Source organism: Benincasa hispida, chromosome 8 (genome assembly GCF_009727055.1).
Source record: "Benincasa hispida cultivar B227 chromosome 8, ASM972705v1, whole genome shotgun sequence".
In the NCBI taxonomy this organism is placed as follows: domain Eukaryota; kingdom Viridiplantae; phylum Streptophyta; class Magnoliopsida; order Cucurbitales; family Cucurbitaceae; genus Benincasa; species Benincasa hispida.
The window spans coordinates 57,133,373-57,277,551 of record NC_052356.1 but is presented as its reverse complement, the minus strand read 5'-3'; the positions used below and the strand labels follow the sequence as shown (position 1 = coordinate 57,277,551).

Below are 144,179 nucleotides of genomic sequence, written 5' to 3'. Positions count from 1 at the left end.
TCTAACCCAGGCCAGAGTCACTGGACCGCAGTGAAGAACATCCTCAAGTATCTTTGGAGAACGAGGGACTACATGCTCGTGTATGGTTCGAGGGATTTCATCCTTTCAGGATACACAGATTCTGACTTTCAGACTGATAACGACTCTCGCAAGTCCACATCAGGGTCAGTCTTTACTCTTAACGAGGAGCTGTAGTGTGGCGAAACACTAAACAGAGGTGCATTGCCGACTCCATTATGAAGGCGGAGTACGTAGCGGCTTGTGAAGTTTCTAAGGAGGCCATTTGGCTCAGGAAGTTCTTGACAGACCTGGAAGTTGTTTCAGATATGTCTAGGCCCATTACCCTCTATTGTGATAATAGTGGGGCAATGGCGAACTCCAATGAGCTAAGAAGTCACCGACGCAGTAAACACATAGAGCGGAAGTATCATCTGATCCGCAAGATAGTGCAACGAGGGGACGTGATCGTCATGCAATCGCTTCGGAGCACAATGTTGCTAACCCATTTACGAAGGCTCTCACGGCTATAGTATTTGAGGGTCACCTACGAAGCATGGGTCTACAGGATCGCCCGTGGCTGTACTAGGGCAAGTGGGAGATTTTCTTGTACTGGGCTTTTATGCCCTAGTTTATTGTTTTGTACTAAGTTTTTTGTACACTTCACTTCGCTTTAGGACAAGTGGGAGATTGTTAGGGTTGATTCCCTAAAGTCTCGTCTCCTGTAGTTTGTAAACAGTATGTACAAACACTTGTGTTGTTAATATATGATATTTACTACACATTTTTTTATTTTGCTCGGTTATTTGTTTTATTTGCTTTATCACAAACCAATAAACATAAAATCCTTGGTTATTTGTATGTGACTCAAGCATGTATGTGGTGACATACAAGTGGATCATGTCTTGAGTGATAACCACAATGGTCTATAGTAAATGGATAAAGGAGGGAAACTTATCCTGGTAATGCTACGGACGTAGCCCGCTTTGTGGAATAGTCACAAGTGTTGTGACTTGTCACAGATGATCTGATCCTGATCATTCGTGTTGGGGACATACGAGCGGGGGCGTCCTATACAAAGAGTTTGTATAAGACCTGACCACGAAGTGTTAATGTATCGTTATATAACACCATTCATGACAAAGATTTTACTTCACTATGATCACTATAGGTAACATGACCTCAATCTTGAGTGAGTTGGGAACTCTTGCCATTGAGGGCAATCCTTTGATTTGTATGGGTGCGAGTGGCCAGGTCACCGATTCAAACCTACCATTGATTTGCCAAGCACGGAAATACTTAACACCCCTACCTGGGAACCTATCTGGAAAGGTGAATTAGATAGATTTTCAACAAGCATGCAACATTTTGGTCAAAGACTCCATTAAAGAGTTTAATGGATGATGATCAAAAGTTGTTTAACTATCCAAGGTAAATGTTACTCTTGGAAAAACCTAAAAGTCACTTAGTTTAAATCCTTAGTCGTGTTTTTTCTAAGTAAGCTAAACCCTGGTTATAAAATACTCAGTGGGAGGAAGAGGTGTATTAGATATGTCTATGATTCCATTCACGTTTCTCCCTATATGTTCACACCGTGAGTTTCATGCTTGGCCTCGAGATGCCCAGGATGTATCTCCCGTCGGATGGTGTTTCCATGAGTCTATATCAAGGTGGACGGAGAGAGTATTTATAGTAAGTGGGTGAAGGGTGTGTGTCAACACGTCCTATGGTCTCCGTCATTGGTTTACACCGTGAGATCATTTTGTAAACCCTCGTGTCGCCTTCGGAGCGTCCCCCTTCGGATGGGTTTTGTGTAGTTGGTCAATATCAAGGGAACTCCAGAAATGGATAGTGTCGCTTTAGGTTTTTCCCCAATCGGATTTTTTCCCCTTCGGATTGGCCTTTTGGGACGGACCTCCAGGGCTTAAAATGGTGGGTCACACTTACAGGAGATTGTTAAGTAAGTTAATGATCTCTTAGCCAAATCAATGATGGCTTGTCGTTATAGGAACAAGAGTTGTTTTGGTATTAATGACTGATTGAGAACTTCTCAATTCAGAGGAGGGATAATTGACCTCCATTCGACGACTTTTTTCCTAAACCTTTGAAGTGTCATTGCGAAACTAGATGTCACACGAGGTTCATGTTAGTTTTGCTAAAATCTTATTGGATGTTGTTTTGCTTTACAATGGGTATTTGCTTAAAACCTAACGTAGGTCAATGTGTTTTTATGTTCAGCAACTCATTAGTATTTCCATTTAAAGCTTGTAAAAATGATCGATTACTTACAACAGAAAGCATCGTGTGAAACGAATTTCGTGGCAAACGACCTCCATCCCACTGCTCTCCAAAAGAGGAGACAATACAGTAAATATGATTTATTGGTCTTGGAGACATGTCTGGTAGAGAATGATGATTCTACCTAGATCCTTGATTCAGGTGCTACCAATCATGTCAATTACTCTTACCAAGGATTTAGTTCCTTGTAAACGTTGCCACAAGGAGAGATGACTCTTCGAGTCGGTACTGGTGAGGTTGTTTCAGCTGTTGCTGTAGGCAGGCTGAAGTTATTTGTTGACAGGAAACATTATCTGTTACTGGATAATATTTTTGTAGTTTCTCATATTAAGAGGAACTCAATCTCGGTTTCTTGTCTCATTGAACAAGGCTATTCCGTCTCCTTTTCTAAGAATAAAGTGTTTGTTTTCAAGAATGGAATGGAGATTGGTTATGGTTCAATGGACAATAACTTATATGTACTAAGGTCGTTAGTCATAAAAGCCTTGTTTAACACTGAAATGTTCAGTATAGCAACAACAGCTAAAAGACCAAAGGTTTCTCCAAAGGAAAACGCCCATCTTTGGCATCTTAGGTTAGGTCACATCAACCTCAATAGGATTGAGAAGTTGGTGATAAGTGGACTTCTAAAGAGTTTAGAAGAAAATCCTTGCCAGTAATGTGAATCAATGCCTCGAAGGCAAGATGACCAAACAACCTTTTACTGGAAAAGGTTACAAGCCAAGGAATCCTTGAGTTTGTACATTCAGACCTTTGTGGTCTGATGAATGTTAGCGCTCGAGGTGGGTAATGATATTTCATCTCTTTTATAAATGATTATTCAAGGTTTGGGTATCTCTTCCTAATGCAACGTAAGTCTGAAGCCCTTGACAAGTTCAAAGAGTATAAGGCTGAAGTTGAAAACTTGTTAGGTAAGAAGATAAAAACACTACGATCTGATCGTGGTGGATAGTATATGGACCTCAAATTCCTAGAACTATATGATAGAACATGGGATTGCATCCCAACTCTCAAGCCCCCTGGTAACCTCAGTGTAGAATGGTTATCAGAAAGGAGAAACTAGAAACTTTGTTGGACTGGTCCGGTCTATGATGGATTAATGCTCATCTTTCCAGACTCGTTTTGGGTGTTATGCAATGCAGACTGCAATTTATATCCTGAACAACGTTCCTTTCGAAACATGTTTTACTGAAACACCTTTTGAGTTATGAGAGGCCGTAAAGGTTAGTTTTACAGCCACTTCAAAATTTTGGGGCTATCCAACCCAAGAAGTTTGGAATTACGTTCGAAGGTTTGGCCTCTTTGGTAGGTACCCCAAGGAAACGAAGAAGGATTACTTCTATGATCCAAGTGGAATAAAGTGTTTGTTCCACTAATGCTATTCTCTTGGAAGAAAATCACATTTGAAGGATCATAAGGCACGAAGTAAGCTCTTTTTATGTGAAATCATCTAAGTGAGAACTAAGACTGCTGAAAAGTTCATCAAAGAGTTGCTTGAAGCAAGCCGAACAGATCAAGCAAGAGTTCGTTGAGGTCGAAGTCTAGTTAACGCAGCTCAAGAGTTTGAGACTATCTCGACGTAGTGGGAGGGTTTTGAACCCACCGAATCCTATAATGGGTTTAATTGAAGCCATAAACTCCATTATGAATGATGGGGTCGAGGATCCGTTGTTTTTTAAGAAAGCAATGAAGGATGTTGACAAAGATGAATAGGTTAAGGCCATGAACCAGGAAATAGAGTCTATGGACTTCAATTACGTCTGGGAGCTTGTTGATCCACCTGATAGGATAAAACCTATTCGATGTAAGTGGATCTTTAAGCGAAAGAGAGGTGTAGATGGAAAGATGCAAACCTTTAAGGCTAGACTCGTGGCAAAGGGTTATACCCAGGTTGAAGGAGTTGATTATGAAGAAACTTTCTCACCTGTGGTCATGCTGAAGGCTATCAGGATTCTTCTGTCCATAGCCATATTTTATGATTATGAAATATGGTAAATGGACGTCAAGAATGCGTTTCTTAATGATAATCTTGAGGAGACCATGTATATGACTCAACCAGAGGGGTTTGTAGTTCCAGATCAAGAGCAAAGAGTTTGGCAGCTTAATAGGTCCATTCATGGGCTGAAACAAACATCTAGATCTTAGACCTTCAGATTTGACACTGATGTCAAGTCGTTTGGATTTGACCAAAATGTTGATGAGCCTTGTGTTTAGAAGAAGATCATCAACAATTCAGTAGCTTTCCTAGTATTGTAGGTCCATTTATGCTTGTATATGGAGATAAAGATCTGATCCTTATAGGATACAACGTTGTTGATCCCTTTATAAAGGCCCTCACAGCTAAAGTGTTTGAGGCTCATCTTGAAAGTATGGGTCTGCGGGACATGCAGTATCTTGTCTAGGGCAAGTGGAAAATGATACTGGGATATGCCCTAGTTTATTGTATATTGTACATTAGTCTCCCGAGTCATTAGGACAAGTGGGAGATTGTTGGGATTGGTGTCCTAATTCTCCTGGAGTCTCGTTGTTTTGTAAAAATACACATTGTTTAATGAATAAAATAAGTGTTATTTAATTCTGACATTTACTCATATCCAATAAACAAAGCTCCTTAGTTATCTTATGTGAACTTAAGCATGTATATGTGATATACAAGTGGATCATGCCTTAAGTGATAACTTAAATAGGTCTGTAGTATAAGGATTAAGGTGAAATATCTGATCCTGGTGACACTATGGATACGGCCTGCTTTGTAAAGATTTGCAAGTGTTGTAAACTACTATAGATGGTAGATCCTGACCATTCATGTGGAGACGTGGAATGGGGTGCCCTATACAAAGAGTTTGTATAAGACCTGGACCACGAGATGACTAGACTCTGTATATAACGCCGTTGATACTAGAGAATTACATCTTATCTAAACGACCATAGGTGACACGACCTCAATCCTGAGTGTTTTGGGAACTCCTACCTTTGAGGGCGGTTCTTTGATTAGTATGGATGAGAGTGACCAAATTGCCCACTCAACAAGCCTATCTTTTTGGGGACTTCTGGAAGCTGAGAACTCAATCCACAATATTGAATTCACTTCTTTCCCAAAGCAGGGATAAGTAGAGAGATTACTCCCTTAAGGGCTGATTCCGGGGCTTGAACATAATGGCCACAACTTCTCTTTGGAAGAGAAGACTCAGTCATAGTAGGACTATGACTTATATTCATTAGAGGGATCAGTGGTACTTAAGGAGATAAATGTAATTACAAGGGCATAACGATTATTGGCCCAACTGTACTTAGGAGTAATCTGTGAAGGGTTGTCGCACTGCTGATTGGTTAAAATAGACACATAATATATCTGTAATGGGTAGTTATTGGATTATGGTAATCGTGAGTTTTAAAGAAAAGTGGTTTTCTTATTTTCAAAAGAGGTTTTTTAAAACGATTGAAAATTTTTTTGAGTTTTCTCTCGCGAAAAAAAAAACTTACGTAGTCGTCAAGTAAATTTGGATTTACTAAACGATGGCTGAGCGAGCTAAACGATCGTCCAGGTGCGAGTTACACGATCGTGCAGTATTTACTAAACGATTGCATAGCTTTGCTAGATGATCGCTAGCCCAAGGTAAACGATCATGTAGAGTCTGTAGGCTACAGACGAAGCTAAACGATAGAGCTATGCTAGACGATCGCATAGCTTTATCTAAATGATTGGGCATCGACCTATATGATAGGTCTCAGCCATCTCCCACTTGCCCAGTCGTGTACGCGATCGTTGTTTCCTCCGTTTGTCTGCCTCATACCAAGTTCGAACAGAGCCCACCCTCTGGATTCTCACACTGAGAATACCAAGGTCGCCTTGTTGGTGGTGTCAGACTCAACTCGACACCGTCGAGGTTTTTTGAGGCCGTTCGTGGTGCTGTGGAGGCTGTTCATGTTGTTAAAGAGTTCGTGGTCGAGGTAATCGTTGAGGACGAGTGCGAAGAGTTGTTGGCGAGGAGATCGTTGAGGACGAGCGCGAAGTGTTCGTGCAGTGTTGTGATTGTGTAGATCGAACGCTCATGGTTGCCGTTGTTCGATCAAAGTCGCGCAACAGAGCGTGGAGACGCATCCTCATATGTACGTAGAGTTTGATCTTTGTTCATTTGAGTTTATTCATGCTGTAATTTCTCTGTATTAATTGTATAACCGTTTATATTGAATTCGACTGTAAATATATGTTCATTCATGATTGTAATTTGGGATAGTCTTGTTCTGCTGCTCATGGAAATCCCATTTCCAATTTCCTTCAGTAGCATTCTTAAAAACTGAGGTTATACTCTCTCCAACATTCGATGTCATCATTCCATACCTTCTTCTTCGTGAATATGCCTGAGACCACTTTTCAAACCCAACACTACTAAGATAACTTCTAATATTCGGGCAGATTGACTCCATGCATCTCATGTGGTAACCAAAGTCGTCAATAGTATAGGCATTAACACAACTAAAGAAATAATTATCAAGCAATGGATCCTTAAAATGAAGTTCCAAGTTTTTTAAGAGCTGTTGTACGCACACACACTATTCAACATTAGCAAACACTCTTAAAACTCCTTTAGGAATGTTAAGACGCCTATCAGAAACAATGACTAAAATCTCTCGTTCCACAAAACTACTTCGTATGTTTTCAAAAAACCATGTCCATCATACATCATTTTCATAATCTACCATACCAAATGCAAGGGGAATGATTTGATTGTTACCATCTAGTGATGAGACTGTTAATAACATGCCACCAAACTTACACTTCAAAAATGCACCATTAACAGATATGATAGGTCTACAATACTTCCACCCCTCAATTGATGCACTAAAAGCCATGAAGCAAAACTTGAAATGACCATTATCATCCATTTCTAAAGCAGTATAAGTACCTAAAAAAATACATAAAAACATTTCTATTAGCTTAAATAGTAACAAAACTATATAGATAGACAATGATAGATGTATATCGCTGTCTATCTAAGATAGATAGTGGTAGATAACTATCCTTGTCTATCTAAGATAAACTATGATAGATAACTATCACTTATAGATAATGATAGTTGTTCACTTTCTATCTACAATAGAAAAAGATAGAAATTTGCTAAGGAAAATGGATCATACCTAAATTCATTTTATTCAACTTTTCAAAAATCTTGAAATCAAGATGTATGAATCAACTGCATCTCCTTTTAATATCTTTATTATGTATTCTTTTGCTCTCCAAGCTTTTTAATAACTTATATTAACTCCAAGTTTTGTATGAGACTTATGGATAATGTATCTAGGAATGGATTGATCAGTAGACATGAACCTAAAAGTATCTATCAAGCAATTGCCAATTACTGATGAAGAAGCTTGTCTATGACAATTTTGAGTTGTGTTCAATGGATTGTTATGCTAAAAAAACCATCCACAACTCACTGTTCTTATACCAAGATGCCCTAACATACCATTTTCATCCTTCTTGCAAACATATGAACTCAACAGACTTTGAATTTGATCTTATAGGCTTAAATTGAAAATTATTCTTCACTGCATTTATGTAAAAAAAAACACTTTGAAAGTACTTCTTTACTTTCAAATACATTTTTTCCCTTCAAATCATCATAAAAAATATCTCTTATAACTTCATCATTTGAAGAAGAACAAGAACCTAAATATAACATTCTATCATCATCGTCACTTACACTACTAATAGCAGTAGAAGACCCTTCCAAAGAATAAATACTTACATGAGCAACTAATGGATGTCTACTGATTGCATCTTTAGCCAAAGTTAGATACCAAAAAACATTTTTCCCCTTTTGATTTGAACCACACTTTGAATACTATTTTTACCAAAATCTAATAAAATTGACAAATCTACCAACTCATTCAATTGAATCTCTTCATATATTAAACCAACTAAACCATTAAAGTCTATCTGGTCATCTACAAAAATTTCACCAACCTCATAATTCTCATAAGAGTGATAATCATCCCACTGTCTTCCACAAAAAAACAACTATAGAAGTAGTCATGGTATTCTGTAAAAATGAAAAAAAAAAATAATATAAGAAACTCATAATGAAAATATCACCAAGATTTTGTAAGGAACTCATAATGAAAATATCCAATAGTGATAGATAAAAATTGAGTTCTATTTTTGTCTATCAGTGATAAACAGAGATAGAACTCTATCATTGTCTATCTGATAGACAAAAATAGAGTTCTTTCTCTGTCTATCACCCGATACATCAAATCAAAATGATGAGGGATAGACAGAGATAGTGATATAGTGTTGTCTATCAATAAATAGTTCTATCTCACTAATACAATACACTACAAAGTAATGAATTCAATTCAAAATAAAACAAGGACAAAATAAAGAGATGGACAAAGATAGGCATCTATCTCTGTTTATTAGTGATAGTCAGAGATAGGCGATGTCTATCAGTGATAGTCAAAGATAGACTTCTATCTTTGCCTATCAGTGATAGACACATATAGACTTATACTTGTGTCTATCATTGATACATCCAATCACAATGATGAGTGATACATAGAGATAGTGATATGTTGTCTATCAATGAGTAGTTCTATCTCGCTGATACAATACAATACAAAATAGTTAATTCAATTCAAAATAAAATAGGGACAAAACAAAGAGATAGACAAAGATAGAGTTCTATCTCTATTTATCAGTGATGAACAAAGATGAAGTTCTATCTATGTCTATCAATGATAGAAAAATAATAATACAATATATAATCATTTACTGCCAATATTTATATCCAATATTTTGTGAAGGAAAAAAGAAGAAGAAAAAAAAATAAAAAATAAAAATAAAAAAAAGAAGAAGAAGAAAAAAACAGTCACAAAATCCAAAAAAAAAAAAAGAATAAAAAAACTAAGCAATTGATATGAAACCAAATCTTCTCTTCCTGTTTTCTGGAGAGGTGAATTTTATTTTTTGGATCGAATAAGAAGAAAAAGAAGAAGAAGAAGTGTACCTATGATCGATGGAAACCACGAAGAAGCATGAAAACCTGGTGATGATTGATGAAAAGAAGAAAATGAATTGAAATGGACTATAAGATGAATTGAATCGGGAATACTAAATTGAAATCGAAGTTGAAGGTGTGATTGCAATTGTAGTTGAAGTTGTCGAAATTAAAAGCAAGCAAAATTGTAAGGCTGAGAAGTACATTCAGAAGGTGTCAAAATTGAAATCAAGCGAAGAAGAAGAAAAAGAAGAAGAAGAATGAATAAGGGACGGAAAAAGTCGACGATATACGCATAAATTTTTTTAGATATGTAGAAGGTTTGGAATTTTTAAAAAAGTGAAGTTGTTTCGATTGTTTTTTTTTTTTTTTTTTTTTTTTTGGTTATAGTATGTAATCCGTTTCCCTATTTTTCCATTTTTAACAATTTCTCTATAATATGTCAAACAAATAATATTGCAAGTAATGCATAAATATGACAATTTCCTTTTATATATATTTATCAATCATGTTTATGTAGTCTATTAATGATATACTTCTATCATGGATAGACCTTCTTTAATAAATAAATTATCTTTTTATCTACCGTAGATATGTTATTTTTTATGTTTGTCGTCAATAGATACCTATCGCTAATTAATCATTTTTATGTCCATTGTTAATGAACAATAATTATTACATATATTATCATATATCATTAATATGTCCATCAGATACATTAATTTATTATTTTGTCATTGATATTAAATTATCACTTAATTTATTGTTTTCAATCTTATAATATAATATATTGATGTAGATGAAATGATCGTGTAGAACAATCAGTAATATCATCAACAAACATAACAATAATCCTCCAAGTTAGTGAGAATTTTCTCTCCAAGATCATGAGAGCCTTACCCTTTTCACATTCATCCTCTGTTCATCAAAGTTTTCATCCTCAACCTCCTTCCCCTGTTTCATAAGATCCTTTCATCTGCACCAACCTCTGATCTTCAGAGTTATTATCCATCTCTTTTTTCCTCCATGGAAGAAGAAGATCTAATCAAAGAATGGCAAAATCTTAACCTCTCTGCTGATGAAGACCATCTCATCTTCAAAATTCAAAATTATTCCATCCAAGACTCATCAGAAGAACTATCCCATTGCCTGATCATTAAACTGCTCTGCAATCGTGCAGTCTCCGGCGAAATAATACAACTATCCTTTCGAAAGATCTGGAACCTTGAACAAAAACTTCAAGTCTGCAATATGGGGAAATTTTTTTTATCTTTTTAAATTTTTGAAAATTATTGATAAAAAACATGTTTATAAATCAGGACCATGGTCTTTTAATAAATCTTTACTTATCCTGGAAAATCATTCTCCATCTTTAAAACTTACAATCTTGAATTTAAATATGTTAAATTCTGGATTCATTTTGAAGGTTTACCTTTGGTTTGTTATAATAAAGATATGGCTTTTTCAATTAGGTAACTCTGTTGTTCTTTCATAGCTATTGACTGTATCGAAAAAAGACTCGACAGGTTTTTAGGTAATACTAGGTTTAAGCTCTTATTTCCTTATAGTACTAATATTCATTTGGACTGATGTAGGTCAGATCATCGAGCCATTGAACTTAATCTCTCCCTTGCCTCCAAAAAAATTCATAATTTTCCTTTACGTAAGTCATTCAAATTTGAGAAACATTGGTCTCTTCATGAAAATTGCCATGACATTATCCAAAATACTGGATCTTGGAGCTCTCTCCTCTGATCCTTAAGACCTCTAAGGCAATCTTACCAATGCTTCCTCTGTTCTCAAATCATGGGGAAACAAAATCACAAACAACTTCAAATCTAAAATTGAAACTAACAAATCCCTCATAAAAAATGTCTACCCTCCCTCTTTTGATATAATCCATTCTCTAGAGCTTAACCTAGACAAACTTCTTCTGAGGAAGAAATGTTTTGGAAATAACATTCCAAAGAATCATGGCTCAAATGGGGTGATTCCAATACTAAATGGTTTCACCAAAAAGATTCCAAAAGGAAGAAAAAGAATGAAATCAAAGGCATCCTTGATGAATCAAACATTTGGCAAGAAGATCTTCAAACTGTTGAAGGTATTTTCATGTCTCATTTTTCCAAGTTGTTTCAAACTAACAATCCTTCTCTGATAGATATTCAGAAATGAGATGAATCAATCCATTTAGAATAGAAGAAGTTGAAATGGCACTAAAGGATATGTTATGAAGGCCTCTCTTACATTCGTAATCATGCTGCAATTTCTAAAAAAATTACTGGCATTTCTATTGCAAAATCAGTCCAGTAGGGATCGAACCCGAGCAGAAGCATTAGGATCGTCTTGCATTCGATTTTTTTTCATTTTAAATGAAATAAAACAACAAGCTAAAACATATAATAAAAGGATAAACAACATATATTAAATCTTACAACATGCTTTATGAAGGGAAAAATAAAGGGATGAACGCTTCTTACTTTTGGAAGCTCCTCGAAATTCCTCTTGTTCTTCGAACAAACATCTCCTCAACGATCACCGATACTATCACGAGAATAACCTTGTTATTCTCTAGGATTCCAAGAGTTGGATGAGTGGTCTCCAACTTCTGGAAGAGGAAGAGGTAGAGAGGGTGACGAGAGGAAAATAATTTTTGGAGGCTAGAGTATGTTTTTCACCAAAAACAATTCTTACCCTATATGGGCTAATAAGATAAATTTATATCAATTCCCTTTTTACCCTATTAAATCTAATTTAATATATAGGTTAATTAATTAATATAAACTGAAGGGATTAAATCCCAAGCAGAAGCGTTTGATCTCCTTGCAATTTTTTTTTTTTTTATTTTACATAAACAAAATACGGTATAAAAATAATAACATAATGGATAAACAATCAAGATTAACATGCATTTAAGAGAAGAAAAGAGGGAAGAGCTAAAACTTACATTTATACATTTCCAAATTCTTTACGATTCCTTCTGTATCTTCTCCGGATCGTCTCTTCAATGATCAAGGGACACAACCGTAGGTGAAACCTCGTTATTCTCTAGGATTCCAAGAATTGGATGTGTGGTCTTCGAGACTTGGAAGAGGAAGAAAAAGTAGTAGAGAAAAGAAAAGAGATATTGATAGAAGTAGTAGGAGACTAGGATTCATAATAGGAGACTAGGATTCATAATTCCCAATTGAACTGTGTCACGAACATGGGCCATGAAGACCTATTTATAGAGAGGAGGAGTGACCCCTTCTCCTAGTCTTTCCTATTCCTACTCTAGTTCTAATTTAATTAAATAACTTTTATTTAATTATTTAGTCATAAGGTCCCCTTATTAGCTCACTAAAAGATATATAAGAGGAAATAGTTTGAATTGTTCAAATCAGTTGCATAATATGAGATTAATATAATATGGTTAATTATAGATGTGATCATTAATTAAAGGAGATAAATATTTGAATAAGTTTCAAATATCAAATAGATGTATTACATATAAATATGTGATAATTATATGTTGATTAATTCTATATTAAATATGATTTAACATAGTCATGTAATTGATTAATTAATGGTTAGTTAATTCTCTTTAATTAAATTAATCAATTTTTATTAACTACTGGTCACTCCACTAAAGACCGATAGTTGCACTCTTCGCACTGTAGATTTATTTCTGTGTCCATGGATATAACTAATCAACAGTGAGTCGACCCTTTACAAATTTCTCATAACTATAGTTGGGTTAAAATATCGTTTTACTTCTGTAGTTACATCTAATTCCTTAAATACCACTAATCTCTCTAATGAACAAACAGTTTATAGTCCAATTATAAACTAACACCTCTTGGGTCAATGAGAGGTTGAGGACTCAATGTTCAAGACCCGGAATCAGCTATTAAGGAAGCAATTTATCTACTTTCCCCAAGGTCGGAAAATGAATGAATTCCATCTTGTGTAGTTGTGTTCCCAGCTCCCTCCTCGAACAAGTCCCCAAAATGGTAGGCTTGTTGAGTCGGCTAACAAGGTCACTCTCACCCATACAAATCAAAGGATTGCTCTTATAGACAGGAGTTCACAACTCACTAAGATTAAGGTCAAGTCACCTATGGTCATTCTAGTAAAATATAAGTCTCTTTTAGCAACGGTGTTATATAGAAAGACTATTCATTTTGTGGTTTGGTCTTATACAAACTATTTGTATAGAATACCCCTACTCACATGTCTCCACATGAACGATTAGGGTCAAATTATTTGTAGCACTTTACAACAATTATAACATCTACAAAGTAGGTCGTATTCGTAGTGTCACTAGGATAAGGTACCCAATCTTATCCATCTACTATAGACCGTTTAGGTTATCGCTTAAACATGATCACCTGTATGTCTCCACATAAATGTTTAAGTTGTTGAGATTGATGTCCTAAATCTCGTAGGGTTCTGTAGTTTGTAATTGTATTGTATAAACATTTTATTTATTTAATAAAATATGAGATGTTTTATTTCACATTTAAGTATTAAACCTACAAACCAATAAACTAACACCCAAGGTTATCATTTGTAGCTTAAACATGTATGTCGAGACATTCAGGTGGATCATGTTTAAGTGATAACCTAAATGGTCTATAGTAGATGGATAAGGCTGGATACCTTATCCTGGTGACACTACGAGTACAACCCGCTTTGTAGATGTTACAATTGTTGTAAAGTGCTATAAATAATCTGATCCTGATCATTCATGTAGAGACAAATGAGTGGAGATATTCTATACAAAGGAGTTTGTATAAGACCGGACCATGAAATGACTAGTCTCATTATATAACGTCGTTCATAATTGAGATTTACATTTCACTAGGATGACCGTAGGTGACATGATCTAAATCCTTAGTGAATTGTGAACTCTTGCCTATGAGGGCAGTCATTTGATTTGTATGGGTGAGAGTGGTCAGATCGCCGACTCAACAAGCCTACCAGTTTGAAGATTCGTCTAATTAAGGAGCTGGGAACATAGCTACACAAAACGAAATTCACTCCTTCCCCGACATCGGAGTAACTAGATAAATTGNAGATTCGTCTAATTAAGGAGCTGGGAACATAGCTACACAAAACGAAATTCACTCCTTCCCCGACATCGGAGTAACTAGATAAATTGCTCCTTTAAAGACCGATTCCGAGACTTGAACAATGTGGCGCCACACCCTCTCCTGACCCGAGAGGGGTTTGGTCATAGTTAGACTATGACTTATTGTTCATTAAAGGGATTAGTGGTACTTAAGGAAGTAGATGTAACTATAGGGCAAAACGATAATTTTGGCCCAACCGTACTTACGAGCAATTTGTGAAGGATCATTGCACTGTTGACTGGTTATATCTAATGGACACAGAAATATATCTGTAGTGCGAAGAGTGCAGCTATCGGTCTTTAGTGAAATGTTCGACAATTAATGGATATTGAATAATATAATTAAACTATATAATTAAAGGAGTATAATTAATTATTCAAGTACCATTAGAGCTTCAAGCTACAAGTCCATGAGATCCCCTCTGTAGCTCAACAGGGATTAAATGAGAATCAATTTTGAATTAATTTTAAATTATTCAAATTAGTTATATGTGATATAATTAATTTGATTTAATTATATATGATATTATTATTATAATGTATTTGATACATTATAATATAAAGTTTATTTGAAAGGAAATAAATATTTAAATATGATTCGAATATTAATTATGTCAATTGGATTCATATAATTAAATTTAGTATAAATGAGATTTATATTAAATACCGTGCATTAATGAGAGAATGAAAACTATAGGTTATATTGTATTTGATACAATATTAAACTATAGGTTATATGTTATATTTGATATAACATATAGTTTAATATATATTATATGATAAAATGGTTATCATATAAATATATATTAGTGTTTTATTAAAATAATTTTTGTTTTATTTAATTTAATTTTTGAAATATAATTTTGGGAGGGAGTTGTAACTCTCTCCCCCTTTTACTCTCTACTACGTGAAAGTGGGGTGTGTGCAGATGGTTGTGGATATCTTCTTACTCCTCTAGAGTTTTACAGAGAACTCTGTGAAAACTAATCTACACATAAAATCTCTTTGAGAATAGTTCTCAGGATCCCATAACCCTTCCTCTCAATTTCCCTCTCTTCCAAAATACCAAGAGTCCCACAACTTCTTGGATTCTCATCCTAGAGAATATAGGGGAAGCTTTCGTGGTGGTGACTAAATTAGGGTTTCGAGTTCATGATTTTTTGGAGAAGGGATTACGAGAAGAAGATTAGATCTTCAAGGGTAAATCTCTTTATCTTTCTTCTTAATTTCCACTAGAATGTTGTAATTTTCATTTAAAATTCATAATCTTCTCTATATTATTTTGTAAAATTTATGGTTCTATAAAAGTTGGGATTTGGGTCTGATTCCCGCTTCCGTTCAAGGACCTTCACCGGTTCCCTCATAAATTTCATAAAATGACCTTGGATTTTAGTTTATTGGATTTATTTAATGCAATCCAAACATTAATAAAATACCTCTTATTTTATTAGATATATAATTTGTCTTTACAAACTACAAGATACACTCGATTTAGGACATTAACTCCAACATAAACATCACATGTTTATATTCTTCTACCTCTTTATCATTTCTTAATCAATTAATTAACCATTAATTAATCAATTAAGTAACTATATTAAATCATATTGAATATAGAGTTACTTAATGCATAAATAACATATATTTATATGTATACATCTCTTTAGGAATCCAATTCAAATATATTTCTCTTACATAATTTTGAATTATAGATCACATCTATAATTAATTATATATCAATCACATAAATATACAATTTCCTCAATTTATTTGAACAATTCAAATCACTACTCATTAATATCATTTAGTGAGCTAACCAAGAGACCTGGTGGACCTACAAATCAGAAGCTCTAACGATATGAGATTAATTGGTGAAACTCTACAAATCAGAAGCTCTAACGATATGAGATTAATTGGTGAAACTCATTAACCAAATTAATTAATATCAGTTAACTGTGAGTACACTCTACTAAAGATCCATAGTTGCACTCTTCTCACTGTAGATATATTTATGTATCTACAGATATAGACCAATAACAGCAAGTTAGTCCTTCATGAGTATTCGTAATACTAGCTCAGTCAAATTACCGTTTTACCCCTAAGTTACCTCTGTATCTTTAAATACTAGTGTTCCTCTAATGAACAACCTGTTTATGGTCCAACCATTAAACAGAAACCCCTCTTGGGATAATGAGAAGGTAGGGTTCTTTGTTCAAGTCCCGGAGACACCACTTAAGGGAACACTCATCTACTTACCCTAAAGTCGGGAATGAGGGAATTTCACCTTGTATTATTATGTTCCCAGCTCTCGCGTGGCGTTGTCTCTAAAATGGTAGGCTTATTAAGTCAACGAACTGGCAACTCTTACCCATACAAATTAAAAGATAATCTCTCGTGAAGGAGTTCTAATACACTCAGGATTAAGACTAAGTTGCCTAGGTCATCCTATTGAAATAGAAACTTAACTAGTCAACGGTATTACATCTAGCGATTACTATTTTGCAGTCCAGTCTTATGCAAACTCATTACATAGGAAACTCCTACTCATATGTCACCTACACGAACATGTTGGATCATTGTGTTTGTATCAAATACAAAGTGGGTCATATCCATAGTATCACCAGGATAAGGCACCCAACTTTATCTATATACTATAGACCATTTAGGCTGTATCTTGAACATTGATCCCTGTATGTTTCCACATACTATTCAAGACTTATAAGACACCCTTAAATGTTAGTTTATTGGATTTAGGATTATTAAACAAAATAGAATATAACACAATCAATAAAATTTACTGAAATAATATCGATAACTCTTTATTGATGACAATCAATTAATTACATTTACTATCTATGAGTTTCAGGGTATAAAACCCAACAAGTGCCCCCCTCCCCCTAATTTCTCATCTTCCTTTTGCTAACAATAGTCGTCTTTTTTTTTTAAAGCTTCTAATATAGAATGCAATAATATTTACTCTCTTCTTAAAATATATGAACTGAGTTCAGGCCAACACATTAACTATAATAAGTCTACTCTTACTATTTCTCTTAATATCTCACATTTTTTTCAACTTTCTTAGCATAGTATTATTGGTATTTCCCTTATGAAAAAATAGGTTCCTATCTTGGCCTCTTTTCCAGTTTTACAAAAAGAAAAAAAAAAAAAAAGAAAAAAAAAANCTATCTTGGCCTCTTTTCCAGTTTTACAAAAAGAAAAAAAAAAAAAAAAGAAAAAAAAAAGAAAGAAGAGAGAACTCCAATTTCATCCTTGAAAGAATAAGGAAATCACTCCAAAACTAGAAGGCTCCTAATGAAGTAATCAAATCTTGGAGTAAATCTTGAAGAGAATTTTATGGGTTGTAAAAACAAAAGATGAAAACAAGTTATCCCTTAAATAGACCTAAGGGATTAAGGTTTATTCATAACTAACTACCTTAATTAATTAAACCTACGCCGCCTTAAATAGACCCAAAGGGGAATAGTTGGATCACACCTAAAATAAAATTAAAATAATACATAGTATTTAAAGACAATTTAACAAATGAGTTTTTTTCCCGAGGTAGAGGGAAATATAGAAGGATGGTTTATAGGAGGAGAAGGACTTTCTTTCCCATCCAATCAAATTCGTAAGTATTATCAACCTCTTTTTGAATAGTTTGATTGTCATACTGTCATGGTCTTCCCAAAAGCACATGGCAAGCGTCCATGTCTCAGATGTCACAAATTATTTTATCTTTGTAATGGTTCCCTATTGATAAAGAAATTGTACAAATTTGGTTAACCATTACTTCCCCATTCCAACACCCCCCACGATCTAGCTTACTTTATAAGGGCTGGGATGGTTGTCAACCTCGAGTCTAAGAGCCTAAACTAGCTTCTTAGACACTAAGTTTTCACTGGTGCCACTATCTATTATGATCGTACAAACTTTACCGTTTATAGTGCACTTAATACGAATTAGAGCATGTCAATGTGGGTGAGATTCTGATGTTGGGGTAAGTAAAGTGTGTTGAACCACACAAGATAGTTCATCTCTCATGTCCGGTTGTATAATCTTAAGGTCTTCTTCATGTTCTTCATCTTCCTCTTCTATATCTTGGGTTTCTTGAATGACCAAGTTCCTTCTTTGAGGGCAGTCATTTGAAAAATGACCTTCCTAGCCACACCTAAAACATTTTTTAAGATTAGGTTTGTTATATGGATTGAAATTTTTAAAAGGTGTTGAAGTTATACTCCCTTTTGTCTCTCGTTCGGGCTTTAGAGGACCAAGATCCATTGTCTTTAAGATCTTCGTGGGTTGTCTTTTCTCTTGAGTGGCTGATCTATCCCAATTGGTCCTTCTTGTTGACCAACGTTTCTGCTTTTGATTTTCTTCTTCTTCAATAGTTGAAGTAATAGAAACAACCTTTGATAAATAAGAAATTGGATGTAGGTCAAGCTTTTCTTTTATGTAATTCTGAAGCCCTTCAATGTAACGAGCAATTTGCTGATTTTCATTTTCTGCCAAGATATTTTGTGCACTCAGACTCTGAAACTCTTCAGCGTAATCTTCTACATTTCGAGTCCCTTGCTTGCAATGTTAAAACTGATTGTATAGCAATCTTTCATGATTGGTGGGAAGAAACCTTTTCTTCATAAGTCGAAGCATCTTAGTCCAACTTCGTATAGGTGGTTTTCCATAAAGCCTTTGGTTAGATTGGTGGTCCCACCAAGAGAATGCTCCATTTTTTAGTTTAAGGCTTATCAATTTGACTTTCTTTTCTTTCGGAGTACCCATGTAATCAAAACAATTTCAACACTTTTAATCCAATCAATAAATAACTCAGTATTCATCCTATCGTTGTACGTGGGAAGATCAATCTTCATTTTATAATCGGGTTCTTGTTTCCCAAAGTGTTGTCCATGAATTTTGGGATGATGTGGATGTTCTTGATAACGTTCTTGATAGAGATTTCTGTTGTGAAGACCTTCTTGCCTTGGTTCTTGGAAATCTTGATGAAAATTTTTATAAGAAAATGGGGGAAGTGGCTGTCAAAATTGATAATCTGCAAATGGTTGTGCAGTTTCCTCATCTTCAGAAAAGTCGATCTCAATCCCAATGACAGGATGCACAGGTCCTTGATGTATTGGTCGGTGGTTATGAAAAAACTAATTGGAATCTGGAAATTGGGCATAATTACCTTGATATGTTCCAAATGCTTCCCTTCTTGGATGAAATCTTGTTGAATCTTGATCTTTACAAACTCCAATTTGTAGTCTTTATTGTTTTCATGGTGGCTGGTTTTGAATTCCCCTGTTTTTTTTAAGTTCTTGACTGCTGTAATCTACTTCTTTACCCTTGCCCTTGTTTTTGTTAACCAAAACTTTATCAATTTCAGCCGTGAGGAGTTCAATAACCTACTGCATACTGGTGATTGTGTTGTTGAAGTTGCCGATGGAGCCTTCAAGAGCCGAGAGTCAATGATTGATTGCTTGAGGAGAAGAAGATGCTTCCGCATCACTGGGGTTTTGATCGTTGTTCTTGGGATTTTTCCACCCATCAGATCCCTTTCACGAAGTGTTCTCATACCACTTGATGAAGAACTCAAACCCTGGAGTAAATTTTGAAGAGAATTTTATTGGTTGTAAAAATGAGAGATGGAAACAAGTTATCCCTTACATAGACTCAAGGGGTTTGTACCTAACTACCTAATTAACTAACTAAACCTAGGCTCCCTTAAATAGACCCAAGGGAAGGTTGGATCACACATAAACTAAAATTAAAATAATACGTAGTATATAAAGATAATTTAACAAATGAATGTTTTTTCCGAAATGCCCCTCTACCAAGTCCTCTTTTCCCCATTGTTGACAAGGAAATCCTCCTCAAGTCAGTCATTCAAGCCATCCCAATTTATGCCATGAGTTGTTACAAACTCCCTAAATCCACAGTAGAGAATATCTCAAAAGCTATAGTTTGATTTTGGTGGGGTTCATCACGATCAAAAAAGAAAACTCATTGGCTTAAATGGTCAAACCTCAACTACCTTAAAGATCTTGGTGGTCTCAATTTTAAAGACATGGAGCTTTTCAACCAGACTCTTCTCGGGAAAAAAAAAAAGCTTGGAATCTTCTGACCAATCCTCATTCTTTAATATCTAAAATTCTAAAAGCCAAATATTTCCCAAGCTATAATTTTCTACAAGCAAAATCTAATATTGACTCATCACTCTTTTGAAAGAGTGTAATCTAGGGAAGAGATCTTTTAAGTCAAGGTATAAGGCTTCAGGTTGGAAATGGTACTAGAATTAATGTCTTTAAAGATCCATGGATTCCAAGAAAAGCATCTTTCAAAACCATTTCAACCAATCCTTCTACCTTTTCTTGGGCAATTGACAATTTGATTGATGAAAATGGTTCTTGGAATACATACAAGTTTAATATTTTTCTCAGAGAATATGATGTTAATATTATTCAAACCATCCTTTTTCAGATCCTCTCCTAAAGAAGATAAACTACTCAAATGATGGATTTTATAATGTTAAAAGTGGCTACCGTATAGCCTAGAACAATAAATTTCTTGCTTCATCATCCAACCATCTGAAAATACAACTTGGAAGCATTTATGGAAAATCAAAATCCACTGTAAAATAAAATTGTTCATATGGAAAGCTTTAAAAAAATGCTTACCTACAAGATGTAAACTCATTGAACAAGGTGTTGATTGCTCTGCTATTTGCCTTTGTTGCAATCAAAATCCTGCCTCAATTTTGCATGCTCTTATCCTTTGTCCTAGAGCTAAAGACCTTTGGTCTCTTCTTCCACCTAAAGCCCTCCCTCTTCAAATACTTCACTTATTGACCTATGGGATCTCTAGTGTTCCACACTCAACCCATCTAAACTTATTTTGACATGTGTGTTATGTTAGGCCATCTAGAATGACAGAAACTCATTATATAAATCCCGTACTCCATTTTTCCCTACATAAGTGAGTAATAGACATGCTAAGAAAATACTAAGGATATGTTAAATTAAAGTTGTGAAAGGAAGTAAAGGAAGTAGGAAGATGGAGGAAGAAAATTCTAAATGTTGAAAAAAAACTTAGTATCGGGCGAGTTTTAGATAGGATAACAAGTGCAAAATTTGGCTAAGTATAGAAGCCAAGAGTAGGCATGCATTGTTGTTGGGAAGTATTGACGCATGAGGCATTGTGTGTGGTAACCAAGGCTTGTAGAGGTTGTGTGAGACTAAGTGTTGAAGCCAAGGACAAACTATGCATTGGAGCTAAGCATGAGTTGATGGATTTTTCATGAATGCGTTGATAAAGTGTGTGGCAGCCAAGGAGCTTGCGAGGTTAGAGGATATGCGGCAACCAAGTCCTTTTGAGGTTATTGGACGCATGGTGTAGGTTGGTCGAGCAATGACATGAAAGGGTTGTCCAAGCGTGGGCGAGGAACATGTCAAACGGCCACAAAAGGCTTGCGTGATCGTGCAGTAAGGAAGGGTCATCGTGCAACGAGTAAGGAAGTGCTCAATTGCGTGTGAGCGTGAGTGTTGGGCTTTGGGGCGTTGCACGAGGGTGATCGCATAGTGGCATGCGGGGCTGCACAATAAACGCTAGGATTGCACGATGAACGCAAGGCTGAGCGTTGAGGCTGGGCATGCGTGGTGACAAGTGTGCAGCAATGAGCACAAGGCGCTGGGTACTCGATCACGCTAGAACTATGTGATGAAGTGGGGAAGTATGCGATGAGGTATGCGATTGTGCTGGAAGACTATGCGACTTTTTGGAAAGCATTGGCAATCTTGGCACAAGGTACATGAGGCATGCGATGCTTGGTGGTTGTGCATTGAGGAACACTTAACGTGTGGTTGGTGATATATTAAGATTAAGCTATGCGTGGGCTAGGACATGTATTGGTCTAAGGTATGTGACCATAGGAGGAACGCGATAGCCTCAAGGTGAGCTATGCGTTGACAAAGGTTGGGCGATGCATTGTTGAAGGAGGCATGTGGCCAAGTAATTGCAAGCATTGGCTTAAGAGTTGAGCTTTGCGTTGATGACAAAGAGGAAAGGATCAGCTTAGTCTAGCTAGCTAGCTATCATGCTTAGGTTTGTTGTTATCTCTTTAAGGATAAGGTGGCAGTTTGACAATGAAGGGTTAGCATGTAGCTGCTAGTATAAAAGGGAAGCTAGACATCAAAAAAAGGGTTTGAGCAATTCATTCTTGCAAATTGAGTGATTCTAAAGCCATTCAAACCTTGAGTGTGTCTAATTGCTGAGGTTGGATCGTTGGAAGGAAATTCCAGAGGAATTGGGTTGAAGATTGAGGAATCCGACTGAAGGTCGAGCTCTCAAGTAAGCTTGAGTCAGTTTTGATGATTTAAGGATTCCGCCCAAACCACGAGGAGTTATGAGTGAGATTTTAAGGTAAGCTTGCTAAGACATTTTAAAGCAAGTTTGTAGAAGAAAATTTTTTGAAAAAAATTCCTGGAAAATTAGTTACGCAAATTATAAGTTGAATCTGGAATCTTGATTAAGCAGACAACTACTTGGGTTGAACAAACAAGTAGCTTAAAGGGCCAGACAATGATGTTGAACGTACGCGTTGAGGGCTGAGTTGTGCAAGGGATGAGTTGGCACAAGGTTGCATTGGATCATGTGGTGCGCGACTAGACGAGCGCATGATGCATGCGTTGATGTGCCACAAGTTGGGCACACAAGCTGAACGATTGGCACAAATACTAGCTATGCGTTGGGCCATGCGACGGGCTGTATGAGCGTGAGCTGAAAGATTGGATGCTCCTGGATGCATAAGGCATGTGATGGATGCATGGTGATAGGCGATGGTGAAATTGTTACTGCCTAGTCAAGTTAAAGCTTAAGAATTTGGCTAGGTACTCAACGCCTATTGGTGTTGGGCGATGGAGGGTTGACATCAAAGACAATGAGTGATTTCAAATGCTTTAAATGATTTGCAAATTCTTATAAATTATTTAGCAATTTATGTTTACTGAAAGCTATTTATGATAATTATTTTCAAATGGTTTCCAAAGTAACACATCTCTCTTTAATTTTATGTTATTTATTTTAATGATCATGAGTATGCGTTAGTACTGAATGCCTTAGGGCAGCTAAGTCTTATTAAAGATGATAATGTGCCTCAGAAAATATGAATAGTTCAGTACTGAAGGACTAAGTGTGAAGGTACTGGAGTTAAGTCCTCGATAGGAGTTCTAATGATGTCTACGTGCATGTAGGACAAGTAAGACTAGGTAAGGTGATGGACAAAGATGACACATCTTAACCTAGGTTAATACGAGGTAAGGTGATGGACAAAGGTGACATACCTTAACCTGTGTAAGTTATGAGGAAAGCTAGGTGGATGGTAGCGGACAGAGGCGACACACCTCAACCTATAGTAGCATGGAGAGTTGGACAAAAGGGTTCCTTCTCCCAACTAAGTAAATGCAGTTAAGTAAGGAAGAGAGTTGGACAAGAGGATTCACTCTCAGGAAAGAGGCCAAGTGTTAGGAGTTGAGCAAGAGGGCCACTCTAAACTGAGAAATAATTCAGTTATGTACAGATATGATCTGTTATGTTATAATTTTTAATGTGAATGTTGTTTACCTAAGTTTATGTTTCCAGTTAAAGCTTTCAGTTTTACTATCATTTTTATGTATGATACTTATGTTTTAAATGTTAGCCACTCACTAGGCTTCTAGCTTATGTTTTCAAAAATGTCCACCCCCCCAAGGTAGCGATCACTCCCCAGAAGACATCTCTGCTGCTTCTCTGCCACTCAAAGACACAGGTTGAAGGATTTGACGATTGTGTAATTGTTGGTATACATGTGTCTGTCATATAAGGACTAGTGTTGTATGTCATATGTGTATGTATGAACAATGTTATGAAACTTTGTAGTGTAAATGTGTTAAGTTTCGAGTAATTTGTTCAATATGTTGATGAAATGTTTGTTTTCAGACTTTGAATCAGGATAAACATGTTAGTTAAGCAGTAAATGCCAGCAAAAGGGTTGGTAACTACTGCCGTCACATCTCCTTTTAGGTTAAGAGGGTAATCTGGTGCGGGGTGTGACACATTACTTCATGGAAATGTCATTTCCCCATTAGCTTCCAAAGCAAGTTAGATCATTTCATATATTGGAGAATTTCAAAAGATCTGATCTTCTCACAAACATACCAAGAACACTCAGCAAGACATTATATCTTCGTGGACTCCGCCTTCACATGGTTTTTTTCAAATTAAACACAAATGGTGCTTGGTGTCTTTCAACCTCTCCATCTAACTGTGGAGCTATTATTCATAACTCTGAAGGAGCCATTATTGTAACTTTTGGTTGTAAATTGAATCTTCTTCAAAGCCCATTGCAAGCAGAACTTGTAGCTCTCTCATTTAGTCTCTTAAATGTAAATTCCATTGGCTACCAAAACATAATCATTGGAGAAGATTCATTATTAACACTCAAACCCATTAAATAAAATTCCACATTCAGAAATGAGATCGGAGTTTTGTCGGAAGAAATTCGAGCTTCAGTTGACAAATTTTTCTCTTATGGTTTAACCCATATCCCTCGTTCTTGTAATACAGCAACACACTCTCTAGCTAAATTTGCTACTCATTCTTCTTTTTCTTTTGTATGGTTCTTATTAGCCAAAGAGGATCTTTGTAATTCTACTTCTTTGACCTCTCATTAATAATATCTCTTTCACTTAAAAAAAATATATCCATCAACAAACATTATATGATAAAAAAGAGAAATAGTAGAGAAGTCTATTAGTGATATCTATCTAAGTTATATCACTACTATCATCAATTTTAAATGCTAGAATTACCAAGTTTGTTTCTCAGTTCATTTTTGAAAAAACATGTCTAATTTGACAATCAATGAAATTGACATAATGGGACACTCCACTATGGTCCAGTCTATATGCAAACTCATTGCATAGGATGTCTCCACTCTCATGTCTCAACATGAATGATTTTTAGATCACATCGTTTGTAGTACCTTACAACTTCTTGTAACAACTATAGAGTGGGCCACATTCAATAGTGTTACCAGGATGAGATACCCAATTTCATCCATATACTTATTAGACCATTTAGTCTATATACTGTCAACTTAATCCTATTTATGTCATTAGATAAAGTTACAATATTCAGACTATAGCCAAGGATACATTTATCGGATTTCCATAATAAGATGCAAAATCAACAAGTCATTATTATTGATAAATAGAATGTTTATCACGAACTGCGAATTCTAGGACATTCCCAACAATCTCCCACTTGGACTAAAACTCCAGTGAGAAAAAATATATATAATATAATGTTGAGATACATAATGGGAAAAATACAATAAACTAGAGCATCTATAATATCATAGACATTCTTACACTTGCCCTAGATTACACTACTAGGAGTCCTAGTCTAACTAGGTGGCCCTCGAAAACTTTAGCTGAGAGGGCCTTGGTGAATGGATCAGCAAGGTTGTCTTTAGAGGCTATCTTTGTGATGAGTACATCTCCTCTGTGTACAATCTCTTGGATGAGATGGTACTTTCTTTCAATTGTTTTCCACGCTTTTGACTCTTGGGTTTCTTTGAGTTAGCAACTGCACCACTGTTGTCATAATACAATGTGATAGGTAGGTGCATATTTGGAACGACTTCCAAATCAGCTAAGAATTTCCATAGCCATGCTTCTTCCTTAGCAGTTTCGCATGCAGCCATTCCATAGTGGAGTTAGTGATACAACTTTGCTTGATGATTCTCCAAACTATAGCTCCTCCGTTAAGAGTGAAGACTGATCCTGAGGTAGATTTCCTGGAATCTACGTCAGTCTGAAAATCAGAATCAGTGTATCCTGTAATGATCAAATCCTTAGGTCCATACACATGCATATAGTCCCTCGTTCTCCTTAGATACTTGAGGATATTTTTGAAAGCGGTTCAATGATCGCGCCCAGGATTTGATTAGAACTTGCTGATGATTCCAACTGCAAAACATATGTCGGGGCGTGTACACAACATAGCATACATCAAACTCCCAACTGCAAAAGCATATGGAATTCTATTCATCTCCTCAACCTCTTGAGGTGTCTTAGGACATTGTTCCTTCGACAAATGAATTCCATACCTAAAAGGTAATAAATCTTTCTTGGAATTTTGCATTATACCTTAACAATATCTTGTTAATATAAGATGCCTGAGTCAGTGCCAATGTTCTATTCTTTCGGTCTCGAAAGATCTGTATTCCTAGAACATATTGAGCATCACCCAAATCTTTCATTTGGAACTGTGTTGCTAACCATCTCTTTATGTCAACAAGAAAACTTGTCTCATTCCCAATGAGCAAGATATCATCAACGTATAGAACTAAGAATACTACAGTTTTGTTGACTATTTTCTTGTATACACAAGGTTTGTCAATGTTCTGTTCAAAGCCATAAGATTTGATCGCAGTGTTAAATCTTATATTCCAGGATCTTGACACTTGTTTCAATCCATAAATGGATCAATTGAGCTTACAGACTTTTTGTTCCTGTCCTTTTTCGACGAACCCCTCTAGTTGAGACATAAAAATACATTCATCAAGATAGCCATTCAGAAAAGCTATCTTGACATCCATTTGCCATATTTCATAGTCATAATATGTGGCAATGGCAAGAAGTATTCTTATTGATTTAATCATGGCAACAGGAGAAAAGGTTTCTTCATAATCAACTCCTTCTCTTTGGGTAAAACCCTTTGCCACGAGTCTAGCTTTATAGGTTTGTACTTTGCCAGTTTGGTCTCATTTTCTCTTATAGATCCACTTACAATCTATAGATGTAACACCTTATGGTTGATCTACAAGTTCCTAGACTGTGTTAAAGTACATAGACTCCATTTCATCGCCATGGCTTTTATCTATTGTTCCCTATCGACATCTTCCATTCCCTTCTTAAAGGTTAATGGATCCTCTAAACCATCATCTTGTATGATGTTTTGAGTTTCTGTTAAACCCATATAGCATTCAGGTTGTTGAATAATTCTCCCACTATGATGAGGCATTCCCAACTCTTGAGATAGGCATGACGGGACAACAACCATTGTTGATGGACCAACTTGATCAACAACTCTTGTTGATCTTTCTGTAATATCTTTAGACAGTTCTTGCAATATTAGTTTACTACGAGGTAGATGATTTTTACTATGATTCTCTTCCAAGAATGTTGCATTTGTCAATACAAACACTATCTTCTTGGGGATTATAAAAGTATCCACCTTTTGTTTCCATGGGACATCCTACAAATAGGCATAATTTTGAACGTGTTTCCAATTTCTTAGAATTCTGTACCAACACGTGTGCTAGACAACCTCAGATACGGATATGACGTAAACTTTCTTTGCGTCCTTTCCACAATTCATTTGGTGTTTCTGAAACACTTTTGGATGACACAACGTTCAGAATATAAACTGCAGTTTGTACTGCATATCCCCAAAAGGATTGAGGTAATTGAGCATAACTCATCATATATCGAACCATGTCTAACAAGGTTCGATTTCTTCTTTCTGCAACACCTTTTGTTATGGTGTTCCAGGTGCTGTGAGTTGGGATTGAATTCCATGATCTACTAGATAGTTCTGGAATTGCAAATCCATCTACTCACCACCTCGATCAGATCGAAGTGTTTTAATTTTTTTACTTAACTGATTTTCAGTCTCAGCCTTAAATTCTTTGAACTTTTCAAGAGTTTCAGACTTATGACTGATTAAGTAAATATAGCCAGTAACCGTCAATAAAACTGACGAAGTATTGATATCCTCTTCGAGCTTTAACATTCATCGAACCACAAAGGTCTGAACGTATAAGTTCAAGAGGTACTTCGGCACGAAGACCTTTGTGAGAAAAAGAACTTTTCGTCATTTTTCCCTCAAGACATGATTCACATGGAGGTAGGGAATTGTCTTCTAACTGATTTAGATGACCGTTTTTTACCAATTTCTCAATCCTGCTAAGATTAATGTGATCAAGTCAGAGGTGCCAAAGATAAGCGTTAGGAGAAATTTTCTGCTTTTTATTATTATAAGTTTCAGCCGTTTTAAACGTCTCTATATTTAAAATGGTTTTTGCTTCAATTAGTTGTAATATAAATAAGTTATTTTCAAGTCTAGAGAAAAAATATGAACACCTCTTGAATAAACAAACATTTCATTACATTCAAAAGATACACTGTACATATTTTCTAAAAGACAGGAAATGGAGATCAGATTTCTTTTTATCTTAGGTATAAAGAACACATTCTTTAGCAAGATAAAAGAATCTCCAAAAAACAACTTCACGTCTCCCACTACTTCAGCTGAAATGACTTCACCTGTGCCCACCTTGAAAGTCATCTCATATTCAGTTAGCGGCGCTTGAATCTAATATCCCTGAACTAGTTTCCTGTAGAAAAGTACAAACATGATTAGTGGCGCCTGAATTTAATATCCAGATAAGGTGAGAATTTTTCACTATACATATTTCAACAATAGTAAATCATATTTACTTTGTTTAGTCTTTTCTGCTTTCTTTTCAGCCATAGATTTTGGGCAATTACGCTTCCAATGCCCAGCCTCTCCACAATGGAAAAATTTTCCCTTAGGAGTTTTGTTTTTGTTTTTCTTTGTAGCAGTTTATTTTTTCCCTTTTCCTTTCTTCTTCATTTGTACGGTTTTATCCTTAGAAGAAGAAGGACCAGCTTTCTTATCATCAACGGGTTTCGTACCAGACTTGAACCCTTTGTAAAACTTTTTTGGTTTCGAAATAACATTTATTTCTTTTTCCTTGAGTTTCATCATAGATTGATAAGTTTGCAATTCACTCAACAACGTTGTTAAGTTATAAGTGATTTTGTTCATGACAGCATTTGTCCTGAACGACAGATAGCTCTCAAAAAGAGATTCCAGTATCATGCTCACTTGACTTGTCTCGTCTATCATAGCCCCGTGAGCCTCTGTGATATTAAAATGGACCATCATATCGAGAACGTGATCTCTTAAATTGGTCTCATCTTTCATACGTGTCACATACACATATTTGATGGCTTCATGTCTAACAGACGATGACAGTTGCCCGAACATCTCCTGTAATGATGCCATGATCTCACGAGCTATGGGGATGACCTCATGTTTCTTGTTGAGTACATAAGATATACTCGCTAACATATAGGCCCGGGCTTTTTCGTTCACCCTCACCCACCTATCATAGACATCCCGAACATTTCAGGTAGCCATTGAACTGGGAANCACCTATCATAGACATCCCGAACATTTCAGGTAGCCATTGAACTGGGAACTAAAGGACGCTCCTCTGTCAACACAAATCTCAAATTGTCTACTACTAATATTGTATTGATATTTGACTTCCAATTCGAGTAACCCTCTCCATTAAATTTGTCAGAAGCAAGCAATTGTATGATTGAGTTCGACATTGCTGAAACATTTTAAACAAACTCTATAAATATGCATCTAAATCCATTTTTAGCAAAACTAATAAAGTACCCAATAAATCTTTATTTATTTGCAATAATACTTAAGTGATTTAGAACAAGTGCTACCGTGAGGCAGTCAAAAATTCCTTCACAGAAGTAAGACAATTCTTGACCAAATACTATTATCTAGAATAACTCATATTCCAATAGTTCTTTTGGTTATCGTTTTCGGTCATATTCTTTACTAACACTTAGTAATTCTTGTAAGTGTGACCCGTCATTTTTAGATATTATAGGACGGTATGAATATGCCTTCGAGATAGAAGACAATATCCAAGACGGAACTATAAGACCCTATTCATTTTACTAAAGCCTGGATTGTTTCGAATCCTATGTTACAACCCTCTATAGGGATCTCCGCGGTTAACAACTAGCTAGTGCCGCATAAAAGCGACAGCAGGCGCAATATAGGAATCTTACGGTTCAAACTAATGGAGGAGACCAGAGGACAATGTTGACACATTTCCTTCACCCACTTACTTTGAATTACTTCCTTCATTCACTTTGTTATTGACCCATGCAAACACTTTTTGTATGGAGTAGTTGAGGTAAAATCCACAAGAAGCCGAACATGGATCTCACGGTATGAACTCTTGAGGACGTGAGAGTTAATAACTATATATCAAATATATTGTTAATCTCCCACTGAAGTGTTCTAAATGTTTGGGTAATTTACTTAGGCATGATGGCTAATTTCATACAACCTAAGTCTAAGTAGTTTATCCAAATATAACTCTTATAATTGGATTTAACCTACAATGTCTAGGTGATAAACCATTTTATTACCTCACATCGCTCACATAAGCTCATAAAATCAGTTAACAACTATCAATAGTTTGGTCATAACCCTCAGGTAGGAGGTGTTCCGTAAACCATCAACTTAAATACCCCCAGCCTTAGACAGGTTTATGAACTGATATGAGTTTGTAACCGTATTTTATTAGGTAACAATCTATTTTAACATTTTAAAATTAATTGTTAACCTAAGTGAGGATGCAGTTATTCTTTGTTATGGATTTTAAACGTCTAACCAATTTTATAACAATTTACAAAATTTAGACATGCTTAACATCCCCAACATTCAACAAAGGTATCTAATATAACTATTATATTCATATTATATATTATAGTAATTATAACATACTTTCAATGCATGTAACATGCTCCCTACAGTAAGGTTTTAAATCTACATGGCATACTGTATGCATATACATGAATTATTTAACTATTACATACATCTCATGCACAAACAATTAAATACTAACTGTTATGGTTTTCGTTTTGGCATAAACAAGCAAACAGATGCCTAACTATTACAAACAGCTTCAAAACCATCTTTGAACCGCTCGAACTGCTCCAAACCGAAACCAAACATCTTAAACTGGGCTGGATGAATCTGAACCAGACCAACAAAGTCTAAACCGAACCAACCAAAACCATTTGAGGCTTAATCGGATTGGACCTTGAGAAAACCGATCGAACCGGCTGCTCTCGGTTCAACCTCAAAGTGCTGCTAAGGCCGATCGTATAGCGCTGAATATAATCGTCTAGTGTCATCGCCTTAGGTTGAGAGGAAGTACACGATCACTTAGTGTTTGTTTAAAGCTAAACAATCGTTTAGTTCTATCATATAGGACTACACGATTGCTTAGTTCCATCGCCGTGCTATTGCTTAACACCATCGCCCAGCACTTTCATGTCATCATTTAGTATCCATCATAGCAAAACAATCGCTTAGCTCCATCATATAGAACATTATCGTGTCGCTTAGTATTTATCTACACAATCGTTTAGCTCCGCGTCTAAACGATCTCTCAATGCTATCGTGTAGCACTTCATCGCATCGCTTAGTGCGCATCGTAGCTAATCGATCGTATAGTGTCAACGTTTAGTAAATTCAATGTATCGTTTAGTTCCCACGACAAAGCTAAACGATCGTGTAACGCTATCGTATAGAAATTTCACGCATCGCTTAGCTCCCGCAGGTACACGATCGCTTAGCATTCAACATCATAACGACAACGCCCATTGCTAAACGATCGTCTAGCTTTTCTTCACATCGTGTAACATCTGGAGCTGAACGATCAGTTAGCAACTGGACCTCAGCAATAAATTTGAGCAGAAGCTGAAAAAACTATAACAGTAGCTTGGTCTCCTTCGCTTGTTTCTTCAATTACAACTTAATTTCAACTCTAATAACTCCAAATAAATTATAGACTCTTGCTAACACACAAAAGCTCATCAAACAAGAGCCAATTACAAATTTAATTGAGAAATTAAAGATAATTAAGATGCCAAAACTCAGAAAACTATAGCAGTGGATCAGTTTCATATATCTCATGAAAAACACCCACCTTGCCAAAATTAAACTGAATTGAATGCTTAAAAGATGCTCTGATACCAATTGAAAGAGTTAAATAGCATACAGCGGAAGTATCAAGGATCCATATGTTAGAGTTGATGCCCTAAAGTCTCGTGTCCTATAGTTTGTAAACAGTTTGTACGAACGCTTGTGTTGTATAATATATGATATTTACTTCACATCTAGTATTTTGCTCGGTTACTTGTTTTATTTGCTTTACCACAAACCAATAAACATAAAATCCCTTGTTATCTGTATGTGACTCAAGCATGTATGTGGTGACATACAAGTAGATCATGTCTTGAGTGATAACCAAAATAGTCTATAGTATATGGACATAGGAGGGAAACCTTATCCTAGTAACGCTATGAATACTGCCCGTTTTGTGGAATGGTCACAAGTGTTGTGACTTGTCACAGATGATTTGATTCTGACCATTCGTGTTAGGGACATGTGAGCGGGGGCATCCTATACAAAGAGTTTGTATAAGACCTGACCACAAAGTGTTATAACACCGTTCATGATAGAGACTTCACTTCACTAGGGTGACCATAGGTAACATGACCTCAATCCTGAGTGAATTGGGAACTTCTGCCATTGAGGGCGGTCTTTTGATTTGTATGGGTGCGAGTGGCCAGTTCGCCGATTCAAACTTACCATTTTGGGGATTCGTCTGATTTGGGAGCTGGGAACTCAACTACACAAGATGGAATTCACTCCTTCCCTGAGGTAGAGGTAAGTAGATAGATAGCTCCCTTGAGAGCTGATTCCCAGGCTTGAATGATGTGGCGCCACACACCTTATCTTGTATTGTTCATTAGAGAAAGCAGTGGTACTTAAAGAGTGAGATGTAACTACAGGAGCAAAACGGTAATTTGGCCCAGTTGTACTTACGAGCATCTTTGAAGGGTCATCGTACTCATGATTGGTTATATCCGATGGACACGGAAATATATCTGTGGTAAGAAGAGTTCAATTGTTGGTCTTTAGTGGAATGCCAGACAGTTAACGGATAGTGCATCTCGTGGCTAAAAAGTTTAACCAGCTATTCACAGACCGTTGGAGCTTCGAGCTATAGGTCCATTTGGTCCTCTGGGTAGCTTGGATAAAGTCGAGAACCAGTGTTTTGGTTAATTTGAAATGTTCAAATTGACAAGAGGAAGTTCGATTTTATATGATATAATTGGACTAGTTAATTATATATGATATAATTAGCTAAATGTATAAGATACATTATTTTGGAGGAAATAAGATATAAATATGATTTATATCAAGTAAAGGAGAAAATACTATAGCAAATATGTAATATCAAACTATAAGATAAAAATATAATATGATTATATTTATTAATTAATTAATTGGTTAATTATATGATAATTAATCTAAAAAATTTACGTTCGGACGTGAGTTAATGGGGCAGCGTCGATCATTGTAACCGATGAATTAAAATGAAAAATGTTTTCATTTTTTGAATCGTTCAATCAAACACCCAAGAGAATTCGCAAGTGCGCGTTGGAGAATTGTAAACGATCGCTTACATAAAATGAGAGCCTATACGATAGTCCGCTTCGCCTAAATGATCATCTACCTTATGCCTAAACGATCGCACGCTATTTCTTACATGATCGTATAGCTTCTCTAAACGATCATATAGCGTGCCAATTTTACTAAACGATCATATACCTTTTCCTAAATGATCGTTCAGTAAATCCTACACGTTCGTGTAGTTTCTCCTAAACGATAAGCATTTTGCTATGCAATAGCATCTTTTTCCCTCCCACTTGCTTATCACCTACACGATTCGTGTTTCCTCCTTCCTTTACCAAATTCACCAAATACCACCTTTTGGGTTTTCACTCCAAGAATACCTGGGGCCTTTTAGTGGTGGTGTCATCCCTATTGCGATCATGAGTTTGCAGTTGTTCGTGCTACTGCAACCGATGCTTCCGCTGGGTGTTGGTAGATCGTGTGGAGGTTTTCCACTACTTGGATTGCCAAAGTTTGAAGAATGTCTTCTGGCACTCTTTCCCTTGTGATTTATTCGTTCATAGCATGCTGATAATTAGAGTTTGTTTGCATAACTATTTGTATGAATGTATATTATATGTATTTCGATCACGTGAGATCAGAGCAATCTAAACACGCTCATCGAACTCTTAGATATGAGATCCTTCAATTGGTATCAGAGCTAGGTTACTAACTTTTAGCAGAAACTAAAGCATGCTTTTCACCAGATATGCTTTTCTAAAAGAGGGTTTTAAGATCACACCTTTGAAGAACTCTCCAAGAATCTAAATGTACAGCAGCAGTCTTCACCAGAGATCACAGTCAACCACCTCAAAGTCTTCCCTACTATCCTCTTGGAGCTTTAGATAGAGTTGTGGGACTCAAGAATAGCTTGAATAGGTGAAGAACAATGAAGAACACACAGCAGCCAGATAGAAAGAACATTTTCTTCTCACAGAGATTTTTCTCTCAAAATTTCTGCATTAGTTCTTCTCAAATGACTCCAAACTTCTTTATATATTGCAGATGAACATGCAGAGAAGTGAAATACATGGCTTGTAGCTCATGCTTGGAGAATTAATGAAGAGAAGTTAATGGCTTTTGTGTGAGCATGAAGATGAAGATAATGGGGAAAAAAAACATTCTCATTTTGTGCAACATGCAAAATCCGATTTTCATTTTTCTTTTAAAACACAAAATGATTTCAAAACCATTTTGATTAATAAAATTGAAAAATGGTTTTTTAAAATTAATTTCATAAATTAATTTAAAATTAATAATTAATTTAATATTTATTTAATATCAAATATTAAATTAATTTTTGTACAATAATCATTTTCATATATTTAAATCATATTTAAATGTATATTCTGTTGTTCAGTTTAATTTGAACGTATCAAATCAATTTCTCACGCTATTCTAAAGCTTAACCATTTACGAGCTAGTAGGGGGATCTCGTAGACCTACAGATCATGAGCTCCAACAATTCGAGATTAATCGGTTAAACTCATTAGTCCGATCTAACCCCCATTCGTTAACTAATGGGACACTCCACTATAGCCCATAGTTGAACTCCCCTCACTGTAGATATATTATGTCCACTTAATAACCATAATCAATAAGTCGATCCTTCACAGGTTGTTCGTAATCATAGCCAGGTCAAAAATATCGTTTTACCCCTGTGATTACATCTTATTCCTTAAGTTTCTACTGATCTCCTAATGAACAATTCTGATTCATAATCTCTATGAATCAAATCCTTTCTCTATCATGAAAAGGCGGGACCCCGATTGTTCAAGACCTAGAATTAGTACTTAAGAGAACAACCGATCTGCTAACCCTAAGTAGGGTAGGAGTGAATTCTATCTTGCAAGGCTATGTCCCCAGCTATTCATCTTATCTTATCCCCGAAATGGTAAGCTTATTGAGCAGTGCTGTTGGACTACTCTCACCGTTTGCAGATCAAAGGATAATCCCGAACAAACAAGAGTTCATAGTTAGCTCAGGATTAAGATCAAGTTAACCTAGGTTACATATTAAATGAAATAGTCAATTTTAACAGTAAACGGTGGTTATAAAGAAAAGTGACTATTATCGTGGTCTTGTCTATATGCAAACTCATTGCATAGGACGCCCCCACTCTCATGTCTCAACATGAACGATTTGTGGATCACATCGTTTGTTGCATCTTACAACTTCTTGTAACAACTACAGAGTGGGTCGCATCCAATAGTGTTACCGAGATGAGATACCCAATTTCATCCATATACTTATTAGACCATTTAGGCTATATACTGTCAACTTGATCCTATTTATGTCATTAGATAAAGTTACAATATTCAGACTATAGCCAATGATACATTTATCGGATTTCCATAATAAGATGCAAAATCAACAAGTCATTATTATTAATAAATAGAATGTTTAACACGAACTGCGAGTTCTAGGACATTCCCAACACGTTTAGATATCTATTATGTGATCGTTTAGATATCTATTATGCAATCGTTTAGTTTTTTTTATACGATTGTTTAGGTTTTGTTATACAATCGTTTGGCTAACTGTTACGCGATCGTTTAGATATATATTTATGCGATCCTTTAGTTTTTGTTACGTGGTCGTTTACATATCTGTTATGCGATCGTTTAGATTTTGTTATGCGATCATTTAGTTTTTGTTATAAGACCGTTTAGATAAGTTTGTGCTAAATTTGTAGAATACAATTGGTGTTGTACATTTAACTAAGCAATCGTTTAGATAAATTTGTGCTAAAATTACATATTGTACAGTATAATTGGTGTTGTACAAAAAAAAGAAGCGAAAATTACATATTGTTTAGTCTAGATGGGCTAGTGCTAGGTGCTATCAATGTTTTTCTGCACGTTTTCTTGTTATGTCCTCTCTGACCACATCGTGTACACCTGTGTATTTGCCATGGCTCCTCTCCAATTGAAGGTATCCTGACGGTTTGGCGTCGACCTACACTTGATACCTTTTGCGGTGGTAGAATTGGTTCAAAATCTCTAACATATGATCTTCAAACCCATTATTGACTGTGTTCGACTGGGAAGATTGGTTCGGCGTAAGCAATGAGAACACACTCAACTGTAAACCATTTTTCACATAATGTTTGAGCATTAATGTTTCTCAGGGTCGCTGCAGATATTGCATGGGAGCAAGGAATCTTGAGGCAATTAAACTCCATACACGTACATGTCCGTGAACGAAGATCAACCAACCCCCCCAAATATCCATCGTCCACATTAATTATATGCATATCTACCGGAGAAACACGATACGTTCTAGACATCAATTCTGATTCCTTAAGAATACCCATTGCGTAATCAGTTACAATGTTTGTGCATGCCATTGCATGTGTATGTCGGATATAAAACCAACCTTGTAGCCACTCGCAGATATGCTCTAATAGCTTTGGGATTGGTAGTTTAGGCATCTTTCAACACTCCATTGAGACATTCTACTATACTTGTCGTCATCTTGTCATACCTACAATGGACTTGATAAACCATTGCCCACCATTATAATTCAACCACCTCAAGATAGGCCGTCACACTAGGATATTGATGGACCTTAGCCTAATACATCTAAAAGTCAAAAATTTTATAAGCTTTCTTCGCTAGGTAGAACTGTGGGATTATGTCCTTATTCTTGAATTTTTCAACCAAAATTTTCCGAATATGGTATATACACAGGGCATAAAATGCATCAGGGAATATACTTGTAACAGTCTTTGTAATTAAGATGTGACGATATGATATAATCACTAAATTGGGAACGCCTCCTATCGAAGCCTTCAAATAAGTCATGAACCAAGTCCATGATGCATCGTTCTCACCATCTATAATACTGAAGGCGATAAGATATATATTGTTATTTCCATCGATACATGTTGCTATTAACAACGTACCTTTACATTTCTTATGCAAATGGGTCCCATCAACAACGATTACTGGGCGATGCAATTTAAAAAACCCCTGATACACGAACCAAGTGCCATGAAGACGTACTTAAAGTATTGTCCGTCCTCTACTTCAACGTCAAATATCGTACCTGGATTTGCAAGCTTAAGTGCCTCGCCATATGCCCTAACAATAGCATATAATCCTTCTAGTGACCCTCGTGCATACATCAATACATACTCTCCAGCGCGATAAGCTCGTCCGTAACTTATGTGTTAGAGTGCAATAACATGCAACAGAAGTATCAAGGATCCATAAGCATTCAAATTCACTAATTTTGGCGGAAACTAAAGCATGCTCATCTAAATAAGAGGGTTTTATATCATACCTTTGTAGAATTCTTCAAGATCTTGATCAAACAATAGCAGTCTTCATCAAAGATCACCGTGAACCACCTCAAAATCTTTTCCACTATCCTCTTGGAGCTTTAGATCGAGTTGTGGGACTCAAGAATAGCTTGAAGCAACGGAATTACAGAGAAAAGCTCACAGCAACGCACTACCGAAGAACTCTTTCTTCCAGCCGAAATTTTCTCTAAAATTTCTATATAATGCATCCTTCTAAATCACTCCATTCTTCTTTATTTATTGCAAATGAACATGCAAAGAAGAAATGTGCATGGCTTGCAGCTCATGCTTGGAGTTTAATGAAGAAGAGAAAGTGGGCTTTGTGTGAGTATGAAGAAGTTGATAATGGACAATCTCATATTTCCATTTGTGCATGTAATCCAATTTTTCAATTTTATCTGAAAACCAAAATTTGATTTCAAAATCCATTTTGATTTTAAAACTAAAAAATAATTTTCTAAAATTAATTTTAAAATATTAATTAATTTAATATCAAATATTAAATTAATTTTTGCACAAAACCATCTTCATATATTTAAATCATATTTAAATATATATTATCCTATTTTGTTTAATTTTAATTTGAACATTTCAAATTAATTTCTCAAGCTACTCTAAAGCTTAACCATTTACGAGCTACTAGGGGGACCTCACGGACCTACAGATCATGGGCTCCAACGATTCGAGATTAATCGGCTAAACTCATTAGTCCGATCTAATCCCCATTCATTAACTAATGGGACACTCCACTATAGCCCATAGTTGAACTCCCCTCACTTTAGATATATTATGTCCTCTTAATAACCATAATCAATAAGTCGATCCTTCACAGGTTGTTCGCAATCACAGCTAGGTCAAAACAACCATTTTACCCCTGTGAATACATCTTGTTCCTTAAGTTCCTACTGACCCTCTAATGAACAATTCTGATTCATAATGAATCAAATCCATTCTCTATCATGAGAAGGTAGGGCCCCGATTGTTCAAGACCTGGAATCAGTACTTAAGAGAACAACTTATCTGCTAACCCTAAATCGGGTAGGAGTGAATTCCATCTTGCAAGGCTATGTCCCCAGCTATTCATCCGATCTTATCCCTGAAATGGTAAGCTTATTGAGCAGTATTGTTGGACTATTATCACCGTTTGCAGATTAAAGGATAATCCCGAATAAAGAAGAGTTCATAGCTAGCTCAGGATTAAGATCGAGTTAACCTAGGTAAGTTGATAAATGAAATAGTCAGTTTTAACATTAAACGGTCATTATAAAGAAAAATGTCTATTTTCAATGGTCCAGTCTACATGAAAACTCATTGCATAGGATGCCCTCACTCACATGTCTCAACATGAAAGATTTGTGGATCATATCGTGTTTAGCACTTTACAACTTCTTGTAACAACTATAGAGTGGGTCGCATCCAATAGTACTACCAGGATGAGATACCCAATTTCATCCATATACTTATCTATATATTGTTAACTTGATCCTATTTATGGCACTACATAAAGTTACAATATTCAGACTATAGCCAAGGATATGTTTATTGGATTTTTATAATAAGATGCAAAATCAATAAGTCGTTATTATTGATAAATAGAATGTTTAACATGAGCTGCAAGTTCTAGGACATTCCCAACATTATGTTCACTCGATAATCTCATCGGGCATCCTCAATTATATCCCTTGGGTGGTAGGTTCAACCAAGTTGTTTGTATTTGGACTTGATTAAGTGTCCAATAACCCAACTTTTTTCTTGTCGAGTATTACCAATTCTCATTTCAAGAGAACATGTATGTTTACTGGAATATTTCGACACTTTGAAGGAATCACTTTCTTTCATTTTTTTTTTTTGCACGAACCCTCCACTTGCATTCCTCCACCAAACACCGGATAGTTAGCAAGCTCTTTGTTGACTTTTTTACACGGTACTCAAAGTTCTTTCTTACTGCAAGCATCAATAATTTAACTGACAAGCCATATTTCGAAAAGAAATTTTGACCGGCCTTTATATCCTCGTCATTCAGATAGTCATGAGATATTATGATGAGGTCGTCATACAATGGCCCTCTGATGGTCTAGGTATATCAATAAATAGTTCGGTTGGAACAGTGGAATGCATTAGCACCGAAGGCATCACAACTGGTGGAACGAGAGCAGGTGAGGTTGGAACATGGATGTTAGGTGTTGGAGAAGTTTGTAGTCTTGAAGATTGTCCATATCCATCTTCAGTATCGAATTGTGAAGTACATCTGGGTTCACTGTTCCGACCAAACCAAGCTTCACTTCGGTCATCCCCCAAGTTACATGGCTATATATGATCATCAAGTGAAGACATTGTATGAATTGGATTGGGTTGATCGGTTGGATTACAATGTCGGTACATATTGTCCGTGCGTACTCCATGACTTTCACAAGGTGTAACTGATACAAATAACGGCATCCGGAATGCATCACTGCCTTCTAAAAAAAAGCTAAGATCTTCATCGTCGATTATGTTAATTGGGGGAGCCGGGACCAATAGATTATAGCAATATTTAATGTGTATATCAAACATATCCGGATCGATATTCAGTTGTTGGTGCATCATACTCACTAATTCACTGGCTGTTATATCATTTTTGACTTTCAAACCTTTCATATGACCACCAACATAATTTCTTCCGGACTCATCCCAATCCCCATCAAATCGTACACAGATGCGAAATAGCGCCCTTGATCTACAATGGGATAAAAAAATCACTGATAAGTGAACGATCGTTTATACATTACTATGCGATTGTGTATAAATTACTATGCGATCGTTTATACATTACCATGTGATCATGTATAAATTATTATGCGATAGTTTATACATCACTATGCGATCGTGTATAAATTACTACGTTTATACATAACTATACGATCGTGTATAAATTACTACACAATCGTTTATACATTACTATTTGATCGTGTATAAATTATTACACGATCGTTTATAATTTACTATATGATCGTGTAGTAAACGATTGCATAATAATGTATAAACGATCACATAGTAATGTATAAACGATCATATTGTAATTTAATGTTAAACTACACTTATATTGTAATGAACGATTGTGTATATATTACTACATGATCGTTTATAGTTTACTAAACGATCATGTATAAATTACTACACGATCATTTATAATTTACTATACAATCATATTGTAATTTATGAACGATCGTGTAGTAATTTATACACAATCATATAGTAAACGGTTGCATAGTAATGTATAATCGATCACACAGTAATGTATAAATGATCGTATTGTAATTTAATGCAAAACGACACTTATTATGAAAGCAATCTGGGAGAAGAAATCATACATTGAATGAAAGGCTGAAGAAACCGTTGAAGGAAGAAGAAATGTGGACTGAATCTGACGATGAAAGCGATCAACGAAGATATTCGAATGAAACTCTGAGAGAAAATTACGAGAGAACAATGAGAGAATTTCGTGGGGAGTTCGATGACAGAAAGTGAATAATGAGAATGACGTTCCATTCTCTCCAATGCTATTGAAAGAATATTAGTTGGGAATAAATATTTTGGTGGAACATTGGTGGTGTATTGAATGCACATTAAATGAACGGCTAAAGAAATCTTTGAAGGAAAAAGAAATGTGGTGCGGTCTGAAGGCTTTTTAAAAACTGGGGGTAATTTTGAGATTTTGCATTGGCAAAAAGTCAATGGTAGAAAACTTTTTAGGAAGAGATCATTGGTAGAAAAGTTTTTGGGTTTTGGGTCATTGTGTGAAATTTTCCTCTTCGTCCTCCCCTTTCACGATTTTCTTAGCCAAAACAATCTCTCTCTCTCTGTGTGTTCAACATACCCACGCCGAGAGCCCACCACCGTTCAACACCTTCGACTGTCATGCCTCCAGTCGTCGTCCACTGCCACGTCGCAGTCTCTGGTAGGTTCCGTCGTCCATCCTTCTCTCTCTTTAAATCTCTTTCTTTCTCACAATTTCTCTCTTTAGGTTTTTCTATTGTGCTATCACACGTCGCTGGTTGTCACTCACCTTCATCAAACCAACAAATCAGTAGTCATTCGCCAATAGATGACCCTATCATCGGAGGTCACTGTGTCTCGCAAGATTCTTGTGGTTTTGGAAAGATTGTGATTTTTGGGAAGGAATTTTGAAGCATCTTAGATACCCAACTAATAATAGGCCTAATTATTGCTTTAATCATAATTTTGGAATATTTTTGGAATCGAGAGAAAACTGTGCAGCATCATTGGGGTGTTCTCGTAAAGATTTTGGTAAGCTGAAGTTGAGTTTTATGAGTTTATTGTAGAATTTTGGTTGGGGGTTGGTTACCCATAAAGTTCGTGGGCTGAATTTGCTTTACCCTTGTTAGGATTGAATTTAGATTGGAGTTTTGAGGGAAATTAACGTGATGTTCAGAAGAGTTAAGATCGATTTTTTTTTTTTTTTTTTTTGTGGTTGGTTTGTTGGGGCGGAATTCTAGAATCTAAAATGAGGGGTTAACACTACAAGAAAAATATTAAGCTAATTAACAATTTTTTTTTTTTTTTTTTTTGTGGTTGGTTTGGAAGATTGGAAGTGCGTGGTTCGGATTAAGCAACACTTTGGGTAAAATTGTTTAGATGTATTTTGGTTAGTTCTATGATTGGATTTAGGCCCTAGAGATTTAATCTAAGTTTGGTTTTTTGTTCTAGGTTTTATTCAAGAATTTTTGTAGAGATTGTTCCCGTGTTAATGTTGTGGGCTTAATTTTAGGGTACAATCTACTACTAGAATCGCTTTTGTGCTAAGCGATACAGTTAGGACATTAATATTATCTCTAAGACTGTATATATGTTTTGCTTAACTAGAGAGGACTCGTGAGCATGATGTTAATTTTATAAAGTATGTTATGAGGATATATGAGTATGATGTTAACTTTATAAGATATGTTATGAGGATGCACGAGCATGATGTTAACTTTATAAGATATGTAATGAGGATGTATGAGCATGATAATATGTTACCATATTGTGGGACTCTGAGTTGTGTGGCATGATAAATATGATGTTGATAATTGCCTCCTACTTGTAACCGTGTACTCACTAGAGGTTTGTGTTTCCTTCGGGACTCATCAAAAGTTAGTAATTCCTTTGGGATTCACTGTAGGTTTGTGTTGCAAGATTCACCAGAGGTTAGTGATTCCTTCGAGATTCACCAGAGATTTGTGGGTACATCTCACCTATGGTAGGGCAGGTTTAATTGATCACTAGATGGCTATCCATGAATAACTTGAGGTTTTGCAGGTTCCACTACAATGTTACATTTATTGGACAAAAATACATAGTCTAACTCTGGTAGTGGGGTTACTTACTGAGTATTTCATACTCATCCTTTCTAAAGTTATGTTTTTCAGGTAAGGGTAAAGACAAATCAACGAATGACAAGAAGAATCTGTAATCGTGCTATTGGGACCAGACAGATGCTTTTGCGCATGTTTTCATCTTTGAAATGAGTCTTATTTTTTGAAATTTCTTAATGTATTTTATGTTAAACCTTTAAATTCTTATGTGTTTTCTAGTTTTATCTTATGTTTTTAGGGAACCCTGAACAAATATTTTAAGTTTTTTTAATGAAATTTTATTAAACTTTTTTTGACATATGAAATCATTTATTTTTAATTGAGCGAAGAGTTAAAATTTTTATTTGAGGTCTATGCATGCATGTAATAATGCCCTGTTAGTAAATGTTAGAAAAGTCAGATCGTTACAACATCCTTCTACATTGATGGCCATAAAGGATATCATTGATAGCATGTTATTAGTGATAACATGTTATCATTGGTATAACTGATAATATCACTGATATAACACTATCAACAGTAACTTTTAGCGCAAATAGTGACTATTAGTGGCCCCAGCCCCATTTGCACAATCTATCCCCCATAATGTAACCCCTAACTCTCGGCATCACATTGATCAAAGCTTTGGATGCCGACAAGGGCTTGAATTTCTCTAACAAGTCACGAAGAAGAGAGTCAAGAACGTGGCCTTAAAAAATGACAATCGTTTGGGCAACATGGTCGAGAATGATGATCTAGTTGAGGTTGGATTCGGTGGTGGTTCGGGCAAGGCCAAGAAGAAAAGGGAGAAGCATAGGTAGAGTACGAGCTGGCGACAGTGGTGGCGATAGTGGAGGAGAGGGTGAAGAGTCAAAATCAGACATGATTTGTTTAGAGGGAAACTAGAGAAAGGGGAAGAAATAAAGGAAAGGAAGAGAATAAGGGTATTATATGAATGAAGAAAGGAAGAAGAAGGCGACCATGGCAAAGAAGTGAGAAGAAGAACAAGTAGAGGCCCAAAGTGAGAAGAAGAACCAATAGAGGCCTGCAGTGAGAAGATCTTCACAGACAAGGGAAAACTTGGAATTTTAAAACAATTCAAGAAATGACCGATTAAAATTTGCTACGTTTGCAAATATATTTAAAGAGGTGCTATATTTTTAGATATTTTCCCTAATTTTTCTATTTATTACAATTATTTACTTATGAATGTACGTAAAATATTGTCCTCAATTCTATCCATATAGTATTTCGATTGTTCATTTTTTTCTTCCCACACGCACTCACGCACACTCCCACATAATATATACACACACACGCATAAACACACACATGCATACGCACATGCGGGCGTGCGCACACACATATATGTTGGATTTAGTATCCTAAATCTCATGGATCCAGTAGTTTGTTATTTGTTAATAAAAATTATTTATTTAATAAAATAAGAAATATTTTATTCGACATTTAGATTGCATTATCTCAATCCAATAAATTAAGATCCAAGGTTATTTGATGTGGCTTGAACAGTATGTGGTAGACGGACAAGTAGATCATGTTTAAGTAATAACCTAAAAGGTATGTAGTATATGAATAAGGTTGGGTGCCTTATCTTAGCGACACTGTGGATATGACCCACTTTATAAGTGTTACAAGAGTTATAAGAGTTACAAACGATATGATCCATATCGTTCATATGGAGACATGTGAGTGGGTGTATCATGTATAAAGAGTTTATATAAAGAGACTAACATTTCACTAGGATGACCATAGGTAATTTGACCTTAATCCTTAGTGAATTGTGAATTTCTACCTATAAGGACAATCCTTTGATCTATATAGGTGAAAGCGACCAATTTTGCCGATTTAATAAGCCTACTATTTTGGGAATTTGTCCGAGAGGGGAGCTAAGAACACAACTACACAAAATGAAATTCACTCTTTCCCGTCTTTAGGGAAAGTAGATGAATTGCTCCCTTAATAGCTAATTTCGAGTCTTCAACAATGAGACCTCACCCTCTCATTAGCCTGAGAGGGATTAGTTTATAATTGGGTTATAAACTATTTATTCATTAGAGGGATTAGTTTATAATTGGGTTATAAACTATTTATTCATAAGAAGTTAAATGTAACTACAGGGGTAAAACGATAATTTAACCCAACTGTAGTTATGAGCAATTCGCGAAGGGTCGACTTATTGTTGATTGGTTATATCCATGGACACAGAAATATATCTAAGTGCGAATAGTGCAGCTGTCAGTCTTTAATTGAGTGATCAATAGTTAAAGAACTTTGATTAATTTAATTGAAGAGTTTAACTAATTAATCTCTATCATTGGAGTTTCTAATATGTAGGTCCATAAGGTCCCCTTGCTAGCACATTGATGATAAAATAAGTAATAATTGTTTTTGGAATAATTTGAATTATTCAAATGATTTAAGAGAATTAAATGTATTAATTATACTAATATGATTAATATAAAGTATGATACATTATGATCTATAGTTAATTATAAATATGATTTGTAAATAAAACTATATAATATGTGAGAGATAAATATTTGATTCAAATATTATGCTAGAATTACTATATTTGTATATGAATATTTATTGTTTTTATTCTTTCCATATTTGTGAAAAGTCTTTCTCCAATATAAGAATAATTAATTTGCACACATTCAATAAGAAAGAATATTAATATTTTTATTCCTCTAATTTCTAGATGGTATCAGAGCGGCTAAATCATAGTTATGTCTAAAATCCTAAAAACCTAGCCGCCATAACCAGAATCCTAGCCTATTATTGTCGAAACCCTAGCTGTTGTCTTAAATAGCACACCTTACTTCTGATTGTAGGTCGTATCTCAAGTTAGGGATTTTGATCTAGCGTGAACAAGTAGAAACCGACGAGGCAAGCCATAGTTGCACGACGCCATCACATTGTCGCAGTCTTATTTTGTTTTTAAGTGTTGTAGGTTCAACCCCACCTTAGGAAGAGCTTGTGTACCTCAGAAGAGTTCGCGCACCTTTTTTGCTCCGGTGAACGGTGATTGTTTCAATGGAACCATCGGTGGAATCCATTGAATCTCACCGGAATCGACTAACCCCATCTTCTTTGCTCAACGTTCCTCTTCATGAGTTTTCGTCGTGGAGTTCTGTTGTTTCGTGTTCGTAGAAGCCATATAAAATTGGTGTAAACTGGTTCGATTTTGTTTCAATCAGTCTGGTCTAATTTTTTTTCATCTTGGTCAACTCAGCTGGTTTGGCTCATTACTTGGTTTGGTTCACTATTTGGTGTTGTTCACTAGTTCAGTTCACTACTCATCGTTGGTTCAACAATTCTGGTTTGGTTCGGTTTACTTGGTTTGGTAAATTTACTATTTCCCATTATTAATTACTACCATGTTGCAAGAGCAAATTCATCAAACTCTAAAATTTCTACCTACCAATTTTTCATCTAATAATTCATGTGTTTCCTTTACTCACATAGGTAATTATCCTAAGACATTCTCATGCAGTAATTCATCTCAACAGATTATTGATTCCGAAGATTCAGATCACATGACTAGTTCTTCTTCTTTCTTTAATTCGTACTCTCCATCATATTGTAATGAGAAAACTAGAATTGTCGATAGTAGTTTTCCTTATATTATAAGAAAATGAATTATTAAGTTGACTAAAAAAATTTCTCTTCAGTCTATCTTACATGTTCCAAAATTAGCTTGTTTGAAACTTTTTGAAGATTCCAATTTTTGTATTACATTCTTGGAATCACACTATATCTTTTAGGATCAAGATTCGGGAAGGATGATTGGGAGTGTTAGGATGCTTGATGGTTTCTACTACTTTGATGAAGGTTCTTTTAGCCTTAAAATAACTCAGGATCTCAGTAGTATTGGTTCTATTTCTGCCAAAGAACAAATTATACTTTGGCATTTTAGATTAAGACATCCCAGTTTTTCTTACCTCAAATCTTTAGTTCCAAATTTATTTAAGGGAATTGATTGTTCCTCTGTTGATTGTGAGATTTTCATTTTAGCAAAAAAAAAAAAAAAAAAAATCATCGATCCATATATTTTCCAAAACCTAACGAAGCTTCAAAACCTTTTATTTAATCAATAGCAATGTTTAGGGTCTTTTAAAAATTACAACTCATAGTAGAAAAATATGTTTTTTTTTTTTTTTTTACTTTTATTAATGATCATACTCGTTTATCTTGGGTTTATTTAATACAAAAAAAAAAAAAAAACTTAGGTAAAAGACATTTTTAAACATTTGTACTATATGATTGAAACTCAATATCAAACCAAAATTTGCATTTTACACTCTGATAATGGAAACGACTACTTTAATGAGTTTTTTGGTGAATTTTTTAAAGATAAATGAATTGTTCATCAGTTTACGTGTCGGGATATTCCCCAACAAAATGGGATTGCCGAAAGAAAAAATAGGTGTTTACTTGAAGTGGCACATGCTATAATGTTTTCTATGCATATTTCAAAATATCTATGGGGGGAATCAATTCTCACAATACCTATCTAATAAATAGAATACCTAGTAAGATCTTGAATTTTAAGACTCCCATCGGCTGCCTTAAAAAAAAATTCCAACAGCCTGCAAATATTTTGAATTACCCCTCTAAGTTTTTGGGTGTACTACTTATGTTCACATACCAAGTAACTTTCGTTCCAAACTTGATCATATGGTTGTTAAATTTATTTTCATGGGCTAATCTTCAAATAAAAAGGTTATCATATTTATTAATTATTTATATGATGCAATACTAAAACTATGAGTTATAAATATAATATGATAAGTTAGTTATCATATTTATTAATTATTTGATAATTAAATTCTTTTTCTCAATAACCACTCTTAGTTGGTAGTTATACGGTTTTATGGAAAAGTGGGATAAAAATGAAAATTATTCCACGAGAGCTAACAGACGAAATAAGCAATCGAGTAAGAAAGTCTTACTATACGATCACTTGAGAGACTGCACGATCGAGTAGCTAGTCTATGCGATAGACTTTTTAATCTACACGATACAGTTGTTCGTTTACTCGATCGTCTTCCTCCTCAAACTCTAAACCTTCCCTCAAACAAAAATAAGCCAGAACCCACGATTCCTGGATTCTCACACCGAGAATACCAAGTAATCTAGTGGTAGTGTCCGGTTAGTTCGAGGATCGAGTTGTTACTTGTTCGAGGGAGATCAAGTTGTTCGCTGTATTCGTGAGCGAGTTTGATCGAGGAATATACTTGAAGAAGAGTTCTTCAAAGGTATAATCTCTTATCCTTTGCTTTCATTTCAGAAGCATGTTGTAATTTAAGTTTTGTGCATAATCTGTTCTATATGACTGTAAATGTATGGGTTCAAACACAATGGGATTTAGACGATCCGCTTCCGTTAAAAGATCCTCTGTAATTAGAGTTCATTTAAGTATGTCCTTGACTTACTTAAAGAAACAGGCTTACTTGGTTGCAATCTTGCAGAAACTCCTACTGAACCTAATCTAAAGCTACTACTAGCAAAAGCAGAAGAAATAAAGAACAAGGAATGATATCAGAGACTTGTTGGTAGATTAATTCATTTGTCTCATACACGTCTTGATTTGTGTATGTTGTGAGTATGATTAGTCAGTTTATGCATGCTTCTAGATCGACTCATTTTGAAGCTGCTACATAATTTTGAGATATTTGGAAGGATCTTCTAGAAAAGGTATTCTATTCAAAAGGGATAATCATTTCCAAATAAAAGTCTACATTGATGCAGATTGGGCAAAAAGTACTATAGATAGAAGATTTACCTCTGTTATTGTTCCTTCATTTTAGGAAATTTAGTTACTTGGAGAAGTAAGAAACAAAATGTGGTGGCCAAAAGTAGTGCTGAAGCAAAGTTTAGAACCTTAGCTCATGGAATTTGTAAGGGAATATGGATAAAAAAGATACTTGAAGAGTTAAAGATTTTTTCCGCCTATACGGGTTTATTGTAACAATAAAATCGTAATTTTTATTTCCCATAATCTAGTTCTACATGATAAAACAAAATATATCGAGGTTAATAAACAATTTATTAAAGAGAAAATTGAAGCAAGAACAATATGTATTCCTTATCTTCCTACATCAAAGCAAATTGTTGATGTGCTAACTAAAGGCCTTTCAAAGAAACAATTTGATAGATTAATTGATAAACTGGTTGTGGAAGACACATCTATAAACCAACTTAAGAGGAACCGTTGGAATTACTATATTTCTGTATGAATATTTATTGTCTTTATTCTTTCCATATTTATAAAAGGCCTTTCTTCTGTATAAGAAGACTTAATTTGCACATATTCAATAAGAAAATGAGATTAATATTTTTATTCCTCCAATTTCTAGATATTATTTATATGAGCGAGTTTCATATAAATACTATAGGTTAAAATTTATATGAAGGATATTGCATTTTAATATGATTACGATGTATAATATATAGTTAATTAATTAATTTATTATTATTATTATTCTATTCTATATATAATATATTCAACTTCTCATCACAGAGGAGTTAATTTTTGAAGGTGGGAAGGAGTTAATGTAACTCCCATCCCTAATCCCTATTATTTTTGTTTTGTGAAAACACAGAAAAGAAGATCATGAAATTTTTACAAAAAAATCTCAAGGTATCTCTCTGTGACTTTACAATTTCCCTTTCCCAAAAACTAAGAAGGAGCCAAAACATCCCTTATTATTAGTTCTTGAGAATATCAAGGTGGTTGAATGGTAGTGTTCAAAGTTTATCACTTCATGTTGTTCTGTCTAAGGAAGAAGTTCCTGTGTTCGTGACTTTTGGAGAGGAGATTTGTGAAGAAAGTTTTTTACAAGGGTAAGTAATTTTTCCTTTTTCTCTTACTCTTTGTAGAAGCATGCTTAGAAATTTGATGTTTATCTTGTAAGTTAGCATGTTTACTTCTCTATATTTTAGAGTGTTTTCAAATTGAATTTCAATTATACGGCGTTCACGTGCATGTGCGAGGAATTCGATTCCTTCAATATATATATTCAAACTCCTAGCTAACCCTTTTCTAGTAACCAAAAAAGAAGGAAAAATCCTCTATTATCACATTCTCTTCTAGATTACCTTCTTAACCTAGAAGGAGATGTGAAGATGATAAACATCACCTCCCTTCATGACATTTAACATCCAACCTTCCAACCTTCCAACTTAACATGTATCTGAACCTGAACAATGATCATTCAATACATTTAATTTTCGTTTGCCATGTTGATTTTATGCTATTAATAAACACATTTCATAACTTTCTCCATCTCCAATTTTACTAAAACTCGATTCAATCACATTACTCAATGGCAAATACATATGCATACAGACCATCAACAGAGTGTATGTACATCAAACACTTTTATGACTACACAACTAAACCACTACTTTATATCTGAAGTTCCCAAGACTCTTATACATTTATTTTATGGTATGCAATCTATGTACAACAAGACTCCAACTTATATAAATCTACAATGCAGCAGCAGACTATTGTCGTGCGCCAGTGGATAACTCAGCTTGATGCTAGAACTTGATCGCTACCTAAAGGGAGGGGGAACATAAAATATTGAAAGCATGAGCTAAAGCCCAATGAGTAGTAATTTAATATGAACATAAGTTTTCTCTTTTTAAAACATCAATGAAGTTTGTTAAATCATTCAGTAAATCATTAGAAAAGTATAAAAGATTTAGTAACATTTTCAAACACGTGCTAGTAAAATATTGGCATGATCATATCTCATATAAAGCACATTGTAAAACATTCATGAGTTATCACAAAAACCACACCAACTCTGTACCCAAATATTCGTTTACAATGCGGGTTACTTTGGACAATGATATATGGTTGTTTTAGACATACCACACATTGAATAACCCTACGGTGGTAAACCAAATAACAAGGTCATACTTGCACACAAAGCTGCCTCAAGGTTGAATATGGACCACAAGCCCAGGCTCCTCTAAACTTCCCGGTATACTCTGGTCTCGCTTGACCCCAATAGCCCCCTGATTGCCTGGATGACACTATAGGCTCAGGTTTCTCTAGACTTCCCGGTATACTCTGGCCACATTCGACCCTGGTAGTGATGGGATTGAATCCTGCAGCGGAAGCATTTTATTATAATGTCTTGCATCCCACAATTCAATTTTGCAATAAACATAATCATTATAATAAACAAAATGTATAAACATGCAAATTAGCATGCATCAGGGAAAAGATTAGAACGAATCTTACCTTTGTAGATTTCCTAATGTCACGAATAAGCTTCTCTAAGGTTCCAATGAACGGATTTCCAAACGATCTTGATCACGAACAACTCCTTGAGCGTTCTCGAATAATACCACAAGAGTAACCTCGTTATTCTCTTAGAATTCCAATAGAGGATAGGTGGTATCCAACTATTAGAAGAGGAAGAGGAGAATAGGGTTTTGGAGAGTAGAGAGGCTAAGAGAAAATTCTGCACAATAACACTTAAGTGTTGTGTATTGTTAGAGTTTCTCTGCAATGAGACTGTATGAGAATGTGTATTACCAAAGGGCCAAACGGGCGTCTTTATATAGACAAGGGCCAAGCCCATTTCCTAATATATTTTTCTTTTCTATAATTAATTAAATAATAACATTTATTTAATTAATTAGCCCATTTAATTAAATAACGTTTATTTAATCAATTATCCCAATTAAATAACACTTATTTAATTTGCAAAATTAAATAACGCTTATTTAATTTTAATTTTTACAATAATTAATTAACCATTTATACATTAAAACCAAATTAATGTATATATTTAATTATCATAAAATCGCATGTATATGTGCAAATATTACTTTCTAATATAATTATAGATCATATCTATAATAATTATATAATAATCACATTAATATATAGTTTTCTCAAATTAATCTGAACAATAATAATTATCCATCTTAAGTATCCTCTAGTGAGCTAACATGGGGACTTGGTAGACCTGTAGATCAGAAGGTCTGATGATATAAGATTAATTGGCTAAGCTCATTAACCAAATTAATCAATATTCATTAACTGTGGGTACACTCCACTAAAGACCCACAACTGTACTCTTCTCACTACAGATATATTTCTTTGTCCATGGATATAGATATATTCTAGCAAGTTAGTTCTTCACGAGTGTTCGTAACTCCAATTGGGTCAAATTACCATTTTACCCTTGGGCTACCTCTGACTTCTTAAGTACCAGTGCTCCTCTAATGAACAACTTGTTTATGATCTAACCAATAAACAGAAACCTCTCTCAGGCTAATGAGAGGGTAGGGTTCTTTATTCAAGTCCCGAATACACCACTTAAGGAAACACTCATCTACTTACCCTTAAAACGGGAATGAGTGAATTCCATCGTGTATTATTATGTTCCCAGCTCCCCACTCGGTCTTGTCCCTAAAATGGTAGGCATATTGGGTCAGCGAACTGGCCACCCTCACCTATACAAATCAAAGCACAATCCCTCGTGAACAGGAGTTCATAATATACTCAAGACTAAGACTAAGTCTCCTAGGTCATTCTATTGAAATAGAAACTGACTAATCAATGGTGTTATATATAGTAGTTACTATTTCAAGGTTCAGTCTTATGCAAATGCATTGCATAGGATACTCTCACTTGCATGTCACCTACATGAACGCGTTGGATCATTTGTATCAAATACAAAGTGGGTCATATCCACGGTGTTACCAGGATAAATACCCAGCTTTATCCCTTTATTATCGACCCTTTAGGTTGTATCTTGAACATTGGTCCCTGTATATCTCTACATAAAATTCAAGACTCATAAGACAACCTTAGATGTTAATTTATTGGATTTAGGGTTATTAAAACAAAATAAACAATAATACAAACAATAACATTTATTGATTTAACATCCATAACTCTTTATTGATGATGGTCAATTAATAACATTTACTATCCACGAGTTTTAGGGCATAAAACCTAAAAACTCTCACTTGAACTAAAACTCTAGTCAGTGGGTTGTACACAATCCAAAAGGTGGGATAATGTTAAATACAATAAACTAGGGCATCCATATACCCATTACACATGTCCCATTTACCCTAGATTATACAATGTACATGTCTTGTAGACCTAGATTCTCTAAATGACCATTGAACACTTTAGTTTGAGAGAGCCTCCGTAAATGGATCAACAATGTTGTGCTCTACAACAACCTTTGTGACAATCACATCTCCCCTTTGCAAATCTCCTGTATTAGGTGATACATTCTCTCAAAATGCTTTCATCGTTTGTCACTGCAAGGTTTTCTAGAGTTGGCTACTACCCCACTGTTGTCACACTATAAGGTGATAGGAAAGTCCATATTTGGAACCACTTCCAAATCACTTAGGAACTTCCTTAGCTAAACTACTTCCTTTGCTGCTTCACAAGCAGCTACATACTCAGCTTCCATAGTGGAATTTGCAATGCATTCTTGCTTATACTGTGTCATACTACAGCTCCCCATTCAGGGTAAACACTGACCTTACGTGGATTTCCTAGAATCCTTGTCAGTTTGGAAACCAGAGTTTGTGTATCCTGTAAGGACCAAATCCTTAGCTTCATACATTAGCTTGCAGTCCCTCGTTCTCCTAAGATATTTGAGGATGTTCTTAACCATTGTCCAGTGGTTTAACCCTAGATTGGATTGGTACCTACTGATAATTCCCACTGCATAACAAATGTCTGACATAATGCAGAGCACAACATACATTAAGCTACCCACAACTGAGACATATGGAATATGTCTCATATCTTCAACTTCTTGAGGTATCTTAAGACATTATTCCCTAAACAAGTGAACCCCATGCTTGAAATGTAACAAACCCTTCTTAGAGTTCTGCATCGAACATCGAGTCAACATTTTGTCGATATAAGTTGCTTGAGACAAAGCTAGCATCATGTTCATGCATCCTTGATGATTTGAATCCCAAGTACATACTGCGTCTCTCCTAAATCTTTTGTTCGGAATTGGGCTGTCAACCATTCCTTAATGTCAGTAATCATTCCCAATGAGTAGGATATCACCCACATAAAGTATTAAAAAAGTTACTTTATCGTTGATGACTTTCTTGTACATACAAGGTTCATCAATGTTTTAATCAAAACTAAAAGATTTGATCATTGTATCAAATCTAATGTTCCAAGATCTGGATGCCTGTTTCAACCCATAAATGGATCAATTCAACTTGCAAACTTTTGCTCCTGACCATGGGCTATTCTCCTCAAGATTTCCATTCAGAAAAATAATTTTGACATCCATTTTCCATATCTCATAGCCATAATATGTGGCTATGGACAAGAGAATTCTTATAGACTTAAGTATAGTAACAGGGGAAAAAATTTCCTCATAGTCAACCCCTTCCCTTTGAGTATAACCCTTTGCTACAAGTCTACATCTCTCTTTCTTTTGTAGATCCATGATGGCGGGAAATTAGATGTCAATTACTTGACAACTAAAATTTCTTAGACGCAATATGCGATGCATGTTCTTAAAGTATGCATTGATTATCATGCGTCGGTGGCCATGCATTAGAATGACTATGCGTTAACAAATGTATACGATGACCATGCATCCTATCACAAGTTTTCTTGCGCTCACGCCAAGTATAACACGAAAGCAAGTTTCTTGGGTGATCCGAGGTCGAACTCAGGAACTTGTAGCTAGGTGTATGCGGTAATGTGCATGCGGCGGTTGAATGAAAGAATGATGGAGGGGTTGCTAAGCTAACACTACTTCTACTCCTAACTAACAGACAACACAATGAGAATATGAATGAGAGGTAGAGACATGACAACTATTGACAGGAAGTAAATGGATGGAAAAATAGATAAAATGTGGATATGTCTTCACTGCAACACTGAGCTTGAACGCAAGAGCAACCTCAGCCAAGCAAGCTATGCGATCATGATATACACACTTGAGCCTAATTCTAGGGCGTATGCGATGTATATGTGATAGTGCCGGGAAGCCTATGCATGCCTAAACCTCCATAACCCGCTCACATGCTCTCGCCGCATGAACGTGATGGCCGCATACCACCGTATCCTACTTCCTGGATGCATGCAATATCCTCTTCGTAGGGTGCATACGCTGTGTGATAGCAAACGAAGCTTATCTCTAAGTTCTCCATTCTTGCTTATGAATTCCAATCCACTCTCTCGAGTCTTAGATTTGGATTTTAGACTACTCTCTCAAGTATGCCTGAATGATGAATGATGCGCTCATAAGACAAGGTAACCGCATGAACTTTGCTGATATAAGATTATTCCTATCTCTAGTGAATACCTGCTTACATTGCTTAATGCGACCAACCACTTACCCTCCCGGGCAGTTAGTTGTTGCTGACTCTACTCATAGACAAGCGTTGCACCGCCTATAGACAAGCGTTGCTACAGCTTCACACTAAGCAAATAATGTTTATTCACACTCACACAACGCATACCTCTCGGTGGTTTGCTACATGTTTCATATCCCTAATCCACATGACTAAGTATGCGATACTCTAGCAATCTCACTAAGTGATGCAATGAAAGTTAAAGATGCTAAGTAAAGAAGATGGAGATGGAGTCGAAGAAAACATAGAAATGCATTGAACACATAATGTATTAATTCCTTAATCACAAAATGTAATACAATACAATATAAGAAACATGTCTTGCTTCCAGCGGATGTGCGTCAAGGCTGCCAATGGTGCCATGGAAGGACGGTGGAGCTGACTCTCTCGAAATCTAACTCCAGTCGTCACTCGGAATGGAAGAAGGAAATGAAGAACTCTAAAGATTTTTTCTCATGCATTAGTCTGGATCGCAGGGAAAACCCTGGATGAGTTGAAATTCTGCTCATCGGCTTCTTTATATAGAGCTTGGATCACCGACAACATTAATGCACTGCTCTGATTCTGACATTCGCGGCGCATTAGTCCTTTCTGAATCTCTGCGGCTAACGTTGTGGTAGGTGAAATGTCAACATCAGCTTTTGATTTTCCCGAGATGTACGTTGATGCGTTCATTCCACCAACCTTACGTTGATCCCTCTATTATGCGTTATTGTGTAGCTACAATCGTTTAGTGACCGTATTCACTTAATACCGCAACTTCGACACGATGACCGTAACACTTGATGAGCACAACTCCCATGCGATGGATGTATGCGGCTGATTACTGCAACACCCATGTGTTAATCGAACGCCTTTGCGATGGAGAGTTTCTCCGCATGCGGTCGTTTATGCAGTAGTCCGGCTTCCGCGTTTGCATCCACTTCCTGCGTTAGCTACAAAAATAGACAATTGAACGCATAATAATGGGTTAGCCGAGATTCTCAATGTTGAATACCGCAAGCTCCTTTTTTCATGAATTCCTAACATAATTGCCGCATAATCTACTTAACGCCATCATAATTCTAAATAAAAGGCCTAAGATGACATGCATTTCTGCATGTCATTAATCCATTTACACCCTATGGGTTTCACCCCCTTAGGCAAATTTACAAGCTCCCATACTGAAATGGAGTACATGGATTCCATTTCAAGGTTTATGGCTTTGACCCATTGGTCCTTTTCCACGTCATTCATCGCTTGTTTATAGGACAATTGATCCTCAACACCATCATCTGGTATGACAACTTAAGTTTTAGTTAAACCCAAGTAACAGTCAAGTAATATCACATCCCTTCCACTACGTCAGGCACTCTCAACAATTGAGAAGGACGAGACTGACCTGAAGTGTTGGCTTATCCATGAAGTCTTGATGAAGGATCAACTTCATCAACAACCCTTGTCGATTCTTCAATATCTTCACTTAATACTACTATGCTACAAGATTTACGATCTCTTATGTGGTCTTCCTCTAAAAATGTAGTGTTTGTCGATACAAACACTTTATTTTCTTGAGGATCATAGAACAGATTACATCTCGTCTCCTTAGGGTAACTAAAAAATTGGCATAATCTTGAACGAGGTTCCAACTTCTTAGGATTTGTCACTAACACATGTGCAGGAAAATTCAAGATTCTGAAGTAACGTAAACTTGATTTACGCCCCCTTCATAACTCGAAAGGTGTTTCAAAAATACTACTCGAGAGAACATTGTTCAAGATGTGAACCGTAGTCTCTACTACATACCCTCAAAACGAGTTAGGTAATTGAGCATAGCTCATCATAGAACGAACCATATCTAATAAATTTCTATTTCTCCTTTCTGATACACCATTCTGCTAAGGTGTACCAAGTGCTGAGAGTTGGGACTGTATTCCATGTTCTATCAAATATTCCTGGAATTCTAAATCCATGTACTTCACCCCCCCCCCCCCCGATCAGATCAAAGTGTTTTAATTGCTTTACCTAATAGGTTTTCAAATTCAGCCTTATACTCATTGAACTTTTCAAAAGCTTTAGACTTATGTTCCACTAGGTATAAGTAACCATATCTTGAATAATCATCTATAAAGGAGATGAAGTATCTGTACCCTTCTCTAGCCTTTACATTCATTGGACCACAAAGATCTGAATGTATGCTCCTAAGAGCTCTTTGGCTCTATAACCTTTTCCACTAAAAGGTCTTTTAGTCATTTTTCCTTCGAGACAAGATTCACATGGAGGTAATGAATCATCTTCCAACTTGCTTAGAAGTTTATTCTTTACCAATCTTCCAATCCTATCGAGATTTATGTGACCTAATCTCAAATGCCAAAGATATGTATCATTGTTACTTGAGAAATTCTTCGCCTTTTAGTTTGAGTATTAACAATTTTAAACATCTCATGATTTAAAAGTGCTTTTGATTCAATTAGTCTTCACACATATAAGTTGTCTTCTAGTGTAGCTGAACAAATAATCACACCATTTTTTTCAAAATGAACACTTCATTTGAATTAAAAGAAACTGAGTACGTTTGTTCAATTAAACAGGAAAAAGAAACAAGGTTCCTCTTCATCTAGGTCATTTACCACTAAACAAGTTTTCAGGACTAGTAAATTATATTTACCTTCCTTCTCTTTCTTCTTCTTAGCAAGGTACTTGGGGTTGCGTTTCCAGTGACCATCCACATTATAGTGGAAGCATTTGCTCTTGTCAGCCTTAGCTTTGCCATTGCTTTTTCCAACAACGGGAGCTTTCCCCTTCCTTCCTTTATTTTTCTAGATTCTTTTAGTGCAGAAGTTGAAGCAACAAACTTAGCTCCAGAGAATGAACCCTTATGGAACTTTTTGGAATGAGCAACATTTGTCACTCCTTCTTTTGGTCCTTTACCTTTCACGAGGGACTGAAAAGTCTGTAACTCATTCAGAAGAATAGTCAGATTGTACTATATTTTGTTCATTATCGTATTGCTATGAAATTGAATAAAACTCTTCGGAAGAGATTCTAAAATAAAGAACACCTGACTTTGCTCGTCTATGACTGCACTGTTCATTTTGGCGACATTTAAATGAACCATCAGGTCGATAACATGTTCTCTCATTGATTGGCTCTCTTTCATGAGTACATTATAAATGTACTTGAAGGCCTCATGTCGGATCTGAGTAGATGATTGTCCAAATATCTCTTGGAGAGACTCCTTGATCTGGCGTGCAGTCATCATGACCTCATGCTTCTTGGTAAGAATGACAGATAGACTTTCCACAATGTAGACTCGGCCCTTGTCATTGGCCTTTATCCAATGGTCATAAGCATTCTTCAATACTTGAGATGCATTTCGAGCAGGGATTAGAGGACATTCCTCCGTCAAGACAAACCGCAAATCATCACAACCAGAATCGTATTCAGGTTAGATTTCCACATTACATAGTTTTCACCGGTTCATTTTTAAGCAAAGATATGATTGTGGAAGACATGTTGAAACATATACCAATCAATTGACCTTATTAGTTATCTTTGTCATAACCCATTACTTAATTATTCAATCAATTTAGCAAAAACACATGTAATCATAAAATCCTAATTGAACTATTGATTTTAGTTTTTGCAATGATACTTCAGAGGTTTTAAGCAACATCAACCGAAGGGTGATCAGCTGTTCCTCCCCTGAATTCAGACAATCTCAGCCAATCACTAATACCAGAATAACTCTTATTCCTATAGTTTTTAGCTATTGTTGTTTCAGTCAAGGATTCATTAACTTGATTCATCCTAAGTATGACCCTCTCATTTTTTGATCCCAGAGGTACGATTCAACAAGCTACTGAAAGGAAAGATAACTGTTGAAGATTAACCTAAGAAACCCTATCCATTACTGGAGTTTGTGTTGTTCCGACCCCTAGATCAGGTCCTCCGAAGGGATGGTAGCTCTAAGACGACACGCAAGTGGACCATAGGAATCTCATGATGCAACTTAATGGAGGAGACCGTGGGATACGTTGACATGTGTCCCTCTCCCACTAACTTTATTATTGACTCATGCAAACACTTTCCGAAGGGAAGCTGTGCCCAAGGCAACATGAAACCAAGCATGAATCTCACGTTGTGAAATCTTGGGGTCGTGAAAGCTAAAATTTGATATTGTTGGGGTTGATGCTCTAAATTTCGTAAGGTTCTATAGTTTGTAAACATTATATGAACAAACTCTTATGTGATTAATAATATATGATATTTTATTCATTTTGTCTATAAAATATGTGACATTTTAGTTGCATTAACCACACACCAATAAACTAACATCCAAGGTTATCGTTGTAACTTAAACATGTATGTGGAGCCATACAGGTGGATCATGTTTAAATGATAACCTAAATGGTCTGTAGTATATGGATAAGGCCGAGTACCTTATCCTAGTGATACTACGAGTATGGCTCACTTTATAGATGTTACAATTGTTGTAAAGTACTACAAATGATTTAATCTTGATCATTGATATATTAGACATACGAGTGGGGATATTCTATACAAAGAAGTTTGTATAAGACTAGACCACGAAATGTTTAGTCTCATTATATAACATTGTTCATAATAGAGACTTTCATTTCACCAGGATGACCATAGGTAACCTGACCTGAATCCTGAGTGAGTTATGAACTCCTGCTTATGAGGGCAGTCCTTTAATTTGTAAGGGTGAGGTAGCTAGATCATCGACTCAACAAGCTTACCATTTTGGGGATTCGTCTGATTAGGGAGCCGAGAACATACCTGCACAAGATGGAATTCATTCCTTCCCTAAAGCAAGGATAAGTAGATAAATTGCTCCCTTAAGTAAGCAATCTCCCTTAAGGGCTGATTTTGGATCTTGAACAATGCGTTGCCACACCTCTCTTGGCCGGAGAGGGGTTTAGTCATAGTGGTACTATGATCTATTGTTCATTAGAGGGATCAATGGTACATAAAGAGTTAGATGTAACTACAGGGGTAAAATGGTAATCTGACCCAACTGTACTTACGAGCAATTTGTGAATGGTCATCGTACTGTTGATTGGTTACATCCAATGGACACAAAAATATATTTATAGTGTGAAGAGTGCAGTTGTCGATCTTTAGTGGAGTGCTCGATAGTTAACGGATGGTGGATAATGTAATTAAAGATTTTAATTGATTATTCATGTACCGTTGGAGCTTCAAGCTACAGGTCCATAAGATCCACTTGGTAGCTCAAAAGGATTTAGTTGAAAATCAATTTTTGGGTTAATTTGAATTGTTCAAATTAATAAGAGGGATTTAATTATATATGATATAATTAAATCATATATGATATAATTAAATTGATTCAATTATATATGATATAATTGTTATAATGTATTTGATACATTATAGTTTAATTGGAGGAAATAAATATTTGAATGAGATTCAAATGTATTTTCTATGAATGTGATTCATAGTTGTTAAATTTAATATAAATATGATTTATATTAAATACCATAAAATAGAAAAAAGAAACTATGGTTTATATTGTATATAATACAATATTAAAACTATAGGTTATATGTTATATTTGATATAACATATAGTTTAATACAAAGATAATATGATAAGTTAGTTATCATATTTATTTATATTATTCTATTATTATTTTGAATAATAACTTCTCTCTTTTCTCTCCAACCACCTTAGTGGGCGGTTATTGTTTTTGTGGCAAAAAGAAATAAAAGAAAATTGTATTCTCTTCTTCCTCTACACAATTGTACGTTGCATTACTAAATGATTGAATTTACAAAATCGTTCTATGTGCTTCAATCTTCTTCTTCCTCCAAACTCAAACAATCCCTCCTAACCAAAATAATCAGAGCCCACCACTCCTGAGTTCTCACCCTGAGAATACCAAAGGCTCACAGTGGTAGTGTCCGATCTATTTCATTTGAAAAGTTCTTGAAGACGGTCTCCAAGAGTTGCTGAGTTCGTGATTGTTTGAGGGAATTACACAAAGAAAGGTTCTTCAAAGGTGATATCTCTTGAACCATTTTTTATTCTATCAAGCATATTGTAATTTACTTTGATGCATATCTTGTATGTTTACTGTAAATTTAGTTTTCAATCAAAATGGAATTTGGACGATCCGCTTCCGGTCAAGGATCTCCTTCAAAAACGAGTTCCTTCAGATATATCATATATACCAACTTCCTCCCACTAAAATATTCTAATATTTTACTAGGATTTTATTATGCTTAGTTAAAGCCCGGGTAATAAATTTATCTAAGTCATTTATATTTGATCAATATAACATTTATATTGAATAATTTTACAATACTTGATTTTATTTATTAAAATCTTTTAATAAAATCAATCATTTATTGTATGTTTATAAAATATTTACCTAATTCACCTTCCGGGTCGGTTCCCAAGTTGAGGTGTTCCGCTTCCTTCAGCTTAAACACCCCCTGACAGAATCTACCTTAAACAAAAGTCCCTTATGGACAATTATTTTATAAATTTAATCTTTTGTTGAAATTCATTTTAATCCTATCAAAATAAATTAAAAGGATTAATCTATTCCTAATCCCATTAAAAATAACATAAGTCAATTTTAAACAACTTAAAAGAATTTGGACGTATGTTTGCATGCAATCTAGATTATAGATTTTTAATCTATTTCACTAATACTAGAACTCTTTATAAATTAATGAATTATTAAATCTATAAACACTTCAAGCATTCACATACATCATTGCACTATTTATTAGAACAATTTTAATATATAGTATGATGCATGGACATGCTTAGGTCAATCATACATCACTAACATAACACTTATATTATGATGCATGAGCATGCTAATTCAATCATGTATCTATCAAATATAACCCTTTATATTTAATTATGATGCATGTATATGTTTATCCTAAGGTGGGTATTTTTTAATCTATATGACATACAATATGTAATATGAATTTAAAAAATAATTTAAAACATACATCCAATACATAATTAAATTAAACAACAAAAATTAGACTAAATTTTGGCAACCTAATGCAAAATTAATTGATTAAATTAATATAATATTATATTAATTTAGTTACTTAATTAAATTACAATAGGAAAATTAGGTTAAAGCTGTTGTTGAAGACATCCTGCGTATGCCCCCAGCGTTTCGTCCAAACTTGGAGCATTGCAACGCTGCGACTGCTGCGCTTTACCACTGCCTTTCAGTGTTGTAACGCTGCGATAGGCAACGTCGCGATATTGATCAGTAGATCACTCCCGTTCTACACGTTTTCTACTCCAAACTCACCCCAAACACTTTCATTTCTTCCCAATCTCTTCAGCAATTGTTGCTCTATCGATCGACACAGACTTACACACTAGAAGCAACAATTAAATTGTCCAAAAAAAATACAACAAACCCTTACAATTTAATCAAATTAAAAAGCAATCTAGTGCAAAAATAAAAAACATCCAATTTGCAAACTAATATTCAAATATTCCATAATACAGAATATAAAACCCACCTCGAAACGATTTTATTTAAAAAAAATACGAAGAATGCAAGGAATTGGTTCTAATACCAATTGAAAAGAGGGATCAAATTCCATAGCGGAAGCGTATTGTTAAAATGCCTTGCATCCCATAATTCGATTTTTACAATAAACAAAATCATTATACTAAAAAGAATGTATAAACATGTAAATTAGCATGCATTAGGGAAAAGATTAAAATGATTCTTACCTTTGTAGATTCCCTAATATAACGAACAAGCCTCTCCAAGGTTCTAACGAACGGATCTCTAAACGGTCTTGATCATGAACAACTCTTTGAGAGATCTCAAACACTACCACGAGAGTAACCTCGTTATTCTCTTAGGATTCCATAGAGAATAGGTGGCATCTAACTATTAGGAGAGGGAGAGAAGAATAGGGTTTTAGAGAGTAGAGAGACTTAGAGAAAATTCTGCACAACAACACTAGGGTGTTGTGTATTGTTAGAGTTTCTCTGTAATGAGACTGTATGAGAAGGTGAATTTGCAAAGGGCCAAAGGGAGGTCTTTATATTGACAAGGGTCAAACCCCTTTCCTAATATATTTTCCTTTTCAATAATTAATTAAATAGCATTTATTTAATTAATTAGCCCATTTAATTAAATAACACTTATTTAATCAACTAGTCTAATTAAATAACACTTATTTAATTTTCATAATTAAATAACACTTATTTAATTTTAATTTTCACAATAATTAATTAACCATTTGTACATTAAACTCAAATTAATGTATATATTTAATTATCATAAACATCGCATGTATATGTGCAAATATTACTTTCCAATTTAATTATAGATCATATCCATAATTAATTATATATTAATCACATTAATATATAGTTTTCTCAAATTAATTTGAACAATTCAAATTATCCCTTTTAAGTATCCTCTAGTGAGCTAATGAGGGGACTTGATAGACCTGTAGATCAAAAGCTCCAATTATATGAAATTAATTGGCTAAACTCATTAACCAAATTAATCAATATTCATTAACTGTGGGTACACTCCACTAAAGACCCATAGCTACACTCTTCTGACTATAGATATATTTCTTTGTCCATGGATATAGATCAATTCCAGCAAGTTAGTCCTTCACGAGTGTTCGTAACTCTAACTGGGTCAAATTACCGTTTTACTCTTGGGTTACTTCTGACTCCTTAAGTATCAGTGTTCTTCTAATGAACAACTTATTTATAATCCAACCAATAAACAGAACCCCTCTCAGCCCAACAAGAGGGTAGGACCCTTTGTTCAAGTCCCAAAGACACCACTTAAGGGAACACTCATTTATTTACCCTTAAGACGGAAAATAGTGAATTTCATCTTATATTATTATGTTCTCAACTCCCCGCTCGGTCTTGTCCCCAAAATGGTGGCATATTGGGTCGACGAACTGGCCACCCTTACCCATACAAATCAAACGAAAATCCCTCGTGAACAGGAGTTTATAATATACTCGGGATTAAGACTAAGTCGCCTAGGTCATCCTATTGAAACAAAAACCTAATTACACCACTTAAGGGAACACTCATTTATTTACCCTTAAGACGGGAAGGAGTGAATTTCATCTTATATTATTATGTTCTCAGCTCTCCGCTCGGTCTTGTCCCCAAAATGGTAGGCATATTGGGTCGACGAACTGGCCACCCTCACCCATACAAATCAAATGAAAATCCTTCGTGAACAGGAGCTCATAATATACTCAAGATTAAGACTAAGTCACCTAGGTCATTCTATTAAAACAAAAACATAACTGGTCAATGGTGTTACTGTTGGAGTTGATGCCCTAAAGTCTCGTGTCCTGTAGTTTGTAAACAGTTTGTACGAACGCTTGTGTTGTATAATATATGATATTTTCTTCACATCTTGTTTTTTTTGCTCAATTGCATGTCTTATTTGCTTTACCATAAACCAATAAACTTAAAATCACTGATTATCTGTATGTAACTTAAGCATGTATGTGGTGACATATAAATGGATCATGTCTTGAGTGATAACTAAAATGGTCTGTAGTATATGGATATAAGAGGGAAATCTTATCCTGGTAAGCTACGGATGCGACCCGCTTTGTGGAATGGTCATAAGGTTTTGTGACTTATCACAAAGGTCCTGATCCTGATCATTCGTTTTGGGGACATGTGAGCGGGGGGTCCTATACAAAGAGTTTGTATAAGACCTGACCATGAAGTGTTAACGTCTCGTTATATAACATCGTTCATGCAAAGACTTCACTTCACTAGGATGACCATAGGTAACATGACTCAATCTTAAGTGAGTTGGGAACTCCTGCCATTGAGGGTGGTCCTTTGATTTATATGAGTGCGAGTGGTCAAGTCGTCGATTCAAACCTACCATTTTAGGGATTCGTCTGATTTAGGAGCTGGGAACTCAGCTACACAAGATGGAATTCACTCCTTCCCCGAGACAGGGGTAAGTAATAGATAGCTCCCTTAAGGTTGATTCCAAGGCTTGAACGATGTAGCACCACACACCTTCTCTTGCCCATCTTGACCTTTAACTATCAAAGCGTTGTAAATATTAGCCATTTTGTCCGGGGAAAAGAAGGTGTTCACACATAGTTGTCTATGTTATATTTTTCATTAGAAGAATCAATGGTACTTAAGGAGTGAGATGTAACTACAAGGGGAAAATGATAATTTGGCCCAGTTGTACTTACGAGCATCTGTGAAGGGTCATCATACTCACGATTGGTTATATCTGATGGACACAGAAATATATCTATGGTAAGAAGAGTTCAAACTATTGGTCTTTAGTGGAATGCCTGATAGTTTGATGGTGGGGATCTCGTGCCTAAAGAGTTTAGTCAGCTATTCACGGACCGTTAGAGCTTTGACCATAGGTCATTAGGTCCCTGGTAGCTTGAATAAAGTCAAGAATCAGTGTTTGGGTTAATTTGAAATGTTCAAAATTACAAGAGGAGGTTCGATTAATATATGATATAATTGGACTGGTTAATTATATATGAATAATTGGCTAAATGTATGAGAATACATTATTTTGAAGGAAATTAGATATAAAATATGATTTATTATCAAGTAGAGGAGAAATTACTATAGTAGATATGTGATATCAAACTATAGGATAAAAATATAATATGATTATATTTATTAATAATTTAATTGGTTAATTATATGATAATTCACCTAAAAACTCTCTCAGACGTGCGTTAGTGGGAAAACCGCGTCAGTTATTGTAATCAAAGAATAAAAATGAAATTTTGTTACATTTTGAAAAATTCAGAAAAAGATTGAAAGGTTTTGCATTGGTGTGGAAACATAGACAATTGCATTAGTCAAGAGCCTATACGATAGTCGCTCAACGCCTAAACAATCGCACGCTAATTCCTAAACGATCAGATAGCTTTCCTAAATGATCGTATAGTGTGTCGTTTTTCCTAAACGATCGTATACCTTTTCCTAAATGATCGTTCAGTAAAACCTACACGATCGTGTAGTTTCTTCTAAACGATAAGCATCTAGCTATGCAATAGCTTCCTATTCTCTCCCACTTGCTTATCGTCTACACGATCAGTTCTTCCTCCTACCTCTACCAAACTCATCATAGACCACTCTTTGGATTCTCACTCCGAGAATACCAAGGGCTCTATTTTGGTGGTGTCATCCCCGCTGTGTTCACTCGTTCGTGATAGTTCATGGTGCTGTCATTTGTGTAGACGATCGTGCTGCTGTAGACGACTCATTTGCTGGGCGATAGTAGATCGGGTAGAGGTCTTCCGTTGCGTTGAGTTCCAAAGCTTGAAGAGCGTCTTCAACTGATATGAGAACTCTTTCACTTACATTTTAGTGTTCAAAGCATGCCGTTAATTACTGTATATTTGCATAACTATATGTTCAAATGTATATGGTGTATTTCGGTCACGGTAAAATTGGAGAGATCCAACGCCGCTCATGGAACTCTTCGTTAAGAGATCCTTCAGTTACATCTAGTGGTTACTATTTCGCGGTCCAGTCTTATGAAAACTCATTGCATAGGATACCTCCACTCGCATGTCACCTACATGAACGTGTTGGATCATTATGTTTGTATCAAATACAAAGTGGGTCATATCCATAATGTTACCAGGATAAGGTACCCAATCTTATCTCTATACTATAGACCTTTACACTGTATCTTGAATATTTATCCTTGTATGTCTCCACATACAGTTCAAGACTCATAAGACAGCCTTATATATTAATTTATTGGATTTAGTGTTATTAAGACAAAATAGACAACAATTCAAACAATGACATTTATTCAATTAACATCCATAACTTTTTATTGATGACGGTCAATTAATAACATTTACTATCTATGAGTTTTAGGGCATAAAACCCAACAGGTAGCACCCTGATCACCTGAATGGTGCTATTGAAACACATTCAAGTAGCATGTGAAAAACCATCTCTCGGGTACAAGAATTAATAGTTTGAAACCATGTTCACAAACCATTCAAATCAATGTAGAATAAAATCAGGTTCCAAACCAAAATTTCATAAATCCAGTTCTTATAAAACAATGAGAATTCAGAAATCATGATTCAATGCATTTCTGAAATAATAATCAGGTAAAACAGATCATGCTAATGTTGGGGTTGATGCTCTAAATCTCGTAGGGTCCCATAGTTTGTAATTGTATTGTACAAACATTTTATTTATGTAATAAGATATGTGATGTTTTATTTCCAAAATAGTCGCATTAACCACAAACCAATGAACTAACATCCAAGGTTATCTTGTAGTTTAAACATGTATGTAGAGACATACAGGTGGATCATGTTTAAGTGATAACCTAAATGGTCTATAGTAGATGGATAAGGCTTGATACCTTATCCCGGCTAGGAGTATGGCCCGTTTTGTATATGTTACAATTGTTATAAAGTGCTACAAATGATATGATCCTGATCACTCATGTGGAGACATGTAAGTGAGGATATTCTATACAAAGGAGTTTGTATAAGACTAGACCACGAAATGTCTGTCTCATTATATAACGTCGTTCATAATAGAGACTTTCATTCCACCAGGATGGCCATAGGTAACATGACCTGAATCCTAAGTGAGTTGTGAACTTCTGTCTATGAAGGTAGTCCTTTGATTTGTATGGGTGAAAGTGGTCAGATCGCCGACTTAATAAGCCTACCATTTTGGGGATTCGTTTTATTCGGGAGCTGGGAACACAGCTACACAAGAAGGAATTCACTCCTTCCCCAACGTTAGGGTAAATAGATAAATTGCTCCCGCCTGATTCAGGGGCTTAAACAATGTGGCACCACACACCCTCTTTTGGCTCGAGAGGGGTTTGGTCATAGTTGAACTATGATTTATTGTTCATTAGAAGGATTAGTGGTACTTAAGAAGTTAGATGTAACTACAGGGGCAAAACAGTAAATTTGGCCCAGTTGTACTTATGAGCAATTTGTGAAATGATCATTGTACTGTTGATTGGTTATATCCAGTGGACACATAAATATATCTGTAGTGTGAAGAATGTAGTTGTCAGTCTTTAATGGAGTGCCTGACAGTTAACAGATGGTGAATAATTTAATTAAACTCCTTTAATTAATTATTCACGTACTGTTGGAGCTTCAATCCACAGATATATGAGGTCCCCTCTGTAGCTAAATGGGAATAAATGAGAATCAATTTTTAGATTAATTTCAATTGTTCAAATTAATTTAAGGAATTAGTTATATGTGATATAATTACTTTATTCTAATTATATATGATATAATTACAATAACGTATTTTGATACATTATAATATAAAATTTATTTGAAAGGAAGTAAATATTTGAATATGATTTAAATATTAACTATATGATTTTGATTCATATAATTAAATTTAATACAAATGAAATTTATATTAAATGTCATTGGTGATAGAATAGAAAATATAGACTATATGTTATATTTGATATAACATATAGTTTAATATATACATTGTATGATAAGGTAGTTATCATATAAATATATATTAAATTGATTTATAAAAATAAATTATTTTATTTTAAAAATCATTTTAGGAGGGAGTTACAACTCCCTCCCACTATTTTCTTTCTATAACGTGTTAGTGGGCAAAAGAGAATAGCTTCTTCTTCCTAGCGTGGTTTCACAAAAAGAGACTAGATCTATAGAAACGTTTTGGGTATCTCAAAATCTCATTACTTTCTTTCATCTCTCTAAAAAATCCCTCTCTTCCAAAATAGTCAGATCCCACAAAACTCTTGGTTCTCACCTAGAGAAAGGTAACATTTGTGGTGGTGTCCTCATTGACAGTTAGAGGGCTTGAGATTATTTGTGACAAGATTTAGAGAAGGAATCTCGTGAAGAAGGGTTCTTCAAGGGTAAGGTTTCTTAAACCCTTTTTCTATTATGTAATCTTTGTTTTAAAGCATGCTACAATTATCTTTTAAATGCACAATCTGTACGTATTTGCTGTAAAATTTATGTTCTGTAAACTTTGGGTGTGGGTCCAATCCTATGCTTCCACTCAAGGACCTTTAATGGTTCCTTCGGCCAACACCTTTCACAAATCATAACATAATATCATATGTATATATTTTTCATATCAAAACACTTAAAATAAAGTCACGGACATGAATTCACTTATAGACCTTCCTGATCTCAATCTAACCTAAAACAAGATCCCATGGTTACTAGACACTCACAAGAGGTTGAAATAACCTTAAACAATCATAAATGATTCCATACGACTAATTGAACTCAATTTGATCCCCGAACCTTGACATTTTACACCTTAAGCACATTTTCCTTAAAATATCCAAAATAGTCCAAAAATCACTTTAAAATATAAATTTATTCATTTTAGGGTCAAAATATCAAGAAAGTCCTAATTGGGCTTTAAAAATGCTCACCAACACCTAAAATGGTCATGGCAAGGCCAATGAGCAGCAAAAATGGGTATGGGCGTGCTGCAGAGGGTGTGGGCGAGTTTGGCTGGGCTGGGGCATGCGACTGTGGGCATGAGACGAGCGTTAGGGGGCGTTAGACACGGCAGGTGGCGTGTGGGGTTGACAGATGTGGGGGGCGCGGGCGTGGGGTAGTGGCCATGCGTGAGGGTGTCGGCCTGCTATCTTCGACCAGTGCCCTACTTCAACCCAATTTTCCAAAGCTTCAAAACATCATTTCCAATTAATTAAACTTCAAATAACTTTTATTGAGTTATGTACTCTAGGAGTTGGGAGTTGTTAATATAAGTTGTATAAACTTTGAGTTGTTATTAATAAAATAACTGTTGATTTTGAAATAATCTGTGAAGGCTTTGAGCAGAAACGTGGATCAGTCCCAATTTCAATTTTACACATAATGAAAATTACAGATCATGAATTATGCAATAACACAAAATTTACAGCATGCTATCAAAATTAAACAGAAAGAAAATTATAGTTTCAAGTAAACTTACACTTGAATAATCGTTCTTCTTCACAAATTGTTTTCTTCGGTCACGATCTACCACAAACCAAAAGGCCTCGAACAATGAGAACACCACCACAATAGAACCTTCTGTATTCTCTATGGGATGAGAATCGAGTTTTGTGGGCTCTTAAATTTTTGGAGAATGAAAGATTGAGAGGAGAGAAGAGTTTTCATGGGAGGTTTTCTAGAGTCTCACACACTGAGATTAAAATCTCCTGTATTCTCTTATGTGAAAAAGAAGAAACTAGCCAATCACACACCACTCACCCTCGTAGAAGGTTGAGATATTAGGGATCCATTTTAACTTCAAAATTTAAAATAAACTAAAATAAAATAAAATTTAATTTATTTAATATATATAATTATACATTAACTAACTTAATATACAATATATACTTACTATATGTTATATCCAATATAACATATAACCTATAGTTTATATTATATCAAGTACAATATAACCTATACTATTTATTTCTCTCATTAATATAAATTTCATTTATATTAAATTTAATCACATGAAACCAGTTCACATAATTAATATCAGAATCATATTCAAATATTTATTTCCTCTCAAATAAATTTATATTATAATGTATCAAATACATTATAATAATTATATCATATATAATTAAGTAAAATTAATTATATCACATATAATTAATTCTCTCAATTCAAATTAATCCAAAATTGATTCTCATTAAATCCCCGCTGAGCTACAAAAGGGACCTTGTGGACCTTTAGATTGAAGCTCCAAAGGTACTTGAATAATTAATTAAACTTCTTTAATTAAATTATTTAACATCCATTAACTATCGGACACTCCACTAAAGACTGACAACTGCACTATTCGCACTACAAATATATTTTTGTGTCCATTAGATATAATTAGTCAATCGTGCAATGACCCTTCATAAATTACTCGTAAGAACAGCTAGGTCAAAATACCGTTTTTCCCCTATAGTTACATATAACTCCTTAAGTACCATTGATCCTTGTAATGAACAACAAGTCATAGTCCAACTATAATCAAAACCCTTCTCGGGCTAGGAGAGGGTGTGACGCCACATTGTTCGAGTCCCAGAATCAGCCCTTAAGGGAGCAATTTATCTACTTACCCCGACAATGGCGAATGAGTGAATTTCGTCTTGTGTAGCTATATTCCCAGTTCCCCAATCAGACGAATTTCCAAATGGTAGGCTTACTGAGTCTGGCCACTCTCACCCATACAAATCAAAGAACCGCTCTTATAGGCAGGAGTTCACAACTCACTCAGGATTTAGGTCATGTCACCTATGATCATCATGGTAAAATGTAAGTCTTTATTATGAATGACATTATATAATGAGACTAGTCATTTCGTGGTTCGGTCTTACTTTTTTTATATAGAATACCCCCGCTCACATGTCTCCACATGAATGATCAATATCAGATCATTTGTAGCACTTTACAACAATTGTAACATCTACAAAGTGGGTCATATTCATAGTGTCATTAGGATAAGGTATCCAATCTTATCTATCTACTATAGACTATTTAAGTTATCACTTAAACATAATCCACTTGTATGTCTTTACATACATGTTTAAGCTACAAATGATAACCTTGGAGGTTAGTTTATTGGTTTGTGAGTTTAATGCTACTAAATGTCAAATAAAACAGCTCGAATTTTATTAAATAAAAAAATGTTTGTACAATACAATTACAAACTACAATACCCCAAGAGATTTAGGGCATCAACCCTAATAGATCTAAATTTAGTCGTATACTTAGTTTATAAGTTGTAAGTAAAACAGGTCAAGGCAGGCAACAAGTATCACAAAGGGGTGTTATCTACTATCTTCACACCTCCTCTTGGATTGAAGAGGCAAGCTCGGGAGGGGTGTGATATGATCTATTTGTCACTCACCGTTGTTTTTTTTTTTTAAAAAAAAATTGCTAACACTTACACTCTTCCTGTTAACACTATAAATCCATATAGTTTTAGAAATAGCATAACACTATATATTTGTGTTTAGACTATAATGACTAATACATAATTTTTTTCATAGTATAATTGAAATTTTAGAGGACTCAAACCACAAACTTCGTAGTTGCTAACACACTCACATGTTAGTCGAAGTATATTCGTTTTTTTGTTGTAATGACATATGATCAGAGAACAAAGATTTTACAAATATATATATATATATAACACGAAATTTTCAAATATAGAACGAAACTCCTCTCGAAAAAAAAAATAAAATAATTTGATGGTGCCCTAGCCAATGTAAAATTTTGTAATTATGTTTTAAAGATACAAACAAGTTTACCAAGACGAGCATATGTTTAGGCGGTATGAATTAATAATTTAGTTAGTGATGAGGAAAACAATTCTTATACGTCAAAGCTTTTATTTTATTTTCAAAAGTCATTATGAATTATAAGTTTGTCATTTTATTGGGAAGAAAAAAAGATAAGATTATAATACTAGAAGAAGCGGACAAAATAGAATTCCAAGTCCAACGAGGCGGGTAAGGGAAGGGAATAAACTATTTAAGAAATAACGACTTACAAAGTTTCATTTATAAAACTTAATACAATCATGCTATTTATATATATATATATAAAAATAACATATACAGAGAGCATCGTCGGCTAATTTTGCCAATGTAAATTACGTCAAATCATTCAATCATGATTTATTTTTGTCTCTTATTCTTTTAAAAAATATTATTGATTTAGTTCACATCACAATATGTTTTTTATATAGAAAAATTATACCATATTTTTAAGGAATATTATTTTAAATAACAAAGTTATCGAAAATATTTACAAATATATTAAAATATCACTGTCTATCTGCGATAGACCGCGATAGAATACTATCTATGTCTATCATGATACAGATAAACACAAATAGTAGTCTATCACGATCTATCGTATATAAACAGTGAAATTTTGCTATATTTGTAAATATTTTGACTTGTTTTCCTATACTTAAAAACAACCTTACTTTTAAAGCATGTTGACATGACAAACAAATAAATAAAAGTAGTATGAAAATGTTTTCATACTACCGTCATATTGAAAATGTTTTAATACTACTATCATTTATTATTTGTCAGGTTAATATGGTTTTAGAATGAGATATTTTCAGGGTTGTTTTCAAATATAGTTAAATGAGCAAACTTGTTTATAAATATAATAAAATGTCATTATCTATTAATGATAACACTAATTATCCGTGTCAATCACTATCTATCATTGTCTATCACTGATAAATATAAACATTTTTTTTATATTTAAAAATATTTATAGTAGTTTTGCCATCTTAACTTTGTACTCTGTGTAAAAAAAACCCTTGAACTTTCAAAAGTTTGGAAAATACCTTTAAATGTAAAATAATAATAATAATAATAATAATAAATAACACTCTTACTATTAATTTTGGATAAAAACCATTAATATTTTTTTTTAAAAAAACAAACATTTAAAAGTTAAAAAAATAACCTTAAACTAAAAGGGAAAAAAAGAACCCTAATCTCCTTAACAGAAAGAAGTATTATTTAATGAAATTTGCAGTTGTCATTTAGGACATTATTTTTATGGGGAATTATGTGAACATTGTTATTTTTTTGTAATATTCCCAGGGAGAATAACAAATATGCCCATGCTTTAGCAGCCTTGACATCCTCTCGTAGTGTTCTTTGATCTGGAAAGATGTTTTTTCATATAGCATTCTCTCCCTCCTTCACGATTAGGAAGCCAGGGAGTTCGGTTGAGCGGTACTTCTTTGTTTTTCCTTCTTGTCTTAAAAAAATTTCTCTTAATGTTAGTATATGAACACAAATTGTCAATACTCGTTGAACCTTCGCATTAATTTTCAACCTTACAAATAAAAAGAAAAGCTCATATATAGATTTTTTTTATTGAAGTTTTATTGAGTTTGAAAATAACCATTTTTAAAACAAATTATATCCTATTTTATTATTATTTTTTATATAGATACATTATATTAATGAAAACTTAAGTTAAAACACAAAATATCACAAGATTCAAAATTCAAAATCTATTCTTAAAACTTACCAAAACGCACACTCAACTACTAACTTACAATTTTGTTAAAACATGTAAGTCCTAAGATCGATCCCCGAAGTGCTTCCATTATTTTGTTATGATCTATATATCTTTACTCGAGTAGTAATTTATTTATTTTTAACGAGATAAACAACGGTCGAATATTTAACGAAAAGGATATTAAAAGGGGAAAAATAGAAAAAAAATAGAGAACTCTTATGTTTGAAGTAGGGGAAAGAAAGGAAATGAAAGAGAGAGATGATGAGGTATAGATAGAGATCATTAAAGTGTAGGAGTATTTTTGAAACAACAAATAAATAATTCCATACAAAACTAATATTTTTTAATTTCTCTAAAAGTCTATGGCTATTTTTGAAAATTTTGAAATTATTGATTGTTTTAATATAAATTGAGAGTAGGAAATTTTGATACTTTATTACAAATTAAGCTCTTATTGGCAAATTATAGGTATTCATTGAAGTATAAGGTTACTTTGTACAATTTAGCGCAATTTATAGTGTGGAGTGTGAACAAAGTGGTTTCGTAAATTAATTTTGCAGGGCATCCCTGTTGGTCATCGTACAAATGGGCAGTGGGCGTGCAAATATTATCAATGAGCGTCAACTATACAAACACTGTGGACTAGACGAAGGAAGACTGACGGAAGGCTCCTTGGTTGGGTGGACAATAAAATAAGCAGGCGAATATTCAAAGTCTTCGCAAACGCTGCGTTGCCTTGGTCACCTCTTTTACTATTACAATTTCCTCTTCCCCTCACAATGCAGTTGCAGTTTCAGTTGCAGAATTCTCCAACTGTTCACACTTTCACTTTCTCCTCCTCTCTGCTGCCATGGAATTCGCTCTGGAATTCATACTAAGTAGGCGTCTGCTTCTCTCTCCGTCTCAGGTTTGCCTTTTCCACCTCTTCTTCCCACAATTTCTCTTTCTGTTTTCTGTCTTCTTACTTTGGCTGCCTCATTGGAATTTGTCCGGATGCTTTTTGAGCACACGAAGGTCGAATTGCTTGGCTCTCTTTCTCAATTCACCTTCGTAGTTATAATATATCTGCAGTTACAATTGCTTTCCTATCTTTTCACCTGCCTCTTTCTCTTGCGATCTTCCTGTCTGGTAAAGACACGCGCGCCACATACACATTCCAACTTCAGTAATCCTTTATACAGGGGATCGAATATACAATTGGAACCTCCGCGGAAAACTGAGGTTCTAAGGCCAAGATAGATTTCTCAATCCAAGAACTAAAATAAAATTAGAATCCATCGATAGTTTACAATGTCAGAAAAATATCTTATTTACAGTGATGAGATCTAGCCGAATATCAGAATTGTTGAGTTGTTGATAATATAAGTCCAAGTTTATGAAGTAGATGAAGTAAAACGTTAATGTAAAATCCCATGGTATATGAAGGAGAGGAAGCAATACGTGAAATGACAAACATGAGGTAGCAAAATTTCATTGTATTTTATCTGATGTTCGAAAGTCTTTTCTGAGGAATGTGTATCCTCTCTTTAAATGGAGAATTGTTTTTTGGAATAGTGCACTTCTAGCTCTATTTAAACGAACTAATCGAAAAGGAACAAAATAAACTTTGATGATGTTTGTGATAACTGATAGAATTAAAAGTAGTCTGAAAATAGTAAAAACCTTAGATTTCGGTATTTCTTTGCCTAGTCGCATTCTAGATGGGCAAATATCTTTTAATTTGTTCTTATTTATGTAATAACCTTCTACTTATTAATGTTGTACGTGTTGTTATTATTATTATTTCCAGTAATGAGAATCAGATGTGTTTAATATTTGTTATGATCTACGATGAGAATTTACTGCTGACCTACACATGTTCAAGCCATGCGTATTTCCGAATTATTTCTTTTCTTGTCATTAGCATCCATGGGGAGTTGACATTCTATTCATCATCTATAATCTGAGCTCCGCATGGAACAACCATTCCTTTCTTTTATTGTGTGATGTCTATTTAATTAGTTGCTTCAAATTGGTTAATGGCATTGCTTCTGATTATATGGTGCGTTATTGCTTAATTTTGCCCCAATATCACTAATGTTACAAGCAAAGGATGTCCACTTGAGTCCCACATTTTCCTTATAATGACGTTTACCTTCAAAATAATTGTCTCGTATTTAACTTGTTCAATTTTATAGGTTTAGATACTTAGGCATGGCTGCTTTTGAAAAAGACGATATACCAATGCTATCAAATACCGATCCACCGATGTTTGATGAACAAGCGGATTCTTATTTTCCTTCATATGCATCCTTGGGCCGGAGTTCGTCACTATCAATTCCAGCAACTTCTTCTGGGATGTATGGAAGTGAAGCAAATCTTGTTGCTCATACTGGTCCCCTACAAATCGGAAGAAGTTCATTCATGGTGAGTGGTTCAAAATATACTGGCGGCAAGCCTGAAAAACTTTCACAGTCAAAGCCAGGAGTGACTGAAAGCAAAACGGCAGAGCCGTTGGCAGAAAAATTTCCTTCCTTCAAGACGACAGATGAGTCTGATTGGTCCATTCATAACTATGCTGGTAGAAACGAACACTTAATAAGGTCTGGCCAGCTGGGATTGTGCAATGATCCTTTCTGTATAACTTGTCCAACATATAATTTCAAAGCATCACAACAGAAAAGCTCAAGAATGTCAGGCATATTTGACGCCAAGGTATTTTCTCTCCCACTCAGACCAATGGATTACTTTTACATGTCATGCTTACAGGCTTTTACATGATACAATTTTTAGTATATGATCTTAGTGAGGTTTCATGTTTCCTTTGGACTTCGGTTTTGAAACTTTTTTTTTACATGTCATGTTTACAGGTTTCATGTTTCCTTTACATGATACAATTTTTTTTCCTGTATGCTTGTATTCGTTCATTCTTTCTCAATGAAAGTTGTTGTTTCTATAAAAAAAAAAAAAAAAAAAAAAAGAAGAAGAAGAAAAAAGAAAAGAATAAATGTTAATTTCTGACCTATTTATGAATATCTCGTTTAATTCATACTTGAGTTTAGTTGAAGTTCCGATGAAAGCGACAACAGCTTATCTTTCCTTTGTATTCTCAACTGTTTTAATTTCCTTGATGTATTTTAGCTCTTTGTAGCATAGTTCTTTGTAACTTCAGTTTGTGAAGCTTTTCCTTGTATTGTCTCATTAGTATGTTCTTTTGCTAGCCTTTAATGGCTCTTCATTTTTGTTGGATGTGATGAGGGTGCTATGGGGGTGTCAACCTAGTTGAGATGCCCGGGTGCACTTACTGATCATTTAGTTTTCTTTTGCTTGGTTCTTTGTATTCGCCTTTATTTACAAGTACTCATCTCTTGTACTTGGAATGACACCTAGCTGTTATCATCACATATGCTTTCAAACACAACCACTGATAATGATATAAAATACCTGCATGGAGTCAAATAACGTCACTTCATATGTATTCATTTATCGGCATGATAATGATATCATCACACATGTTTAATAAGTCAAACACTGGCTAACATATTTGTTAAACCAAATGGCGTCTATTTTTGTACTTTTTTGGAGGTTGTAAAGCATATGCTTCTTCTTCTACAAAATTGCACAACAACTTTGCTGTTTTCCCTCCTCTTTAATCAATCTGGATCAGGGTCCATTTGATAGTTTAGGAGGAGGTGTTTATCTCCTGCCACCTTGTGTCCTCTCCTTTTAGGTTATGAAATCTTTGTGTCTAATGTTTACTTTAACTAAAGAAACTCTGGACCCAGCCCTATACTTGTGTATCAATTGTAATAAAAAGTTGCTCCGTAAGGGGCATGGTCTAGGAGAAGCAAAAACTAGCACGATGTACTTCTCAAACCCTCCTTGTAACATTACAATTGATAAAAGGAAGTGATACTCCTTCACAAGGCACACACCATTGTCCATTGAAGGTCTATGCAAAATCTAAGATGGGGTTTCAATTTCTTTTGATTGTATCAACCTTATGTTTTGAGGCATTCTCAACTTCCAAATCATATTAGCCACCTGCTAATTAAGGATTTTAGGCCCCAGTAAGAACCCCGAGACAGACTTCTGACTTGAAGATACTTGAATGTTCAAACTCCAACTTAACTTGTTGGATCGAGTCTCATCCGAACGTATTTTAAGTCTTCAAGGCAACAACTTAGCATTTGGGCACCTTTTTATAATTGAGCCTTTCAAGTTACGCGATTTGTTTTTACCTGACAATGATGAGCAGACATACAACGGAAGGAGTTTTTTTTAATTGACAATGGTAGGTTTCAATAGGACTACAGAGGAGCTCTTGCAGCAAAAAAGGAATATGATAGATATTAGCTAGAATGTAACAATGCACACGTTATTGTGTAAAATTCCATTGGAGAGTGAGCAGTCTATCTATCTATTCCCTCTAGCTAGTTGCAAGGCTACCTAGACACTTGATGGGTGGTCATTTGTCTCAATCTTCTATTAATTCTTGCAAATTCATATAAGCTATTATTTTTGGAGAATGCAGATCAACCTGCGGTTGTATTCAAGATAAAACATCTGCCTCCATGTTCTCCCTCCCTGTCTTGTATAGTGAGTTGAACCCATATACTAACAAGTTAGCAACCTATTATGTGTTACTGTTCTCAATACTTTGGAGAGAATATTGATGTTATTATTTAATCAGGCTGAAGATACATATATGTATAGGCAACTAAGAAATCCTAATCTAGGAGATATAAAATTACAATAAAGGACAACTAATCATAATTACAATATAAATACATATTATAACATTCCTCTCAAGATGGAGCAAATATGTCAATCATGGCCAGCTTGTTGCACAGATAGCTTATTCTTGCTCTGTTTATTGCTTTAGTAAAGATATCTCCCAATTGTTTTTTAGTCTTCACATATTCTATAGATATCAACCCTTCTTGTATTTTCTCGTGAATAAAATGACAATCAACTTCAATATGTTTAGTTCGTTCATAAAATACTGGGTTGGATGCAATGTGGAGCGCAACTTGATTATCACACCAGAGTTTAGCTGGCACAGTAATATTGAAGCCCATCTCAGATAAAAGTTGATGTATCCAAACTAATTCACACACAGATTGTGCCATAGCTCTATATTCTGACTCAACACTCGAATGTGAAATTGCATTTCGTTTCTTACTTCTCCACGACACCAAGTTTCCTCTTACAAAAACACAATATCCAGAGGCCGATCTCTTATCTTCTCGAGATTCAGTCCAATCAGCATCTGAAAAACATTTCAACCCTTGTATAACCATGATCTATATATAAGATCCCATGTCCAGGTGCTGCTTTTAGATAACATAGGATATGTTCAACTGCAGCCCAATGATCCACAGTCAGGGAAGACATAAACTGACTCATAATACTCCCAGAATAAGCAATGTCAGGTTGTGTCACTGTTTAATAGTTCAACTTTCCAACTAATCTTCTATATCTCTCAAGATCTTCAAACAATTCTCCTTCCTTAGCAAGTTGCAAATTTGGTATCATCGGAGTACTACATGGTTTGACTCCTAGTTTACCTCTCTCAGACAACAAATCAAGTATGTATTTTCGTTAGAACAGGTAAATACCTTTCTTGCTTCTCATTACTTCAATACCCAAGAAATACTTCAATGGCTCCAAATCTTTGGTATGAAATTGGCCATGGAGAAAAGTCTTGAGAGAAGATATACCTGACACATCATTTCCAGTGATAACTATAGCATCAACATATACAACAAGCAAAGTAATACCATTGTTAGATCGTCGATAGAATACAAAATGATCGGACGTACTTTTCTTCATATCAAAACATTCGAGTGCTTGACTAAATTTACCAAATCATACACGAGGACTTTGTTTTAGTCCGTACAAAGATTTTCGAAGGCGACACACCTTATCATTCTCCCTCAGAGCAACAAACCTAGGTAGTTGCTCCATATAAACTTCCTCTTGAAGATCACCATGAAGAAAAGCATTCTTAATGTCAAGTTGATGCAAGGGTCAATTGTGGGTAGCAACCATGGATATTAATAGTCTAATGGAAGTTAATTTGGCAACGGGAGAAAATGTATAAAAATAATCAGTCCCATAGATTTGGGCATAACCTTTGGCAACAAGACGAGCTTTCAACCGAGCCACTGTTCCATTGGGGTTGACCTTTATAGCAAACACCCATTTACACCCAATAGCCTTCTTTCTAGCCGGACGCGAAACCAGATCCCAAGTACCATTATCATCCAAAGAAACCATCTCCTCAATCATTGCACTATGCCACTTGGGATGAGATAAAGCTTCATGAACATAATTAGGGATAGAGGTGGAATCAAGAGATGTAATAAAGGAATAAGTGGGAGAAGACAATTGGGTATACGAAACAAACGAAGAAATAGGGTAAGTAATCCAAATTTAGGGTTTCTTTAAAGCGGCAATGATGTTCGATTAATTTAGGGTTCACCAAATAATATCTGAAGTTCATCTATGTTCTTCCTCCTTAATCAATCACTTGCTCGAAGTAGATTTTTTGTGAAGATCCCTAATATCATGGGATTGGAGTTTGGCTCTTTGGCCAAATTTTTATGCCTTAGAGATGAATGCAATTCCCTAAATCATCTCTTCAACCTCTTCACCCATATTCGCTACGGTTTTCTTTCCGCCTTGTGAATATCTTTGTTGAGGCTGATACACTGTTCATCATTCTTTAATAGGGTAAGTACAAGTGCATTTACCTTTTCGAAGGGTAATAGGAAAATCATCACTTGGTCCTGAATCAGATGTCAAAGAAGCCAATGGTGGAGGACATAGGTCTGAAGGTGGCTGTGGAGGACACCTGAAGTAGACTCGAGTAACCGGAGGGTAAGGTGGAGGAGAGGATAATGTAGAAGAGGTAATCTTATAGATAAAAAGATCGTCATCCTCCCTCTGATACGGACTCGATGGTGATGGATTAAAGGGTATATCTTCGAAAATGTAACATTAGGATATATGAGATACCTGTTTGGAATAGAACAATAACAATGATAACCCTTTTGAACACGCGAATAGCCTAAGAAAATGCACTTCAAAGATTTCGGATCTATTTGGTACGATTTGGACGAATATCCTGAACAAAACAAACACAGCCAAAGATCTTAGGGTAATAAGAAACGAAGATTTTGTAGGAAAAAGAGTACGATAAGGAATCTCTCCATTGAGGACACATGAAAGCATTCTATTAATCAAGAAGCAAGTAGTGGACACTGTATTAGCCCAAAATTGCTTTGGAACATGCATTTGAAAGGATAGGGGGGGGGGGTTGTTTCAAGGAGGTGTCTGTTCTTTCTTTTAGCAACTCCATTTTGAGATGGAGTGTCTGCGCAAGAGGATTGATGAATGAAGCCATGACCACATAAATAAGATCCAAGTACTTGAGGGAAATATTCACCAACATTATCAGTTTGCAAGATTTTGATAAAGATATTAAATTGATTTTGAATCTCAGCATGAAAAGCATACAAATGAGATAATAACTCAAAACGATTTTTCATTAAATATAATCAAGTCACACGAGAATAATCATCAACAAAAGTAACAAAGTAACGAAAACTTGTTTGGGACACGACTGGACAAAGACCCAATATTAGAATGAACTAACTCAAAAGGAGCACTAGCTCGTTTATGAACTCTAGAACTAGAACTAAGACGATGAAATTTAGAAAACTGACACGAATCACAATTCAAAGACGACGAGGAACGAAATTCTAGATAAAGTTTCTTCAACACGAACAATGATGGATGACCTAAACGACAATGAACTTCAAACGGGATGTAACTCCAGAGCAAGCCACAACTTTAGGTATCTAGTGGTAAAAAATGTAAAGGCCCCTTGACTCATGTCTTCTACCAATAATCTTCTCCGTCATATGATCCTAAAACAAGCAATAACCNAGAGACAAAACAATTAAGGTCACAAGTAAGATGACTAATAGAAATTAAATTAAAAGACAATTGAGGCAAATGTAATACAAAAAGGACAAAGAAAGTGATGGAGTGAGAGGAATGGTGTTGGATCCAAGAACAGAGGAGGTTGATCCATCTGCCAAAGTGACAGACAGAGATGAAACAGGGGACAAAGGCATAGAAAATAAGTTAGAATTACTTGTCATATGAGCGGTGGCACCAGAGTCTATAACCCATTTGGTAGATGATGTAAGAAGACATTTCGTATTACTTATCTCGACAATGGTGGCAATAGGATTTGATGAAGAAGATGCTTGCAAGAATTCCTGGAATACTTGAAATTTAGCAAAGTCGTCATCAGAGATGCTAACAAACTTCTCAGCAATATCATTGGTGGAAGCTATCTGAGCATGTTGAGATCATTGAGTCTTATACAACAACTTTCGACAATCGTGTTTTAGATGTCTTGGCTTACAACAATAGTGACGGACGATCTCTAGAGAATCTGATATTCAATTATCATAACTAGACTTTTGAAAATTGTTAGTCATCCCTGAAGTACCCTGGGAGTTATTATCATTCTTACTCATAAGAGCACTATTAGGTTGAGAAACAGGCGAATCGGATTGAGAACTCTCAATACGAATAACACGACTGAAGGCTTCCTCTAATGACCGAATTTCAGAATCAGAAAGAATCTGTGTTTTAGCCATTTCAAACTCAGGTAAAAGTCCACTAAAAAATATCATAACAGCCATCTTTTCTCCCTGAGCTTGTTGAACTTTGACATTGGGGCTAAACGGCAATAGTAAAGCAAATTTGGCAGCTGTCTTCTTAAGTCTCATAAAGTAACTTGTAACAAATTTTGCTTTCTGTTCAGCTCGAAAGAATTGCATACAGACATCAAACATTCGATGAACGTGTTCTTTTCCAGAATATAAAAATTCTAAGAATTCTAAGAGTTCCTTCACAGAATCACAATGATCTACTAAACCAATTGATGAAAATAGAAAACGAGAAACGAACACACAGTTTACATGGAAAACCCTAGAATAGGGAGAAAAAACCACGATTGAGACTTATTTTTTATTATTGGTTTGATACACAAAGTACAAGAGAACATACCAAATAAATAGACAATGGGAAACCCTAGGGTACAAGAAATTACGAAAAAGCCCCTAGGTTAATATGCTATTTTTGACACTCCCCCTCAAGTTGGGGCGTAAATATCAATAAGGCCCAACTTGCTGACACAATAATCAAAGCTTTGTCTGAGCAATCCCTTTGTGAGCACATCTGCAACTTGCTGACTTGAAGAACATAGGGAATGCATATACTTCCATTGTCCAGTCTTTCCTTGATGAAATGTCTGTCAATCTCAGCATGTTTGGTTCTGTCATGCTGAACTAAATTATTTGCAATACTTATTGCTGCCTTATTGTCACAAAACAGTTTCATTGGAAGCTCGCTATCTTGATGAAGATCTGACAACACTTTCATCAACCAGATTTCTTCACATATCTCTAAACTCATGGCTCGATATTCAGCCTCAACACTACTTCTGGCCACAACTTCCTGTTTTTTGCTTCTCCAAGTCACTAGATTACCCCAGACAAACGTGCAATACCCAGATGTTGACTTTCTATCAACAACAGATCCTGCCCAGTCAGAATCAGTGTAAGCTTTAACGCAACGTTTATCGGACTTCTTGAACATCAAACCACCAGGGGTTCCCTTCAAATATCGTAGAATGCGCTCAACTGCTGTCATATGTTCCTCATAAGGAGCTTGCATAAACTGACTAACAACGTTAACTGCATGGGATATATCAGGTCTCGTGTGAGATAAGTAGATCAATTTCCCAACCAATCGCTGATACCTCTCTTTGTTGACAAGGACACTGTTACCTGTATTACTAAACTTTGAATTATACTCAACCGGGGTGTCAACAGGTTTACAACCAGACATTCATGTTTCTTTGAGCAAGTCAATAGTGTACTTCCGTTGGGACATTGAAATCCTTTCCTTTGATTGAGCTACTTCCATTCCGAGGAAATATATCAACTTCCCAAGGTCTTTAATCTCGAATTCTTTGGCCATCTTTGTTGTCTCATAATTTCATCAACTTCATCACCAGAAAGCACAATATCATCGACATACACAATGAGAACTGCAATCTTCCCTGAAGTTGACTTCTTTGTAAATAGTGTGTGATCTGAGTACCCTTGGGTATATCCTTGTCCTTTGACAAAGGTGGTAAATCTGTTAAACCAAGCCCTCGGAGACTGTTTCAACCCATATAGCGATTTCCTCAGTCGGCACACCTGGTGTTTGAATTGACTCTCAAAACCGGAGGGAGGACTCATGTAGACTTCCTCTTGAAGTTCTCCATTAAGAAACACATTCTTTACATCAGTTGATGAAAAGGCCAATCCTTGTTTACTGCAACTGACAGTAATACTCGGATAGTATTAAGCTTAGTTATGGGGGAGAATGTCTCGGAGTAATCCACACCAAAGGTTTGAGTAAGGCCTTTGGCAACCAACCTAGTCTTATATCGGTCAATCATTCCATTAGACTTATACTTTATAGTAAAGACCCATTTGCACCCAACTACCTTGTGCTTTTCGGGTTGAATCACTTGATCCCACGTTCCATTTTTCTCAAGTGCCCTCATTTCTTCCATGACTGCAACCTTCCATTCAGGAGTTTCCATTGTAGCTTGTATGCTACTCGGTAGCATCCCTGTATCTAGACTGGTGGTAAAGACTCTAAACTTGGGTGATGTCATGTAACTATGCATAGGGTACTTCGTACATGATCGAGTGCCTTTCCTTAGGGCTATAGGGAGATCGAGAGAAGCATCGCGATCTTCCTTCCTGTCAAGTTTTCCATTGTGATTGATCGTATGCTCAACAGGGGTTTCACCTTCAGAGGTCCCCCCCATATCATCACCATCTCTAGTATCATTCTCATTTTCCGGAATTGTTTCCTGATCAGTATTCTCAGTTGTCTCTCCATCTGCCATGGTGGTGCTGTCAGCACCTTCTTTGCCTTTTTCCTCTCTGCAACCGTTAGTCTCAGCACAAGTATCAATATCATTAATTTTAGGAATACACGTACCTGATGCTGGGTCTAATTCATGGACCGAAGCCGGAGATGCGACAGGTGGCGCTGTTTCCTTCCTGAGATTTTTCCTATTGTATGTTATCCATGGGACCTGGTTGATAGGAAGGACAGGGCCGACATGTTCAGGAATAGGAGATGACTCTAAGGGAACTGCATATGTGGACCAGTTAGTCTCTTCACTAGAGTTGTCCCCCCTGAAGATGGCTAACGGGAAAGGATGGCTGATCTTTAAGAAAGGTGATTTTCATGGAAACAAAATATTTGTGAGATGACGGGTGGTAACACTTATAACCATGCTGGTGGAAAGGATACCTGACAAAAACACATTTTTGAGCACGAGGGGTGAATTTCGTGCGGTGGTGATTAGTGAGGGATCCCAGACATCACTATGAACTAAGGTGAAGGGTCTGGACGGTTTGTAGAGCTGAGAGTGGAAGGAGACACGACTTTGTTTGACACGAATACAAACATCACAGTTTAAAGAAGATATATTAATATTGCGAAATAAATGCAGAAACAAATATTTCATGTATTGAAAATTTGGATGTTCTAAGCGAAAATGCCACAACATAAAGTCATTCTCAGAAGTAGAAAAATTTAAATAAACGAGACTAGTCCCTAAACATTCCTAGAAGAAGTATTATCAGTCAGGAAGTAGAGCCCCCTATCGTGTCGGGAAGTGCCAATCGTCGTCCCCGAGCTCAGATCCTGAAATAAAATAGAGTCGGGTGAAAAAACTGTCTGACAACTCAGATCTCTTGTAATTTTACTGATAGACAATAAATTATATGATATCTTAGGAACGTGCAACACATCACGCACAGTGTTTTAAAATGCTCTCTTAGGCGCGCACCTAGGCCCAAGGCACAGGTTTGATGCCTCACCTTGGAAAAGCAAGGCTCACAAAATAAGGCACGCCTTAGGCGTGCTTTTTGTGAAGCCCCAAGAATCAAAGCCCCACGCCTTGGGGCTTTTCAATTATTTTTAAAAAATAGTAATAATTAAGGGTTTTCGTTCTTTATTAACTAAAAGGATCAAGTTTACCAAACCTAAATGCAAAATTCTTGTGTTTGGGGTCCCTTTTTTTCCTTATTCCTACTTCAATTATACTCTCTCTTTTTAATGTAACATTTTTATATATAGTGCGCCTCACAAAAAAAAAACCCACGTTTTTTTGTGCGTCTTGCACCTAGGCTCCAGAGGGCTATTATGCCTTAAGGCGCCTTAGGCATTTAAAAACATTGACCACACAGTACCAAACCCTCAAATGGAGACGATGTCCTTTCCCTGCAATAGGGGCAAACGACCCATCTGCAATTCTAATCCGTTCATTACCAGCACTCGGATAGTATGAAAGAAATTGATCAGTTGAGTTAGTAAGATGATTTGTAGCCCCTGAGTCAACAATCCAGGGTTTTTTTTTACCATTAATGCTAATAAGGCCAAAAGACTGAATCGTACCTGATTGTGCAATGACATTGACCTCAACTGCACTTAGATTGGTCTTATTGTCTACTGGAGGTTGATGTTGAGGATTCTCATTCGCCGAGTCACTCACTAGGGCACGTCCAGGGTTTGATTTGTCATGTGACTGACGACATCTACTGTTCGGAGGTCGTCCATGTAGCTTCCAACACTGGTCTTTTGTATGCCACGGTTTTTTGCAGTGCTCACAGACAAGAGTGGGTTTCTTATCGCCATCAGAGCCGGACGATTTTGTAGCAAAGATGGCAGCCTCAGTTGAAGTGCTAACTGGGTTGTTCATAGCATTCGATCTGTCCTCTTCCAACCGTATTTCTGAACATACTTCCATGAGAGAGGGTATAGGCCGTTGGCCCAATATTCGACTTTGAACAACATCAAATTCAGAGTTCAATCCAGCTAAGAAGTCATAGACCCGATCAGCTTCCTCAATCTTCAAATACTGAGCCCCATCTTGTGCACAATTCCAAACTATTTCTCAACAAAGATCCATCTCTTGTCATAACAAGGATAGTTTATTAAAATTGGAAGTTACATCCATGGTCCCTTGTTTGCATTCGTGGACCTGCTTGCGTAGAGTGTACAGTCGAGACGCATTCTACCTTTTTTAGTAAAGCTTCTGCACAGCATCCCAAATATCCTTGGCGGTTGAAGCATACAGTAATGGTCTGCCAATTTAGGTTTCCATATTGTTAACAAGAACTGACTGTAACAAGGAGTCTTCCCCTTTCCAGATACGTTCTTGAGAATCACCCGGTTCAGGTTTTGGTATCTCCCCCGTTAAGTACCCAAACTTATGTCTCCCTTCCAGTGCCATTCCGATTGATTGTGACCAAGAAAAATAATTATGGCCTTTCAACTTTTCTCCAATGATGAATCCTGTAGAATTGTCCATCGAGCCAGACAAATAATTCGTATTGGGTAAAACAGAGAAAGAGTTTACCGGATTCTCAGAGTAGAATTTTGGTTATGGGTTCGTGCCAAGAACTGTTCCGAAGTCTGCTATTTGCTGTTGGAGATAGGCGAAACGATGCCGAATCTCGCTAGGGAATTGGGTCGCGTCGCTGCTGCTTGGCACAGCTGGACCTTTCTGTTCACTGGGGACCGACACTGTCACTAGTTGGAAGAAGTCGGCCGAGGGAGCCCAGCCCCGAACATCAACCGGCGTGGAAGGAGCTGAAGGGATAGAGGGAACAAAATCGGTGCGACTAAACGAGGATCCCACAAACGATGGGTTTACTAGGCTCGGCTTGACTAGAGACCCCGACCGGACGCTGCAACTGAAGGGAGCGGAACTACCTGAAAATGTCCATCGACTAGGGTTTGCGTAGGTGGAAGCTGCGATCGGAAGTATCCAGCCGCAACCTTTGGGTACAACTCGTCAGCTGGCTCGACGCGGTCTGTTGAGGAGCGGCTCCGATCGGCTGGGCTTCAAGTATCGAACGACTCTGGCCACCGGTCGACGCTCCGATCTGGGACGGACGACTCGGCTGGCCTTCGAACGGCTGTTGGACCTGAACGATGGCTGGAATAAGATGAGGCAGTGCGACTTGGAGGTAACACTCGACGACTGCCTAGACGGTTGTGGTGATCTCGATGTTTGCGGCTCCACTGATCCCCACGATGACTGCTGAAGAAGACTGTGGTTAATTTTCGTCGATGACGGCTAGGGTTTCGTCCCATTGCTTTGATACCATGATGAAACTAGAAAACGAGAAACGAACACACAGTTTACGTGGAAAACCCTAGAATAGGGAGAAAAAAACCACAATTGAGACTTATTTTTTATTATTGGTTTGATACACAAAGTACAAGAGAAAAGACCAAATAAATAGACAATGGGAAGCCTTAGGGAACAAGAAATTACGAAAAACCCCTAGGTTAATATGCTATTTTCGACACCAACAACTTCACTTTCAATAGAATTCTTAATCTGAAGATAAAGTCGAGCATCATCGCGAAGGTAAGCCTTTTTCTTATCATGTTTTGGTGGCTCCTCAGTCACATGGTCATTCATATCTATACTAAGAAAATAAAATTGAATTGTCCGACGCTAATCATAGTAATTAGATCTATTTAACTTACGTTCAGTTATCTTCGATTCTAGGGGAATTACATTAGATACCACCATATGCTTCACTTCATCCATTATGAACTAACAAATAGTTTGTAGATCTCACGAGTGGAAAAAACAAATCAAAATTGAAATCAAAGATGAACCAAAGAGCAAAACAGCTCCAAATTGAAACAAAACAGCAACAAACCCTAAGCACAAAAGGTATTTTTTCAAATAACTCACAACAGAGTAGATTTCAATGGAACCAAATGCACAGAATAATCAGAAAAGATGAACCAAGAAGAATGCAAATGACGGAATGTGGAACGGTGGTCCCACGCGCCCTCATGCACCGGCACGTGGTGATGGAGGAAAACCTTTGTGGCGACACGTGAACCTCATGGCGGCCGTTCCTGGCGACTGACGACTGCAGACTGGAGCGGACAGTGACGGTGCTTCTCCTGGGATGGGTGGTGTAGACAAAAGGTCACTCAAACTTGATGACTCAACTCAAACCCTAACCTTGTGAGAAGCGTAAACCCTAACGTAGCTGTCGAGCGAATATTCTAAACCCTAGACTGCTCTGATACCATGTTCTCAATACTTTTGGAGAGAATAATGATCTTATTATTTAATTGGGTTGAAGATACACACACGCATATATATATAGGCAACTAAAAAATCCTAATCTAGGAGACATAAAATTGCAATAAAGGACAACTAATCATAACTAAAATATAAATACATATTATAACAGTTACCTATCCTTCTTAAGCAACATTCTCTTCTATAACTGTAAAAGGATATATTACAGATACCACATGAGTGTAATTTTTAATTGTTTTTTTTTTATAGTTTTAAGTTATGCTATTTATTTTTATCTCATAAAGTAGTTAAATTTTGTAAGTACATATCTGCAGTTCGTTGCTTTTCTGAAAGCTTACAGACTTGCGCACAAATAGGCAAGGTCATATGATGCATAGAGTAGTCCTGAAGGGGAGGATTAAGTACTTAAGTATTGATGAAATATTAAATTTACTGTTAACCATTACTATCAATATAAAATTTGGAATTCAGTGGTGATTTAACATTAAGCTATTTGATAAATATATCATCTACTGTGATTTTTCTTTCTTTCTTTCTTTTCTTTTTTCTTTTTTCTTCTTTTTTTTTTGTTTTAATTAAAAAAAAAAAAAACAAGGTCAGATCATTCCCACAACATGCTTTGTAACTTGATGTGAATAGAGCAATCCTTAGGTTAAATCATTCTGTTTGTTCAGTTTCATAATGATCTCTACGGAGGAGGGAAAGGTTGGGCGGGGAAGTTTCAGTCCTTCTGGTGCTTCTTGCTTCCATATATTCCTGGAGTTATGAATCCTCATGCAAAAGTTATACAGCAATGGAACAAGTTTTTTGTCATTGCTTGCTTAGTGGCAATCTTCTTGGACCCATTATTTTTCTTCTTGCTGTCTGTTCAAGAGGTATGGTTTTCTTCTTCTTCCTCTTTCTCCAATCATTGAAATCTAAAACGATCTTTGGTGCAATGAAATCCAAGCTATATCTTACTATAATCATCCATTTGAATCAAGTGATTCGACAAAATGCATGAGTGAGTTAAAAACCCCTTCCTCACATATGTGATTTTCAAAAAAAAAGAAAAAAAAAAAAGAAAAAAAGAAAAAGAGATTCTCATATTTACTTTTTTCCCCCTCCAATACGTTAATAAATTCTGTCAATTATTCAATGCTATTTAAGAAGTCCATGGACATTTTTTAAATATAAAAATCCTGATGATTCAACTGTCGCATATACCATTTAGTCATAATAATTTGTTTGCGTAACTTGTGCAGAAGAATAAGTGCATCGTTATTGACTGGCCTTTGACCACAACATTGGTGGTTTTTCGGAGCATGACTGATTTTATCTATTTCCTACACATGCTTCTCCAGGTAGCTGTTTATTTTTTTTCCATCCAAATTTTAACTAGTTCAAAATTTTATGGTGGATTCCATGTGATTGTAATATATTTGTTTATTAGTAGTTAGAAGCAATACGTACCAACCATACTGCTAAATATTTCATGGACAAGGATCAAACTGAAATCAAACTCAAACTTGTGTAGATAGTTATTTAAACTTAAAAGGTTAACAATTATATATGAAAGGTTATTTTAGAAAAGAATAAAAATTAAAGAAAAACATGAAAAAGAGAAGGAAAAATTGCACTTTTGGTTCCTTAGGTTCGACTTAGGTTGCATTTGGTCCCTGAGTTTTCAAACCCAACATTTTAGCCCTTGACTAAAACTATGCTTAAGTTGATAAGAAACTATGACATTTTGATATATATTATTGAATGATTTAAATTCTATTTTAGTCCTTAAACTTAGAAGTTTATTTTATTTTGGTCTTTGAACTTTCAAAATTGTTCTATTTTAGTTTTCGAACTTTTAAAATGTCAACTTTAGTTCTTAAACTTTCAGAAAATAACTATTTTGGTACTTACGTTTACTTTAATTTTAACAAATTAATGATGTAGCTTTGAGTATCTGTACCTAATATCTTTCAAATCAAATAAGTTAGAGAAAAAAATTGGACAAAACGGATTTGGTTGTACCTGCTTTGTTCGGGATATTCGGCCTCAGCATACCAAGCTGGATCTAAAGTCCTTAAAATATATTTTCCTTGGTTACTCCCGTGTCCAAAAGGGGTATCGGTGTTATTGTCCTAGTCTAAATAAATATTCCGTCTCTCTTGATATCACATTTTTTTTAACATACCCCATTTTTTTCATCACCGTCTTTCTCTTCGAATAAGAGTCAGGGGGAGCATAAGGAATTAGATGATGATTTCCTTGTCTACACAGTTATTTCTCCATTCGATTCTCTTCCTGATTCATCTCTACCTGTGGCTACCTCTACTCTTCCACCCACGTTAAGGTCTATACTCGACGACAACCTCCTTCAGTTCCATGCCTTGTACCAGAGTCTTCTTCGTCATTGGATCCAGACACGAGTGATGATCTTCCTATTGCTTTTCGTAAAGGTAAACGTATATGTGTTCATCCTATTTCATCTTTTGTTTCATATAACCATTTGCCGCCTTCCACATGTTCATTCATTGCATCCTTAGAGTTTGTATCCATCTCGAAAACTGTTTATGAGGCTTTGTCTCATCCTGGTTGGTGTACCGCAATGGTGGAGGAGATGATTGCCTTAGATGATAATTGTACTTGGGATTTAGTTTCTCTCCTTGCAGGAAAGAAGGCTATCGGTTGCAAATGGGTGTTTGCAGTTAAAGTCAATTTTGATGGTTCTGTTGCTCGGTTAAAAGCACGTCTTGTAGCGAAAGGCTACGCACAAACTTATGACGTTGACTATGAATAGGAGATAAGTGACCTTTTCCAGCAACGGAAGCAAAGGATCCATCTGCAATTTGTATTCTCTCGTTTCCCGCACTTGGATAATAAGAGAGGAATTGACCAGATGATCCAATTAGGTGGTCCGTTGCTCCTGAGTCAAAATCCCCTATTCATCCCCTTCAACCAAGAAGCTAAAGGACTGAGAAGTACTTGATTGTGCGACATTGTTGGTTCCAACCATGCTTGACTCTACCTGGCTAGTGGCTGATGATGTACCATCCCTGTTTCACTGGCAAGGGCCCGAACGGTTTTTGACTTATCATTCGCAGGTTGTCGCTTGCCATTCGGTGGGTGACCATGTAACTTCCAGCATTGATCTTTGGTGTGCCACGGTTTCTTACAGTGCTTATAAATTGGTGGGGATTTTTCGTTTTGTTTGTCGCTCTCTGGTCCCAAAGACTTGGCCCCAAACGCAGCAGAATCTAAGTGGTTGTTGCTAGTGCCATTCATAGCACTGGTTCTGTCCTTTTCTAATCTGACCTATGAGCATACTTCCATTAGAGATGGTATTGGTCTCTGTCCCAAAATCCGACTNGTTTAAGCCAGTCAGAAAATCATACACCCGGTCCGCCTCCTCAATCTTTGAGTACTGAACTCCGTCAACAGGACAATTCCACACGACTTTGCGGCACAAGTCCATTTCTTGCCACAGTAGGAACAATTTATTGAAATAAGACGTTACGTCAAGAGTCCCTTGTTTGCACTCATGAACAAGTTTTCTCAAGGTATAAAGTCGTGAGGCATTTTGCCTCTGTGAATAGAGCTTTTGGACAACTTCCCAAATATCCCGAGCGGAGAGTACAGAAGTGGCTTCCCGATCTGGGGTTGCATGCTGTTTATTAGAATTGAGCGAAGAAGAGAGTCCTCTCCTTTCCATATACGTTCCTGGGGATCACCGGGGTTTGGTTTTTGTATTTCTCCAGTTAGATAGCCGAACTTGTGAGTCCTCAAGGACCATTCTTACCGATTAGGACCAAGAAAAGTAATTTTGTCCGTTAAGTTTCTCACCAATAGAAATCCCTGCAGAGTTTCCCACAGAACCAGATATAATATTTGCTACAGGTAAAGTAGAGTAAGCATTTACCGGTGTTTCCAATCATAAAGAGAAGTCTGAATGTGGATGTAAACCAGTTGTAGGATTTGTCGTGGATCTAAGGGCCGATATTTGCTGCTGTAAGTTTGCCAACTGCTGTTCAAAGCCAACGGTTCCACCAGAATTTGCCATAGGTTGGTTTTGCCCATAAATGCCTGAAAAGGTAGCTTCATTTTGGCTCGAGGAAGGACCAAAAGAAGGACTGGGAACTGGTTGACCATACTGGTTTGGCTGGACCTGGTTTGGTTGAACCGGTTGGACCAGTTGAGAAGAGTGGGTCATCCATGAATGATCTGGAACGTGTGCTAGGGCCGGCGGCTGACTCGCAAACCCAGGCTGAAGTTCGGCTGAAAAAACACGAGCGATGATGTTGGGCGGTGCAAAAACTCCTGGGGCTGGTGACTTTTCGTGCATTGGTGGGATCTGAGGCAAAATATGGTGGAAATTAGATGGGTCGCAGTCAGTAAAGCTTCGATCAGTCGCTGGTCTAATTGGGTCTGTGTAATCCGTAGGTCCGTGCATCGTGGAGGAGCCCGGATCCGTGTGCCGATCGGGTCTGGGATCTCCGGTGGTCGGGTCTGCAGAGGGAGTCCACTGGCTACAGATTTGAGGATCGGGTCGGGTCTGGCTGGAGGTTGGATCAGACATGGATTTGAGGAGTTGAGGCAAAGCGGCGTGAAAATAATGCTCGACGGCTTCTCTTATGGCTGCAGCAACTTTAGCGTTCATGGATCCCTTCGTTCCAATGGAGGTTTCTGTTAGATTCTCTGGTTTGTTCTCATCAATGATGGCCAGGGCTTCGTCGCCATGCTCTGATACCATATTGAAAAGAGAAGAGAAGAAACAAACACAAATTTACGTGGAAACTCTAGATCAGGGAAAAAACCACAATAGGAGAATTTTTATTCTTTTAATTTTCTAATACACAGTACTCAACACAGACAGGTATAAATAACCAAACTGAGAGAAACCCTAGACAGTAGACACTAAGAAAAAGACTAAAACGCCGTTAGGGCTAAATCACCATTTCAACACTATCCTTTGTACACATATATATTCATATTTTTGGTGAATGAATAGAGTATTCTGATTCTTTCTCAAACCTAAGAGTTTTACAAAATGGAAACAAGATTTATTCACTGAATTAATGAAAGAAGGCTAATGCTCAAATTACAATGAAACAAACAAAGAAAAGAGAAAATAGAAATTGGACCAAACAAGGACAAAAAGAAAGACAAAGGAGAACAACCCTCAAGACAACACCCAAAGAATAAAATACCAAACTGCCAAACTACTAGCAAAGTACTGTACTTTAGGCTTGAACAGGAGGCAAAGCACGAAACCAACCCACAATAACATAATCTGCTTTAAAACCTCCCGAGTTGCTTTCTCTTGCTGTGCCCGTCCATTGAGAAATACCTTTCAAGAGGAAAAACAAATGCGCAGGATCCAACCAATCAAATATAGTTCCATTTGCTCTGCGGCTGTTTGAGTTCAAATCAATCCCTCAGAGAACTCTCAACAACCCAATCAATCAGGCTGACAAACACGTTCAAAAGTTTATAGTGTCCTTCTAACAGAGAATAAAATTTGGAGCATCTTCCAAGATTCAAATAAAATTTAAAACAAACATAAAAAACCCCCACCAGCTAGAAAGACCTCCATGATCTCTTGTGCTTCACGTCAGAAACTTTAAAGAGGAAAAGACAAAAATAGCAACCCCAAAATCTCAAAAACAACTATAAGCAGCTCAACCAAGAATGATATCACAAGCTTCAATTATTGAATGTAGATGCTTGGGAATATCTTCCTTACTGAAAGGGTTAGAAAAAAGGACTTCATCCTTACCATTCAAGTGAGCTTCCTCTGGTTGAAATAAATGACAAATATTGAAACCAAACCCATCAGCTGTCTCTTTCTCTTCTCGTATTTCCTCTGTTTCAGAATTTTCAAGCTCTTCACTACTAACACTTACTATTGGTTCTTCGTCTGTTTCTAGCTCTTTTTGACAAGAATTACTTGGAAAACTATCCGGGAGACCTCTCACAAAATTAATGTTTGGACCAGGAATTTTAAAGTCAGAATAGATAAAAGAAGGATGATTTAAAGAAGGAATTTCAGGCTTTTCGGGTATAAGCCCAGGGATTTGTATTTTGACACAACATTCCTCAAGCAAATTTGAGTTCATCATTTTAGACCAAGAATTTAGGAAAGAAGTTTTTTTTTTTTTTTTTTCCTGGAAAAATGCTTGGGATACAGCTTGAACAAATGTGAGCGCGTCTTTGCTTCCACTGGCTGAGAGACGCGGGCTGGGGAAGAAGGAACAGCCATACTATTACAATGAAGCAATGAAGAGGGGGCTACTGAAAGATGGGGGACGCCGTCGTTTGAACTGCTTGGGATATGGCTTGAACAAATGTGAGCGCTTCTTTGCTTCCACTGGCTGAGAGACGTGAGCTAGGGAAGAAGGAACAGCCATACTATTACAATGAAGCAATGAAGAGGGGGCTACTGAAAGATGGGGGACGCCGTCGTTTGAACTTCTAGGAGAGAGAAAATAACACAATTAGTTATTGTCTTTTCATTAAAGTAGGAACCAACGACATTCTCCTTTAAGGACGAAACTTCATTGGTTGGGGATACAGATGGACAAGAGAGCTTATGGCAAGGGACAATTAAATTTGGAAGGTGAAACGACCGGGTCTGTGGCTTTCTTGGCGACAAAGGTTGGCTGAAAGTCTTTCGAAGGGATATCAGGGGTCTTTTTTTGGATAGCAATTGTATCACCAATGGTTTTATAACTCTTCAATAAATTTTGCTCCGCGTTCACATTAGAAGTAGATGAATTCCTGGTTGTCTTCTCCATCGGCTGTGAAACGGAATCTGAAACAACTAAATCCAAGTGATCCACATCCTTTGGCTTCTGCAACTTGATATTGCCCCCCTTTATGTTGGAAGCTAAAGGGTTTCTTGAAAAATTTATAGACAACCGTGAAGGTAACAGGAAATTCAATTCGGGATTTAAGGATTCAAACTCTATTCCTTCATCTTTTAAGACTTGATTCAAACGGACTATATCAATTGGATTAATAAAATCTTTAAAAAATAAGTCACCTTGCACCCTTGAGGGAGGATCAATTAATTCAATATCTCCGAAATTCAGAAAAATAGTTTTTCATCAGCGATTTCTATGGTTGATGGCATGAATCCATATACATTTTTCTTAACTTGAATTTTGGCTTCGGATACGTTAAGAAGGTTTAAAGTATCCGTTGCAATATCTTCCAGTCCTCCAAAATAAGCTCTTATAGCTTCAAACGTTTGCCTACACAAATAATCTAACGGGAGATTCTTGATTGAAATCCATCCTCCATATCCTTTTGAATACATCGGTCGGCTATGCATAAACTTGTTCACTTTTCAAACTTTAGATGGAATGATCCACACCTCTGCCATTTGCCTGGTTTCTCAATCAAGTCGTCCAAAACTCCTTGGTCCAATTCGAGTAAAGCATTTTCTGCAAACTCAGAATGAAGGAAATTTTTTAGCGTTTTGGCTATTTCTGACTAGGCATTGAACTCAAACAAATGGGAAACTATCCATAAGTTATTAAAATCTTCTTGAAAAACATAAGAATTCTTTAATATCCAATATAGAGTTATTGTTTCAGTCTTGGAAAAGCTTCTGAACCGAGCCCTGTTTCTTCGACCGGAAAACAAAGCTTTTATGGTCATGAATTCTTCACAATGCCCACATAGCTTTCTCCCTGGGATGGCAAAACTTTTGATGCTGACTCCCTTCTTGGTATTAAAGGCTTAACCGAATCTTCAAAACTTTTCTGGAACTCTAGGAGCATAAACCAAAAGAATACCAACCTTGCAACGAATCATCGGAAGGAATATGAATAAAATATCTACCTCCTAAAGATGGCCAAACGACCCAAACCACACATCTCATAATCCATCCTGAGGATCCACAAAACTTTGACAATTGTGTGACACCTGAACCATCACGGCCATTTCTCACAACGAAACGTGAGAAGGATCCCTTAATCAAATCTAGTATATTTTCAACGAACCAATTTAGCTGGATTTCAACAGGAGAAGTAGCTTGTTGACTTCCAAATCTTCCACAAAAAACTTACCAGAATCATGCCATACACAAAAATAGGATCCATTCGCATTGCAACTTTTTACTTCCATACTTTATGGTAAATCAGTTTATGAACAAGATGATCGAAAAGAACCCATCGGAGAATTCTGAGTCTCTGAACAAGATGATCGGAAAGTGAAGGTGCTGGTCAAAGCTACTGATCTGAGGGAGTGAAGCCCCTTAGCATCTATTTGAGACATGTTGTCATGAAACCATGCAGATTACGTTAGACTTGTATATGAGCCATCGAGATCACCAAAATATGCCCCAATAGCTCGAAAAGTCCCACGACACTAGGGTAGATTTTTTCCTTCTTTTCTAAAGTTTTGGAACTAGAATTTGAAAGTTCGATACCAAAATAGAATAAACTCGAAATTTAATGGACCAAAAAATGGAACAAACTTGAAAGTTTAGGAACTAAAATGCTATTTAAACCTTATCAATCAATTTACTATGTAGACAAAATGCTAAAAGAGTGTTTCTCTATGATCTTTTTTCTTCTTAATATGATATATTTATTTTTTTTCAAATTTCCATTAAATAAAATGGTAACATGTCAACCTTATCTAAAGTTCTACAACTAAATCTCCTATAGAGATTAAACTTCATAGACTCATATAAAGTAGCTTGGTTCATCAGTTCATGATAAGGTAAGTATTTCATCTGGTTCAGCACAAAAGAACAAAAAAGAGGATGAAAGTGAAACACTGGATAAAGAAACAATCAGGTCTGATTAGATGCAAGATAAATTAGAAATTCAAGCTAGGTTGACAATTTCGTACAATGTTTTGTATTCTAGATCAATCCCTAACTACAAATTTTGATGTCTTTAATCACATGCAGTTTAGGTTGGCCTACGTGGCACCAGAAACCAGAGTTGTTGGTGCTGGCGAATTGGTTGATCATCCAAAGAAAATTGCTATGAATTACCTTAAAGGAAATTTTTTTATAGATTTGCTTGTTGTTTTGCCGCTGCCTCAGGTACGCTCCCTATCCCCTGGCTCACACAGGCAGATACATGTCAACTAATCCCAACCATATTTCTCTGAGATCTCACGTTCTTGTAGAATATCCTGGTTTTCTGAATTCTAAAATTTCAGAGATGTCCTTGACATATATCCAAATATGTTTGTGACCTGTGAATGATTTTTTTAATAAAGAAATTAAGCATTACTAATCATTAGCTAATTGGTTCAATATTATTATTATTTTATGCAAGATGGTCATTGTTCTGGAAGTATCAGTAACCGGAAAAAGTGAACTTGGTCTCTTACTCTCTCTCGTTTTCTTTCTCAGATTATAATTTTTCTTGTCCTGCCAAAGTCTTTGGGGTCATCTGGAGCAAATTATGCCAAAAATCTATTACGCACTGCAGTTACTGTTCAATATATTCCCAGACTGTATAGGTTTCTACCTCTTCTTGCTGGCCAGTCTCCAAGTGGCTTTGTTTTTGAGACAGCATGGGCAAATTTTGTCATCAATCTTCTGACCTTTATGTTGGCTGGTCATATCGTTGGCTCTTTCTGGTATCTCCTTGGGCTTCAGGTGGACATCCTATCTCTTTTGATATGCTTCATTCACGTCGTCGAAATTTTTAATGGTGCACTGTATCCCATTTTCTCGCAGTTGTCTCTAAAGTCGTTAAATGGTTGGGATACAATTGGTGGCAAATTTTTACTGTGATTTCTTGAAGCCAAATTTTCAATTTTCTTCCCACAGTTTCCAGTTAACGCAATTTGTGAGAGTACTTATAGGGAATATGTTGGGATTGGGAATAATAGTAGGATATTAGTAAGGGCATATAATTAACTAAGGATGACTTGGTTATAAATAGGAGAGTTGGGGATCTTGGAGGGGAATATTTTGAAAATTATCTAATGCGGGACTTGGAGAGAGAGATAACCTTCTCGAAAGGCTATTGGTATTGTAATTTCTCTTCGAAAATTGCAATATAGTTCTATTTTTTGTTTCGTGCATGGATGAAAATATACATCGATAAATCGAAGGGTTTGATATCGATATTAAATATCCATAGATATTTCCAACATCTTTTATTAGTGCTTGTAAAACATAAACATGTCATCTATTTAGTCCAATATGAACAAGAATACTAATAAAAATATCTATAAGTTAGTTTGGGAGTAAAAACAACTTAATTATTAATCTAAATAAGTTTTATAAAATTCGTGATTACAAAAATATTTGTTGATATCGATATTTTGTTGATCTATTAGTAAAATTGAAATGCCGATATTGATATCGACTCGATATTTTAATTCTTGGTTTCATGTTTTTGGAATCCTAACACAATCACATTGCATCTTTTATGCATCTTTAGAAGGTTCTCAAATGGTCTTCTATGGGCTGCTTTTTCTCCTTTGTTTCTGCTCTGCTGGATTTCGTGATTTTTCCTTAAAGAAGTTTTGTTTCGTTGGAGCCTTGTGGTTTCTTAATGCTGCTGTTCCCAGATCCTTAGTTTCTTAGCTCATTGTTTCTGATTTTCTTTTATATTTTTCTTGGTTGCAATGCTCCTATTTAAATTTTTTGTTTTGTTTTGTTTTTTCAACTATTCTTCTTCTTGTCAATAGCTTCGGAGTTAGTCTCCTGAATATTTCCTTTTCATATTATCAATAAAATGTTGTTTATTTATTTTATATCCGTGAGACAGTCTGGGCTAGTTTACATGCACCTCGACTAATCTCATGGGACAACCTGCCTGACCTTACAACATTTGGGTGCTAAAGAAACCCATGGATTGAACCCTTGACCACTTGAGCCCTTTATCAAGGTCATGCCTCGATATTTAACATTAGGCCAACCCATGATGGTTAATGAAAAGTTGCCTATTGTTAAACAACCTTTTTCTTGGAGAAACTACCAATTTTTACATGTAAACTTTGTATCACCAATCAATCGTCATTAACTTTTCATTTCATTAATTTGAACTCTACATCTGAGACAAGTGTTGCGCTTTTGTTCACTTCCACTGCATACACTCACTTATTTGAACAAAAAGCAAGGTAAAGTCTCAGTTCTCTAATTTCTATGAAAATCAAGTATGGAATAAATCTGAATTCTAAAAGCAAGGTAAAGTTTCAATTCTATGGGTTTCTTTGACACCCAAATGTTGTAGGGTCAGGCAGACAGGTTGTCCCACGAGATTTGTCGAGGTACATATAAGTTAGCCCAGACAATCACGTATGTAAAATAAATAAATAAACAACTTTTTATTGATAATATGAAAAGGAAATATTCAGGAAACTAACTCAAAAACAATTGACAAGAAGAAGAGGAAAAAATACAAAACAAAACAAAAAGCTTAAACAGGAGCATTGCAGCCAAGAAAAATATAAAAGAAAATCAGAAACAATGAGCTAAGAAACTAAGGATCTAGGGACAGCAGCACTAAGACACCACAAGGCTCCAATGAAACAAAACTCCTTTAAGGAAAAATCCAAGCCGAAATCCGGCAGAGCAGAAACAAAGGAGAAAAAGCAGCCCATAGAAGACCATTTGAGAACCTTCTAAAGATGCATAAAAGATGCAATGTGATTGTATTAGGATCCCAATAACATGAAATCAAGAATTAAAATATCGACATTTCAATTTTATAGATATATCGACAAAATATGGAATAAATCTCCCAAGACCTAAAATTTTTAACAAAAAATACATTTTTCTTTAAGAAAACAGATATGAAACTTATCGTTAAGTGAATAAAAAGAGACTATTGCTCCAAGATTTAAAAAAAAAATCATCTAGCATCATCTTTCTTTGAAGTCCCATCAATTTTTATGTCTCTTCATAATTCATTGGACACATGAAATTATTTGTTTGTTTTTGTTGTTGTTGTTGGTTTTTTTTTTAAAAAAAGAATGTTTTGTTAAATGAAAGCCTATTAGAAGCTAAAAATTGCAACACTTCTTCAAATTTAAGTTAATGATTGAAATACTTATGCAAATCTATAGTCCAATTTGATGTCATTGAGAATTCCTTGATGGACTTTCCCAAGTTCAAGTAAAATGGACTTTTCCCCTTATTATTTATGAGTATCTGATAGCTAGATTACACGGTTCCAATTGCAAAGGTACCCTAATCTCTCAACGGTTATGCTTTTGTTTAAATTCCTATTCAAAATATAGTTTGGTTTCAAACATATAGGCTTTGTTTTTTTGCATCCACCACACTTCTCTCTTCTTCTTTTGGTTTCATTTGGGTGGCCGGTGGTGATTGTACATGGTAAACTGGAAATGATCTAATAACCAGACACTTGTATTGGGATGATTGGAAACAAATATAGAGGAACGTTAATAACAAGAGATGGCATCATAATCTTTGAAAATTCCTTAAAATCTAATGATTATTCCTTTATGTCCTGAATAATTCTATGTTGCTATCCCAGGGGGTGAATCGATGTTTCCGAAAGGTCTGCGTTGACACTAAAAATCTGAGCTGCTTGGAATATATAGATTGTGGGCATGGGGATGAAGCTGGGAGTCTGATTCCAAATTCACAGAGGGATTCATGGATAAATAATGAGAATGCTTCAGCATGTTTTGCCAAAGAAGGTTTTGATTATGGAATCTACCTTCAGGCTGTAAATCTTACTACAGAAAATAGTATAATCACGAGATATACTTACTCATTATTTTGGGGATTCCAGGTATATCTCACTATATTTTGGCCTTGGAATTTTGACATTGATTATAATACTTTGAATTCTGTTTGATTCATCAATGAATAATGAACATATTCTCTTTGAATCTGACCTTATGAAATCATTCAGCATCTTGAAGTTGCAAGTCGTGGTGCCCATATCTTATTGAACAATGAACAGTGGGGGTTATCCAGATTTTATTTGCATTATTGATTTCCTTGTATATATAACCTGGCTTCATACATATTCCATATCTTCGTGCTCATTCGTACTCTATTATATGCCTTTAGATGATTGTAACTAGTTTAAAAAATTCCTTTGAAAAATGGGGATGTGCAACCCATTTGTTGATTGTCTTTAGTTTATTTGAATGTAACATGATAATGCACATGTTACGCTCCATGATATTAATTTATTTTCCTCTAGTTGTCTGTATATGGGTTGAACAGAGTACTTGCAAACGATAGGGATGCTCATGAGTTAACAGTGATTATGTAATATCTCTAGAGAGTTTAGGTGAAAGGACTTTTCCCCCCTCGTTTTTAATGGTGAGCAGGCTACTTGTTGGAGGTTAACGTAAATTTTAAATGTCACATCAGCATAATTAGTATTACCGCTTTAATTAAATCATTATATTGTAAGCTTTTCATTACTATAGTTATTGAAATGTTAAATTGGAAGTTTAGTGAACTTGCAAGATTGTTTGTATTACCATGGACTTTCAATTATGTGTCAAATAGATCCTTGTTATATTCAACCTTTTTTAGAACTCACAGATTAGATATGAATTGAATTTCAGGTCTTACACCTGTTCCTCCCAAAATTTTCTGCTGGGAATCCGTGACTCTATTCTAAAATTTTAAACCACAGTTTCTAACAAGGACAGGGAATGAATCAGGGGTGGAGAGGGCATTTTTCATCCCTGCCTCACTATGTGGGAATTTTTATTTTGGTGCTTCTTGGTTCAGCCTTGCAGCACCCATGTCCTTTAGGATTTGACTGGACTTCAGTTTGGATTTGATACGAGCCTATTTGATAACTAGACTCCATAGCCCCAATAAATTTTCTGTCTTTTAGGTTTATTGTCTATTTTTTCTATTATTTCATATTTATGATCTCTATGCAAAAGTGTATTACATCATAAATTTCACAGCAAGCCTCTGGAAAGAGATACCTCAATTATTTACAGTCAAAGCTACTCTCCTTGACAAGCAATCTAGAAATATTTCCTTTCTCGATTATCAATAATCAAATGTACTCTTCTTGGCAAGTGATCTAGTGGTACTTCCTTTCTCCCCAATTCTATATCGTTTTTCATCAAAGGCCCCGAATCCTTGGACGATACCATTATTCACTATTCTCTATCTAACCATTGCCTCCTGTTGTCACCATGAGTTTATCCTGCTCAGCTGTATAAGATGAGCTAGCAATTAAGATTTATCAGCTAATGACTCGGGGGGGCTATATTTTAAATTCGAACCTTTTTAATGTAATCTTAAAAATGAATAAAGGTACGACCCCTTAACATTTGTGGTTTCAATTGTGTATGCAGCAAATCAGTACTCTGGCTGGGAACCAAGTCCCAAGCTATTATGTCTATGAAGTCCTTTTCACTATGGCTATTATTGGGCTTGGCCTATTGCTGTTTGCTCTTCTCATCGGGAACATGCAGAACTTTCTCCAGGCTCTTGGAAGAAGGTAAGAATTGGCTGTAAGGCTGTTTTTCTGAATATTTAGAATTATCAAGGAAGGATGTAAGAGTTCAAAGTTGGGTAGGATGGAAACAGTAAAAGTAAGTAGCCTAAACCTATGAAGGTTTGCACCTTGCTGGATTAAGTCAACAGCAATTACCGGATTTCATATAACTATCATATCAATCTCATATCACCTAAAACAATTAGTTAACTATATGATTATTGTCTCTATTGAATAGTAGAGAAGATGGCCAAGATAGATTTTTTTAATCATAAAAAACTTAAACATCAAAATGCTAAAAAGGGCTCAAGGAATCCTCATGGACGTTCAAGGAGGTTTAGAAATGGCCTCTAACTAGTATTAATTATTGAAGAAGAAGAATTATGAAAGATTTCCCCAATCTTGCCTCAAAGAAGCCATTTGAAGCCAAATTCATGAAATCGGAAAAGCCCCTGCACTTATATTCGAACGCTCTAAGTTCCTCTCAAGCCAGATATTACATGAAAATCCTTGTGGTGTTAGTTGTTTGCACTCCTAACAACTTAGGTGACATACGCAATTTGAGAGGAAAGATGAGAATGTCTCCTTTGGATCCTGCTGTTTGTACTCAAACTCATAATGACAGTTATTTATTAGTAAAATTCTTTTTATATTAGTATTGTAGAGTATACATACGTAGGAATAGAGATCAAACTTAATAGCCAAATTCTTGTGAATGAAACAGATAATGGATTTAAAAATAAGAAATCTTTAGCATTTATTTTTCTTTAGATTATCCATGTTTACTGTTCACAACCAAAGTCAGACTTCTCTCTCTCTCTCTCTCTTACCTCCAAATCTAAACTTCTTGCTTTTGCCTCGGGTATTAAGAACTTTACACATATTAGCAATTAACAGAACCAATTCTTTTTTTAATTCTTTCCAGGAGGTTAGAAATGTCACTAAGACGTCGTGATGTTGAGCAGTGGATGGAGCATCGTCGCTTACCACATAATTTAAGAAGGTGCAGTCACTTTATCATTTTAATAATTGAGGATGGTATATAATTCCTGTTGTAATAAATTCCTTGTCTTAATTAAATTATACAGTTTCCTACCTGGTCTTATTATTAATTAAGTTTCTAGGACACTTCTGCCTATTTAAAAAGTTAGATGCGTGGAGGGTTTTTTTTTTTTTTGGTAGAAAATTTGACTATTCAATGTTTGAGTGAATTCGATATGCATTTTTTAACATGCCAAGTTTATTATTCTTATCCTGACTCAGAAAAATAGTCATTGTAATTATCTTAATGTTGCAACATGTTGCCTCCATTTCTGTTTTCTCAAGTATTGTGATCTCTTAAACGTTGATCAGATATTCCAGAGCCATGTGCACAAAAAACCCCTTGTGCTTGTGTGTGTGGTGGAAGTTAATTCTTCATGACTAATGAGTTATGATATCGCACATCCTAGCATTGTTTCAAATTGACCCTCATTTTTTATAGGCAAGTACGACAGGCTGAAAGATACAACTGGGCTTCTACAAGGGGCGTTAATGAAGAGAGGATTTTCGAAAATTTGCCTGAGGACCTACAAAGAAACATAAGACGACATCTCTTTAGATTTGTCAACAAGGTGGGTTTTTTTATATTTATTGATAACAAGAATATTATTTATCAATATAATTCTTTACTAAAATGTAAAAATCATTTAAAAGCTTAACTTGAACTTTACTTTTGAACTTCCAGAACTAAAAGTTAAAATTAATAGCAAATGATTAATTTAATCGCTGATATATTCTCAACAAAAGAAACCATTTATTAATTGGGAGAAGGCAACATCCCTCAAACGAAAAAAGTAGCAAGTTAGAAGAAAAAACTTCATCTATAATTACGGTCTAGTGAAAGAAGGAACATCCAAAGACTCAGCATTCTTAGATTTCAAAGAAAGCAAGTGCTTGGTATCGAAATACAAGTTCGTGCAAATTTCTTGTCTCATAGTAATAATGCTTTTCTTAAATCATGTATTCAATGCAAAAGGCCTGTAGCTGATTACTCATCCCCGACTAAGCCAAATAGTCCACTGCAAATTACATGATTTCTCTTCCAGTTTTTCTTGGTGAAAATATACTTCCAGAACTCTTATAAAACGTCATGAAAACTATCTCAAATGTATTCAGTAATGAAACACTGTGATAATTGTTGAAACTAAGGGACTTACGTGATTGTTTATAGTCCCAGGGGTATGATTGTAATTTATCTTACTCTAATTTTCTTTCCTTTTTTTGTATTAAGGCTTGTTGGAGCCTATAAATAAGAACCCTCGTATATCTTTCATATTATGTTAAAAATAATAAAAAGGAGACTCTATCGTGGTTTTTTCATTTTAGGATTTTCCACATAAAACTTGTGTCTTCTATTTCTATCTTTTAACACGGTATTAGAGCATGGTGATGAAACCCAAGTTGTTGTCGGCGAAAACCAATTGGTGCAAGATAACATTAGGTCTTCACCACCCTTGCTTTTGCCACCGCCACTTATGGAACCTCCAACCGTAGTCGTCGCCACTGCTATCCAAGCCGCCGTTGACTGGTATCTTCAATCCCTGCATATATGTCCACCGCAGCATCCGATTGGAAACCCTAGTGCGGCCGCTTTCTTCCCCAATGCCGCCGTTGTTGATTTTGGTGTTGCCACCGGTAGCCGCTTCATCCATTCGCCGGAATCTGAAGCCGTTGCTGTTGAGTCTTCCACCCACCACAGAGGCAAGTCATCAACCGCATATGATGTACCGACTACGAGCTACGGTCCAACTCCTAAACAGCCGCCAGCCGCATACCTGCCGCCACTGGGATTTCTTTTTCCTGCGCCGCAGAGCTATGAACACCAAGGATCAATGGGTCTATCTCCGATAATGGTTCAACAACAGTTGGCTAATCTTCAAGCGAGTTTTCAACAACAAATTGTTGTTGTTGGGGTAGCCTTAGGCACTTCCACAAACTTAAATTCAAGTGTATTGAATTCAGACGTTCCTTCCGGTCTACCTATGTATCCAGAGAATCCGGTGACCTCTTTCCCTGCCTTAACTACTGCAAACTATTTGTCTGGATCTACGGGAAATTCCATAGGCTTAATTGCAGGAGAAAAGTTAAATGACTAGAATTATTTCTCCTGGTCATAGTCCATTAAAATGGCTCTTGAGGGTCGTCACAGGTTTGGGTATCAAACTAGTGAGATACCTAGACCAGGGGACCCTCAAGAGCGCATTTGGAAAGGAGAAGACTCCTTGCTACGATCACTGCTGATTCATAGTATGGAGCCTCAGATAGGGAAATCATTGTTGTATGCTGCAACTGCTCGAGATATCTGGGATGCAGTTCAGAAATTATATTCTAAGATGCAGAATGCATCTCGTCTTTACACTCTGCGTAAACAAGTTCACGAGTGCAAATAGGAGACGATGGATGTCACTTCGTACTTTAATAAACTGTCCCTAATCTGGCAGGAGATGGACTTGTGTCGTGAAATTATCTAGGATTGTCCTTGTGGGGGTGTTCAGTATTCCAAAATTGAGGAAGTAGATCGTGTATGATTTCCTTGTTGGTTTGAACTCCAAATTCGATGCAGTATGAGATCGTATACTGGGACAAAGACCTATACCCTCTCTTATGGAAATGTGTTATGAGGTTCGCCTTGAGGAAGACAGATCCTGTGCCATGAGCATCACAATCGTGTCTGTTACTGATACAGCTGCTTTTAGTGCAAAATTATCTAGTAATGATGGTGACAAGCAAGATGGGAAATAGACTCCAGTGTGTAACATTGCAAGAAACCCTGGCATGCAAAGGAATGGTGCTGGAAATTTCATGGTAGACCATCGAATGGTAGACGACGCCATCCGAATGACAAGCCCAATCATGGTCGGGCTCTTGTGAGTGAATCTGCAAGTACTTCTCAGCTACAACCTCAGATCAATTGTCAATATGACTATGCTATCTCTTCCCTTGGAGCAATAGCTCAATCAAGTACATCACAATCCTTAAATCTCCCAAGTATAAATGACAATAAACAATGGAACTTGATTCAAGGGCTACAGATCATTTAATTGGGTTTTCTGATAACTTTTTATCGTATCTTCTGTGTGCTGGTAATGTAAAGATCAAAATTGCAGATGGGTCTTTTGCTCCTATTACGGGCAAGGATCATATTTCTCCCTTCTATGGTTTAACTTTACAGAATGTGTTGCATGTACCTAAAATATCTTACAATCTCTCATCTATTAGTAAGATAACCAGAGATCTCAATTGTCAAGTTGCCTTCTCACTGGATAATATTTTCTTTTAGGACTTGAGCTCGGGGAGAATGATTGATGCTGCCCAGCACAATAGGGGACTACTTCTTTGATGGTGATGCTTCTTCTAGGAACAACTACAGGACTAGTTTGTTTTCTTATTTTTCAACTTTAGAAAAAGATTGTATGTTGTGGCATTTTCGTCTTGGTCATCCAAATTTCCAATATATGAAATTTTTATTTCCTCATTTATTCAATAAAGTTGATGTCTCTTCTTTGTCTTGTGATGTGTGCATTCGTGCATAATAACATAGGACCTTTCTTTCTCAACCTTACAAACCTTCTCAGCCCTTTACTCTTATTCATAGTGATGTCTAGGGCCCTCTAGTATTACCACTTCTTCAGAAAAGCGGTGGTTTGTGACCTTTATCGATGATCATACCCGTCTTATGTGGGTCTTTCTACTCACTGAAAAATCAGAGGTTTCTTCAATATTTCAACAACCACTATTGAGACTTAGTTCAATACCAAAATTGCTATTCTTCGAAGTGACAATGGTCATGAATTTCTCAATAATACCCTTCATGAATTTTTATCTTCTAAAGGCATCATTCATCAAAGTTCGTGTTCCTATACCCCTCAACAGAATGGGGTGTAGGGATGGCAAAATTCCCCGCGGGGTCGGGTCCCCGCAGGTCCCCAACTCGATCGGGGCAGGGAATCCCTAGTTTGACCCGGTATGGGGGTCAAACCGGGGATTTAAATCGGGTCCCCGATCGGGAAGGGGTCCCCTTTTTTTAATTATTAACATATATAATATAATAATAATAATAATAATAATAATAATAATAAATAATTAGAAGAAAAAAACTAAAACAGTAGCTATAAAAACTACTTTTTAGCTGTTATTTTTTTTTTCTAATTTTTAATTATTATATATGTGTATATATATAAACTACTAAAATAGTAGCTTAAAGCTACTATTTCTGTTTTTTTTTTTAAAAAAATAAATTAATTTTCTAATGTAATAAATTTTAATAATGAAAAACATTAAAATACTTTTTTAATTGTTAATTTAAACAAATATATGTAACAATAATACTAATTTATTATATAAAATTTATAATTTCAATATAAATATTAATTTTAGTTAATTTTAAATAATAAAATAAAAAGCGGGGACCCGAATCCCCGACCTCGACCCCAACCCCCCAAAACAAGGAATGGAGTAGGGACGGGGATGGGGAGTGTATCCCCGGCCTGGCCCGACCCCGTTGCCATCCCCAATGGGGTGGCTTAAAGGAAAATTTGTCATCTTCTCGAGGTTGCTCAGTCTCTCATGCTGTCTATTTCTCTTCCATCTTATTTGTGGGGAGATGTAGTTCTTACTGCAACTCATCTTATTTGTGGGGAGATGTAGTTCCGCTGGTTTTGGTCCATGAATCTGAACCGACATAAGCTCAAGGTACTATTGAATGTGTCCCTGACAATAACAACTTGTGTGTTGAGGATGATATTGTTGGTATAACTGAGAATGATAGGACTGATGTCTTAGTTCCATAAAATATCAGGGTAGCTGATAGTGATGAGATTACAACAGGAACATAAGAGAGTGAGACTCTATCTCAAACTGAAAGATGTGATCAAAATCCTACTACAAGTGGGATAGCAGATGAGAAGTCAGGCAAAACTGGGGATCATGATGTTTTTCTTGACATGCCTATTGCCTTGAGAAAGGTGCACCAAGTATCCTATATAACTTTCTATCTTACAGTAATATGTCTTCTGAGTTCGGGGCTTTCACTGTCAATCTTGACACAACGACAATGCCAAAAAAACATACAGATAGTTATGGAAATTCCTGAGTGGAAGACTGCCGTTATGGAAGAAATGAGAGCTCTTGAAAAAAATAATATGTGGGACCTTGTTGCTTTCCCAAAATGGCACAAAAGAGTCGGGTGCAAGTGGGTATTTACTCTGAAGTATAAATTTGATGGAACTCTAGACAGGTACAAGGTCAGACTTGTAGCGAAAGGGTTTACTCGAACCTATGGGGTAGACTATTCAGAAACTCTCTCTAGTAGTGAAGTTAAACACGATTCAGGTTCCTCTGTTGCAGTAAATAAAGATTGGTCTCTCCACCAACTTGATGTGAAAAATGCTTTTCTAAATGGTGAATTAGAAAAAGAGGTGTATATGAGCCCTCCTCCAGGTTTTGAAGCTCAGTTTGATCATGCTAACTTAAAAAGTCTTTGTATGGTTTGAAAGAATCCCCAAGAGCTTGGTTTGACAGGTTTACTACCTTTATTAAGTCCCAAGGGTTCACTCATGGACACTGATCATACATTGTTCACAAAAAGGTTAGTGTCTGAAAAATTGTTGTCCTAATCGTATATGTGGATGATATTGTCTTGTCAGGAGATGATATTGTTGAGATCACCAGACTGAAAAAGAAAATGGTAGACAAGTTTGAAATTAAAGACCTCGGAAAACTAAAGTATTTCTTTGGAATGGAAGTGGCCAAATCAAGAGAAGGGATTTCTGTCTCACAACGAAAATACACTCTTGACCTTTCAAAGGAAACAGGTATGACTAGATGTATGCTGACACTCATATAGAATTCAATGCTAAACAGGGAGATTCTGTTAACAAAGTTCCCGTTGATAAAGAGAGGTATCGGGGTCTAGTGGGAAAGCTAATTTACTTATCACATACCAGACCAGACATTTCCTATGATGTTAACGTAGTCAGTCAATTTATGCAAGCACCTTATGAACATATGGAAGCTAATTGAATTCTAAGATATTTGAAAAGCATTCCTGGTAAAGGTCTAATGTTCAGAAAAACCGACAGAAAATGCATTGTGGCCTATACCAACTCTAACTATGCAGGATCAGTTATTGACAGAAAGTCTACCTCGGGATACTGTACCTTTGTGTGGGGTAACCTGGTCACTTGGAGAAGTAAGAAGCAAAGTGTTGTTGCTAGAAGCAGTGCTGAGGCTAAATATAGAGCTATGAGTTTGGGAATCTGTGAAGAAATTTAGTTGAAGAAAGTATTGTCTCATCTTCATCAAGATGGTGCTTACCGATGAAACTCTATTATGATAATAAAGCAGCTATAAGCATAGTCAATAATCCAATACAACATGATCGTACGAAACATTTGGAGATTGACAGACACTTCATAAAAGAGAAACTGGACAATGGCAGTATCTGTACTCTATATATTCCATCAAATCAACAAGTTGTTGATGTTCTAACTAAAGGATTACTCAGACAAAAATTTGACTCGTATTAGAAAGTTGGGTCTGATTTACATTTACACCCAAACTTGAGGGGGAGTGTTGAAACTAAGGAACTTAGGTGTTTGTTTATAATCCCGGGGGTATGATAGTAAGTTACCTTACCCTAATTTTCTTTCCTTTTTTTGTATTAAGGCTTGTTGGAGCCTATAAATAAGAATCCTCGTGTATCTTTCATATTATGTTAAAAATAATAAAAAGGAGACTCTCTATCATGGTTTTTTCTCCCTATTTTAGGGTTTTCCACATAAATCTGTGTCTTCTATTTCTATCTTTTAACAGGAATCATAGGAGGTAGGGGTGAGAATAACTTCTACATGATTTCTCTTCCAGCTTTTTCTTAGACAATATCTTGTTTTTAATCCACACGAACAGTTGATACCCAGTTTTTTACATTCAAATACTATTTCACATGTTGCATATTTGTTGTCTATCGAAACTTCATTGGCACCGGGAATATTAATACTATAATGGACTGCAGATTTGAACTGATATGACAATGTACTTTTTGTGGTAAATTTGACTCAGGTTCGCATTTTTGCACTGATGGACTATGAGCCTATTTTAGATGCAATACGTGAGAGATTGCGACAAAAGACATACATAGAAGGAAGTGAGGTTTTTTCTGCAGGAGATATCATTGAGAAGATGGTTTTCATCGTACGGGGGAAAATGGAGAGCCGTGTAGATGGAAATGGGATTGTGGTTCCCTTATCTGAAGGAGATGTCTGCGGTGAGGAACTTCTAACATGGTGTCTTGAGCATTCCTCCATAAACAAAGGTATTTGTACTCTCAATGCCTGTTTCAAGCTTGCATTGATGGGCCTGTTCTCATAGTCATAGTTTTCAACTTTCAATTGCTTCATTGTAAGAGGTTTAAGATCGAAGGCGATAGGCACAGTTTTACTGAAATATATGATTTACTTACAGATATGAAGCGGCATCAAGTTCCAGCACCAAGATTGGTCAGCAACCGGACAGTAAAATGCTTAAGTAATGTTGAAGCGTTTTCTCTCCGGGCTGCAGACCTCGAAGAAGTGACTAGTATGTTTTCCAGATTCTTGCGAAATCCACGTGTTCAAGGAGCCATAAGGTAATCTCTATAAATTTCAGGTTTTTTGAGTATCTACTTTTAGTAACTGACTTTTGTTTGGATAGGCTTCAAATGTTCCTCGTTTTTGTTCCCATCCAATAATCTTCTCCAGACAATTATTCCTTGTTTATTTGTTTTATTTGTTCGATTAGTTTTCTGTCTCTTAAGGTTGTGTGTGCCTCACTCATTAAGTCGAACCTTACAAATTGTCCCAAATATGATTATGAGCCATAGGCTCTGCATTAAATCATCCGATTCAATTGTTAAGCCTCAAACTCAAAACCTTAATGTGGAAAATGTTTTACAGCAGCGAGCTGAATTTTCAAGTGCCTTTACTCCGAATGTGAAAATAATTTAATCTGAAAATGGTGAAGCCTAAAGGAGATAAAAGGAGAATTCTCTCCAAGAATTAAGATTGTTGATCTTTTATTAGAATGAATAATGATACAAAAGGGGAAGATTTCTATTTATAAAGTTTTATTACAAGTGGGGGTAAAAAGGGAATTAACCTAGAATATTACCTCCAATTAATTCTATTCTTCTCACATCATTCTACCTCTCCGAAAAAAAGAAAAAAAAAATTTGTCCTCGAGTTTTAAAAAGAAAAAATTTATGAAGTAAACAAGGAATGAAATGAACTTGTTCAACGGAGTGTGACCAAACCGACCTCCTACATTTTGAACAAAAATATTATGATCAAAGGGATAAATTCAAGAAAAAAATCCAATATACCATCAAAAGATAAACTTTTCCATCGGCCATAAACCCAAAAAAGATGTTTCCTTTAAGCTCATTCAAAGTCATATTCAAAGTACCAATCATTAAAAAATCACCTTCTAAAGAGAATTGTTCAAGAATCACGTCTTCTTTATTATTTGCTTCAAGTTCTTCGACAATTTGGTGATCCATTTCCACCGCAATCAATGCGTCGTTGTTCTTGTCTGATTCTTGCTCGGCATTCGATACTTCTCTTCCATCTTTTTCATTGAATTTTTGTTCTTCACTTGTGACTATTTCCAAATCAACCTCTTTAAATTCTTGTTTTTCTTCAATTTTATCTTCAAGATTTTCTATTTTAAAATTTTCCAATTGTGATTCTTTTGTTTTTTCTTTGGTATATGAAATCAATCTATTCTTGAACTCTTGCAAATGAATTGATAGTTGATCATATGTTAAGTCATTTTCCCTAATGAACGTCGGATTTCTTTTGTTGTTTTCTTTATTTGCTCCAATGCTATGGGATCAAAGCAATCATTTTGTTGGATTCTTGGATATGCCTCAATCTCGTGTAGTGGGTATAGGACTCATCCATTAGTTTTTTGAATCAACCTTTCTTGATCATGTTTCTTTACCAAAAGAATAATTTTGAGTCTTAAACATTCTTCTTGGGTTGTAAAAATCCATTCTTGATGATTCTTTAATTCATCTAACTCCCAATCTTTACGTTGATTTCTTGGAAAATGTGTTTGATTGGATCGTTGGGCCCTTTTTCAATATTGTTGCCTTCTTATTCCGCCCCAAACTGCCTTAGAAACATCATCAGAGTCACTAGAATCACTAGCATCAAATTTCCAATGTGGATAACGATAGGTTCTTTGAGAAAATCGAGCATGGACAAAATTAGTATATTGGAATTTTTCTTCTGAATCACTTGAGTCAGAATTTCAGCGTTGTTTTCGGAAGTAAATTTGATTTTCTTGCATATACCTACGGCTGATTTTTTTTCTTGGACGTCCTCCTTGATCGATAATAGTCCATTCTTGTAAAATCTTAATAAATCTTCGGTTCTTGGAATTTCAAGGGGTTCTCCTTAATTAGATGTGTGTTGTTTGGCACAAGCACAACTCATGAAGCTACCTCTTGTGGTTGACGTTGCCAAGAGTTTCCCGGTCTTCTACTGGTGGCAATCAACATTGGTCATCTATCTGATACCAAATTGATGTAGCCTAAAGGAGATGAAATTTTTTTTTTCCAAAAATCAAGATTGTTGATCTTTTATTAGAATAAATAATGTGTTCATACAAGAGGGAGGTTCCTATTTATAGAATTTTATTAGAGGTGGGGTAAAAAGGGAATTAACCTAGAATATTACCTAATTACCCAATTAACCCCTATTCTTCTTACATCAGAAAGACAACGTATGTTTAAGAAGTCGACCTCATTCACAGATTCCGATTGTACGACCTAACATGAAATTTGGCAGGTACGAATCACCCTACTGGAGGTACCTAGCGGCAATGCGTATTCAAGTAGCTTGGAGATACAGAAAAAGGCGTCTATCTCGAGTTCAAACCTCTCAATCTAACTAATTCCTCGACAAGGGAGACTCTTTTTGGGGGAAGATAAGTATTGTCTTATACATCGGTCAACTTGAGTTCCAATTGACCTTTTCAATGTGGTAATTTTATTAGTCATTTTTTTTTTTATCTATTAATCCTATAACATTTTTAAGCAACTACATATGGTAAAGTTAATAGGAGCTCCTACACACCGGTGCTAAAGCAAGTATTGTTCTTTAAAGAATATGTAATTATAAATGTGCAGAAGTTCAGTACCAGTACTATTTCTTGTCTAATTCCAAAAGTATATTTTTCTTTTATTCATAGAAAATAGAAACTTAGAAGTGCTTTTAAGTGCTTTGTGTCAAGCGACGGTGTAAGATTGGGTTCTTTTTGCCTCAATTACTTGACTAAGTACTTCGTAAACCCAAACATGTGAGTGAGTGATTTGTTGTTGAACATTTTTTACCAAAATGTTTATAATTAATGGGAGATTTTTTTACTTAGAACTTTAATTTGTCAATTAACAGTTTTCCTTTTCCTTTTCTTTTGTTTACAATTGTATAGCCCTGTTGCAATTTTGTAGCTCTCAAATGTTTTTCTTCAAGGATTCGTATTCTTACTTGGATTTCATTTTCATCTAATGCTTCTCTGGACATTATTTTGCAATAGCAATGAGACTCGTTATTGAAGGACAGGTATAAAAGCCAAACACTTATCATGCCCATCCACGAACTTTTAACCGGTATACTTTAATTTTCGAGATGTGTAAGCAGTTTCTTCGTGCTAAATGAAGCTAAATCTATGAAATTAACCTGCGTGGTACAAAACCATACATTACTGCTCGACTGTAGGTGCTAAATGTCAAACTTTTCCTTCTCACAGAAAAAAGATGGTAAAAAATTTTCTTATGGACAGCAAGTTCAAAATGATTTTTGAAATACTTAAACTGGTATTTTCAAGTAAAAATAGGATTGATGTAATAAATAGAAAGTTTTAAAGTTTCATTTGAAAAAATAACAAAAAAATTTCAAAATCGTAAAAATGGCAAAACAATTTTTAAAATTAAAAAAAAATACTAATTAGCTAATATTCAAATTACCCTCACTTCTAAATTTGATAAAATCATACGTACATCGTATTATTATGCAAATACACTATAATATTGTGTTACATTTAAATCAGACGTCTTTAAACACCTTTTGTTAGATAGTAGCCAAAATTACCACCAAACTTCAAAACAATCCTTAATTTAATTGAAGTCAATCATATCATAGAAAAATCAAAATTTTAACAAAAACCTACAAAAAAATATATATTCTTAATACTCACCTAAACTTCCGCTTACGACCACACGATGACAGTAGTGACGGTGTCTGGTAAATAGCGGTGGTAAAAGATCTGAAAAGTGAGAGAGGAAATGAGAAAATGAGAGTGAATGAGATAGGAAGATCTATGACACTTATCAAAATAACTTCCACAACGGGAACGGTCTCAACAAAAACAACAGCGTGACGTAGTCGATGACGTGTGGTGGACTATAATCGAGCAGAATGACAGGGAAGTTGCTCTTCTATGCGCAAGGAGGGAAATAAGGCCGCGGCTCGCGAGGAGAAGTGGGGAGGGGGAGGGCTTTGTGTGTTGCTGTTAGACATCTAGGATGGACTGTTTTTTTCTCCATTTTTTAAAATTTTCTTTTATTTTTTGTATGTTATTTTAACCTAAAAAACTTATCTAAATATGTTTATATATAATAATAAAAATAATTAAAAAGTTTTTCTTTTTCATCCTAAGTTCCAAATATATCAATGTCTTCTCGTATATTTTATAAGATAATCTTTTCCAATAAACTCAATTTTGATTCTAAAAAATCTAAAATTAAAATAAATACATTAAACTTCCAAAATTATGAAACTTACCTTCAAAATTTTAAAAACTAAAATATTTTAATTTAATCTATTATAAATTTAATTTATTAAATCTTTGACATCTATTAAGGTCAAATTAATCCAAATTTGATTTTATCAGACCCACACTTATTCCGAAAATAAATAAGAAATACAAAATTCATAATTAAATTTGAATTGATTGAAAATAGCTATTGTTGAAACGTTGGAGATGTTACATAAAACCTCATAACTTTACATTATAATTACACTATATGTGTAAAGGTAAATTAGTTAAATCTAGTAACCTTATATTACTATTACACTGTATTTATAAATATATATTAGCTAATTACCCAATCATAATATTAGTAGAGTTTTAGGAAGATGCATACTATATGATACATCATGCATGTGCATACTTCAGGAATAACCTGAATTTTAGATATAACATTTATATTTAAATATGATGTATTAATTTATCGTGGGATTTTAAATCTATATGACATACAATATGCAACATATAAATCATATAATTTAACCATACATCACGTGCACATTAAACTATATAAAATGCATAAATTAAATAGACCGATATTTCGCACCCTAATAACATAATTAAATTAATATAATCAAATTATATGTGATGTCTCCGGCAGCCTTGCTAGGATCTCCATATTGAATAATTTGTTTATAGCGTTATAATTAGGAATCATGAAAAATTATGGTTAAAACCCTTATAACTTCACACTACAACTACAACTATATGTGTATATATTAGTTAAATCTCATAACTTCATATTAATATAATATGAAATAAAACATGATAAAAATACGAACGAATACATTGGAAAAAGATGAAAATAAATAAATAACCATATGTATAAATAAATGAAAAAAAAAAGATTTAAATAAACATTGAATCTTGTAATGAAAAGAAGAAAAAAACTAGTTAGATAAAACTAAATCTACAAAGAAAAGAGAACATAAGAGATATTGTTGATATTTGGGGAGAAAAGTCGAGATGGACGATTTGTTTAAATGAAAAAAATATATTAGTTAAAACTCGGAGAGATATTCGAAGAGAGATATTACATTTTGCCCTTGTTGATTGAGAATCGTATCCGTGGCTACTGCAGTTTTATCGGTCTGCCTGTCCCCAATAATTAATTCTCGCTGACCACGTCCGATAGGAATCATCGAATCAATAGCAATAAGTCCTGTTTGAAGAGGCTCGTATACAGAACGTCTCGAAATAATACCAGGAGCGGGGGATTCAATTAACCAAGAGTCAGAAGATGAAATTTCACCTCGGCCATCAATAGGTTTAGCCAGGGCATTTATAACACGACCTAAATAAGCCCCGCTTACTGGTATCTGAGCAATTCTTCCCGTTGCTTTTACAAAACTTCCCTCCTATATCAGCAAACCATCACCCATTAATACAACACCAACATTATTTGATTCTAAATTTAGAGCTATGCCTATAGTACCCTCTTCAAATTCTACTAATTCACCTGCTTACTTCATCAAGACCATAAATACGAGCAATGTCGTTGTATTTTTCGATATATCATTATGGATTGCATTAGTCTTTCTGGTGGGTTTCCTTAATTTCTCTTATCTCTTGAACCTCTTCGTTTCTCGATACAAAAATGAAACGACCCTCCCCTAATTCTTTCGAATCGTGAGACACATAAAATGCAATATAAGTCCTAAAAATGAAAATTTCAAATAAAGAAATTAGAGGGAGGGGTCTCTTGCTTGTTTTTGTCAAAATTTAATATATCTCACATAATTTACATAAAAAGAATATTCTTAAAGTATATAATAATACTTAGATATTGATAATAGAGAAACTATATATTATATATAATTATATAGAAAAAATAGATAATTATCTAATTTCATTATAAAGATAATTAAAAAAATTAGAAAAAGAATAGTATAGTATAAAATATCCTTTATATACCTTTATATAAATATATTATATAATTATATATATAATTGGTTAAATCTATATATAAATTAGATAAAAATAGCCTAGTTATACTCTAACCTAGTATTAATAGCCTAGTATAATAAGCTAGCTCTGCACTGATGTATACTATACATTGTAGATAAAAAAAAAAATGCGGATATAGTTGAATGGTAAAATTTCTCCTTGACAAGGAGAAGATGCGGGTTCGATTCCTGCTATCTGCCGAGGATGAGGATAATGGGTTAATGTTTTTCATTTAATAGGATAAATTATATAGTTTGACCGTGATAGTATAGTGGTTCTATTCCTCCCTTCTTTCCACCCATCTGGAAAGAAAAAAAGCTAATATTAATAGTTACCAAGATCAAACCTCAATTTTTTTAGACACAAAAATTTTGCGGAGACAGGATTTGAACCCGTGACTTCAAGGTTATAATCTATTAATCTAATTTGAAAACACTTCTTTTTCCAGTTTTTCATTTTTTTTTTCGAGTTCTTTTATGAAAATGAGTTCAAAAAACGAATGTTGTCTTCGGGAGAACCAAAAGGCAGTTCAGCTTCCATTCCCCAAACTGTTAAAAATAAAAAATCATTTTCATTTTTTTTCCTTTCGTTTTTCTTGAATCTTTATTAGGGGATTGTAACCTAGATGTGTTGCCACGGTTTCAAACGAAAAGGAATAAGATCTTTATTTGAAATACCGTTCGTTAACCAATTTTTTTTGGAAATTCTTTTTCTAATAATTGAACACCATTATAGGTGCACTTTACATGCATTTCTTTATTCCAATTTTGAAAATCCTCGGACCATTCAGGAAATTGAAATAATAGCATACGGATAAGATTTTTAGCTATTATCAATGAAGGTAATGATAATATATTTTCTAAGAATTGATTGAGTTACTAAAAAAAAATCTCTTATTAATTGAGCAAATAAATGTTATCCCAGGCTTCTACATATTTCTATACGTTCGTTTTCCTCTCTTTTTCTGGTTTTCTTTATGTACGCCTCTCTTTGCTGCTTTTCGCTTGTCTTTTCTTCTTTATTATCCGAAATTGTCAATTATGTGTTTTGTCCATATTCAAGGTCTAAAAAGTCTTTTCGTTAAGCCAGGGAATAGGAATATCAAAAAGAAAAAAAGGATTTGTCTAGTCTGTCAACAAAAAGATAAGAATGTACATTTGCTTGAAACAGTTTCAAAGTAACTGTTTTACGTCGTTGAGCACGCATAGAGCCTTTGATTATGTCTCGACGAAAATCCGATTGTTGGGAATACCGTATCAAAGCAACTTCGTCTGTTTGATCAGGATTATTAGTATCTTTGGTATTAATATAAGTATCGCTAGTATTAGTATAAGTATCGCTAGTATTAGTATAAGTATCTTTGGTATTAGTATAAGTATCGCTAGTTTCTATATCATCAGAAAAAATTACGACACGTTTGGCTTTTTCTTGAACGAATTTCATGATCTTCCGCCAGACTTTCCTCGTTTTCTCCTTCCTCTTGTATCTAACTCGTCGATTAATGTGTATTGACTATCGAAGAACTTTTTTACTGATTTCTCTTATTCTAATCGAGTTTTGACGACTTGTTTTAGCATTGTAAGGAGTTATAACTGCATCGAATAAAAAGTTTAAAGATTTTATTCGATTCTTCTGACTCAAGTTTATCTTCAATTTGTGGGTAATTAGTATTAAGAAAAGATAGCATGAATCTTATTTGTCCAAAACGTTCTCACTTTAATTTTTTCTAGAAGTTTCTTTATAATTGAGAATGAAAAAACAAAATGGACTCATCTGCGGTAAGGTCCGCTCAACAACGGATCAAGAAATGCCTTGAGAAAGGGGGTAGATGTATAGACCTTTCAACGAGAATAGTGCTTTTTCAACTCTCTCAAAAATGGGAATCTATTCCAAACATATATGCCATGGTTCCTTACTTCGACAGGGGTACAAATATCTAAATTTTCTATTTTTTAGATACTTTTTCAGACCTATTGCCGATACTAAGTAACAGCCAAAAATTTGTATCATTTTTAATGATATTATGCATGGATCAGGTATATCATGGCGAATTTCTTCAGAAAAAATTGTGTCTTCCACAATGGAATCTGATAAGTGAGATTTCGATTAAGTGTTTACATAATCTTCTTCTGTCCAAAAGAAATGATTCATCGAAATAATGAGTCACCATCGATATCGGACACATCTAAGATCGCCAAATGTTCGGAGGGTCAATCCTTTTTCCTTCTTCTTGTTGTTGTATATCTCGTTCGTACACATCTTCTCTTTGTTTCTTGAGCCTATAGTGAGTTTATAGACAAAGTTCGAAAAAGGTCAAATCTTTGATGATTCTATCATACCATGATTGAGTTGCGAAAACTTCTGGATAGGTATACCCACATCTGAACTGAATTCTTTCTGGTTAAAGAATCTCTTTCTAGTTGCTCTGGAAAATTAGGAGATTCTTTAGAAGAAATAATGGGGTTCTGCTTCTGGTGACAACTTGCTATAGGGTTGGCGGTCCCGCTTAATGGGGTCAAAATCAATACGTTCGAAGAAGAAAGATTGGAATATCAATCTCATTGATCTCATAAGTATCATACCAAATCCCATCAATCGAATCGCTTTTTTCGAGAAATACGAGACATCTAAGTCATACAAGTAAAGAGATATATTCATTGATAAGAAAAAAGAAAAATGTGAACAGTGATTGGGATTGGATTGATGATAAAATAGGATCCTAGATCTCGAACAGTGATTCGATTGATGATAAAGAAAGAGAATTCTTGGTTCAGTTCTCTACCTTAACGAACGAAAAAAGGATTGATCAAATTCTATTGAGTCTGACTCATAGTGATCATTTATCAAAGAATGACTCTGGTTATCAAATGATTGAACAACCGGGAATTAATTACTTTAACGGTGAATTATAAAATAGTTGACATTATAATGATCTAATATTATGAGTTCAATACATCCTGTTTAGCAGAAAGATGGACATTCCTTGCTCATTATCAGACAATCACTTATTCACAAACCTCGTGTGGGGCTAATAGTTTTCATTTCCCATCTATAGAAAACCCTTTTCGCTCCACTTAGCCTATCCCCTCTAGGGTATTTTAGTGATAGGTTCTTATAGGAACTGGACGATCCTATTTGGTCAAATACCTAGCGTGACAAACTCCTATTCTTTTTCATTACAGTATTTTCTGAACAAGTTCCTGGATAACAAGCCTACGGGTTTTCTTTATTGATGATAGTGACGATATTGATGATAGTTTGGCGATAAATTGGATGATAGTGATGATATCGACCGTGACCTTGATACGGAGCTGGAGCTTCTAACTATGATGAATGCGCTAACTATGGATATGATACCGGAACTACCATCGATTTTATATCACCCTTCAATTCGAATTAGTAAAAGCAATATCTCCTTGCATAATATGGATTCCAAACATTTCATGATCTGGGATGTGAATGAGTCGAACATTACTTATCCCTTGGTCTATTAGTGAACTATCTTTCCAGGAATTGTGAAAGGATGTTCCACTAGAAATTATTCTTGTTATTTCTTCGACCCATATTCCCCAAAAAGTGGATCCCGCTCTAATAGCTCCAAATAAATTAAATACATGCATTAAAATACGAAGGCTTCTTATTCCACAACAACGAAAGCACTTTTTCACTCTTTCATATACTAGGGGATTTCACTTGGGAAAAAAAAATGTTTCATACTAATGAATTCGGTTCCATAATCATGGGTTCCAATGTACGAGATCTTGTAGCACTTACCAATGAGGCCCTATCGATTAGTATTACGCAGAAGAAATCAATTATAGACACTAATATAATTAGATCTACTCTTCATAGACAAACTTGGGATTTGTGATCCCAAGTAAGATCGGTTCAGGATCATGGGATCCTTTTCTATCAGATAGGAAGGGTTGTTGCACAAAATGCACTTCTAAGTAATTACTCCATAGATCCTATATGTATCTATATGAAGAAGAAATCATGTAACGAAGGGGGTTCTTATTTGTACAAATGGTACTTCGAACTTGGAACGAGCATGAAGAAATTAACGATACTTCTTTATCTTTTGGTTGTTCTGCCGGATCTGTCATTTAAGACCTTTGGTCTCTATCCGGACCCGATGAAAAAAATGGGATCACTTCTTATGGACTCGTTGAGAATGATTCTGATCTAGTTCATGGCCTATTAGAGGTAGAAGGCACTCTGTTGGGATCCTCACTGACAGAAAAATATTGCAGTCGATTTGATAATGATTGAGTGACATTGCTTCTTCGGCCTGAACCCAGGAATCCCTTAGATATGATACAAAATGAATCTTGTTCTATCGTTGATAAGAGATTTCTCTATGAACAATACGAATCAGAGTTTGAAGAAGTGGAAGGAGAAGGAGTCCTCGACCTGCAACAGATAGAGGAGGATTTATTCAATCACATAGTTTGGGCTCCTAGAATATGGCGTCCTTGGGGCTTTCTATTTGATTGTATTGGGAAACATGCTCAATCTCATTTGATTGAATAGTTGACCCAGCTCCTTGTTGTTTGAAGAAGCCCTCCACTTCAATTGGTATTTTTTCACGAAAAGCAAAAATGAGATAACAAATCCAGTCTTTCACTAAGATTTCGAATAGCTGTCCCGAATTCAAGTTGATTATGTTTCGCCTCTTCCTCGGAGAAAGCCGATCAAACAATTCCCAATCATGGTCCTTGCGGATCTAATCATCCATATAATATACAAAAAGAAACTCCAGATATTTGATATCTTTCTCTTTGAATGAGATCTCAATTCCAGCGATGGTTTCATTAGATATCTTACAACTGGAATCCCTCTTTTTTCCTATCCAGTTCCTCCACCACCGCGAACCCCAGTTAGATTCAGGCAGGATACACTTTTTAGTTATTGGGAGAACCCAAGTACTCTCTTTCGGATCCAGGAAACAGTTCTCAGAGATCTTTTTTCTTTTTGGAAGATACAGGAGCGAAACAATCAACCTATTGATATTGGAAGAGCCAAAAGATTCTTCCAATGTATCATTTCTGGGTCCAATGAAATTCATAGGTATAGGAAGAAATCCTGTCAAATAGAGATTTTTTCTTTCGACCATCTTTCGATTGTTAATAGACCGCTACTACAAATAGTACTACACCATTGATCGTGAAATATCGATTGCTTGTTGAACCCTGTGAATTGCGTGAAAGTAGGATACTCCAAATTCGGGAGTCTAAGAGTTTTATAAAACGTTCTTGATGGAAAAAAAATGTGAATGAAAGATCCCCTCAATTGAATTGGGTCCATGAATCTAAGAAATAGTGAGAATTCTTGATCTCTCTCAATTCGAAAATCGAGGATTTGAATTGATGTCCTTTCATTGAGTCCTCCTAAATTGCATTGATTTATCCTAAAGATTTCATTTCAATTAGAATTTGGTTATTCACCATGTACGAGGATCCCCGCTAAGCATCCATGGCTGAATGGTTAAAGCACCCAACTCATAATTGGCGAATTCGTAGGTTCAATTCCTACTTGATGCACGCCAATGGGACCCTCCAATAAGTCTATTGGAATTGGCTCTGTATTGAAAAAATATATTAGTTAAACTCGGAGAGATATTCGAAGAGAGATATTTGGGGAAGAAAAATTAGGAAAATTATTAGTTTAAATACAAAAATATATTTATTTGTTGGTTTTTATTTAATCAGATTCAAACTAATAACTTAATGTATATATAAATGTTAATAACTCGGTCTTCAACAATTACATCATATGTACTACAGATCAGATTGAGGGACAAATAAATAATTAGAAAAAGTCAGATCACGTGTTTCACAACAAATTTGCTAAAATTCTTATTATATATATATATTAGTCTTCCCTCCATATCTTTTGGAAACTTCTATTATATTAAAATTAATATTATGATTTTACCAAATTAATAAAAGTTCAATAAAACTAATTTAAGATTCATTGAAAGCGCAATGAATAAATGTGAATATTTGACACTACAATATCCCATATGAGATTTGTCCCAAAATATAGGATCAAAATGGTATTTAATAAAAAATATAACTATTTTTTACTATTGTGCATGTGATGTGTTACATTTAAAGTTGGGTTGAATTTTAATTTTGCCTTTTTTTTGGTAAAATTTCAAATTCTTGTTCTTTTTTAAAATATGTATTTGTATTGTGATATTCCTGTAAATGCATCAAAAGTAGAGTAGATTTTATTAATGAAATAAAAAGTTAGGTTGATTGTCATTGTAGTACAAAAAAAAAAAAAAAAAGAAAGAAAAAAAGAAAAAAAAATGTTGAGAAGGGTGTGATTATTGTGGTAGAATATTTGGTACTGAAACTTGTTAGTAATGAAAGTTTTGGAGCTAAAATTAATACACTATTGAAGCATTAATTGATGACGAATTCTGACATCATAACCCCATAGTAAACCTTCTAAAGCCTCTCCTGAGTGAGCAGTACTCCAGTTTTTATTTTGTATCCCTTCCTATAAATAAATGACATGACACAACCACAGTTCATCATTATCATCAATCTCCATTCAATTCTTTTTTCCCATTAGTGGCACCTAATAATCCTCAATCTAATAAATAATACTTTTTCGTGGTTCAAACGAGGGTTTTAGAATTTGAACCTTCAATTTTACGAGGGTGTATCAATTAAAGTCTATTTGGGGCGCTGAAATGATATAAGATGTGGGAAGTTCTGATGTTTTGAGAGTTTTAATATCTGGGGAATTCTAATCGAATATGAACGAGTATGTTCAAATATTGAGATGATATACGATACGTGGAAGAAAAATGACGGTGAGATACAAAACACATTCCGAAAATAGGCCCACAAACAATTAAAATCAGTGAGATAGGATAATGGATCTGCAAACACTGAGATGATATAGGATGTGGGGATATACCATCTCATGTTGGGTTCCGTACCATTGAGTTATACTTACTAATTTGACTAGAAGAAGACCTTACCGTCTCATAACGTCGAGTGGGATAGAAATTCATTGAGGAATGAAGCTAGCCACGAAGCAAATGACATATTGGTAATGAATCTTCTATTGACATCTATGCAGAGTCATAGTTCCTTGAGAGAAAAACAACCTTCAAACTTAGGAATCTATGTCTTAACTATTCTCCTTGAAAAAAAATTATTATTTTAATAGATTTTCAAAAATATCCATAAAAAAAAAAATCAAAAGTAACATCTAAAAATAAGCACGATGTGACATATATGTAAGATTTAAATGCTGAAGGATAAATATAGAAACTTAGGAAAAAAGAATAGTTAGTAGGAAATGATACGCATATAAGTCAGGCCATTTAAATCCAATATTCTTCTTTCAACTTTAATTCCATAGCTCCCCATTAATCCAATATTTGATTTCAATAATGTCATGTGTGGGTGTTAAGCAATATTCTACTCTGATTTATTTTACTTTTAATCACATATATATATATATATATTGTTTTTATTAAATAAGTTTCATAATTATCTATTAATTGTAGTTGCAAGGTCTAATTATATTGAAACTATTATCTATACCATTTTTAAAGAAATATATGGCTGATGAACGAAAATAAATTGCTAGGTATCTCAATTTGGAAGTAAGTCCTTTACGTGAGGCAGTTCCTTATCTTCATCTCTATTACCTTCATTGTAAGGAATTTTAATTATATTTATTTAATTATTCAAGTTAAAATGTCAATAAATTTTTTTAGTCCTAAAATATTATAAATTGTTTTCATTTCTATTAATATTATGTAGTTCAACTAGCATAAAGTATGTATACTCTCAAATTAAGGGGTTAAAAATTCGAATATAACACGTATATATATCAATGAATTCAAGAGAAAAATGATGTGATTAATGATTCTATGCTATTAAATATTAATGGAAACTATATTTAAATCCTCATTAAAGATGTGAAATGATCTTTAAAAAAAGAAATTAAATGCACATCTTACTTGTTCTTGATGATGAGACGAAAAAATGAAGATATATTATACTACCTTTGTAAAAAAGAAAAAAAAAAAAAGGAAATTCTTTTTTAAAAAAACCATCAACTATTTGGTAGTATTTGGAAATGCTCAGTTCAAAATTTGTTAATAATAATAAATAAATAAAAGTAAGTACAACTTAAAGAAAAAAAAGTTTTTTTAGTTTGATCCTAAAAATTTGAAACTTTGACATCGTAGTTGATAACACATATTTTATCTCAATTAAATTATGCTCAGATATATAATTGTGGTATTTATTGCACACATAAATTATGGATACAAAATTACATACGGTAAAAACTCTTTCTTTCTTTGATCTCTTACATATATATATATTTTTGGATTGACTGCAAGTTGACCAATTATTTTGAAGAATCAAATTGATGCTTCTTTTGTACTTTTTTTTAAAAAAAAGTTGGCGTTTTCTCTAAATAATTACTATTTTAATTTTTAATCACGTAATTAGGTATGAACTAAATATTTCCTTTTCTAAATTGCAGTCCAGTATTTATTATTATGTATACAAATCTTGCTGTACTAATCTACTTGTAGCTTTCATTAATTATTTGATACCTAACTATTTTTACGTTGACATGTCATAAATATTTTTAGAAAGGATTAAAAATTAAAGTTGCTTTTAAGCAATTTGCACAATTTAAAAGAAAAACATTTTTTTTCTTCTAGTTCAACAAAAATACGTGGGTTAAAAATTTGAATCCACCAACTCTAACCAAATTATATTGGTTTATTTTATTAAAGTTTTTAAAATGACTCTTTGAGTTTAAAAGATGGATAAACAAACCAATAAATTGAGGTATTTTATAAAAATTGAGAAATATATAAAAATTAAAATGTTGTATATAAAGATAAACAAGTAGGAACAATATCATGATGATTATTTTGTATATATGTACGATTAAGAAACATTTTTTTTTTCTTTTTTCACTAAACTATATATTACGAAAATAACAATTTATATGAAGTTTCATATATAATATTTAGTTTATGTTTTTTTTTTTAACTTTAAAATAAAACAACTTAATCTATGTGTTTTTTACCTTTTTAACTTTTGGGTTGTATTTGGGGCAAAAATTATCCTAAGACTATCATAATCACTTCTTGTTACTATAAATACTATTTTGTATTTTTCAATGAGCTACAATTAACGATATTTCAAAACTCCTATTGAATATGATATTTACTATTTGATACCATTTTTACTATTTTATGTTCATCATTTTTTATTCTTTGCTACAATATTTACTATTTTCTTCTCAAACTAAAATAGTTTACACCTCAAACATATACTATTATAACCTAAACTAAAATAATCTACACCCTAAACACAAATTATTATAATCCAACTATAATAATTTATGACTATAATAATCAATTTCTTGTCCCAAACGCCCCTTAGTCTCTATCAAGAAAAATATTATTAATATTTAATAAAATTTGTTGTTTATATAAATCAAAAAATTGAATAGAGGCTAAATGCGTTTATTAAGAAAATTAGATCTGAGTTGACCATGAAAATGCAATAAGTCGATGGATTCGAGAATGGAAAAAAAAATCACTCGTCGATTTGAGCATAACTTCAGTTGATAATTAAATCATATACCTTAGATCAAAAGATTAATCGTTTGACCAAAGTGAACTTAGCTCCATAATAATTAGCATGATAATCCTCTTTAGAGTGGTTGAAGATTTGATCCTTATCCTTTAATTGTGCTTAAAAAAAAAAAAAAAAAAAGGAGTCGTTTGAATTTTATCTCACATATGCCATTAGAAAAAAAAATCACTCACTAGATAAATAGAAATGCTCTTAAAATATAAATATAGTAAATTAGAATTTTAAGCAAAATTTTAATTAATAATTGGCTCTCCTTGTATTTAATTTGAGATAAAGTTAAAGGAAGGGTTTGGTCCTCCTCTACACAGAAGCCTCCCCTAACTCAATAATAATATCTATTTTCGTTATACAAATACATATATATCTTATTTTTTTTAGACATTATACATTAAATATCTGCTATATTATCTTATAATTTTTTTTGGATTATATGTAAAATGAGATATCTAATCTTAAACTTCGAGATTGATAGTATAAATTCATGCTAGTTGAATTGTGCTTATGTTAGTGCATAGTTATCATTCTTTCCGGTTTCCACCATAAATTTATTTTGTAAACATATAATAATTCAAATAAGTCATTGAACGATGTTCTAATTTCTTTTAATAGTATCGATTAATCAAATATATTTTTACCTATATTATTAAAGTTTAAAATATCAACGTCGATACAATTATCGAGGTCTCAATTTCACAAAAACAAGTTTAATTATTATTTGTATTGTATTATATTTATATTAGCAGCATTTTTTACCTATTTTTTTTATATATATTTTTTTAAAATATAATTTTTATGTAAAAATATCGATGTAAATATTTTAATACTTTACCTATTACCTTCTCCAAGCTTCATAATTATTGGGGGGAAAAGCCTCAAATAATTTGTACATTTGCATGTGTCCAACAGCTGAATTATAATTTATAATTTCAAGTAGAGGAGGAAGGGGACCAATCCAGTGCATCATGCACACACAACTTTCTACTCTCTTACTCTTATTAATGTGGGACCAATTCCAAAACCATCTCTTTAATGCTAACTATATTCAATAGCTTAATGACTTTTAACCTTTCTAATTAAATTTTGACTTGTTTTTAAGCTTTACTTTTCAAGGTAAAAAATTCACTACCTAAATTGTCTTCCATTAAAACATAGCTTCAAACAAAAATAAAATATAAGTGTATGGTAATTTGGGTAGTTGTTTTGTTTTCGTTTCTTTTTCTGATTCTGAAGAAGGGAACATGATTTCTTTTGTAATCTCGGATAGATTTCTCTCTACTTTTAGAAGATCTGTTTCTTTGATTGTTATTGATTGAATTCTTATTTTTTTAAAGAAATAAATAAATAAAATAAAATATAGTACATTTTAGGCTAACATGTCTCAAGTATGATCTTTGGTGTAAGTATCCTAAAATTCAAAATATAACATTTTAGTTTAAATCATTGAAGGTCTTTTTTTTTTTTTTTTTCCTTAAATTTTAATACAATATGTATAGTGAGAGATATTTGAATCTTTGACTTCTTGGTTGGGAGTATAAGCATAAACTAATTGAGTTATTAAAATTGAAGTTTGAATTGATTATTATCACCAATGCATAGTTCAATTGACATACTTTACGTATATGCAAGGCCCGTGATTCAATTTTTTCTACCACTGTTATACCAAGAAAAACGAGGTCTTTTTAAATATAAAAAAATATTTAAAAATATTTACCATTTATAGTAAAAAGTTTCAAAAGTATAAACACTTTTGGAACTTTTTGCTATGAAATATAAATATTTTTTAGATTTTTCTATTTATAAGAATAAAAATACAAAATAATACTTGTGTTAAGCGTTATATATAAATTTTAATATTATATCATAATGATGTAAATTTTTAACGAATTAATGAATAAATTTAACGAAAATGTGAGACATTCATAAAAGAATGTCATAGATAAAATCATGGTAACAAACAAATCATTTTTTATTTTCAAAACTTAAGAACAGATCAATTGGATTAAAGTATATATGTTAAACTAAAAAACCAAATATTTGAATTCTCACTCTCATATGTTGTTTGACTAATTTTTTTTTTTAAAAGTTAAGTCAAAGTTAATTAACATGCAGTATAACCAAATTGGTTTAAGTATTAATAATTTTTTTTTGAGCAAAAAATAATCAAAGTAAATCATGTATTTGGCATAATAATCAAAATTTTCACTATAAACTCTTAATTTCCCCATTTAAACCTGTGCTTTTAATTTAATTTTCACAAAATTCATCATATAATTTTGATTTTTAAAAAAGATTAGAAATCTTCCGACTCGCAAAATTATAACAAAAATCAAAATTGTATTTATTGCACAATATCAATTATTGAACATAAATCTTAAAAAACTTGTCAACCTGAACACACTTCAATTGATATAACTTATAAGACATATACTCTTAACCAAGATGTCATATGTTCAAATATTCCCACTTTTTTATGAAAAACTACAAAAACTCATACATTTCCACACAAAAAAAAAAAAAAAAAAAGAAACTTTTTTTTCTCTAAAGTCTCATGAATTTATTTTTTGAAATAAAAAATATTTGAGGTGCAAGTTGTACTCATATATTATGCTCCTGACACCCAATAAAAAATTGTCACATAGTAATTTTTATTTTTTTAAAAATAAATTGATTGAAAATAATTTTTTGTATGTAAAGAAAAAATGAGAGTATAGAATTAAATGCAACCAAAACTATATCTAAACATTGCTTTTCTTATATACATTTTACCTAATTCATTAGATACATATAAAAATATTTTATGAAAAGCAAACAAACGTAAACTTTGCAACAAATGTACATTGAAGGTATAATATACAATTATACTTAAAAAAAAAAATAGAATAACACTTCAAAATTTAAAACTAAAATGTAATTTGATGAAATCTAAAGTTTAAATTAATAAAGTTAAAAAAAAAGAATTAAAAAGAAAGTTATGTTGTGGATATTAATCCCTATATCATATATTGGAATTCTACACTCAACCTCCGTCAAAGTCCTAACCTCTATTCTCCACCCCAAAAAAAGTCTTAACCTCTATTACTGCTCTCTTAATTAGCCTATAACTTAGTGAAAGGACTACGATATTATGTTCTTATTTTCTTTGTATATGTGAACAATAATATCTCATCTATTTGTATTTTTCCTTTTAATAAAGGAACAAATCTATTTTCCAACGATATAGACAGAAATATATTTCAACTATTTATGAAACATTTGGAAGTCTATATATATATTTCATTATTTATAAGAATGAGAAGACAAAAAATTAAAAGTTTAGACTTCCATCAAACATGAAATTACGTTTACATTCAATTCATCAATTAATTTATAAAAAAAAATTGAATTTGTCCAAGTTCTACTAGATGTGAAATTGTGAAGTTATTGGACTAAATAACAAACTTTCCTACTAGACTAATCTTGTAATTTTGTATGAAAAGAAAATTAATTAAAATACAGACACCCAAATATGAAGATCGCCTTAAAATGTGTTAGTATTCAAAAGGTCTGGTTCCAACTTTTATATCGATTTTTATTTAAAATAAAAATTCGAAAGAAGGGAAATTGGTACCGATGGCCATCTCGAAATTTAGTCTCACTTTTAAATTTGCTCAATTTTTGCCTTATAGTTGTTGTCATCAGTCCATGAATTTACCACTTTTAACATTTTTTTCCTTTTCCCTTCTTCCTTTTCTCTTTTGTCGATTTTTTTTGCGTTTCTTCTTTTTTTTTTTCTTTCTTTTTGGATGATTTCTTCTATTTATGATGCTCTTTGTTTTTCAACGATTTTTTTTTTCTTTTCTGGTGAGATTTCCTTCTCACCCTCTTTTCTTTAGTTGCACTCATTTTCTGGTGATTTTCTTCCGTTTATGTTTACATATTTTTCTTCTTCTTGAATTAAATATGTAAGTTGAAGTGTGAATCAGAACGAGAGGAAGACGCGAGAGTGAGACCAAGAAATGAGAGAAATAAGGGAGAGTGAGAATTCAAATGAAGGAAAAAACTACAAAATTGACGAGGGAGAAACGAGAGGAAGTAATGAGATGAAGAATTCAAAAGAAGGAAAAAAAATTCAGGAGAAAATGAAGGAGCACAACGTGAATTGGGAAACGAGATGAAAGAGAGGAGAAAGAGATGGAGAAATGAGGAGAAAATGGTATTGAGAGTGACAATTTTGAACGTTTTTAAAATGAGGGTAAATTTCGAATGGACCTTAAATTGGGCCACGGGTACAAATTTCCCAAGACGGAAGAAGGTTGAAAATGAAATTTGAACGGGAAGATTTAAAATTGAAAAGAGAAAATGTGGAAAAAAAGAAGTAAAAAAGTCAAAAAGGAAGAAGAAAGGAGAAAGGGAGAGGAGTGGAGCAGAGATGTAGCTTTGAAAGCCATCGTAAAGGGAAGAACACAGCCCGCTTTAACTTTTCTGACACCGTCCCCGCCTGTTATAAATGAAGGACCAAAACTCTCATTGGTCCACCCCAACAAAAACAAAACCCCCCAACATATCTAATTTCCATCCATTTAGACCAAAATTATCTTTGTTTCTTTGTTGTTTTTCTTTTGTTTTTTGAATAAGAATTAAAATAGATGGAATTTTATGATTAGGTTTGAGGAGAAAATTTGGAATGTAGAGAGGATGGGGGGAGGGAAAATGTTGAGAATTGCTGAGTTTGATGGGGTAATTTCATGGGTAAGAAAAGCAAGAGGGAATGGGTTTGAAATTGGAAAGCATGAGAAAGAGAGAGAGGAACAGAGGATGACCGGAAAATGAGAAAAAAGATGGGGCGGTTGACGGCGGAGATAGGGAGAGGGGTGACGGCGACATTAATATCAAAATGAAGGGTTTCCATAATAGTATACACACGTGGGGGCTCAGGGTCAATATTTAATATATGGCCATTCCATTCCCACTCAAACTTTTTCTTTTTCTTTTTCTTTTTCTTTACTCATTCATTCATTCATTCCCCCATCTCTAGTTTATAAATCCAGAGGAGCAACCCAACTCACAGTTTCTCTTATCTTTTCATTTGAATTTTAAAGGATGAATTTCCCTTGTGCTTGCAATGGGAATGTAAATGGAAATGGGTTTTCAGTTACAATTTTGTGTTTGTTTCGTTGAATTAGAAAGAGAGTAATTACGGTGTTGGCGGACGGCGGAGGAAGGGTGGCTAACGGATCATCACCGGCGCTGACTTCGCCTTTTTCTCTGCCTTTCTTCTACGTATCTCTTTAATTATCTCTTCAATGATAAATACGCTCCAAGGTTTCTCTCCCAAATCAAAGCCTCCATCCAATTTTTCTGTTTCTTCAACTCCGCCGTAACCGTTGAGATTTGGATATTTGAGCATATTCAAATTCCAATCACTCTTTGTCGAAGCGCCAAGCCCACCATTGTAGTGGAAGGCTTGTTTTGTCGTCTTCAAAGGGGGAAAAATGTTAAAGATATACACCCATCATTTCTTCTTCCTTGTTTGTTTGCTGTCGTACTCATTCGTATTACACATCAAATTTCAGTCCATGGTATTATTATATTCATGTTGTTTTCCATGAAGATGAAATGAGATGCTCCAACTCATTAACTGACTCCACACAACACAAGCATTAAGCATACGCAATGGACTTTGGCGGTGGCTCCGGTTGGGACAACGATTCCTCCTCCGACCCTCAACGCAGGAAAAAACGCTACCATCGTCACAATGCCAACCAGATTCAGAGACTCGAGGCGTAAACCCCATTTTCTTCCTCTCTTCTTTTAACTATTTTCATGTTTCTCTCCAAAATCCCTTCATTTTTTTCTTTTCTTCTTACAACTTTCAACTTCTTTTGTTTGGGAAATGAAGAATGTTCAAAGAGTGCCCACACCCGGATGAGAAGCAGAGATTACAGTTAAGCAGAGAGTTGGGATTGGCTCCTCGCCAAATCAAATTTTGGTTCCAGAACCGGAGGACCCAGATGAAGGTTTCTATGTCTTTTCTATGTCTTTTCTCTGCATAAAGATTCTGATATGTTACCATTTTAATTATTGTTCAGGCTCAACATGAAAGGGCAGATAATAGTGCACTTCGGGCAGAGAACGACAAGATTCGATGTGAGAACATAGCCATCAGAGAGGCACTAAAAAATGTCATTTGTCCCTCCTGCGGTGGCCCTCCACTTCAGGACCCCTACTTCGACGAGCACAAACTTCGAATTGAAAACTCCCATTTGAAAGAAGAGGTTCTTACTCTCTTCTTTTATTTCTTTAGAAAAAAAAAAAAAAAATTACCTAACCATAAGAAAAACTAAATTGATATGTGTAATTTTGGTTCTTCTTGGCAGCTTGAGAGAGTATCTAGCATTACAGCCAAGTACATTGGGAGGCCAATCTCTCAACTTCCACCCATTCAGCCTTCTCATTTTTCCTCCTTAGAGCTGTCCATGGGTAGTTTTCCCTCCCAAGAAGTGGGATGCCCTTCTCTTGATCTTGATTTACTTCCTGCAAGTTCTACAAGTGTTCCCAGTTTGCCATACCATCACCCAATTCACCTCACCTCCGTGGATAAGTCCCTCATGACTGAAATTGCCACAAATGCGATGGCAGAGCTGCTTAGGCTTTCCCAAACTAATGAACCATTCTGGATGAAATCATCAACTGATGGTCGCGACCTTCTCGACCTTGAAACCTATGAACATGCTTTTCCAAGACCCAACACCCCCTTGAAGAATCTCCATTTTCGCACGGAAGCATCTAGAGATTCAGGCATCGTGATCATGAGTAGTGCAGCATTGGTTGACATTTTTATGGACTCGGTATGGCTACAATACTCTCCCTCCCTCTTTGCACATCGTTGGTTCTACTTCTTAATAGTTACAACAATGGCATTGAAGTTACTGAATTGAGTGTGCAGAACAAATGGACAGAGTTATTTCCCACAATTGTCTCAATTGCAAGAACAATTGAAGTTATATCGTCTGGAATGTTGGGAAGTCAGAATGGCTCCTTGCAACTGGTATATAGCTACCTAGACGTAATCTTCCAATGTCACATTACTTTTTGAGTTTCCTAATTTTTGAGTCCAAAGTGTTTGAATTGCAGATGTACCAAGAATTGCAGCTACTCTCCCCATTGGTTCCAACTCGTCACTTTTACGTCCTCCGTTATTGTCAACAAATTGAGCATGGTGTGTGGGCCGTGGTTGATGTTTCCTACAGTATCCCCAGAGAAAACCAAATAGTTTCTCATTCTCAATGTCACCGCTTTCCCTCTGGTTGCTTGATCCAGGACATGCCTAATGGTTACTCCAAGGTTTTGCCACTTTATTTGTGTTTGCATTTTTCTTTATAATTTAAACTTTATACTTTATGTTCCCAAATTTCTTCTCATTGGACAATGCTCACTGAAAACAGGTTACTTGGATTGAGCATGTGGAAGTGGAAGATAGAGGCTCGACTCATTGGCTTTTTAGAGATCTCATTCATAGTGGATTAGCCTTTGGTGCTGAACGGTGGCTTGCAACTCTTCAGCGGATGTCTGAGAGGTTTGCCTGTTTAATGGTGACTGGTAGTTCCAATCAAGATCTTGGCGGAGGTAACGTCTGATCCAAGGTTGATTTTGCTCTTTTATAATCAAGTACTTAGTTCTTTTTTTACTATATTGTAAAAGATTGTCCTATTCTCTTAGCAATTCCATCACCAGAAGGAAAAAGAAGCATGATGAAACTAGCACAACGAATGGTGAACAATTTCTGTGCTAGTATCAGCACATCCCATGGACACCGTTGGACCACCCTTTCTGGGATGAATGAGGTTGGTGTTCGTGTCACGGTGCATAAAAGCACAGATTCTGGCCAACCTAATGGTGTGGTTCTTAGTGCAGCTACAACCATTTGGCTACCAGTTTCCCCTCAAACCATCTTTAACTTCTTTAAGAACGACAGAACCAGATCCCAGGTATTTGTAATTCAAAATTTCAGACTGGTCAAACACTTTATGATAACAATGGGTTCATTAACTGTGTAAGTTTAATGCTGCACCAGTGGGATGTTCTCTCAGATGGCAATCCAGTTCAAGAGGTTGCTCATATATCCAACGGATCCCATCCAGGGAATTGCATATCTGTTCTCAGAGTGAGATTCTTGTGTTGTTTTCTTCGAATTCTTTACTAGGAAGTTTAATGATGGAGTAATTGGAGATTGTATTTATGTATTGTATACATTTTTTTTCTTTTTTCTTGTTTTGAAAAGGCTTTCAATACAAGTCAGAACAACATGTTGATTCTCCAAGAGAGTTGCATAGACTCATCAGGGTCACTTGTTGTGTACTGCCCTGTGGATCTACCGGCCATGAATGTTGCAATGAGTGGGGAGGACCCATCAAGTATTCCTTTACTACCCTCAGGATTTACAATTTTACCAGATGGTCGACGGGACCAAGGAGAGGGTGCATCGAGCAGCTCAGACGTGCATAACAGGTCAGGGGGCTCGCTGGTGACGGTTGCATTTCAGATACTAGTGAGCAACTTGCCTTCTGGGAAGCTGAACTTGGAGTCAGTGACAACAGTTAATAACCTTATCAGCACCACTGTCCACCAAATCAAGACAGCCTTAAATTGTCATAGTTCCTGAGGAGAGGAGGAAGGGAAGAGAAGGTTACATCCAATTCAACACTATTTTCACTTTTTTTTTTTTCTCTTTTTCTTTTTTGTTTTGGTTTTTGGAGCTCTACTCCACAACTGTTTGGATCTCACATAACATTAATACATTGATGAGATGTGGGAGTGTTTGTGGTGGCGAAATTGAATCTGAGGGTTAGTTGGTGGCTTTGAATGTGCTGAACCATTATTTACTGCTGCTGCCAAAGCAAAGTTGCTGCCATCCCACTCCCATTTTACAGCCAATATTGTTGTTGTTATCATTATTAATTGGTTTTGTTTAGTTTAGTTTTGGGGGTTTGGGGAGGAGCTCTTCATGTTCATTATCTCAGCTCCAGAGTCCACTGAGAGAGTCAAGAACGCACCATATGTGTTTCCACACTTTTTTTCTAAGCCATTCATTTCACACCAATGTTGCAAACTTTGTATGGTTCGGGCATTGACTCTCAAATAGATACTTTACTTTACGCTATCTTTCCTTCTTTTTCTTCGTTCTGCGTCTTATTGGTTCTTGTTTTATGTGACATAATTCTATCCTCCGTCTGTATTCTGAACAATATTGTTTTGCCTGTTGCTGTGTAAGAGATTTGGTTCAACTGTCAAATCATTTCATAATATGATTCTGCTTTATGTGTACAAATCAAACTCATGGCTCATAATTAGCAATTTAATGCTTGTTCTCAATAATTTTATTATCCCTTTTTTTTTTTAAAAAAAAAAATCCAATATTTTACAAATATATTTGGCATGAAATAATTATGAATTTTTATATCATAGATCAATTACTATAATATCCATCTAATATTGCAATCTTTGGTATTGGTATTGCTAAAAATACTGAAAAGTAATAAAATAACTTTCATTTCGAAATTTAAAATTAAAAAGAAAAAAATCCTTGCAATTTATGGTTTAAAAAAAATCTGAAAAGAAAATGATGTGTAAAAACAATAAATCTAAAAAAAAAACTGCTGAAAATATTTATAAATAATATAAAATATCACCATCTATTTGCGTAAACCATGATAGATCGCGATAGACAGTAAAATTTTATTATATTTATAAATATTTTTGTTCATTTTTCGAAAAGATGATGCCAAACTTTTCTGAAAAAGGAAAAATGAAAAAGCAAAAACATGTACGACGGAATTTTTATTTATTTAAAAAATTGTATATATACATAACAAAAAATCTGATGGTTTTGTAATTTTTCAAACAAAAAATAAAATATGAAAAAGAGATGTGACGTGTTTGAAATATTCCAACCAAAAAGACTTTCTTGTATGCTGCTTTTCAAATCCGTCAAATACAAAAAATTTAAATCAACAATAAAAATACCTAATTATGAAAAGGTTAAAGTTATTCGAGACATTTTAAAAAATATATCCAAAGGTTGAATCTATATATATTTTTTTCTAAATTAATGTCTTTTAATTTCCCTAGTAGAAATATAGTTCGGAAAATGGATCTCCTTACCTTCTGACACATTTCAGAATGCAGAAAATAAAAAGAAAAATCAATAATTTATTATCCATAGATAGTTGGAGCAATAAGTTTGGATCAATAATTCACTTGATTGCACAAAGGGATACAAAGTTTTGATATTACTCAACGCATTATTTCTGTGTTCTTTTAGTAATATAATGCACATAGTTTATTCAATATATTTGAGGAAGTCTAAAATAATGATAATAAAATTAATGAGTGAAAAAAGGCAGCCCAAAAGGAAATTTAATAGGAAAAGAAAAATATAGGTATATAGATTGAAGGAGGGAGGAGGTTTGGTGTGGGTTAAGCCACTATAATGGGACTGTGAAACGGAGAAACAAACCCTATTAATTGTTCTTCCTACCACTACCATACTGCAATTAATGTTGCAAATCCATGTGATATTAATACTAAACTCTTTATATATCTATACCCACGCGCTAATGTACTATTTAATAATCATTTTATTTTTATTTTATTTAAATACGAGAGATGTATTTTTAACGAACTATTTTTTTAGTTTTTAAAATTTGGTTTAATTTTTTAAAATATTAATAAAAAGGTAGATAAGAATCAAGAAATTTATATGCTTAATCTTCAAAAATTAAAAATCAGATGGTTATTGAATGAGATCTAAGCTTTTGGTTTTCCTATTAACAAAATCGATAAATTGAGTACTTAAAAGTGCTACGTTTGATAACCATTTGTTTTTTTTTTTTTTTTTTTTTAAATTAAGTTTTATTTCATTAACATTTTTTACAATAATTTGCATATTCTATAATGTCAGAATTCTTTTCTTACCTAAATTTTAAAAAACCAAAATAACTTTTTTAAAGTTATTTTTTTTAATTCTCAAAATTTGACTTTATTTTTTAAATGGTTAGTGAAAAGTAGATAATAAATAAATAAATTTGAAGGTGAAAGTAGTGTTCATATACTTAATTTAAAAAAATAAAATAAAAAACAAAGTGATTATCAAACGAGTCTCAATTATTTTCTCGAAAAAGTCATGACTATCATAGTATTTGTTATTGCTACATAACATATATATACATATAAAACGAAAACATGAAATAGGCAATAAAATTTATTTCTTAAGGAAAATTGCACAACCCACCCTTAGTTATGGGGTTTGTTACAATCACACCCTTAAACTTTGAATTTGATCAATTAACTCCTTCTAGTTTATTAAGTATTGCAATCATGCCCTTCGATTAGTTGATATTCAATTATAAAAGGACAAATTTGTCCATTCACAAATCTTGGTGTAAAAAGAAAATTAATGGTGAAAAGAAGCGCAGAGACCTCTGACCACGGTTAGTCTTGAATTATGAAGCATATGTACAGTTATATTATATGGATACGATTGAATACGACGATTCGGATACGGATCCGTTAAAAGTTACGTCATTTTTTATATATTATTTTAATATATATTTATAAAAAATGAGAATATTGATACATCGAAGATACATTTTCTCTTATTTATAAAAAAATAGGTTGCCTAGTTTTAGATTGAAAAAGATTAAAGTATTTGTGGTTCATAGGTCTTGATTTATCGTAGGCCGTGGCAAAATGTATTTCCATTAACCTTTAAAATCAAGGTTCAAAGAGAGGATACACGAAGAAGATGAACCATAACATCCGTCGTTAAACTCACTTTTCATTCCATCGAAAAGCTTTAGACTTATGGAACTTGACAAAAGCTTACCATCATCTTCGACGAACTTTTTTGAAATCATCTGAAAAAACAAAGTAAATAAACGGAAACCGTAAGAAAAATTTCTTACCAGAAAAATGATAAAAATTAAAATTTTAATATCTGGGTATGCTCAACTTACTGAAAAGACCGAAAAAACCTAACTAATGAAGAAAATATATAAAGAAAAGTGAAGAAGGTTTTGTTTTCATCAATTTTGGGTCTTCATGATTTCAAAAACTTTGGAGAAGAAGACGCTATAAACATTACTTTGGCTTCTTAAAGTTAACCCCAAATCGTTTTTTTTTCCGTCAATGCGTTTTTCTGTTTTTTCCCTTGGGTTTTAATTGAAGGGGATTTCTTATGTTGTTTTTTTTAGTTTACTCCCACCAAAGCTCGTCAATGACTCAAGATTTGTCAACGGTGAGAGCTCTCTCCTACACTATAAATGGACAAGTTTGCCCTTTTTAATTGAACATCAACTAACACGGACCTGATTACAATACTTAATAAACTAGAAGGGATTAGTTGATCAAATACAAAATTTAGGGGTGTGATTGTAACAAATCCCATAGTTTAGGGATGGTTCGTGTAATTTTTTCTTTATTATAATATGACTCTTTATCAAATTTATACTGTATTAAAAAAAAATTGATATCTTTTTCTTTCAAGAAAATATCAAAAGATTAAATAAAGTATTTTAAACATAGATAATTGTAAATGAATGAACTATGTATATACCGCTCTTTGTATGAATATATGTAACGAAATAATCGTTAAAGAGATATCTTTGACAACTTTCTTGAAAGAAAAAAATGCCAAAGATGTATGTATGATAGTTTTTAAAATTTGTGTTTTCAAATTCAAGAAAAAGATTAAAAAAAATATAAACAAATAAATATATTAATTAAATAGATCAATTACTTGGACATTAATTACATGACAAAGTTAAGGAACCATACCATAATTATCGAACCACTTTGCTTCATAGGAAAGAAAGGGGAAAATGCCATTTTCCCCCTTCTTTTTTCCGGAGGGAAAGGCCAAAAATAAAATCATATTTTATAAAAAAAAAAAAAAAAACGTCAAATTTATATATATGTACTGTATACATTATAAGGATCAAATGAAACAACAATATAAATGCAACTGCGGAGTGGGTTGTTTCCATAAACACCCTCTAAAAAAAAAGAAAGAACTGTATGAGTAGGAACTTCTCTCTCCTCACGTATCTCATATGGTACTCTCTCAAAAATCAAAATATGACATTAAATATATTAATCTAATTTTTTCAAAAAAAATAAATATAATTTTTTTCTATGCCAATTTGTTTATAGTTTAACTGGTTAAGGCTGGTCGAAATTAACAACAAAAAATGATTATGGGATTATTGGGAAAAAAAAAATCAATGATTTGAACAGACTCTCACATTCGTTGAATTTAAAATTTTAGAAAAAAACCTATAATAGTATAATTACAATTGTTATCGAGAAAATTTAGCCTGCTTAGTAGGATCTATAATAGAGTGGCCTAGGCATAAGGAGCCTGGGAGCTTAAGCCTAGAGAGAGAAAGTCTAGGCATGAAGAGCCTATGAGGAGCCTGAGCCTAGAAGGCTCAAGAAAGAGAAAGTCAAGGCATGAGGAGTCTACGGGAGCTTTGAGCTTAGGCACGAGGAGAGCCCGAGCTTAGAGAAGTGTAAGCTTGGTATGCTTAGGCATGAGGAGCTTAAGAGAACCCATGTAAGAGCCCAAGCTCAGTGGGACCCATGAGGTAAGCTCAGAGGAGCCTAAGAGAGAGCTTTAGAGGAGCTCAGAGGAGCCTAGGAAAGAGCTAAAAAAAAGCGCAGAGGAGCTAAGGAGAGAGCCTAAGAGATCTTAGGAGCCAAGGAGAGAGCTTAAGAGAACCCATGGGTGAGCCTAAGAGAGCTTTGTTGGACCCATGTGGTGAGTTTATTGAAGCCCACAAGAGAAGAACCCACATGGGAGAGCCTAGCTTCCTAAGAAGAGCTCACAAGAGGAGAGGAACCCACGAGGGAGAGTCCAGCCTCCTAAGAGGAACTCCTAAGAGGAGGACCCACAAGGAAAAACCTAACCTTCTTAGAAAAGCTCATCGGAGGAGGACCCATATGGGAGAGCCTAGCCTCCTAAGAGGAGCTCATAGGAAGAGGGGGACTCACAAAGGAGAGTCTATCCTCCTAAGAGGAACTCACATGAGGAGGATCCATAAGAGAAAGCCTTGAAGGAACTCTTATACAAGAGTACCTATGAGTGGAAGTGGATCTTTCCAATTCATTGTGACAGAATTTACACATATACATTCAAACATACAGATATGCATTGATAACACTAAATTACAAGCATGCATAAAGGATAAAAACGAGAGACTGAGAGAATACACCAATTGAAGACTTTTCTTCACAAAACTCGGTCTCACCATGAATGAACTCTGCTCTTTCTAGTCCAGCGAGTAATCGCACAACAACAGCTCGGTCATCTACACGAACAACTTCGCACGAACAACAGAAAATGGGGACGACACCATCACTCGGAACCCTCAGTATTCTCGGAGTAAGAATCCAAAGAGTGGGCTTTGATGAAATTGGTAGAGGGGAGGAGGAAATGCTATCGTTTACAAAGGATCAAGCAAGTGGGAGAATGAAAAGACTATCGTATAGTCGGGTACTTGATCGTTTAGTGCGAGGTACACAATCGTGTAGTAAAAGTTAAACGATCGTCTATGAAAAGGTAAGCGATCGTTTAGGAAAGCGCAGGTGTACAATCGTTTAGGAAGTGGGCGCTATCGTATAGGCTCTTAAACACTAAGCGATAGAAGGCTAACACACCGTGAGTGATTATGCGTGTCTCGTGCAAAATGAAAACAATTTTCATTTTATTCTTCCGTTACTAAAACTGAATTGAACTTCCCACTAACGCACTAATTCGGAGAAAATGTCGGCCAATTATCTCATAACCATCCAATTAATAAATTAATAAATATAATCATATTATGTTGATTACATATAGTTTGATATCATATATCAACTATAGTGTTTTCTCCTCCACTTGATATAAATCATATTTATATCCAATTTCCTCCAAAATAATGTATCTCATACATTTAGTCAATTATATCATATATAATTAACCAATTCAATTATATCATATATAATCGAACTCCCTCTTGTCAATTTGAACATTTCAAACTAACCCAAAAATTGATTCTCAACTTGTATCCAAGCTACCAAGGGGACCTTATGGACCTAG

At 34.9% G+C, this 144,179-nt stretch overlaps 2 protein-coding genes, 1 non-coding gene and 1 pseudogene across 5 annotated transcripts; 3 read left to right on the top strand and 1 right to left on the bottom strand.

The window, feature by feature from the left end:
• The first annotated feature begins 75,567 nt into the window (after window positions 1–75,567).
• LOC120082679 (probable cyclic nucleotide-gated ion channel 20, chloroplastic) lies at window positions 75,568–115,834 on the top strand. 2 transcript variants are annotated; one of them, XM_039037948.1, is made up of 14 exons: window positions 75,568–75,849; window positions 77,120–77,636; window positions 90,837–91,037; window positions 91,407–91,505; window positions 92,370–92,597; window positions 99,062–99,199; window positions 99,515–99,763; window positions 102,621–102,881; window positions 104,428–104,573; window positions 105,496–105,573; window positions 106,054–106,183; window positions 112,671–112,923; window positions 113,073–113,235; window positions 115,439–115,834. In XM_039037948.1, the coding sequence occupies exons 2-14, from the start codon at window positions 77,136–77,138 to the stop codon at window positions 115,542–115,544; spliced, it is 2,553 nt and encodes an 850-aa protein (XP_038893876.1). In that variant the 5' UTR covers window positions 75,568–75,849; window positions 77,120–77,135; the 3' UTR covers window positions 115,545–115,834. The 2 variants fall into 2 exon arrangements, with proteins under 2 accessions (XP_038893876.1, XP_038893877.1); XM_039037949.1 differs by lacking the exon at window positions 92,370–92,597 and having other exon boundaries at window positions 75,571–75,849.
• A 2,625-nt stretch (window positions 115,835–118,459) lies between these two features.
• On the bottom strand, window positions 118,460–118,970 carry LOC120084151 (annotated as a pseudogene).
• Window positions 118,971–119,534: 564 nt separating this feature from the next.
• Window positions 119,535–119,605, top strand: TRNAV-GAC. Its single transcript has one exon. It is a non-coding gene; the product is annotated as a tRNA-Val (tRNA).
• Window positions 119,606–133,601: 13,996 nt separating this feature from the next.
• On the top strand, window positions 133,602–138,300 carry LOC120082550 (homeobox-leucine zipper protein HDG11-like). Of its 2 annotated transcripts, XM_039037769.1 has the most exons (11): window positions 133,602–134,826; window positions 134,943–135,060; window positions 135,133–135,318; window positions 135,421–135,891; window positions 135,990–136,091; window positions 136,178–136,387; window positions 136,489–136,669; window positions 136,763–136,887; window positions 136,958–137,031; window positions 137,118–137,207; window positions 137,325–137,500. In XM_039037769.1, exons 1-11 carry the CDS (start codon window positions 134,717–134,719, stop codon window positions 137,353–137,355), a joined length of 1,698 nt encoding a protein of 565 aa, XP_038893697.1. In that variant the 5' UTR covers window positions 133,602–134,716; the 3' UTR covers window positions 137,356–137,500. The 2 variants fall into 2 exon arrangements, with proteins under 2 accessions (XP_038893697.1, XP_038893696.1); XM_039037768.1 differs by having other exon boundaries at window positions 133,606–134,826; window positions 136,763–137,031; window positions 137,325–138,300.
• Window positions 138,301–144,179: the final 5,879 nt, after the last annotated feature.

Coding starts and splice junctions, on each gene's coding strand:
- LOC120082679 (XM_039037948.1), top strand. CDS start 77,136: ATGGCTGCTTTTGAAAAAGACGATATACCAATGCTATCAAATACCGAT. Junction 77,637..90,836: donor CAGGCATATTTGACGCCAAG/GTATTTTCTCTC, acceptor CTGTTTGTTCAG/TTTCATAATGATCTCTACGG. Junction 99,200..99,514: donor TTGTTTTGCCGCTGCCTCAG/GTACGCTCCCTA, acceptor TTTCTTTCTCAG/ATTATAATTTTTCTTGTCCT.
- LOC120082550 (XM_039037768.1), top strand. CDS start 134,717: ATGGACTTTGGCGGTGGCTCCGGTTGGGACAACGATTCCTCCTCCGAC. Junction 135,061..135,132: donor ACCGGAGGACCCAGATGAAG/GTTTCTATGTCT, acceptor ATTATTGTTCAG/GCTCAACATGAAAGGGCAGA. Junction 137,032..137,117: donor ACGACAGAACCAGATCCCAG/GTATTTGTAATT, acceptor ATGCTGCACCAG/TGGGATGTTCTCTCAGATGG.